The sequence below is a fragment of the Hyla sarda genome, chromosome 6, assembly GCF_029499605.1.
Source record: "Hyla sarda isolate aHylSar1 chromosome 6, aHylSar1.hap1, whole genome shotgun sequence".
Taxonomy (NCBI): Eukaryota; Metazoa; Chordata; class Amphibia; order Anura; family Hylidae; genus Hyla; species Hyla sarda.
In genome coordinates, this window is record NC_079194.1 from 137458641 (window position 1) to 137602819 (window position 144179).

The 144179-nt window shown below is 45.5% G+C and overlaps 1 protein-coding gene across 1 annotated transcript; it reads right to left on the reverse strand.

Moving 5' to 3' along the window:
* Positions 1 to 7117: 7117 nt before the first annotated feature.
* GNAI2 (G protein subunit alpha i2) lies at positions 7118 to 72860 on the reverse strand. The gene is made up of 9 exons (XM_056525189.1): positions 72531 to 72860; positions 38569 to 38611; positions 31051 to 31192; positions 29954 to 30114; positions 23368 to 23496; positions 17725 to 17854; positions 17311 to 17464; positions 9100 to 9297; positions 7118 to 8050 (listed from the first exon to the last, which is right to left on the reverse strand). Exons 1-8 carry the CDS (start codon positions 72646 to 72648, stop codon positions 9107 to 9109), a joined length of 1068 nt encoding a protein of 355 aa, XP_056381164.1. The 5' UTR covers positions 72649 to 72860; the 3' UTR covers positions 7118 to 8050; positions 9100 to 9106.
* Positions 72861 to 144179: the final 71319 nt, after the last annotated feature.

A 144179-nucleotide genomic window follows, 5' to 3' on the forward strand; every position in this document is an offset into this window, starting at 1 on the left:
TTTTTTTTCTTCATTATGTAGAGTTTTAATCTCACAATAATACCACTTTTTGCACCCAATTATAACACATCAATTATACCAATGTCCTTATTCTTCATTTAACATCTGTGACACCCCTGTGCAAATCACCTCAAATGTACATGGTGCACTCTACCTTATGGGCCTTGTTGTGCGCCCGCAGAGCACTTTGCTCCCACATATGTGGTATCTCCGTACTCTGGCTAAATTGTGTCCCAAAAAATTGTTTTTTTTTCCCCATTTACCTCTTGTGAAAATGTAAAGTATGCGGCAACACCTGCATGTCAGTGTAAATAATTTTATTTTTATACACTAACATACTGGTGTAGACTCCAACTGTTCCTTTTCATAATGGGTAAAAGGAGAAAAAGCCCCCCAAAATCTGTTAGGCAATTTCTCCCGAGTACGGCGATACCCCATATGTGACCCTAAAATGTTGCCTTGAAATACGACAGGGCTCCAAAGTGAGAGCGCCATGCGCATTTGAGGCCTAAATTAGGGTTTTGCATAGGGGTGAACATAGGGGTATTCTATGCCAGTGTTTCCCAAACAGGATGCCTCCAGCTGTTACAAAACTCCCAACATGCCTGGACAGTCAATGGCTGTTAGGCAGTACTGGGAGTTGCTGTTTTGCAACAGCTGGAGGCTCCATTTTGGAAACAGTGCCGTAGCAGACGTTGTTCATATTTATTGGGGAGGGGAGGGGGGCTGTGTAGCGGTATGTGTAAATATAGTGTTTTTTACTTATTTTATTTTAGTGTAGTGTTTTTAGGGTACAGTCACACAGGCGGGGGTTGACAGAGAGTTTGCTGCATCTCAATCTTGCAGCACTCCCTGTAAACCTCCGCCCATGTGAGTGTACCCTGTCCATTCACATTGGAGGGAGGGGGGGGGGGGGGGGGGGAGGAACATCCAGCTGTTGCAAAACTACAACTCCGAGCATGCCCTTTGGCTGTCCGTGCATGCTGGGAGTTGTAGTTTTGCAACAGCTGGAGGCACGCTGGTTGCGAAACACGGAAACAGACTCAGTGTTTCGCAACCAGTGTGCCTTCAGCTGTTGCAAAAACTTCAAATCTCAGCATGCAGTGACAGCAGAAGGACATGCTGGAACTTGTAGTTATGCAACAGCTGGAGGCATACTGCTACACCTCCCGGCATACCCTTTGGCAGTCCATGCATGCTGAGGGTTGTAGTTATGCAGCAGCTGAAGGCACACTGGTTGCAAAACACTTGAAAGTTTTTTACTTAACTTAGTGTTTCCAAACCAGTGTGCCTCTAGCTGTTGCACAACTTCAATTCCCAGCATGCATGGTCTGTCAGTGCATGCTGGGCGTTATAGTTTGGAGGCACAGCTGGAGGCACACGGGTTGGGAAAAAGAGTTAGGAAACCAACAATGTTTCCCAACTAGTGTGCCTCCAGCTGTTGCAAAACTATAATTCCCAGCATGGCCAGACATGCTGGAAGTTGTATTTCGGCAATATCTGAAGGGTCAGATGTTGATGAACTACAACTCCCAGCATGCTTGGGCAGTCTAGGCATGCTGGGAGTTGTAGTTTTGCAACAGCTGGAGGTCCACAGTTTGTAGACCACTGTATAATGGTCTCCAATCTGTGGTCTTCCAGATGTTACAGAACTACAACTCCCAGCATGCCTCGACAGAGTGGGCATGCTGAGATTTGTAATTTTGGAACATCTGGAAGAGCACAGATTGGAGACCATTATACAGTGGTCTCCAAACTGTGGCCCTCCAGATGTTGCAAAACTACAACTCCCAGCATGCCCAGATGGTCACATGGTAAGATGGCTGGCTATCAGTGATAGCCACCATCTTACCGGGCGCTGGGGAAAAGTATAACGGAAAGCAGTAAATTTTAAAAATAAAAGGAGAATGATCTACAGTGTTAAGTGGATTACAAAGCTATTTTAATGTGACGGAGCTTGTTCAATGATAACTTATCAAACATTTCCTATGTAAATGTATTAAATTGTTGGATCATAAAACAACAATATACAAGTGATCTAATGAATAACTGAACTGGAAACAAATATTCTATATGCAAATTATTTTAAAAGTGCTTTGGAATAACCAAGGAGTAAAAAGCAATATAAAGCAAACCAAAGGAGGAATTGAGATAGGAAAGTAAAAAACATTCTGGGGGTTCCTTAGTAGAACTTTCCTTCAGAAATAGAAAGGATTTCGCTACGTGCAGTTAAAGTTGGCTTATATTTATGGGGGAAAAGACGCACGTGCGTCAAAATTTTTGGTGCAAAGGAAAAGAACGCAGGTAATAAATCCATGTGTACTATAGATGTCACTCCAAGGTACCCTGATTCAGCCACATCTGGAGAACATGCTCTACCAAAACGTGCGCAAAAAAATGGGGGAAAAAAAGCGCTTGCGCAAAATTTTGCGCAAAAAAATACACACAAAACAGGGGTAAAATCTTTGATACATGTCCCCCTATGTGTGGTGAGCCTATAATGCAACAGTAATTCAAAATACCACTTGCTACCAAGATATACCACATACCATCTCTAAATGCACTACAGGTCGAATCTTAAAACAGATGGGATACAGCAGCAAAAGACCACACCGCATACTACTCCTATCAGCTAAGACCCTTATACTGATACTATAATTAATTTGACTGGAAAATTTAAATGAAAGATTGGAAGAACGTTGCCTAGTCTAATAAGTGAACAGATTTTGATAAATCTCCCCTTTAGGTGGCAGGGTCAGAATTTGCCGTAAACACCTTCAATGCATTAATTCATATTGCCTGTATAAATGGTTCAGGCTGTTGGCAGTGTAATGGCATGGAACATTTTCTTTGCACACTGAGTCGCTTAGTACCATTGAGCATAGTTATAAACACGACAGTCTATTGCTGCTGACCATTATGACCACACTATTCGGATAGCTACTTCCAGCAGGATAATGCACCACAAAGCTTACATCATCTCAAACTCTTTTTGGCACTATACTGTTACTCAATGAACCCTACTATACAGATTTCAATATTCCCACATACAGCGACCTTATAGAAGTAGATATTCGCTCTGCAGACCAAACAAGTGATTACAGCTACACGTAGGGACTCAAGTGACATATTTGCTGATCGGAGTGGTTTACTTTTTTTTTTTTTTGTTTCTTCTTCATCTGGCCCACACCATCATGAATTCTCCAGCCACAACTAGTCTTTACGGAATCTGCCAAAAAACCATTTTAGGCTCCTCATTCCAGCACAATTCTCACCTCTATACAAACTATTCATGTGTATTGCTCCACACGGTAGTAGTGCTTACTTAGTGCCCCAACATAGGAGGCCCCCTCACATTGCCCCCAGCCATTATCCGCCTCATATTGTCATTGCACTATGAGTACCTACGATGCTTCTTGGTCCCTGTACTCAATAGGGATGCTGCTGTTCCTCCCGAACCGCATCCCTTGGGGCTCCAGTCCCTGGTTCTTCTACCCATATTATAGAGGCGCAAGACATGCTAATGTTCTTGCAGCACAGCAGCTCCGAGTCTCATTCCCAGACCTGTGGCAAGAAGTGGTATGCCCTGGCAGTGCAGAGAAGGAGGAACATGAGGCAGTGTTGGCGCTGCACTCCTGTCCAGCTGCCAGGACTCCAGGAGTAATGCACGTGGCATATAATCTCCGTATGCCCTGGCTGGCCATGCTGAGGAGCAACGTGCAGCTACAGCTGCTGTCCTCCTCTATCCGGCTGGCAGGAGCGCTACGCACATGATGTGACTGACCATAAGTTACTTGTGGCTTCTGTGGTGTGCCTGCATCCTCATTAAGTGGACACTCCAGGCAAGTACCTAATCTGCCTATAGGTGGAGCCGGCCCTGCTCAAACTGATTTCTTGAAAGTGACATTGAGTTCAATCTACTGAAAGGCTTCCTAGCCACCAATTGTACAAGTTCTCCTACTTAAAAAGAGAGAGGCGCCTGTAATTTTCATCATAGGTATACCTCAACTATGAGAGACATAAGAAAAAAAAATCCATAAGATCACATCACGTCTGACTTTTAAAGAATTTGCAAATTATGCTGCAAAATATGTATTTGGTCAATAAGAAAAGTTCATCTCAATACTTTGTTACATACCCTTTGTTGGCAATGACACAGGTCAAATGTTTTCTGTAAGTCTTCACAAGGTTTTCACACACTGTTGCTGGTATTTTGGCCCATTCCTCCATGCAGAGCTCCTCTAGAGCAGTGATGTTTTGGGGCGGTCGCTGGGCAACATGGACCTTCAACTCCCTCCAAAGGTTTTCTATGGGATTGAGATCTGGAGATTGGCTAGGCCATTCCAGGACCTTGAAATGCTTCTTACGAAGCCACTGCTTTGTTGCCCGAGCGGTGTGTTTGGGATCATTGTTATGCTGAGAGACCCAGCCACGTTTCATCTTTAATGCCCTTGCTGATGGAAGGAGGTTTTCACTCAAAATCTCACAATACATGGCCCCATTCATTCTTTCCTTTATATGCATCAGTCGTCCTGGTCCCTTTGGTGAAACCCAGCCCCAAAGCATGATGTTTCAACCGCCATGCTTCACAGTAGGTATGTTGTTCTTTTGATGCAACTCAGCATTCTTTCTCCTCCTAACACCAGTTGAGTTTTTACCAAAAAGTTCTATTTTGATTTCATCTGATCATGTGACATTCTCCAAATACTCTTCTGAATCATCCAAATGCTCTCTAGCAAGCTTCAGATGGGCCCAGACATGTACTGGCTTAAGCAGGGGGACATGTCTGATTTGAGTCCCTGGCAGCGTAATGTGCTTCTGATGGTAGCAGATGGGCAGACTAGATGGGCCAAATGGTTCTTACCTGCCAACACATTCTATGTTTCTATGAACCCTTTGTTACTTTGATCCAAGCTCTCTGCAGGTTATTCACTAGGGCCCCCCGTGTGTTTCTGGGATTTTTTTTTTCTTTCACTGTTCTTGTGATAATTTTAACACCACGGGGTGAGATCTTGCATGGAGCCCCAGATCGAGGGAGATCAGTGGTTTTGTATGTCTTTCATTTTCTAATAATTGCTCCCACAGTTGATTTCTTCACACCAAGCTGCTTGCCTATTGCAGATTCAGTCTTTCCTGCCTGGTTCTGGTGTCCTTCGACGGCTCTTTGGTCTTGGCCATCGTGGAGTTTGGAGTGTGACTGTTTTAGGTTGTGGACAAGTGTCTTTTATACTGACAAACAGGTGCCATTAATACAGGTAACAAGTGGAGGACAGAGGAGACTCTTAAAGAAGAAGTTACAGGTCTGTGAGAGACAGAAATCTTGCTTGTTTGTAGGTGACCAAATACTTCTTTTTCCACCATAATTTGCAAATAAATGTAAAAATCAGACAATGTGATTTTATGGATTTTTTTTCTCTTTATGTTTCTCATATGATGAAAATTACAGGCCTCTCATCTGTTTAAGCAGGAGAACTTGCACAATTGGTGGCTGAATATATACTTTTTTTCCCTACTGTATCAATCCAATAGTGCACCTTTGGGATGTGGTAGAATGGGAGATTCACTTCATGGATGTGCAGCCAACAAATCGGCAGCACTTGTGTGATATCATCATATCCATACAGACCAAAATCTTTTAATGTGTTCAGCACCATGTAGAAAGTATGCCATGAAGAATGAAGGTAAAAAGGGGTCCAACCTGTTACTAGCAAGGTTCACCTAATAAAGTAGCCAGTGAGTGTATTTTTTGGGGGGACATTTAGCGAAAATGGTGTGGTTACCGCAGGCAGCCTTATGAAGAATGATGCCTCAGCCAGAAGATCAGACAGGGAATGAATGCAACAGGTGATGCAACTTCACTAATTGTGCAGTAGTCTGCTCTGCAACAGCTCTGTGTGTACATCTGGCATGAATGCTGTGGGATAGGATGAGGCAATGCATTCTGGGAATTGTAGAAATGAGCAAAATGCTCAACCAGGAAGTACGAGACTAAGACCCACCCAAAGCAAATAGATTTTTGGAGGATTATTAGAAAAAGGGCAGATAAGTAAGCAATGCTATATGTTTCTGCAGCATTGCGGCATTTTCTACCTGATGTCAGAGTACCCCTTTCAGTCCACATGGAATGTACAGTAATATGCTGTGGATATGCAGTGTGCAAATCCATGTCTGAATTTCCCCTAACCCAGCAATTGGGATGTGGGATAAACTGGCACAGACCAGTAAACTAGTCATAAGCCTACAAAGTCACTGGAGTGTTAGCATAGGTCACAAGACAGTAGCAAAGATAAATGAACAGTCTGGGCACAAATTTCTACATTTTATTATTTAAAACTTTGTGAACAATTTCAGAGAGAGAAAAAAAAAATATTAAAAGACAGTGGGAAGGGGGAGAGAGAACAGTTCTGGTGGGGATTAACTAATGTACATTGCACCCCCCTAATCTAAGGGACGACCAGCCATACATCAATCAGGGATGCAGCTGGTGTGTGGGCCGAACAATACAGCACAACCAGGTTCTGGAAACCTGAACTAAAGCAAAGGCACTGATCAACCTTGCTATAGTATGATCTAATTTCTACTGAACAGCCAAGCTGTATTATGCTGAATATTGGCCTCACCCATACAGCGGCTGCATCTTATGATGGGGGGGTGGAAAGTAGGTTTGTCATCTCCTGCTGTAGTATACATTTGGTCCATGTCTCTGTTCTATCTCTTTCCGGTCCTCATCCCTCCCTCGTGTGAGATGGAATCCAGCTACAGCACGGGGGACCATGCGACCTCAGGAAAATAAATTAAGCTTAGGGAGGTTGTCACGTTTGATAAACCTCTTCAGTGTCAGAGCATCTGATACATAGCTGAACCTAAACAATGAAAAGCTGTACTAGATGCCATTGGCCCAGATAATGAGGCTTAGGAATGGGGTTCAGTTCTGATAATATGACGTGGGAAAAGCAGAGGATTTAGGAACATCTGTACAGCAAAGAAGGCTTAGAACTTAATAACATGGAGGAAGGACCTCAAGATGGAGGAAGTTACTGGAGGCAGCTCTTATATTCTCCTGTTATGTGCTGAGCTACAGTTACAATATTAAAACATAAAATATTTAAAAAAACTAAACAAAAAAAAAAAAAAAAAAAAAACAAGAACCACACAGAACAGCTGAAGGCACATAAGCTACAGGTAATAATCTCCGGGCCATATATTTGCCAACCCCCACGGTCAGAGGAAAAATGCTGCCAGCCACACATCTAGAGTCTAAGTTCACTTACTTTCCTCTATTACACCCTTTCTTTAACAGGAATGTAGATTTCAGCAGAGAGGTTAAACCACCATTGATGAAGTGCTGTGCACGTGGTATCTAGCGGGGCAGGGGAGACGGGTGATTGGATGTTGCTGTATACATCCCTATCTGGCAATAAAATGATTATGATACAGAAAGAAGCAATCGTTAACCACAAACCAGGAAAAGCTGCAGCCCACAAGGCAGTGCAGATTTAATTTATCCTTGGACAAGAATGTGTTAAATCTGCAGATGCGCCATGGTTCTGGCTTTTACTACTGCTGTGTGCTGCTCCTTGTAATCGAGGAGCTAACAGCCATGTAACCGTTACATGCACGGACAAAGCCCTGCAGCCATGGCGACTGAAAATGCACGCTATGAAAATGTCCAAGGCAATCCAGGAATAGGAGGCTGTGGGAGATTCAAACCCCTGTGCCATTCTGCGCCCAGTGTCCCCCTGCCTCTGCGGAACACAAGTTGTGCTTTAAACATCTGCAGAACCAGAATGAAAATAAAAACCCTAAACATGACCATGTCAGGTTCTTCAGAAGGCAGAGGGAAGCACAGAACTTCCAGGGGTGAAGGCTTTAGGGGTTAATAAACCAACATGGCAAAGCTCAGCCTTGCACAGAGTACTGCTCCCCACAACAGACTCCATCCAGCAGAGGATAGGTTAATTACAAAATGAGACACTCAGGATAAAAAGTGTAAAATCCAGAGGGACAATATGCTCTCTGCTCCCCCGTCTCCTGCTGACGGCCACCGACCCTGCAAGAAGAAAAGAAAACTATTAGCCACAACCACAGGAGGAGCTACAACCTTTATCAGCCTCTATCCCAGAGAAACACAGGGCCCCTAGAGAAGAGACCACCACCCACAGCACAATACCAACAAGCAAACTGATCCTCCTATTTTGCAACTTCAGAGATGAAATTTCCCAGCATCTGTTTAGTGTCTGCACCAAGCTTGCAATGGTGATTTACATCCTGGGAAGGGTCATCTTTACACCACACACTATGCAGAAACAAACTGCCCCATAGCATCTAAGGGTGGGTTCACACTACGTTTTGATGATTCGGTCATCGGATCCGGCTGGGGGGGGAAAACCAGGCCCTCCCGTATCCCAGCCAGACCCGGCCCTGATCTCATTCATTTAAATGAGCTGACCGTTGTCAGGCTAATTGTTGCCTCATATCTGGTTTTGTGACTGGACCTAAAACTGTAGTATACCACGGTTTAAGGTCTGGTCAGAATGAGATCGGGGCCAGGTCTGGCCGGGATACGGTAGCGCCTGGTTTTCACTCCCCCCCCCCAACCGGATCTGATGACCGTATCATCAAAATGTAGTGTGAACCCAGCCTAAGAGTCTGGTGTAATGTGCGCAAAACAAAAACAAAAAAAACCTACCAAAAACGCATTACTTGTGCCACATTTAGGAGTTTTAGACACTTTCGTCAGGAAATGGGGGCATGACGTGTGTGTGTGTAAATTTGTGCACAAAAAATTAGGCCAAAATTGTGGTGTAACATTGTAGAGTTAATTAAGCCAACTATTAGTCAAAACTTAGACTAGACAGATTTATTGTGCAGCTTGAACAATGGTAAAAATCAGTAAACTTCGATTAGAGTCTTGAAATGCACCACTGTTCAATTAATAGACAGTATAAGTAAATCTGGGCACTGTGGACTACGATTTTACACATTAGGGAATATTATACTCAGATCTCATTGTCTACAGCTGAGAAATTTCTGTAGTCTCTCACCTGCACATGCATGTCCCCCTCCCCCATATGACCAGTAAAAGAAGCAGACCCTCACCCTGGGATTAGAAGAGACCACAGTCCTTCAGGTTGTTTTTGATGATCACATCTGTCACTGCATCAAACACAAACTGGACATTTTTTGTGTCAGTTGCACAGGTGAAGTGTGTGTAGATTTCCTTGGTGTCGCGTCTCTTATTCAGGTCCTCAAACTTGCTCTGGATGTAGCTGGCGGCTTCATCATACTGGTTGGCACCTGTGAGGAGGCAGAGATGTGAGGTTAATGACAGGGAGATGTGGTATGCCAAAGTGTGTGACCCCCCCCCCCATGTATATGGGGTTATTATTGGCTGAAGTGGTCATCACGCAGGCAAGATAACTGGCCCATGTAAAGTGTCATTGATCAGATCAAGAAAATGCTCCTTTGTCAACGGATTTTGTGTGTGGACATTAAATTCATTGTTTACAGCTGCACATTGCCCTGTGTAAATGATGTGTGTCCAACAATGGTAAAGTTAAAGGGGAACTCCAGTGAGATTTTTTTTTTTAATCAACTAGTGCCAAAAAGTTCAAAAGATTTATAAATTACTTCTATTTAAAAATCGTAATCCTTACAGTACTTAGCTGCTTATGCTACAAAGTTTTCTTTCTTTCCAGTCTGACCACAGTGCTCTCTGCTGACACCTCTGTTCGTGTCAAACTGTTCAGAGCAGGAGAGGTTTGCTATGGGGCTTTGCTCTTTCTCTGGACAGTTCCTGAAGTTGTCAGACAAAAAAAAAAAAAAAAAGGAACTATACAACTTCATCTGGAACATACAGCAGCTTATAAGTACTGTAATGATTAAGAGTTTCAAATAGTAGTAGTTTATAAATCTTTTTAACAATTTGGCACCAGTTGATTTAAAAATTGTTTCCCATTGTAATACCCCTATAAGGGCTGCACGATTTATCAGGCTGTAAGGAGACTCTGTAGACTGCCTGTCTAGGTGCTTAAGATTGTCCTGGTGATTGGGCAAAAACAATCCTACAGGCCTAAGAGGAGAATTTATAACCCATGGTGTAAAACAGTTGTCTATTCACTGACAGGGAACAAAGATTTTGAAAATATAAAGGAATATTGGGGTGGTTTAGTAATTGCTGGATTCATGGTCTCCCTTCAGAAGAATGTCAAAAAGTGGAAGGCACTTTCAATCGAATCTAACAGCTAGAAAGAATAAGGTGCTAAATTAAAATGGAGATAATGAGGGGAAAAACACAGGGCTTCAGCAGATATAGGATCCATTGGTAAGGCCCAGTCACATACATCAGTTGTCCTGCAACGTTTTCAATGGGACAGTTTACAATCATCCGGCGTCTCAGTTTGGAGGTCGGATGGTTGGACATGCCAGATGGCACCAGACCCCCAAGCTTGCTGCGTACCCCTGTCCAGTGTGCAGAAAAAATGGACACCAGATGCCGGAGCCTGACATATGTGAACCCAGCCTAACACAGAGGTGTATTAACACCTTAAGGACGCAGCTTATTTTCACCTTAAGGACGGAGCCCTTTTTTGCAATTCTGACCACTGTCACTTTATGCATTAATAACGCAGATGTTTTTACCAATTATTCTGATTCCAAGATTGTTTTTTCGTGACATATTCTACTTTAACATAGTGGTAAATGTTCATCGTTACGTGCATCCTTTCTTGGTGAAAAATCCCCAAATTTCATGAAAATTTAGCATTTTTTTAACTTTGAAACTATCTGCTTGTAAGGAAAATGGATATTCCAAATACATTTTATATTGATTCCCAAATACAATATGTCCACTTTATGTTGACATCATAAAGTTGACATGTTTTTACTTTTGGAAGACACTAGAGGGCTTCAAAGTATAGCAGCAATTTTCAAAATTTTCATGAAAATTTCAAAATCTGAATTTTTCAGGGACCAGTTAAGTTTGAAGTTGATTTGAGGAGCCTTTCCCATTATAGAAACTACACCCCTCAAAGTATACAGAATTACATTCAGAAAGTTTGTTAACCCTTTAAGGTGTTTCACAAGAATAGCAGAAAAGTGGAGGAGAAAAATCTAAATCTCTATTTTTTACACTAACATGTTCTTGTGGCCCCATTTTTTTCATTTTTAAAAGTGGTATTAGGTTAAAAAAAAATTGTAGCCCAATTTCTCTCGAGTATGGAAATACCTGATATGTTGACATATGTTGTGAGCCCACAGAGCACTTTGACTCAAGAGGGAAAGAGCAACTGAGATTTTTGAAAATGAAAAATCCCACATAGCATACTATTTTTTGAAACTACAACCCTCAAGGAACGTAACAAGGGGTATAGTGAGCCTTAACACCTCACAGGTGTTTGACGACTTTGCGTTGAAGTTGGACGTGAAGATGGAAAATTAGATTTTTAACACTAATTTGATGGTGTTAACCCAAATTTTTCATTTTCACAAGGGGTAATAGGTGAAAATGGTCCCCAAAGTTTGAAGCCCTATTTCTCCCATTTAAGAAACTGCCCCATATGTGGACGTTAAGTGCTCTGCTGGCGCACTACAATGCTCAGAGGAGAAGGAGCAAAATTTGGCTTTTTGAAAGAGAATTTTGCTGAAAAGGTTTTTGGGGGGTAGGTTGCATTTAGAAAGTCCCCAGGCTGCCAGAACAGCAAAAAAACAAAAAAAAAAAAAAAAAACACATGGCATACTATTTTGGAAACTACACCCCTCAAGGAACGTAATAAGGGGTGCAGTGAACCTTAACACCTCACAGGTGTTTGATGACTTTGCGTTTAAGTTGGACGTGAAAATGGAAAATTTTATTTTTAACACTAAATTGATGGTGTTACCCCAAATTTTTCATTTTCACAAGGGGTAATAGGAGAAAATGGACCCCAAAATTTGAAGCCCAATTTCTCCCGATTAAGAAAATGCCCCATATGTGGATGTTAAGTGCTCTTCTGGTGCACTACAGGTCTCAGAACAGAAGGAGCGCCATTGGTCCTTTGAAGAGAGAATTTTGCTGAAATCGGGTACATTTTCCAACCTCCCATGGAGCCAGAACAGCAGAAACGCACACATGTGACACCATTTTGGAAACTAGACCCCTCCAGGAACATAACAAGGGTTAAGCTGGGTTCACACTACGTTTTCTCCCATACGGGAGCGCATACGGCAGGGGGGGAGCTAAAACCTCGCGCTCCCGTATGCCTTAGTATGCGCTCTCGTATGTCATTCATTTCAATGAGCCGGCCGGAGTGAAACGTTCGGTCGGCTCATTTTTGCGCCGTATGCGCTTTTACAACCGGACCTAAAACTGTGGTCAACCACGGTTTGAGGTCCGGTTGTAAAAGCGCATACGGCGCAAAAATGAGCCGACCGGACCGAACGTTTCACTCCGGCCGGCTCATTGAAATGAATGACATACGGGAGCGCATACGAAGGCATACGGGAGCGCGAGGTTTTAGCTCCCCCCTGCCGTATGCGCTCCCGTATGGGAGAAAACGTAGTGTGAACCCAGCCTTACAGTGAGTACTTACACCTCACAGGTTATTTGAACAGTGGGCCTTTAAAAGTGAAAAATTTGATTTTTAATACTAAATTGCGGGTATTAACAATACATTTTTTAGTTTCACAAGTAGTAAGAGAAAAAAAGCTCCACAAAATTTGTAGCCCAATTTCTCCAGAATAAGGATATACCCCATATATGGCAGTAAAGCACTATGCGGGTGCAAAACAGGGCTTAGGAGTAACACAGCACTGATGAGATTTGAGGCCTAAAGTGGTGCTTTGCACTGCAATTGTTGAGGTTCTGAAGCTAAAAAAAACAAAAAAACGGAAAGTGACCACAATTTTCAAACTACACCCCTCAAGGAATGTAACAAGGGGTACAGTGAGTACTTATACCTCACAGGTTTTTTGAACAGTGGGCTGTAAAATGAATTTTTACACAAATGCTGGGGTTACATAATTTTTAACATTTTCACAAGGGGTAATTGGAGTAATTGGGTTACAAATTTTGGAGGGCTTTTTCCCCTGACTATGGAAATACATCCACATATGGGGTAACGTGCTGGACGGGCACACAACAAGGCTCAGAAGTCATAGAGGTCTGTTTGTATTTGTGGCCTTTGGCATATCAGTAGGTGACGGTTACATACATTCAGAAGACAACACAAAAATGAAACACCCACATGTGACACCATTACAGAAAGTACCCACCCTGAGGAATGGGTATAGGGGTAAAGAGGACATTTTGAACGCACGGGTGTTTCCTAAATTTATTTTCCAGGAATGGATGAAGGGTAGCTTTTGAAAATTGCAATTTTCAACCTATGCTCTGCTTCATCATTCTGGGAACAACTAACATGTGACTCCGAATTGTTGCCTGGAAATACGACAGCGCTCATGAATGAGAACTCTTCGCATTTTAGGCGGATGTTTCTTACGGACCTAACAATTACATACATTCAGAGGAAAATACAAGAAAGGAACACCCACATGTGAACCTATTACAAACAGTACACCCCCTAGGGAAGGTGTATAGGGGTGAAGTGGAGATTTGGAACAGATGGGTGTTCCCTAAATTTATTTTCCAGGAATGGATGAAGTGAACTATTGGGGGGGGATAGAAGATATCAGGGGTATTGGGAAAGTGGTTTGGAGGTTTTTTCTTTTGGGTGGGGGGGCGGGGGGGGGATGTTTGGTTTTTAAAATTTGGAAGACAATGTACTCTGGACTGGTACATTGGAGTCGACTTCTGGGGAATGAATATCAGGTGAAAGGATAAAAAGAAAATGTAGTGCTCCATGGAAGTGTGATACTCCCTGAAGCAGTTTTTAATGTAGAGACCCAGATGATCGGGGCAAGTGTCACACTGAGTGGTGTGTCCTTCCGAATCAACCTCTTGCGACACACTGGGGCCAGGGACGCAGTTCCAGAGGTGCTCTGACCCGCTCTTTGGTGGTCACCATAGATGAGGGCCTTTAGAACTTCCTCTTGAAACTGCAGGAATGTCCCTGTGTTGCCAGCGTACTGGGACAGTACAAAAGAGTTGTACATGGCAACCTGTACCATGCAACTTTTTTGTACCATAGCTTTGTTTTCCACATGGCATTATATGGCTTGAGGAATTGATCAGAAAGATCAACTCCCCCATATACTGATTGTAGTCCAGAATACAATCGGGCTTGAGGACCGGTCCCACGGTACCTCGCACAGGGACAGGGGTGCTGCCATTCCCATGAATAGTGGTGAGCATATGGACATCCCTCTTGTCCTTATACCTGACCAGCAACAGGTTTTCATGGGAAAAGGCACGGGACTCACCCCGGGGGATAGGAGTCTGCATGGGATAGGAAGGAAGGCCTCTTTGATTCTTCCGGACTGTCGCACAAGCGACCATGGATCTGACGGTGAGGGATGTGAAGAAAGGGATACTAGTATAAAAGTTATCTACGTAAAAGGTGGTAACCTTTTTCTATCAATGGGTGCAAAAGGCCCCAAACGATTTTACCACTAACACCCAGAGTGGGGGGACATTCTGGGGGTTCAATACGGAAATCTCGTCCCTCATACACCATAAACTTGCAAGTGTACCCTGAGGTACTCTCGCAAAGTTTAATCATCTTCACGCCATACCGCACTCGCTTGGTAGGGATGTATTCCCGGAAGCTGAGTCTCCCCTTAAAGCTGATGAGAGACTCCTCAATAGCGACCTCCCTTCCAGGAACATAGGCCTCCCAAAATTTGGCCCCGAAGTGATTGATGACCGGCCTGATTTTATACAGGCAGTCATACGTGGGATCAGTTCAGGGGGGACATGCCGCATTATCAGCATAATGCAAACATTTCCGAATGTCCTCGAACCGGGTACGTGCCACGGCCATATTGTTGAGCGGGGTCTGGTAAAGGACGTCCCTACTCAAATATTGCCTGACACTATGTTTCTTGACCAGGCCCATATGCAGCACGAGGCCCCAAAATGTCCTCATTTCGGCTGCATCAACTGGGAACCAGCCATTGGGCCTAGCCAAGAGTGAGCCCAGGTGTGCGGCGATGAACTGTTGGGCGTACAGATTCGTCTGCTCAACCATCAGATTGACAAAGTAGTTACTGAAAAAAAAAAATGAAATAGTCCATTTCAGTGAGCCCGACAATGTCCATCTTAATTTCTGAGTCGCCAACAAACTCAGGAATCAAACTCAGGCTCATGGTCCGCTGGCCAGGCAAGTTCTCCGGTACGGGGCACCAGTGAACTTGGCCAGGGGGCTTGACTAGTATGAGCGCCAGGGGGACTCATACTAGCATGGGGCACAGGGTCAGGAGCAGAGGAGGTTTGCAGACCCGCTTGGCGGCGACTCTGCTGCCTTGGTGGCTCATCATCAGAACTAGATGAGGAGGAGGACGAGGAAATAACGAAGGTGGTGTCTTCTTCGTCCTCTGAGACGCTTTCAGTGTTGGAGGCAAGTAAGGCATATGCCTTCACTGCCTCTGCTGAAAAGGCCCTGCGGGCCATTTCTCTACTCTAATGTGGGGGTGAAGTGTAACTATGTGGGGGGAAAAACTTTATTTGTGTATGTGCTGCGTGTGGTGTGGTGCGATACTACCTCCCTAACCTAACTAACTAACCCCGCCCTAACAGAAAAAAATATAAAATAAAAAGGGAAAACCCCCTTTTTTTTTAAACGGACTTCTAGTGAAAAAAAAAAAAGCCCTGCGCCAAAAAAAATAAAATAAATAAATAAATAAAAAGAGTGTACCTAATCAGTGGTGTGCGCACTGATTAGAGCTTAGTGGCGGCAGGGAGCGCAGAAGTCATTAGGGGTTTGGCCACTCAGCCCAAAACAGTGGCTGTTGGCACGTACACAGACCCCCACACAAAATACCCGAAAAATTATATAATAAAACGCTTAACCCCGAAAAACTGCCTGAACAAAACAAAAAAAAAAAAACGGTGATCCGTGATAAATCACTGACAGCGGTGGGGCAGGCTGCACATATAGGTACAGTCCGTCCACGCAACACAAGCCTGCTACTGGTTGCACGGACCGACTATAGGTGCAAAAAAATTAAAATAAAAAAGCTGCTATAACCCGAAAAAAGTGCCTGCACCTCAAAAAACACTGATCCGTACTACGGGACTGATCAGCGGCGGGTGGGCTTTAGCTAATGGTGGCGGACCGCTCTTTAATAGCTAAGAGGGTCCAGCCACACGTTAAGCAAAAAAACTAAAATAAGGTCTGCGCCAAAAAGAAAACATTGGCGGCAGACCGCAGCGACCCAGTAGGGCCGGGCTCACGCAGCTAAAGGTGCTATGGACATCTACAGATAGGAGTTTAAAAAAAAAAAGATTTTTTTTGCAGCGTACTAATTGCCGCTACCTAATCTAAAGCTTTCCCTGGCTGTTTTCTGTGCCAAGGGGCCACAGAAAGGGGGCACTTTTTTCACTATGAGGGGGGAGATGGAGACACGAGGCTCCGTCCTGCACACCAGCTCTGAGGAAAATGGTGGTCAGAACGGAGCATCGTGCTCCTGATTCCACCTCGCCCTCCCATTACTGCAGTGATTGGTGCGGTCACTGCGGCCACCCAATCACTGCTGTACTGGGGGATGGCAACAGTGCTGCCCCCCCGAGTACTGTATGGATGATGATTGGTGGTGTCTGTTACACCACCGATCATCATCCTTATTGGGTCATGGGGGTCACATGTGACCCACGTGACCAGGAAGCGCCGCAGACCGGCGGTGAGTATTTACCGGCAGACTGCGGCGATCGCCTGTATGAGGGGGATCTCAGGATCCCCTCCGGCGATGAGACGGGATGCTTGCTGAATGATTTCAGCAGGCATTCCGGTCCGGTCCCCGCCCGGTGAGTGGCAGGAACCGGAATCGCAGAAAATCGCTGGTCTGAATTGACCAGCGATTTCCTGCGTTCGCTGACATGGGGGGGGGGGGGGGGGGGGACGGGTGCTGGGTTGGTGTGATGTGCCGAGATGCCTGCTGAATGATTTCAGCAGGCATCCCGGTCCGGTCCCCAACCGGCTAGCGGCGCGGACCGGAATTCCCACGGGTGTATGTATACGCCCTCCGTCCTTACGGACTCGGGATGTAGGGCGTATGCATAGGCCCTTCGTCCTGAAGAGGTTAAACATTCGTTTATGACTCTGCACCAACAATTCTGACCCGCAGAAAGACAAACGTAACTAGTGCTGGCACATTGATTGGGTGAGGGCAGTAAATAGTAGATGGGTTTGATGTACGCCTGTCAAGCGTTCTCACCTGTGTATTCTGGGAAACAGATTGTGAGTGGACTCTGGGTGATCTTCTCTTCAAACAGATCCTTCTTATTGAGGAAGAGAATGATAGAGGTCTCTGTAAACCACTTATTGTTGCAGATGCTGTCAAAAAGCTTCATGCTTTCATGCATGCGGTTCTGTAGAGGGGAAGAGAACAGCCACATATTACAACACAGCTACACAGTAAACCTAGCATCATAACACACAAATATGACCACTAGTTGGATTCCATACTGAATGTAACTGCATCTATGTAACTATCTTCTCTGGACCAGAACACATCTGGAATTGCTGCCAATACTTCACCTATTTCACCAAGTGGCCGACTCTTGGATCAACATGGTATAAGAACAGGTAATATAGGGTCAGTGCCCAGAGGAAGCTTTTAGTTACTCACCATCTCCTCATCTTCTGCTAAAACAAGGTCATAAGCACTGAGAGCCACACAGAAGATGATGGCAGTCACCCCCTCGAAGCAGTGAATCCATTTTTTCCGCTCAGACCGCTGTCCACCAACATCAAACATCCTGCAGTAATAGGAAGTTGAGAAATGTCTGTGATTTTACTGTAGCAGAATTGTGCAATCTCCATGTTAAAGCATATGTGGTGTAATAATGAGGAAACTAAACAGTTATTAAGCTGCTCAATCTCTGGCCTGTCATGACTAAGAAGAGCCCAATGGCTCATATTCTGAGGTCCACAGGCTAATCCAGGTATAAAATCTAAACATAGGCTGTAGTTGCATACAGTGTCCACCAGGTGGCTGCTGTTTGTTGCGTAATGATGGTTACATTTTACTGCTACAGATCAGTTGAAGCAGGGACTGCAGCACTTGCTAGTGTAGAATAATGTACTGCCGTTGAATAAGGGGGCTCTCTCCAAAACACGTCTGGGCAAGCCTATAGACCCACCAGGTCTCATTTGCCACCACATATTTATTGAAGAACATTACTCTACACTAGCAAGCGATGCAGTCCTAGCTAAAGTGGACCACCGCACAGCGAATACGCAAAGATCCCACACCACGAGGATGCTGCAAACACAGCAGTGTTTTACCCTCACTGCTGCGATCCATCATCTCCGCTCATTGCGAGTGTGACAGAGAGACGGACGCTCCATGCTAGTCACTCACTGGATCCACTCGCCTTCTGTCGGGTCTCCATCATTACGCACGCAGACCGAACAGACCATCAGAAGATTGCAGGCAACTCCAGTATCAGGCCGGGCGTGCCTTGAGATCTGATCCCTTCTATTTATATTCCTCAATCTCCTAGACCCGTGGTCTCCAACCTGCGGACCTCCAGATGTTGCATAACTACAACTCCCAGCATGCCCGGACAGCCAACGGCTGTCCGGGCATGCTGGGAGTTGTAGTTTTGCAACATCTGGAGGTCTGCAGATTGAAGACCACTGCCCTAGACTGTGTGTGTCAAAAGAGAGCAATGGATTTGAACCTTCATTCAGCAGTGATATGTCAGAACTCTAAAGGTAGGAACTGGTAGGGGAGTCTGTGACCAGAGTTGGTGGGTTGATAGGTGTGTCGAGGTATACTGTTTCCTTCATCACATCTCAGTATGCAAAGACTTGTCAAAACATTTGCAGACAGAAGCAGCTGTGGTTGAAAGTCAAAGCGTGTGAGGCACAGAAAAGTGGTTGAACTGTAGCCACAAAACTATGGCCCTTATAATACCTGCAATCTTTGCTTCTAGTTACTTCTGTCTGCGGACATTTCACAAGTCTTTACATTAGACTTTGACACAACTATCAACTCAGGTCAGAGGCCCTTACTAATCCCCTGCAGAACTGACATCATGCTCCTAAAACAAAAAGATATTCAGAGTATCATAAGTAATACATTCTATCTAAATATATAAATATCTATCGATACGAGCTGTGTGATTGAGAAAAGAAGGGGGCATTGCTGGAGTTGGCTGATGTGTCAGGAAGACTTCATCCAGACCATATAAAAAGTAGGAGTGATTTAAAGGAGTTCTGCAGTGAAAGACAACTGGATAGGTGATAAGTGTCTGATCGCCGGGGGGGTGGGGTGGGGGGGTGCTGTGGCTCTCCCGTGCAGGAGGCATGTTGGCTGCAGCAGGATACACTCCTTAGGAGATACAAGGTGCATCCCCGCCTCTCCCATAGAGCTGAATTGAGTGGGCGTGTCTGTCAACCTCAGTACAGGAGATTGCGGGGGTCCCAGCGGTCGGACCCTCCGCATTCGGACACTTCTCGCCTAACTTGCAGTTAGAGGATAAGTTGTCTATCGCTGCAGATCTCCTTTAATTATTTTGTTCAACCCCTGTAGGGCTTCAAAGGTCCCCTGGCCCTCTCCAGCCTACTAGTGCTCACCAGAGTTGGTTACCTTTGGGCTGTTTTACATAGATTACGCAGCTCCCATGAACCTCTTAGGCCATCAATGAAAAATAAATACTATCAGAGTAGGCAATCAATATCTGATTAAACTTTTGAGCTGCAGTGCCTTTAATACAAAGTAAACAGAGCTGGAAGCAGGCAGCTCTGTACATTGGGCAGAAGCAGTGCTTGGTTAATGCAGCTCAGCACCAATTGAAGTGCATCCAAAAGATAAGCCATCAATAGAAAACCCCTTTAACCCCTTAATGACCAAGGACGTAAATGTACGTCCTGGTGTGGTGGTACTTTGCACACCAGGACATACATTTACTTCCTGTACATGACCGCAAGCATTGGAGCGATGATCGGGTCAAGTGCGTCAGGTCCCGGCTGCTGGTAGCAGCCAGGGACCCGCCGGTAATAGCAGACATCCGCGATCGCACGGATGTCTGCCATTAACCCCTCAATGCCGTTATAAATACAGATCACGGCAGTGCGGCTACATTTTATGCTGATCTGATCAGCTGCGGGGATCAGATCAGCTAACATGGTGGACGGAGGTCCCCTCACCTGCCTCCGCTACCTTCCCGACTTCTTCTGCTCTGGTCTAAGATCGAGCAGACCAGAGCAGAAGATCGCCGATAACACTGATCAGTGCTATGTCCTATGAATAGCACTGATCAGTTTTAGCATTAAAATAATTGCTATAGATAGTCCCCTTTGGGGACATAAAAAGTGTAAAAAATAGAAGTAAAAAAGAAAAAGTGAAAAATTCCCTCCCCCAATAAAAATGTAAAATGTTAATTTTTCCCATTTTACCCCTAAAAAGGGTAAAAAATTTATTATTTATTTATTAATGACCATATTTGCTATCGCCGCGTGCGTAAATGTCTGAACGAATTAATTATAATGTTAATGATCCCGTTCGGTGAACGGCGTGAATGTAAAAAGAAAAAATTAATAAAAAAGTTTTATATACACTTATGTGCTATCAATAAAAAGTACAGATCATGCTGCACAAAGTGAGCCCTCATACCGCCGCTTATATGGAAAAATGAAAAAGTTATAGATCATCAAAATAGAGGGATTTTAAAAACATACTAATTTGGTTAAAAAGTTTGTGTTTTTTCCTTTAAGCGCAACAATAGAAAAGTATATAATAATGGGTATCATTTTAATCGTATTGACCTACAGAATAAGGAACACTGCATTTTTACCATAAATTGTATGGTGTGTAAATGAAACCTTCCAAAATTTGCAAAATTGCGGTTTTCTTTTTAATTTCCCCACACAAAATAGTATTTTTTTGGTTGCGCCATACATTTTATGGTAAAATGAGTGATGTAATTACAAAGGACAACTGGTCGCGCAAAAAACAAGCCCTCATACTAGTCTGTGGTTGAAAATATAAAAAAGAGTTCGGGTGCATTCACGTCACGATTTTACCATCCTACTTTTCATGATTTTTTACTTTGAAATCTTACAAATCTGCACGCCAAGTCGTATCCATTGACTTCCATTCATTAATGATAGACAACAAATTCATCAGTTTTGATCAGCATCCGATTTTGCACAATTTGAGATCGGAGGTAAAATCGTGGTTGACCATGATTTTTCGTCCAGATTCTAAATCGGATGGAAATAGTGTCCGATTTTTTCATTATTGATGTCTATGTAAATCGCATGAAATTGCGTGACTGTGCAATTCTATCAGATTAATCGCACACGATTTTTTACTACGCATGCGCAGTAGACTTCAAAACACATAAACTTAACTTTATTGCCATTGGCATACATATTAATTTTAAAAACAGGATCAGATTTTTATTGAAAATCGGATGAAATTTTCATCTGTATGATTTTTTGGATATGATTTAAAAATCGGATAGCAAAGAAATTTTCACATACGATTGTATACGATTTTTTTGCAATCCGATTTTACAGTCCGATAATCAAATGGTTAAATCGTGATGTGCCTTACTATTTTTAGAAGGCGATGAGGAAAAAACAAAAACGCTAAATTAAAATTGGCCTTGACCCTAAAGGAGAACTCTGGAATAGGAAAATTGCCTGTCATACTCCTGGCAGTAAAAAAATAAAGAGCTACATAAATTCCTTCACTTCCCCAGTGCCTCCGGTAACCCGCTCCGGTCTCCACCGCTATCCTCTTCCTGGTTGCCCATGGTGGGCAAGTCATACTGCACTCAGCCAATCACCGGCCGCAGCGAAGTCCCGACTCGGCCGGCGATAGGCTGAGCGGCAGTGTGACATTTTCGGCCCCGGCAGCAGATCGGCCTGAAAGTTCACAGGGTATCGGCTTTAAAAAATCAATATCGGTCGATCCCTAATACAAATTACACAACAAGTATTTAAAGAGATATAAAATACCATTAGGAAAGAAAAAAAAAGTTAAACAAAAAATAAAAAAAGCTTCCACCATATAACCCTAGGAAATTGTAGCAGGGAAGACAGGCCATGGTATGCCCTCCACATCCTAAAAACCTTGTACTCCACTAAAGCTTTCAGTTTTAACCAGACTATGGTATGCATTTGGAAATTCAGTAAACACTGGAGGATGTTTATCCAACCAGTGTGCTGCAATAGAATTCCATTGCTTGTATAATAAAATGTGCTGCGTAGCAAGTATTCACACTCCAGGATGTCCTTAGCAAATCCAAGAACACATATTAAAGGGGTACTCCGGTGAAAACCTTTTTTCTTTTAAATCAACTGGTGGCATATTTGTAAATTACTTCTATTAAAAAATATGAATCCTTCCTGTACTTATTAGCTGCTGAATACTACAGAGGAAATTCTTTTCTTTTTGGAATGCTCTCTGATGACATCACGACCACAGTTCTCTCTGATGACGTTATTATAATAATAATAACGCTTTATTTATTGTTGTCCTTAGTGGGATTTGAACCCAAGTCCCCAGCACTGCAAGGCAGCAGTGCTAACCACTGAGCCACCATGCTGCCCTTAGCATACATCTGCTATGCTTGGTTGCTAAAATGGACAGAGATATCAGCAGAGAGAACTGTGCTCGTGATGTCATCAGTGTTCCAAAAAGAAAGGAATTTCCTCTGTAGCATTCAGCAGCTAATAAGTACAGGAAGGATTAAGATTTTTTAATAGAAGTAATTTACAAATATGTTTAACTTTCTGGCACCAGTTGATTTAAAAGAAAAAAGGTTTTCACCGGAGTACCCCTTTAATGGAGTGGTCTCAAACTGTGACCCTCCAGATGTTGGAAAACTTCAACTCCCAGCATGCCCGGACAGCCAACGACTGTCCGGGCATGCTGGTAGTTGAAGTTTTGCAACATCTGGAGGGCCACAGTTTGAGACCACTGGATTAAGGGAAAGCACTATCCCCGAAAAAGGTACCTGTCTGGAACATATAAAAGAGCTCAAAAACAGCACCACATCTGTCCTCCTTATGGTATTGCAGCTCTGCTTTATTGAAGTGACTAAAGCCAAGGACAGGTGTGGTGCTGTTTTTGGAAAATAAATCTAATTTTTTTTTCCTAATTCGCATAACCCCTTTAATTTTACCAGAGAAATATTAGTATAAGAAATAAGAGCTGAGCTTTGGTTGCTATGGGCAACAAAGAATCTTCCTATAAGACAGCGTCAAAATCTTCCCCATGTTACTGTCACACAAGCACCCATAATATACGCACTTAAAGTGGAGATCCTTGAAGGTGAAATGTGTCTCCACAATGCCCGTGGTCTTCACTCTCGTCCTCAGGACGTCCTGCTGTGTCGGCACATAGTCTGACCGGGCAATCCGCTCCAGATCATTCAGGTAACTGCAGAGAAGAAGAGTCAACCACATCAGGGACAAACAAGAGAGACGGTATAAACAACTTCCTGTGGCATTATGCTGGTCACATGATACCTTCTGACTGCAGCCCGCTCCCATGAGCCGCTAATTAGATTGTCTACTGTGCCACACACTAAAGCGCCAGGTTCCAACTTGCTGGTAGTCCCAATGGGGGTGACAGTGCTTCCGAACAATGGCTCCCGGGGGCCCCTCACTTACACCCTGCTAATTAATATTGATTTGGCCTTGTTAACGCTTCTAATGAGCCACTTACACAGCTGCTGCCGAACCAAGAAAATAGGTTCGCTATAATGGATATTTAGCACATTAACCCCGGAGGGACCGAGCTGCAAACAAAGAGCAAAACTTTGCATTTTTTTTCCCGCTGAGTTTTTGTTTTGGAACACTCCGTGGTCAGAGAACACGTCAGGATCCCCTTACATGAAACTGTCAAATCTGGTTGTTCATGCAAACCCTGCTTTGCATTTCTATATTTTGCAATTAACCACTCGTTGGCTGAAGGAAAAATTGCATTACACTAGGAGGGAAAGATGGAAATGTGTAAGAGGAGAGGTCAGAAGCAAAAGATATCAAATTTAAAGGGCTGGTGCCATATTTTTTTTTTTAAATAAAGCTTCATATTTGTAGAATAGACTGTTCTGCCGATGGACTAACCTGCTCCTAGTTTATTAAGAGGCACAAGCCTCTTACTACATTAGTTTAATCTGTGGCTGTCCATGCACCACAGACTGAATTATTCCACTTTTCAGGGGTATATTTTTTAGGCGAGGGAGGCCTAAAATGACAATTTTTTTTTTTTGTGCAAAACAGGAACCTTATCCACAAATGTATGACTATTTGATGGCAGAAAACTGGCATAGCCCTTTTATAAAGGTCTCCCTTGGTGTTACAACTACTCAATATAAAGACCACTGCTTCTTGTCAATAAAAGGAAAATTTGTTGACATCCAGAGGCTTAAAGGGGAACTCCAGTACTGCAGTTCTTATCCCCTATTCACAGAATAGGGGATAGGTGTCAGATTGCCGTGGGTCTGACCGCTGGGACCCCTGCAATCTTCTGTCTAGTCTTTTCTGCTTATGCACGGAGTAACCACCACTCCATGCACTGAGCGGTGACGGAGCAATGGTCGACACGCTTGTGTTTATCCAGCTTTCCCATAGAAATGCATGGAGGGGTGTGTTGACCACCATCACCAGTACGGCGGGCAGGACAATGAGAGGGGTCCCAGTGGTCGGTCCCCCTGCGATCAGACACTTATCCTGCTGATAGGGCATAAGAACTTCAGTACTTTGAAACTCATCCAATCTAGTCCGGCTTGTACAGCTTATGGGCTTGTTACACTGTATTAGCATATTAATCAACAAAAGTTCCCATAGACCCCTAGTCCATAATCTCACATGTAACACCATTATTAGAGAGCCCCTAGTCTCCACATTATACTAAGCAGTTTAGCTCACAAAAAATTGCAGATTAAAGAACAGAGAAAGCATAACCACTGCATTAAATAATTTCATTTTATTTAAATCATCAAGTAAAACCACAAACACAGAAAAATCATGTGTCTGTGTAGTGAAGAAAACTGTTCCCTGTAGAGAAATGTGTCTGAGCAGCTGATGATAAACGCTGAGTGAGCAAAGTCTCTCTCCATCCCGATCCCCGCGGCAAGGATGTAGAAATGTGTGTGTCTTGGGGTGCAGAGGCAGGGGAGACCGCTATCCATCACCGCTCTCCCCTGCCTCGGATTACTGCTTCTACAAAATCAGTGTACCCGCTCCTCACTGCTTCCCCGTGACTGTGTCCCCCGACGCAGATCCCCACCTCGAGGATGTAGAAAATCTGTGGGGAGGCAGTGAGGCACGGGTACACTGATTTAAAGAAGCAGTAATCAGAGGCAGGGGAGAGCGGTGATGGATAGCGGTCTCCCCTGCCTCTGCACCCCAAGACACACATTTCTACATCCACGCCGCAGGGATCGGGATGGAGAGAGCCACCAGGGGACACACACATTTCTACATCCCCCAGGCGGATGAGAGCCATGGGGATCGGGTTCACAGTTTTTCAGCAGCAGCGGGGACACAGTTTTCACCATCCCTGTTCTCCATTTCTCTGTCCCAATCTCTCTGCTCTCATAGGGGGACATTAATCAATGTTTGCTTATGTATTTATTTTTTTAGTAATTTTTTCCTTTTTTTTGCTTACGTGTGACTTATTTATCAAATGGTTTCAGCCTGTTGATAATTTTCTTTCACATAAGCAATCTTTCTTTTTTTACTTTGGTAGTAGCTTTTTCTGCTCCATGTTTGAGCTGGAGTAAATTTAGTCAATTTTTAACCTTGTTGCGACTTTAAGTTGCGCAGTTGCGACTGTCGCAGTTAATACCTGACTACCCGTAGTCCATTTTAAAATTATTACTACGTAGTTAAGTTTTGGAAAACTTGCTTTTCTCGCTTTCCAGTCAAAATGTCGCACGAAAAATTGCGTAGTCACAGGTGCGACATTTGTGCGACATTTTTAGTTAAAAAAATTTAACTTTATCGCTTGATCATTGTCTGTTATAGAGAGGATACAGTTTGCTATATTCCGCTGTGAGAGCGCAGAGATCGGGGTGTAGTGAAATGTGTCCAGGGAGCTGGAGCCAAATAAAGAGCAGACCAACAACCAATAGTATGAGGCGGTTGTGCGTATCTCAGCCAATCACAGCGGCTTTGCTGACTCAGCATTTATCATCAGCTGCTTGGACACATTTCTCTTCAGGGAACAGTTTTCTTCACTACACCAGTATTTAGAAACGCTGACCTATGACATGTCCAATGTAAATCATAGAGTATCTTATCTGGGTAGCCAACATTAAAATACAACAGTGTTTTTCAACCAGGGTGCCTCCAGCTGTTGCAAAACTACAACTCCCAGCATGCCCGGACAGCCGTTGGCTGTCCGTGCATGCAGAGTTGTAGTTTTGCAGCAGCTGGAGGCACACTGGTTGGGAAACACTGAAATAAGCATGAAAAGGCATATTGGCCATCCCTACCACTGATCGTGGCTATGGAATACTTATGTTCAACTCCCCCCTTCACTTGACATGTTGCTCGCCCATTTTGTCACCCTTTTAAAAGGGCAGCAGAGAGAGGGAGACGGTATCCCTTGGTAAAGTTTTTATTCAAAATGTACGTCGGGGCTGGCTGGACCGGTGACAAAATGGGTGAGCAACATGTCCTCAAGTGAGGGGGTATTAATGTGGGGCATTGAACATAAGTATTCCTGCTTCTAGCAAACTCTTTAGTACTTTGTGTGTTCCCCCCCTGACACTGTATTTTAAGGTTGGCTACCCAGATAGTAGGAGATACTGTATGATTTACATTGGACATGTCATAGGTCAGCGTTTTATGTGACTATCTTTCTGAATACCGGCACATGATTATTCGGGGTTTCTTCGTGATTTTGATAATTTAAATAAAATGGAATTATTTAATGCAGTGGTTATTCTTTTTTTTCTGCTCTTGCGTATACAATGTATTTGTATAGTTAGTAGCAATGAAGACAAGTCTATCGTGTGCAGCCGCTGTGCTTCGCTCACAGACCACTGTATGATGTAGAAGCAGACAGGGCAGACACCTCTATAGATGCCGCAGGATAACTGCACCAACTCAGGTAAAATGGCCACAGAAACCACTATTCGAGATTTACCTGACTTTTCCCTGATAAATACAACATTAAGTGCATCAACATCTGTCAAATTTGCAAAAGCTATTCAGCCGTTTTCTTGTTCTGGGAAGCTAGGGGATAACCAATATGGCTGCCATAACAGCGCCCACAGCACAATACTTCCCTAGATGGTAACTCTGGGACGATAAATCTGCTCATTTACAATGTAAGGTGTCTTCTACTCCTTCAGTGCTGTATAGTCTGATCATACACTACTCAGCATGGTTGTCGGCCTACATACAAGACAAAAAAGAATCTACCCTCCATCTACCTAGGAGACGCCAAGTCTTTATCCCTCAAACGTGTACAGGACCCAGCTGCCTCTCAGCAGGAATGGGTTAACAGTGCCAGCACCAATGATGAAAACCTCCTGAGGTGATTTGCATCTTGGAATAGGTTACATGCAAATAAAGTGTCAGATACATCAGGCTCCGCCCCTTCCCCAGAGTGAGCGCATAATCTAAATATAGAGCGCAACCCAAAGCGTAGATCACAAGGAAACATAGAAAGGGCCTGGGGAACATCTTCAACACTATGTAAACAACTCCCCTAACTTTTGCATAATAACATCCACTAGGTCAACAAATCATTGGTATTTTCTTCTACCAGGAGCCTACAGCGTTGCCAATAGCAACCGGAAAAAAAACAGAAGTTATGCAAAATAAACAAACTGCTTTAGATCTGTTTTGAATGAATGATCATTGGCTGAAAGAACACTGATAAAATACTGAATACGAGTGAAGACACCTGCTGCAGTAGACACTGTCACCGGTAATCACATGGGCATTTTGAGGCAAATTCATGCAAAGAAAAAAAACTCTTAAAAAGGGGTACTCCAGTGGAAAACTTTTTATTTATATTTATATTTATATTTATATATATATTTATATATATATATATTTATATATATATATATATATATATATATATATATATATATATATATATATATATATATATATATTTTATTTTTTTTTTATTTTTTTTTTAATCTACTGATCAAATTTGTAAATTACTTCTATTTAAAAATCTTAATCCTTCCAGTGCTAATCAGCTGCTTTATGCTCCACAGGAAGTGCTTTTCTTCTTGAATTTTTTTTCAGTTTGACCACAGTGCTCTCTGCTGACATCTCTGTCTGTATCATCAACTGTCCAGAGTAAGAGAGGTTTGCTATGGGGATTTGCTCCTGCTCCAGACAGTTGCTGATACAGACAGTGGTGTCCAGCAGAGAGCACTGTGGTCAGACTGAAAAAAAATTCAAGAAGAAAAGAACTTCCTGTGGAGCATACAGCAGCTGATTAGCACTGGAAGGATTAAGATTTTGAAATAGAAGTAATTTACAAATTTGTTTAACTTTCTGGCACCAGTTGATAAAAAAAAGAAAAAAAAAGAAAAATTATATATAAATTATATATACACACACACACATATGTGTGTGTGTGTGTTTTTTCCACTGGAGTATCCCTTTAAAAAAAATGTCAGGACCCACAAGATAGTCTTGCTAAGACTGGGTTCAAAAAGACCAGACACGGTGCTTAAAATCCTACAGACCCCATTACAGTCAATGGTGTCAGTCAGGTGTTGAATGTGTCCAACATTTAAAGGAATGCACCAGCACTTTTTTTGTTGTTGTTCTGCCCAAAAGATAGAGCAACACAATGGAAAATACTGCACTGGTGTGAACCTAGCCTACATCACTTCTCTTACAAATACTGCTGCTCTACCCCCACTTTATGAATTATTCCAGAACAATTAGAGGGCATTTCCAGTCTAATAAGATTAATTATTTTTTTCCTACAGACTGGCAAATATTTGTTCACGTAATTACGATTTTGTCTGTTACATTTTTTTTTTCTCCAAGTGTCTAATCTGCTGTGCACCATATTTATTAATACTGTAACTCTATACAGACCCAGACATAGAATGTGACATAGCTTTAAAGGGGTACTCCACCACTAGACATCTTATCCCCTATCCAAAGGATAGGGAATAAGATGTCTGATCACAGGGGTCCCGCTGCTGGGGACCCCCGCAATATTGCATGCGGCACCCACCTGTTTCTTGTCCGGAAGCGCTGGAGGGTCTGGGTCACGACCACGGGAACGGAAGTCAGTGACTTAACGACTCTGCCCCCCTGTGACGTCATGCCCTGTCCCCTCAATGCAAGTCTATGGGAGGGGGCGTGACGGACGTCACGCCCCCTCCAATAGACTTGCATTGAGGGGACGGGGCGTGACGTCCCACACAGGGGCGGAGTCGTGATGGCACGGACTTCCATTCCCGTGGTTGCGACCCAGACCCTCCAGTGGTCTCGACCCAGCGGCGGGACCCCCGCGATTAGACATCTTATCCCCTATCCTTTGGATAGGGGATAAGACGTCTAGGGGTGGAGTACCCCTTTAAGCCAGTGGGAAAGTTCATAGAGATGACACGATAGATCTATCAGACATTTGGTCATAAACATGTCACAACCTATGTTAGTAAAATGAGCCAGGCTTTAATTTTGGTTTGATTTTAGTCACTCTTTCTTGTTGAAAATGGTGAAGAACTAAAACACAAAGATCCATATGCAAGATCTCTGCTGGCTGTCAGTGAATGAAACATTTTGGTTTACATTCAGTGACAATACCATGTTTTCTGCAGAGAGCCATGCTTCCCTCTTATGTCACTTAACACATTTCATGCTACATATGTACAATGTTCCCTGCAAAAACTCACTAGGCAGCCGAGTCGTTGAGCTGGTATTCACGGGATCGGTTGAAGCAGGCTTGCACACCCTGATCTGCCCACAGTCTGCGGATGACTCCGGCCAGGTCGTCTGGTAGTATTCCCTGTTCTTCTGCTGTACATGACAATGCAAAGAGCTGCCGGGCATCATCCTGTGAACAGACAGGGGATAAGCGTCAACAAATAAGGGGTGACACTTGCAGCACAGACTCCATACAGTCATACACAGGGTCTCTTAATGGAGGATCAGGAAATCATGGACAGAAATAGTAACCTTATGTACTTGAGCAAGAGCCTAGAGATAGCAGGAAATCCAGGATCTGTTAGCTCCCTGACATTACTATGAAAGACCTCATATGCCTCAAAGTGCAAGGGGCAACAATAGGCTCCACTGTAGTAATACAATGTTATCACAATTTATTGATTGCAGCTTTGACTGTCATCTTCAGTTGTGAGACGCCATATGCCAGTCATGTGACTCCTACAATTGTGCTCTTGCTTGCATACCCATTTACTTTTCCAAATAGCAATTTCTGCATATTTAGGACATCACACCGGAGAGCTCGTAGAAGTCATCTGACCTGTGATGTATATTATTGTTGGTGTAACAGCATTGTGTGCATGAGGAGATATGACAGAAGGACACAGACATGGACCCTCCAGTAGGTGGTTGGCATATAATGATGATAATTAGCTGGTGGGGGTGCAGGCACCAGGGATGGGGTAATCTAATTAGGTGCGGGTCCTGGGATCTGGTGCCCTGGTTAAGCTGTGTCCTCATTATCCTCCTCTCTGTGGGCGCTCTGTGTTTGTTGCTGTCATGATAACTGTTCTTTCCCATTGTGATCTTTAACACTTTCCTTTCTGGCACTAGGAGCCTCAGCATTAACTGTCAGATTTCTAAAATCCAATCATGGAACTAAATCTCACCAGTTGCCATCAACATGGTTATGTTCTATTCCATCCTTTTATCTTTCGAGACATCCCTGAAAGGTATAGGCCAACCAACTGGTAGTGGCCAAACAGCAGCATGACATTTCATTCCCATTGCGTGTTTTTTTCATAATCAGACACTGGAGGATACTCACCGCTCTGGCTGTGTCTCCAAAGTCTATCTTCAGGTTTCCCATTGCCTTTATTATGGCCATTATAGACTGGATGGTGTTACTGTAAACAACAGCTCGGTACTGCCGGCATTCCTCCTCTGAGTACCCGTCCTCATGGATAATCCTGAAATATTACAGAAAGCTAATACTCAGAATACATAATGTAACATATTAAAACAGAATTACTTGAAGCTAGACACCCCACACCTGGGTACTAACTGTATTAAGCTAGACACCCCGGTACTGACTGTATAAAGCTAGACACCACACACCCGGGTACTGACTGTATAAAGCTAGACAACCCACAGCTGGGTACTGACTGTATAAAGCTAGACAACCCACAGCTGGGTACTGACTGTATAAAGCTAGACAACCCACAGCTGGGTACTGACTGTATAAAGCTAGACAACCCACAGCTGGGTACTGACTGTATAAAGCTAGACACCCCACAGCTGGGTACTGACTGTATAAAGCTAGACACCACACACCCGGGTACTGACTGTATAAAGCTAGACACCCCACACATGGGTACTGACTGTATAAAGCTAGACAACCCACAGCTGGGTACTGACTGTATAAAGCTAGACAACCCACACATGGGTACTGACTGTATAAAGCTAGGCACCCCACACCCGGGTACTGACTGTATAAAGCTAGACAACCCACAGCTGGGTACTGACTGTATAAAGCTAGACACCCCACAGCTGGGTACTGACTGTATAAAGCTAGACAACCCACACATGGGTACTGACTGTATAAAGCTAGACAACCCACAGCTGGGTACTGACTGTATAAAGCTAGACACCCCACAGCTGGGTACTGACTGTATAAAGCAAGACACCCCACACCTGGGTACTGACTGTATAAAGCTAGACACCCCACACCTGGGTACTGACTGTATAAAGCTAGACAACCCACAGCTGGGTACTGACTGTATAAAGCTAGGCACCCCACACCTGGGTACTGACTGTATAAAGCTAGACACCCCGGTACTGACTGTATAAAGCTAGACAACCCACAGCTGGGTACTGACTGTATAAAGCTAGACAACCCACAGCTGGGTACTGACTGTATAAAGCTAGACAACCCACAGCTGGGTACTGACTGTATAAAGCTAGACACCCCACAGCTGGGTACTGACTGTATAAAGCAAGACACCCCACACCTGGGTACTGACTGTATAAAGCTAGACACCCCACACCTGGGTACTGACTGTATAAAGCTAGACACCCCACACCTGGGTACTGACTGTATAAAGCTAGACACCCCGGTACTGACTGTATAAAGCTAGGCACCCCACACCTGGGTACTGAGCATATAAAGCTAGACACCCCACACCCCAGTAGTTATCTGGAAGTAGGTATTGTACATCTCATTACTTATTACCTGTAAAGAAACATCTAACATTCTAGTTCTGCTTTTTGTCCAGCGGTTACATGAACATATGTGATGTAAACCTTCCCGTTATTGAGAATCATTTAGGCTCAGTAAACATAAATGTCAATGCCTGTGTTATATCAGATACCAGTATACCCAGACATACAGTGCCTTGCAAAAGTATTCAACCCCCGTGACTTTTTTTTCCCCGTATTTTGGTACATTACAGCCTTAAGTTCAATGTTTGGTTAATCTGAATTTTAGGTGATGGATCAGAACACAATAGTCAAAGTTGGTGAAATTAAATGAGAAAAATATATAAAACTATTGTTGAGAAATAGAAAACAGAAAATTGGTTTCATGTTTTCACCCACTTTGTTAGGAAGTCCATAAACAGCTCTGGCACAACCAATTACCTTCAGAAGTCACATAATTAGTGAAATGATGTCCACCTGTGTGCAATATAAGTGTCACATGAGCTGTCATTACATATGCACACATCAGAGGCTACAACACCTAAGCAAGCGGCATCAGTAACCAAACACTGCCATGAAGACCAAGGAACTCTCCAAAACAAGAAAGGGGACAATGTTGTTGAGAAGTACAGGTCAGTGTTCGGTTATAAAAAAATATCCAAATCTTTGATGATCCCCAGGAGCACCATCAAATCTATCATAACCAAATGGAAAGAACATGGCACAACAGAAAACCTGCCAAGAGACTACCGCCCACCAAAACTCACAGACCGGGCAAGGAGGGCATTAAAGGGGTACTCCGGTGCTTACACATCTTATCCCCTATTCAAAGTTGGCGACCCCCAGGATCATGCACGCGGCACCCCGTTTGTAATCAGTCCCCGAAGCATGTTCGCTCCGGGTCTGATTAAGGTCGACCCCAGGGCCAGCGGTGTGTGACGTCACGCCCCCATGTGACGTCATGCTCCGCCCATCAATACAAGCCTACGGGAGGTGGTGTGATAGCTATGGGACCGGGATGCCTGCTGAAATCATTCAGCAGGCATCCCGTGCAAACGCCCAGGGGGGTCATCAGACACCCTCATGTCGGTGATCGCGGCAAATCGCAAGTGAATTCACACTTGCGATTACGGGTTATTACGGGTCTATGGTGAGCCGGTGACACGTAATATAAGGGGGATCGCGGTTATCTATCTAAGACACCTACAATCCCCCTGACAGGGGTGCCACCCCTCCTATCCCTACTATTGGTCGCCAGAAGCGACAACCAGTAGCAGATCGGGGGCGGGGGGGGGTTAACTTTCGTTTTCCCCGTCCTGCCCCCCCACAATAGGCGGGGCAGAACGGGGAAACTGAAGAGGACCGACGTCAGAAGATCCACTTACCCATCCAGAGGCAGCGGGCGACGATGTTGTGCGGCTGGATCCTACGGAAGCCGGTGAGCTGCCTAGCAACATCTGGAGGGTACAGCTTGAGACCACTATACAGTGGTCTCTAACTGTAGCCCTCCAGATGTTGCAAAACTACAACTCCCAGCATGCCCACACAGCTGTTTGGGCATGCTGGAATATGTAGTTTTGCAACAGCTGGAGGGCTAGTTTGAGACCAATATACAGTGGTCTCTAAATTGTATCCCTCCAGATTTTGCAAAACTACAACTCCTAGCATGCCCAAACAGCGGTTTGCTGTCTGGGCATGCTGGGATTTGTAGTTTTGCAACGTCTGGAGGGCCACAGTTTGGAGATCACTGTGCAGTGTTCTCTAAAACCGTAGCCCTCCAGATGTTGCAAAACTGCAAATCCCAGCATGCCCAAACAGCTGGGAGTTGTAGTTGCGTACCTCCAGCTGTTGCATAACTACATCTTCCAGCATGCCCTTCGGTGATCAGTACATGCTGGGAGTTGTAGTTTTGCAACAGCTGGAGGCACACTGATTGGAAAATACTGAGTTAGGTAACAGAACCTAACTAAAGGTTTTCCAACCAGTGTGCCTCCAGCTATTGCAAAAGTACTAGTCCCAGCATGCTGGGAGTTGTAGTTTTGAAACAGCTGGAGGTTTGCCCCTCCATGTGAATGTACAGGGTACATTCACACAGGCAGGTTTACAGTAAGTTTCCTGCTTGAAGTTTGGGCTGCGGCAAATTTTTCGCCACAGCGCAAACTCCTAGTGGGAAACTTGCCGTAACATGCCAGGGCGAATGTACCCTAAAAACACTACACTAACACATAATAAACGGTAAAACACTACATATACACCCCCTTACACTATCCCCCCCCCCCCCAATAAAAATGAAAAACCTATTGCATGGCAGTGTTTCCAAAACGGAGCCTCCAGCTGTTGCAAAACAACTCCCAGCATTTCCAGACAGCCACTGACTGTCCGGGCATGCTGGGAGTTTAGCAACAGCTGGAGGCACCCTGTTTGGGAATCACTGGCGTAGAATACTTCTATGTCCACCCCTATTTTAGTCCTCAAATGCGCATGGCGCTCTCTCACTTCGGAGCCCTGTCGTATTTCAAGGAAACAGTTTAGGGCCACATATGGGGTATTTCCGTATTCGGGAGAAATTGCACTTCAAATTTTGGGGGGCTTTTTCTCCTTTTACCCTTATGAAAAGGAAAAGTTGGGGGCTACACCAGCATGTTAGTGTAAATATATATATTTGCCCAATAATTTTTATTTTCACAAGCGTTAAAAGGAAAAAAAGACCCCCAAAATTTGTAACGCAATTTCTCCTGAATACGGAAATACCCCATATGTGGGCGTAAAATGCTCTGCGGGTGCACAACAAGGCTCAGGAGTGAGAGTGCACTATGTACATTTGAGGCCTAAATTGGTGATTTGCACAGGGGTGGCTGATTTTACAGCGGTTCTGCCATAAACACAAAAAAAGAAATACCCACATGTGACCCCATTTTGGAAAAGACACCCCTCACAGAACGTAACAAGGGGTATAGTGAGCCTTAACACGCCACAGGTGTTTAATGAAAATTCTTCAAAGTTGGATGGAAAAATAAAAAAATAAAACTTTTTATTTACTTTTTCACTAAAATGCTGGCGTTACCCTAAATTTTTCATTTTCACAAGGGAAAATAGGAAAAGCCCCCCAAAATTTGTAACCCCATTTCTTCTGAGTAAGAACATACCCCATGTGTGGATGTAAAGTGCTCTGCGGGCAAAGTACAATGCTCAGAAGAGAAGGAGTTCCATTGGGCTTTTGTAGAGAAAATTTGTCCAGAATTGAAGGCCACGTGTGTTTACAAAGCCCCCATAGTGCCAGAACAGTGGACCCCCCCACATGTGACCCTATTTTGGAAACTACACCCCTCACAGAATTTAATAAGGGGTTCAGTGAGCATTTACACCCCACAGTTGTCTGACAGATTTTTGGAACAGTGGTCCGTGAAAATGAAAAATTTAATTTCCAAACTTAAAAATTAAAAATTACAAATTTAAGTTCCAAAGATCTGTCAAACGCCAGTGCGGTGTAAATACTCACTGAACCCCTTATTAAATTCTGTGAGGGGTGTAGTTTCCAAAATAGGGTCACATGTGAGGGGGCCCACTGTTCAGGCAGCACGGGAGACTTTGTAAACGCACATGGCCCCTGACTTCCATTCCAAACAATTTTTTTTCCCAAAAGCTCAATGGCGCTCCTTCTCTTCTGAGCATTTCCATGGGGTTACAAATTTTGGGGGGCATTTTGTCCTATTATCCCTTGTAAAAATTTTAAATTTAAGGGAAAAACTATCATTTTAGTGAAAAAAAAAATTTACACATCCAACTTTAACGAAAAGTTATCAAACACCTGTGGGGTGTTAAGGCTCACTGGACCCCTTGTTATGTGCCTTGAGGGGTGTAGTTTCCAAAATAGTATGCCATGTGTTTTTTTTTTTTTGCTGTTCTGGCACCATAGGGGCTTCCTAAATGTGACATGCCCCCCAAAAACCATTTCAGAAAAACTCCCTCTCCAAATTCCCACTGTTGCTCCTTCCCTTCTGAGCCCTCTACTGCGCCCGCCGAACACTTGACATACACACGAGGTATTTTCTTACTCGAGAGAAATTGGGTTAAACATTTTAGGAAGATTTCTCTCCTTTTACCCCTTGTAAAAATTCAATAACTGGGTCTACAAGAACATGCAAGTGTAAAAAAAAAAAAAAAAAAGATTTTTAATTTTCTCCTTCAATTTGCAGCACCTTTTGAATGTCATTTTGAATACTTTGAGGGTGCAGTTTCTATAATGGGGTCATTTATGGTGTATTTCTTGTATGAAGGCCCTTCAAATCCACTTCAAAACAGAACTAGTCCCTGAAAATTTCGATTTTGAAAATTTTGTGAAAAATTGGAAAATTGCTGCTGAACTTTGAAGCCCTCTGAGGTTTTCCAAAAGTAAAAACATGTCAACTTTATGATGGAAACATAAAGTAGACATATTGTATATGTGAATCAATATATAATTTATTTGGAATATTCATTTTCCTTATAAGCAGAGAGCTTCAAATTAAAAAAAAAATGCAACATTTTAAATTTTTTCCTAAAATTTTGGAATTTCACCAAGAAATGATGCAAGTATCGACAAAATTTTACCACTAAAATAAAGTAGAATATGTCCCGAAAAAACATTCTCGGAATCAGAATGAAAGGTAAAAGCATCCCAGAGTTATTAATGCTTAAAGTGACAGTGGTCGGATGTGCAAAGAATGGCCGGGTCCTACAGTGAAAATTGGCTGGGTCCTTAAGGGGTTAAAGATTGCTGTTTACAAGCGCAAACCATCCAACTTAAAAAAAGGAGCAGGAGCAGTTTTGCAAGGAGAAATGGGCAAAAATCCCAGTGGTAAGATGTGGCAAGCTCATAGAGACTTATCCAAAGAGACTTTGAGCTGTGATTACCGCAAAAGGTGGCTCTACAAAGTATTGACTTTAGGGGGGTGAATAGTTATGCACATTGACTGTTATTTTGCCCTATTTGTTGTTTGCTTCTTAATAATAACAAATCTTCAAAGTTGTAGGTATGCTCTGTACATTAAATGATCAAAATCCTCAAAACAATCCATGTTAATTCCAGGTTGTCAACCCAAGGGGGGTGAATACTTTTGCAAGGCACTGTACTTTCTGATGAGTTAAATTAAGGTTCCAGTACGTTTTACAGTTCTGCAGGCTGCATAATTTTGGTATAAGAATCACAACGTATTAAAAAGGACACCTAAATGTGAGTAGAGCCAAAAATAATGGTGATATAAGCAACTTAAGGTCCTTTCTACACGTGCCAACATCTGCACAATATTAAGCGCTGATTAACAAGAATGGTGCTGGTTTAATGGGCCATTCTATTGAAGGCTGGGTCAGATCCAGAACCAGTGATCGCTTGTGTAGCCCTTTAATTTCATCATTGTCAGATGCAAATCACCTGCTCATACACTGCTATGTGTGGCTGATGAGAATTTAAATGCCCACAAAAAGTTCCAATTGATTTTATGTTCCTCGGTTGATCCCTGGCCCTTTTAAACTGCAGAATAAATCGAGAATGTGTGTACTTATGAATGCTCAGTCTTCCAATAATCAAACCCATGTAAAAGGGCCTTTTACTACACAAAAGTGTATCTTGAAATAAGATTAGCAGTCTGCATGATGATCGTTATTGTGGTATATGAGAAACAGACTGGCTTATGTCCCTTTTATTGGTTCAGACATTAAACAATCAACAGGAACATAAAACATTATCAGGAACTGCAGAAAAATCTTATATCTATAGAAAGCTAAAAATTAAAGGGGTATTCCAGGGGGAAAAAAAAATAATTATATCCAGAAAGTTAAACAGATTTGTTAATTACTTCTATTAAAAAAATCTTAATCCTTCCAATAATTATCAGCTGCTGAAGAGGAGTTTTTCTTTTCTGTCTGACCACAGTGCTCTCTGCTGACATCTCTGCTTGTCTCGGGAGCTGCACAGAGTAGAAGAGGTTTGCTATGGGGATTTGCTTCTACTCTGGACAGTTCCCGAGACACGTAATTAAAGAGCACTTAGACAGAAAAGAACAACTCAACTTCAGCAGCTCATAAGTACTGAAAGATTTTTTAATAGAAGTAATAATAAGTTTTTTTCTTGGTTATCCCCTTTAAGATCAACAAATGAGTGTGTCCTTACTTCATCTGTTTGACGATGGTGCTTTTTCCAGATTCTCCTGCACCTGAAAAAGATTAGAAAAAATATATACATATATTAGAAGGAGCTTGACGTGTAAGGACTTCACTGTACAATACATGCTGCTCCACCTGCAACTGACCAAACAACAATGGGGAGAGCTTGTTGCATCAGTTCAGTGCACAGATAAATTGGATTGTACGTAACAGATATTGCAGAGCAGTTTCATTATGAGTAACTTTCACATGATACCGACCATTGTGCTGTCAGCCATGTTCTCTAATAAGGGTCACTGAATTTTCATTTGCTGAAGCTTTTAACCACAATTCACCCATGTCCATTGCCAGCTCCAGGGGTTGGGCATGTGCGGGTAAGGTGGGCAGCCATGTGTGAAGATATCAAAGCCACAGAGACATATGTGATTAGACAAAGAGTGAAGGTCTCCACTTTATCACAGTGCGTGAGGAGAAAGTAGAAAGGGAGGGGGTTTCTAAGGTGGGCGCAGGATTAATTAAACTCAGCTGACCATCCAGAAGATCCAGTGGAATGTAATGAAGTCTGGCACTAACCAAGGGGTTGGCAAGACACTGACCTCTGTCCTGTACACAGAAAAGGAAGGAGTAGAACTAATCAGACTATGAAGGCAGTTACAGAGTTAAACAGAATGATAGGATAAATGTAAAGCTCCAGTGATCAATGAAGGATAGTCCGAGATAAAGCCCCCGGCAGCGTCTCTGATGATTTCCATATCTCGTCCCACATGCACAGTGACAGCTGGCCCGGCCTGATACCAACATGTGTCCCGAGCGGCTGACAATAAGAGCTTTGTTTCTCCAAATGCCTCCTTGTACTCTGCAGAATTGGAAACGGTGCCAACGGTGTGCTCATGCAGTACCCGTGCAGACCTGGCCATGTGACACTAAGGATGCCATACTCCTAGGTGCCAATCTCCCTCAACAGTAGGTATCATAAGCGCATTAACCCTGTGATTGCTATGATTACCCTCCATTAGCAGATAAGAGGTGTTAATCTAATCATCTCTGAGCTCCTTATCCTTAGAGTATTATCTCACCCGACACCCAATAAGTGCCACAGGCACATTCAGGCAGGCTCATGCCAGCGATTTTTTTTATCTTCTTTTACCACAGATGTTGCCTTTAGAGTGCACATATTGGCAATGGGTGATCCTAGACTCCACTTCTGTAAGCCAGGGAACAAACTATTTTCCTGCAAACCATTGGTCAATGCAGAATGATATTCTCATATTTTCACATAACTGCACTTTTAGTTACTGCTTTTCTGCAGCATATAGTTATGGATGCCAGGCTGAATACTCTGCAGTTACCCATCACTTGTGGTGCTGCCACAGAACATCATCAAATGGATTCCACTGTGATTAACTGTTACTAGTTGAGAAAGCCAACACTCTATTGCACTGTACGGATATAGCCTTATAACATGGCAAGAAGCTCTGGGGTCCGGTACATGCACATGCATGAGCTACCACCAAAATACAGATGAAGTCTGTGCCAACTTTAAAGTTAGTGGGCAACATCTCTCATGAAACATGTTACGCTATTAGTGTAGCACTCTTTGCAAGGAGTAAGGACATCTGCCTTTAACAGATGTCCATACTCCTTTGCGTAGTTTCCATGACGCCCTACACTATTTGTCTTGGGCACAGTGGAAACTAGCAGACACAGTAAGCTAGGGATGATTACGGTCACAGTATTACCCCAGTATGCCCACGTCCCCCTCTACACTGCACTACAGAAAGCCAATGCTGCTGTAAAAAACTGCCATAGGTATTATATCAATGAAGTTTGATTTTAACCTTTTTTTTCTGATTTATTGGTGGCTTAGCAGTGAAAGCTATCTGATAGATGGCATTACTTACTTAGACATAGCTTAGCATTAATCCATGAAACTGCTACTTCTCTGTTATTGTCACAGTACCCACTGGCACCAGATGTACTCTGAAGAGCCAAGACCATCAAAAGTGTGGCTTGGGGCCGTAGCAAGCTGGTATTAGGCAAGGGAGGGGGCACAATAAATGGCTCTTTGCCAACCTTGTAGTACCAGGCTACTGCTGCTTTGTTTTATACCCTGCTGGTTATAGAAAATACGAGGGGGGCATTTTTTTTTTTACTTTATTATTATTATTTATGAGGAAAGAATTTTTTTTCGAAAAGCAGCCATGCCAGCCAATTACTGCACTTATACAGTCATAAGCACATGAGCCAATGACAGTACAAGTGAAGCAAACTGTAGAGTGGTGTAGTATGGCCAGCGCCAACAACTGGGACACTGGGATGTCCTACCGGCACTGGCTACAGCCGTATCACAAGTATGAGCACATCAATAAAAATCAAAAGCACAAATCATTGAGCAGACTGCTACAGGCCACAACCATTAAGGCTGGGTTCACATATGTCCAGCAATGCCAGATGAAAACGCTGGATGCAACAAGCTGTATCTATTGTACCCAGTGCCCCATCTGGTACCTCGTAGGCTGAGACACACTAACATGGGTGCACAGGATTGGAAAATGCAACAAGAATTGATGGCAACTATGCGGAATAGCTGGACATATGTAAACTGGCATGATAAAGATGCCCAAGTTGATGGCACTAAAGAGTAAACAATCCTTCCATCCCAATCCACTTCTCCAGACACCAACACCATGTGACAGGCCATCAGCTGTGTAAGCAAGATGAGGTAAAGGAATTCACTACCAGCAAACAGTGTTTAGAAAGAAGAACAGTTCCTAGACATAGGAACCAAATGTGGGTGATCCAGATGTCTAATGGTGACCCCAAAAACGAACATTCTGGTTGTGCTCCAGCTATTATCACCATTTTCTAATTCTCTTATTCCTGATGTTTATGCAATGATGGTGTCCATGTACAAGACTATTTAGAATAGATTTACCCTGCGACACAAAAGTATAAGTCTAGCTGATGGGTAGAAAACATTGCCAAAACAAGAACACAAGGAGAGAATCTCTCTATACTGCAGTAGAGAGTGGATCCACCATCCTAGACACAAAAACATTATCAAAGTTAGAAATTGTAAATGTATTAGATGTGGAGACTTCTGACTGGTCCAAATTCAGATTGTGTCCATTTAAAAACAATTTTTTTTTCCGGAGAAAGAGAGAAGTCTTCAGATCTGCACTTCCTCCACCCTTCTCTTCTGTGACACTGCAGAGGTGGGGAGGGGGGCAGCTAGTTACTAAACACATGATAAAGGGGTAATACATAAATGCGGCCATCTGCACTGATGCAAGATGAAATGTGGAAGTTGATACAATGCAGAGAGGAGCAGAGGCCGGACATGAACCCCTCAGCTTTATGACATTGCTCAGGACGCTCTCAGCTACTTAGGGTTAATGGAGCCAGGCTGCTCAGTTCCTCTTGCAGATGACAAGAAAGAAGAAGGCGAGGACAGGAAGCGGAGGTTCTTCCTGAGCCGCACCCAGTACAGAGCATCAGCCCATGCAAGTTTATATCATGGAGTATAAGAGAGGCCAAGAGTCACTAAGAAGACCACAACATATTACAGGACATTGTGGAGAAACGTCATGTGGGAGGCTGGACTATCAGACACAAAACATTAAACGCTTATCTGGTTTTATATAAACCTTTGTCATTTTTATATCATTGCATTATTAAAAGTTCTGCAAAGGGCTTTAAAGGACATCTGCAGCAAAAGACCACATATCCCCTATACACAGGATAAGTGATAAGTGTCTGATCGGTCTATGTGAGGTCGACCGTACACATACAGTTCTATGGGAGAGGCGGGGAGGCACGAATGCTGCCTCTCCCATAGAGATACATGGAGGAGGCATGGCTTGTGCAGGGGGGGGGGGGGGGGGGGGAATTGGTCAGACCCCCCGCGATCAGAAACATCCCTCTTATCCTGTGGATAGGGGATAAGTTGTCTTTTGCTGCTGATGTCCTTTAAGTTTCACTTCCTCACCACTTTAAAACCCTTAAATTGCAGTTTGAGTCCAGACTCATTCTGCCATGACAACTGGCTGCAAGTCACATGGCTAGTCAAAAAAGGAGCCTGGAGCACATCGGCAGCAGATAGAATGGAACGTTTAATGAGGAGCAGCCATAGATCAAGAGAAGCTGGAACTGCAGGTCCATCCATCTAGCGCTTCTCCTGTACACTGACTTATTTGTGGCTTAGCAGTGAAAGCTGTCTGATAGATGGCATTACTTAGGCGCAGCTTAGTATTAATCCATAAAACAGCTAATGCTCTGTTATTACCGCAGCACCCACTAGCACCAGATGTACTTTGAAGAGCCAAGACCATCAAAAGTGCAGCTTCGGGCCATAGCAAGCTGGTATCAGACTTAGGTGGGGTGGGGGGGGGGGGTCCTACTGCTTGGTTTTGTACCTGGCTGGTTATAGGAAATAAGAGGAAGCACACAGCAGATCGAATGGGACATTTAAAGTGGAGCAGACATAGATCAAGAAGCTAAAACTGCATGTCCATCCATCTAGCGCTTCTCTTGTACAGTGAATATAAAAAGTTTACATACCCACAAAATGCCAGGTACTTGGGATGTTGAAGAATGAGACCAAAAAAAAAAAAATCACGTCAAAACTTTTTTCACCTTTAATGTGAATAAGTCAATTGCAAAACAAACTGAAATCTTTGAGGGGAAAAGAAAAAAAAATAAACCTGGTTGTATAGGAGTTAACATCCTTAATTCCTATACAACAAGCACTTTTTGCTTTAATTGCAGCTATCAGTCTATTTGGATAGGAGTCTATTCGCATGGCACATCTTTATTTTGATTCTAAAACAGAAACAGGTACAACAACATTTACACTTCAAGTGGTCCCCTGCAAAAGACAGGATTGTGCATATTACATAAGTACAGCTTACATAGGACCAAAGTTATAAACATAGAATACAACATCCAAATATTACCCATTCCGATCATTAGTTCTAACAGTGTATTTATGTAGTAGTGTCGCTGGGTATGTTAAAGAACAACTTACTGTTCAAGCATGGCACATCTTGACGTATTAATATTTGCCTACTCTTCCCTGCAAAAGTCCTCACAATCTGACAGATCTGGAGAGCATCTCCTGTCCTGTTTTTTCAACTGGTGCCAGAAAGTTAAACAGATTAGTAAAGGACTTCTATTAAAAAAAGTCTTAATCCTTCCAGGACTTATTAGCTGCTGGATACTACAGAGGAAGTTATTTTCTCTGCTGACATCATGACCATAGTGCTCTCTGCTGACATCTCTGTCCATTTTAGGAACTGTCCAGAGCAGCATATGTTTGCTATGGAGATTTTATCCTACTCTGGACAGTTTTTAAAATGGACAGAGATGTCAGCAGAGAGCACTGTGGTCATGACGTCAGCAGAGAGCTCTGTGTTCCAAGAAGAAAATAATTTCCTCTTATAAGTACTGAAAGGATTAAGATTTTTTAAATAGAAGTAATTTACAAATCTGATTAACTTTCTGGCACCAGTTGATTTAAAAACAATAAAATAAAAAAATGGTTTCCACCGGAGTAACCCTTTAATCTTCGTCTAGTGAAGCAATGCTTTTGTGGATTTGGATGTCTGCTTTAGGTCGTTATCATCTTGGTACTTGGAACTGTTCAAATTTCTCTCCACAGTGACCCAGATTACAGCTAAAGAAAGATATCCCCAAAGCATGATGTTGCCGGTGTAGTACCAATCACAGTGTCTCAGCACTTTCATCAGCTGTTCAGGACACAGAACGCTTCAAGACACAGTTTTCTGCACTACAGCACCACCATGCTTTATTGTAGGTATGGTGCTCTGGGTGATGTGTAGTCTTGTTTTTAAGCAAAACATACCTTTTGGAATTATGGCCAGAAACTTCAACCTGGGTTTCATTAGACCATAAACACAGTTTCCCACATGCTTTTGGGGGATTTGATGTTTGTTTTTGCAAACTTTAGCTGGAATTAGAGGCTTTTCTTTGTAAGAAAAGACTTCCAAATTGTCACCCTACCCCATTCATATGAGGAATATGGGAGATTTTTGTTACATGTAGCACACAGCCAGTACTTGCCTGAACATCCTGCAGTTCCTTAAATGTTGCAGTATGCATCTTAAAAACATCCCTCACAAGTTTTCTTCTAATCTTTTCATCAATCTTGTGCCATATTTTCTTCACTTGTTGACAACTGTCTTCACTGTGTTCAATGTTATATCTGATGCATTGAAAAATCTTTTGCACCCTTCTTCTGACTGATACCTTTCAACAAGGAGATCCCTCTGATGCTTGAGAAGTTCTCTGCAGACCATGGCTTTTACTTTGAGATGCAACTAATAAAATATCAGGAAAATACTACTAGAACAGCTGAACGTGTGATTATTCAGAGTGACTTAATGGCAAGTGGCAAAGTGACTTATGGCAAGTGTGTAATGACTTCTATTTAACATAAGTTTGAATGTGACTGAAATTCTGAACACAGCCACATCCTCAGTTATATTAGGGTATGCACACTTATGCAACCTGGTTATGGTGGGGGGGGGGGTGTTCTTTCACCTCAAAAATTTCAGTTTGTTTTGTAATGAAATTCTTCACATTAAAAGGTGGTAAAAGTAGGGAGGAATAACACAGCTGTATCAGTAGTAAGATTGAGTATGAAGGCCCATGCCCCTCCTATCAAGTGGCACCCCTTTATCCATAGTAGGATGAGGCTGGAGCGTGCGGCTGGTGACCCGAGGTGGCAGATAATGGATTACAGATTAGAACCTTCTTTAATTTCAGACATAAACCTCTTACTTCAGCATTTTACAGCAATTAATACAATGAATTTGTATCCCACTACGGGGGGAAGGGGGTGATACAAACTCAGATTTCCATGGGGGTCATTCCAGGTTCCAATAAACCCTCAATACTCAAAATGTATAAACTGCTGCAGAGATCTGACCATAAAGTTTGGGCGAAGCCAGTGTAATAGAAGAGTGATGACACTGGTTCAAAGTATGGACACATCTGTGACTCCTGCATATGACTGGAATGTAAAGCACATCCAACATCAAGGCTTCCTCATAGGGCTGGGCAGTATGGCCAAATATGTGTATCGCTGTATTTCTGTAACTTATGGCGGTTCCACAGTATATAACGGTATTCCCAGCGCTGCGCTGTCCCCATCGGGGTCCTCCTGTTTGTTGCGGCCGCCTATTTGTTGCAGCGCTGACACTCTATAGCTGCAAAAGGTAAACAAAAATAAACTTTAAAGCGTGTTCCTACATTGGCCTTATGCTCTTCCTGGGGACATGAACGTCGGACAGCCATCAGCCTATCACCGGCCGCAGCGATGTTCCGCCTCTGCCGGTGATAGGCTGAGCTCACTGTCATGTAAGAAGCCGTGGCGGAACAACGCTGCGGCCGGTGATAGGCTGACTGCTTTACGACGTTCCACTCCCTAGGAAGCTGGCCCGGACCGCCAGAACAGCGCTCGCAGGTCACACATATGATTAGTTCCCCGGTGTGGGGACATCGCAGCGCTGGGCTAATAATTCATAGGGGGGGGGGGGGGGGGGAGCAAAACAGCGCTCGCAGGTCACATATGATTAGTTCCCCGATGTGGGGACAGTGCAGCGCTAGGCTGACAATTCATTCATTCCCGAGGGGAAGGGGCCAAACCGGTATTGCAGTATTGGTTAAAATTCATATCGTGCAGCACAAAAATTTCGGTATTCGGTATGAACCGGTATACCGCCCAGCAGCAGTCGCCAAGCTCTGAGTAAAACTATTTACTGCAGGCACGGAGGCACCAGGCTGCCCTTCCGGTGGTTTACCCAGGGAGGTGCTGTACCCTTGTCTCCTCTGCCCATCAGTTTCCTTTATTATGGAAATGCACAATATTATAAAAGGTCATGCAGATACATAAACAGGGACAGAAACAAGTAAAGAAATTCACTTTAAAAGCAACAGTAGAACGGAAGTCTCATCTCTTATGTACTGTGCAGGTGGGTGCAGTTTATTGCTTTCATTTATCAGCCTTTTTAGGCTGGAGAGAGCTGGTTCCTGATGTGATCTTCCATGGGCACTGAATTCTTTCAAGCCTTCTGATCATTACTGTTTGTTACACATCACCAAGGCCAAGACCCTCCAGTACTCATATCTATAGGTGTGACTGATAGCAGCAGCTCCTTATAATGTCCTGGACTGGAACAGTGGCCCTTTTATTGTATATTTCCAATGACAGCTGACCTATTTCTCACGTTGGTCTGAGCTGTGATTTGTTGCTATCTTTGTCTCAGACAGATTTACAAATCTAAAACAGAAAGAGCGCTGCATAGTGTAATACTGCATATGCAAAATTTAAACGCTCAGTGTGAGCACACGCTTACCACAGTTGGTTGTGCAGGACCAAGCACCACTTTAGATAAGCGTGTAACATAATTCAACGCCTCATAGCCACCTTCCCATCGATACGGAACAGCTAGCAAAACAAGAGAATTCTCCCAGGAGTGAGGAGATCAAACCAGGCACTGGAGAGAATGTGGACAACATTGGCGGTATGATCAAAAATGTGTATCACGGTATTTTTCAAACTTATGGCGATTCCACGGTATTTGACAATTTTTAACCTGCCCCTCACTCACGAAGTGCGCTTGAGAACTAATCATATATGACCCGCAGGTGCTATCCTGTTTTTCCTCCCTCCAACTGAATGAATGAACTATCAGCCGCAGCACTGTCCCCACATCGGGGGAGTTATCATGTTACCCGCAGGCGCTGATCTCCTTTTCCTCCTGTGAGACGCGACGCTGGAAATGAATGAGTTGTGAGCCGCGGGCGCAGGACGCAGAACGGAAGCTGTCACCTCCCCCCTGAAAGCCAGTGGGCCGCGGGTACTGCAGAACTTCTGATCAAGCCCCCTGACGAAGCACAACACGAAACGTACATTGGGGTTGGAGCTGGTAGGTTGGCAGCAGTCTCATGGTTTTTCGGCTACTATCCTTTATGTTTAGCCTCTGCTCATGATCTGTTTGGACTTTGTGAACTATCTGTATCACTCCTTCATGTTTATGTTAATATACCATTACTTGTGATTCTATTGAGGGATTTATACGTTACCCGATTTACTGATCACCATTCCGTGTATCCCATGTATGTGTGCCTTCCGTACCACCTCCCCTTTTCTGTAGTAGTCATTTTAGTGCCTTGGTTTTAGCATTTCTCACTGTAATTTTAAATGTATGTCTTCTATTTTTTGATTTATGTTAAATAAAATTGAATATTTTACATAACTGGTTCTTTTGTTTGTGCATATCTTATCCCCTATCCAAAAGACAGTGGATAAGATGTATGATCACAGGGGTCCCACCGCTGAGGACCCCCATGATCTCTGTGCAGCCCCCGGCTTTCTGTGCTGGGCGCAGCCTCCGAATCCGAGCCGTCACAGCCATGCCCCCTCATGACTTCACGGCCACACTCCCCTCCATTCATGTCTATGGGTGGAGGCATGATGGGGGGTGCACAAAGATCACGGGGTCCCTGCAATCATACATCTTATCCCCTGTCCTTTGGAGGATAAGATGTAGAAAGCTGGAATACCCGACCATGGGTCTGATGAGCCGAACTGAGACTGTCAATTTGTAGCATCAGAAACATGGTCAGGCCAGGACTTGTAATACAAACGCAAAAATACACATGAAACACACTAGTGTGAAACAGACCTTTGTGTCATTGTTGGCCTAATCCCACCAAAACCAGCAGGTTCAGCAGACCTACTGATGTCTAACCAGCTTTGCTTAGGATCAGTACAACAATAAGTTGCATATGAACATGTATTTTAATCAGCAGAATAGTGAGCAGCACTGGAGTATAATAAAGTATGTAAAGGATAATACAGTTGCATCTCTGGCACTAACCTGCTTATACATTAATAGTGCAGTTTATGGGGATACCAATACAGGTTGTTTCTTTTTGAGATCCATTGTGTTGTTCCTAAGTTTTGGACTAATATGTGATTGATCTTATTGGTGCACTTAGGGCATTTTCCAGCCCCTTGGTGTACTGTTCTGCTTGGCTACACTGGCCCTGTGATCCTTTTTCCAGCACATCACCAATACACACTGTATCCTCATCATCACGTATGGGCCCGCACTAAGAGCGTGCATGTGCCACTTGCCTGGGATGATGAGGACAGTGTATTGGCGTGGTGCAGAAACGAAGAATAAGAAAATGTATGAAATGGGGAGGTGTATCACAGGGTCATCACCCCGCACTATCAATTTGCATAAGCAGGTAAGTGCCAGTGATGCCTCTGTCCGTATCCCTTTATTAGTGAATCCGCTTAAAAGGGGTCCTCCACTGGCCAGCGTTCCGGCTGCATACAGCACATTTAGTTCCCAACGCTGTACGTGACCACGCCCCCTTGTGCTGTCAGGCCACACCCCTCAATTCATGTCTATGGGAGGGGCGTGGCAACTGCCACGCCCCTCCCTAGACTTACATTGAGGGGGCGTGGCTCGACATCACTGAGGGGCATGACCGACCTCCACAGTGAGCGTACAGCGTTGGGAACTAAATGTTCCGAACGCTGGCCATTAGAGTACCCCTTTAATGCCCCAATAGATCTCTTTCATCTGCAATTAACTGACATAATAGTCAAGGATCATGTTATGGCAGCCACCTCCAAAGCAGAGCTGTATATAATGATATCCCATGATAGGAGATGACCTAACAAAAAGATAAGAGGCGCCCTAACAAAAAGATAAGAGGCACTCTATAGAGACTCCCGGCAGCAATTCTTCCTCCGCAGATTTTCGTTGTTTTCTCTTAATCCAAAGGTAGATCAATGACTGAGCAGGTGCTGAAAGAATGCTGCAGAGTATCGCACCACAGCAGACAAGCTGCAGGAGATTCTCAATATATTTTTCTTCTGTCATGTCCCAGCAGCCCCTTAGTGCCTGTAATATCTGTAGTATCTGTGCCAGATAAGGGCACCAATGAATAGTGCAGGCACAAGGCTTCTGACACACTGCAACAGATCCTCTCTGCGGACACATCATGCACTGATGAACTACAAAGTGACAGGAAGCTGCTGTTTACACTGCCTGCCATGTGCATGTACACCCAGCACGCAACGATCGGATGGCTACTACGTGTTCTGTAACAGACCCAGCAAACAATGCACGATGCCCCTGACAATCTTCAGTGTTGCTGTAAGACAATAGGTTTGAAACTTGAGGCTCACCAACTACTGGGAAACTACACAAGCATGTCTGTCCTGATGGCCAAAGGAAGCTAATGTACATCATTCCCTTCTGAAGACAGGGAAAGCTGGGTACTAGGAGTGGAAAGCATAATCTTGTTGGCTATCACCCAGCTTTCCCACAGACAGACATGAAACAGGAATGGGCCAAGTCCAGGGCTGATGATCACCAGGCCTAATTCAAACCATCCTTGGCTTCCAGTATCTGGTGGTCAGGTCACCCCTTCTGGAGCCCCAGTGCCTCTTGTCGCTGGGCCCCGCTTCCATTGTCCTGCAGTAAATGCCCAGTGATCCCCTCCCCCCTGCGGCTCCATTTCCTGCCTTTCTACTGTGAATCTCATAAAGGGAAGTGTAACGCTGGTGCAGGAAGAGGAGCGCCGCACTCACTGCCACCTCAGTCTCACAGTCTCCTAACCCCATTATCTGCACCGGACAAGGGGGAGGGATGCAAACAGCGAAATGCCGAAAAGGAGACGCACACAGACCGTCTCACATCCATCTGTCACAGACAGGACCCAGATTGCCTGCAACCTGTCCCCAAATACACTGTGGCAGACTGCAGCCAGACCTGGGGGAATCCAATGACCACTGACCTCATAGGCACGGTTCAGTCATTATCACTTCAAATGGACGCTACGCATACAGACTGATGTGCAAGTGAATGTGCTACTGTCCCCTGTTATCAGCCAAATCAATAAAGATGGTAAATAAGATCTCATCAGGAAAATTACAGCAAAGCGCAGGTAATGTGAAAAACTGCCGCAGAGGATGCAATCACCTGGGACTGTAACCATAGTAACCAGCATTATACGAGGCAGATATCATTATAGAAGGTTCTCAGCACTGGAGATATGTGACATAAAGCAAGGATTATGGGGGAAGGGGCTTTCTACACTTACTGTATTCTTCATCAATTGGATGACAGTCACTGTGTAGCCAGAAATGGCTGATACCAGAGAACAATATACTGTTTACCTGTCCTAGCCAGGCTCTTCCCAGCCAACAATAATAACACCAAAGCAATAGATGATCATTTACTCAGCCTGAAATGGCTGATAGCACAGAGCAAGTCACTGTATCCCCTGCCCTACAGTCCACATCACTCCTCACTAGGGATCCACCGATATTGATTATTAGGGCCGATATTGTGAACATTAAGGCTGATAACTTATACCGATATTCCGATATAAGTTATGGGCTATTTCTCAACCCAACCCCCCACCCCCACAGAAGCCTCTGCAGATCAATGATTTAAAGCAGGCGTGTTAAATTAATGAACTGCAGCGGCTTTTGCGGGGCCAGAGACCACCGCCAACCACCCGCTTCTCTCCCCCTGCCTGTCCTGGGTCCAACCACCACCGCCGCTGCCCCCCCCCCCACTGCCTATCCTCTGGCCAGAGATCGCCGCAGCCTGCTTCTCGGGGCCCGCACTACTTCTGGTGGCGTCCTGAGCTGTCACTGTGCTCACTGACGGTGGCGTTGCGTTGAGGACGTCACTCGTCATTGCCCACAGCAACAGCGCAGGACGCCGCAGGAGCCAGAAGTAGCGCGAACCCCAGGAACGGGTAATTATAAATCCGGGGATGGGGTAGGCAATGGGGCAGCGGCGGTCTCTGGCTGGGGCATTACTGGCAAGGTAATTGCCCATACCGATAATGTCCAAAATCGTGAATATCGGCCAAACCGATAATTGGTCGATCCCTACTCCTAACATGGCTGACAGAGAACACTGGATAAGGCGCCCACAGATTATTCTCCAGCAATACTTCGGGGCGTTGTCCTGATTAGTGGTCGGGCACCTGTGTTCCCGTCACATTTACCTTACACTTTCAGATTAGAAGTTTTTTAGGTTTTTCCTGTTATACCTCCCCCATATAAAAGCCCCATCATCCGCACACAGTAGTGACAGCCCCCAACCACCCAATGAAGCATGGTAGAGTGGAGACGTCAGGGCGCCCTATAATTATGCCCGGCCATATAAGTACAAGGCAACGCACACATGCATAATGGCCGCCAGCTTCTGTTTAACCCTTCCGAGCCTGGCCAGTGCTGTGTGGGTGTGATGTCAGATGCTGAAAGCAGCAAGACTGTTACATCCCAAACCACAGGAGCGTGTGACTTCCTCTTCTAACAGCTCCACAGATAACAGATCATGTGTGAAAGTAGGAAGGACACTCACTGCCCCCAACCTATTCACAACACAGCAGTGCGACCAGCTGCAGACCTCCACCGAAATACTGCACCACCATCCCCATCGTGAAAAGTGCTGCAGATGACCACTGAGAAACTGCCCCATCACAAATGTGCCATTATCTGCAGACCACAACACTACTACTCCCCAACAATGTGTAGGGTGCTGCAGACCACCACCAGGATACTACCCAAAAAACAATGTGAAATGTCCTGCATGCTGCAGACCACCAACAAGATACCAGCCCCTGTAATGAGCTGCAGACCACCCACCAGCAAAGTATTAATCCCCTTGCCATCACAAGTCTACAATGTGCTATAGACCACGGGTGTCCAAGCTGTCCATATACTAGACCAGTGTTTCCCAACCAGGGTGCCTCCAGCTGTTGCAAAACTACAACTCCCAGCATGCTCGGACAGCCAAAGGCCGTCCGAGCATGCTGGGAGTTGTAGTTTAGCAACAGCTGGAGGCACCTGGTTGGGAAACACTGGTCTAGACACCATCTAGTGTAAGGGCAGTTCAACCATTTAATTCCAGATATGTGCGCCATATTGGATTTATGTGGCACTGCTGGGTGCAGTCAGTGTTGCTGGACATGCCCATTGATGCCAGGTGTACAGGCAGCTTCATGATCACAGAGCCAACCAATTTAACTTCTTGATATGATCTTCGGGGACTGTGACACGAGAACTACATATAACGTCTGGTGGTGGCTGGTTTTATACTTCATCTGTTACTTCCACACTGGGGTTTCAGTCACCAGTCATTGCACTTCTGCACCCACTTCTCACCCAGGGGAATGGTCATGTACAGTGACTGCACCTGTGATTTCTAGAAGGAAATCATTACAAGATGTTAGGGCTGGGCGGTAAGACCAAATACGTGTATCACCGTATTTTTGTAACTTATGGCGGTTCCACAGTATATAACAGTACCCCCCCCCCCCCCTCGCAAATTAATTATCAGCCCAGTGCTGCGCTGTCCCCATCGGGGTAAATACTCACATATCACCCGCAAGCCCTGCTCTCCTCGTCCTCCTGTTTGTTGCGGCCGCCGGCGCGGATACTCTATACTGTATCCCTATGCCCGGGCTGCAAAAGGTAAACAAAATAAACTAACTCACCTTCCTACGTCGGCCTTATGCTCTTCCTGGGGACGGGAATGTTGGAGAGCAGTCAGCCTATCACCGGCCGCAGCGATGTTCCACCCCGGCCGGTGATAGACTGAGCCCACTGTCATGTAAGAAGCCGGCATCTTACATGACAGTGCCCTCAACCTATCACCGGCCGAGGCGGAACATCGCTGCGGCCGGTGATAGGCTGACGGCTCTCCGACGTTCACATCCCCAGGAAGCTGTTCCAGACCAACGGGGAAGGTGAGTTAAAGTTTATTTTGTTTACCTTTTGCAGCCCGGGCATAGGGATACAGCCTACAGTATAGAGCAGTGGTCTCCAACCTGCGGACCTCCAGATGTTGCATGACTACGACTCCCAGCATGCCCGGACCACTGGTATAGAGTGTCAGCGCCAGCGGCCTGCAACAAACAGGAGGACGAGGAGGGCAGCGCTTGCGGGTGATATGCGAGCATTTACCCCGATGGGGACAGCGCAGGGCTGATAATTGGGGGGAGGGGGGGGGGGGCAGAACAGCGCTCGCGGGTCCACTGGGCTGATTCATTCATTCCCTAGGGGGAGGGGCCAAACCGGTATTGCAGTATGGGAAAAAAATTCATATCGTGCAGGACAAAAATTTCGGTATTCGGTATGAACCGGTATACTGCCCAGCCCTACAAGATATTTCAGGGCCTGCGCTTACCTCCATATGCCCTAATAGAGCATATAATAAAGATGTCCAAAGACTACAGGCAGGAAAATACCTTCAGACAAGCAGACATGACATTTATGCAGACCTATACCGAGGGGAGCTGTGTCCACCACCACATGTTACATGGCCCATTATCCTCCACTGCAAACCATAAACAGTCCCAACTACAGAACATCTGACTTCAGGTAGTGATCCCTACATCTGCTCAGCTGCCATCAGTAACACGAGCCAAAGAGACCTCATCCCCAGTCATCAGTCTTACACTCACATGATGAACAATGAGCGGTGTCAGGGGTCTAACATGAGCCACGTGCCCTCGCCAGTAAAACGCTCATACCAGATTTCACTTCCTGCAGTCACGGCCTCATAATTCATGGTGCATTAGATCCTCCATGATCCGAACACAAAAGGATCATGCAGTTCTGTTACTGACCGCTTACAGTTTTGGGCCAGTTGAAAGCATCTTTGCAGCACCCATGGAGCCAAAAGTAAGTCTTAGAAAGTCGTGGGGAAATGTGTATCCCCTGTTCTTTGGGGAAATCAGGGAAGATGTTCTCTCTCAAAACAAAAATGTGCACACAAGATGAGAACTGCAGTCAGCAATGATACTGTGAGGCTGATACCCCAAGAACAAGGCCCCCACTAACCAGCAGACACCATGCAGCCTCAGGCTTCACTAGAGAGCCTCCCAAGGGGCTCATTCAGCATTCTACTTTGTTTAAATGGGCACTCTCATTAAGGGTAGGGTCACACGTAACGGATCCGCAGTGTATTTTATGCTGCAGATCTGCGGGTAACCCGACACATTTTGTGTCCCCAGCTATTGCCACCTCCGTTCCCCCGCCTCGCAGCTGCAATCTGACGCTACGAGCAGCCACACAGGGGACGTGCGAGTCGCCAAGTCCACTCAGACATCGCAGAGCAGCCGCCATATCTGAGTGCAGTGTACTCAGACACTATACGATGTCTGAGTGGACTCTGCGACTCGCAGGTCCCCTGTGTGGCTGTTCATAGTGGCGGATTGCCGCTGCGAGCAGGCCAGGGGAACAGAGGTGGCAATAGCTGGAGGCACAAAACGGGTCGGGTTACCGGTGGATCTGCAGTGTAAAATACACTGCGGATCCTTTACGTGTGACCCTACTATGGTTTTATTGGTGTTTAAAAAAGCCTCCACTAGGTGTCTCCCTACTTGTTCAGAGCATATTCCCCCTCCCCCCCCCCCCATCTTTTTCACAGACTTTGCACTCCTGCTGGCCTGACAGACGTCCAAAAGCAGGAAATGCTGAGGGGTGTGGGTGCAGCATTAGCCAATCATAGCTCATCTCACACCGAACTGCTCTGGGCTGTGTGAGGGAGGAAGTTCTTCCCTGTATGGCTACAGATTATGTCATTCCTGCTGGGTAAAGCCCCTTCCCAGTCTGTGAATCTGACTGAGCAGAAAATACAGATCAATATCAAGGTAGAAATCTAAAAAATAATAAAAATAAAGGCAGGTCACGACAGGTAGTCTTTAATGGGGTACTGCACCCCTAGACATCTTATCCAAAGGATAGGGGATAAGATGTCTGATCGCGGGGGTCCCGCCGATGAGGACCCCCGAAATATAGCATGCGGCACCCACCTGTGATAAGATGTCTAGGGGTGGAGTACCCCTTTAAATCCCCAACAAATTGCACAATCTGTGCTTGCTGTCAGTAGATGGGGGCATCCTTATTTACACCTAGAGGTTGAAAACCTACGCTGGTATAGTTCTGTTCACAGCTGCCCTGGGGAGGTGTAGTCTGAGCTATAGCTTGCACAGCGTCCTGAGATGTGGAAGGGGTGACATCACTGCCGCAAAAGCCTCTTATATTTGGGCGATGACTCATAACTGTGCTCATTATAGAATGTATAATTTTCAATGAGGGGAAATCACAGATGGAAGCAGCTCATGAACAATCACAGAGCCTTGATGTAAAGGATAGAGAATGTTAAAGGGACTCTGGCCCTGCAGTACATCCATTTGTTATGCAGCTTAATACATCTTGGGATACATCCTGTTATCAGCTATTTCATGCTGGGGGGGGGGGGTGACTGTAGGACAGGAGAATACAATCTACTGTTCCCTGGTATCAGCCAGGTTAGGCCGGGAAAGAGGTTAATGTAATCTATCACCCCGTTTGATGATGTTCGGAAAAAATCTCTCTCTCGTGATCCCGAATACAGTCAAAAACTCCACACTTTGGGGTTACTGGCCCTTTAACTGGTACTTGCCATATTCTAATACTGCAGCGGCCTTGGTAGCTGTGACTGGTGCCTATTCCACTGCACTAATGGCCTGGCATGACCAATGGTACATTCAGCCATCATGCCCAGCTCGGAGACAGGGGCAGCAGCATCTACTATGAAGGCAGGTTGGTGCCCTGTATCTTGTGTGGAGGAGGCTGGCAGCGCCCGGCTGCGGGGAGGATACTGGCACAGACTCTGAACAGAAGGATCCTCCATGGTACACGTCTGCTGGATTTATTCCTGTATAATTACAGAGGCGGCTGCTGACCTCTCAACCACACACCGCCACGAATATCGCTGTGCTCAGTAACCCTCTCACTGCTGAAGACCCATCACAGAGAGGATTCTACAAAGAACCATCACTGTATAATAAAAATTCATGCAACATTGCAATAGATAGTCTATCAGTTATTCACTTGTTTCAATATCTTTGCTTGCTTACAGTGAACCGGAATATTTAAAAAAAAAGATTTCGTCAAAAAACAGCACCTCTCTTGTCCTCAGGTTGTGTGCGGTATTACAGCTCAGTTTCACTAAAGTGAATGGAGCAAAGTTGTAATATCACACACAAGCTGAGGACAGGTGTGATACTGTGTTTTTTTTTTAATTAACTTTATTTTTCTATTTCCGGATAACTCCTTTAAAGGGGTACTCCTGTGGAAATTTGTTTTTATTTTTTATTTTTAAATGAACTGGTGCCAGAAAGTTAAACAGATTTGTAAATTACTTCTATATAAAAAAAATAAAAAATAAAAAAAATAAAAATTTTATCCTTCCAGTACCTTTTAGTAGCTGTATGTTACAGAAGAAATTCTTTTCTTTTTGAATTTCCTTTTTGTCTTGCCCACAGTGCTCTCTGCTGACACCTCTGTCCGTGTCAGGAACTGTCCGGAGCAGCATAGCTTTGCTATGGGGGATTTTCTTCTGCTCTGGACAGTTCATAAAACGGGCATCAGGTGTCAGCAGAGAGCACTGTGGACAAGACAAAAAAGAAATTCAGGAAGAAGAGAATTTCCTCTGTAGCATACAGCTGCTAATAAGTACTGGAACTGTAAAAACATTTTTATAGAAGTAAATTACAAATCTGTTTAACTTTCTGGCACCAGTTGATCAAAAAAAAAAAAATTTCCACCGGAGTACCCCTTTAACCTGTTAAGGACATAGGACGTTCTCTAACGTCCTCACTACCTGGGCTTTAATGCCCAAGGACGTTAGAGAACGTCCTGTTGTATTTCCGGTCTCTGCCGCTCGCCGGGCAGAGATCGGAACTGGATGCCTGTTGAAATCCTTCAGCAGGCATCCAGGGCAAACGCCGAGGGGGGCCATGTAGGCCCCCCATGTCGGCGATCGCCGCAAATCGCAAGGGAAATCGCCCTTGCGATCTGCGGCGATACCGGGCTGATCGGGTCTCTGGGACCCGACCGCCCGGTAATTTCGCATGATCCCGGCTGTCACAGACAGCCAGGATCATGCTGAAGTATCGGAGCGAGGTGGCAAGCCTGCCACCTCCTCCGATCCCCTGCGATCCGTCGGTTAACTTACCGACCAATCGCAGGAGGGGGGCGGTTACTTCCTCCCGTCCTGCCCGGCCCCTTGAAGTCCGGAGAGGACGGGAGGAAGACCGGAGGACGCGGCGGGGGACGGGGGAGTGCTGGGGACCGGCCCCGGTACTTACCTCGTCCCTGAAGACCCGGATCCCGGCGAGGAAGATGGCGGCGGCGGCGACAGGTGAGTATATCTTCAGCCGCGGTCGGGCCCTTTACAGCAATGCACATCGCCGTAAAGCGACATGCATTGCTGTATTGGGACCCTGTAAACTACAACTCCCAGCATGCCCAGACAGCCCTTGGCGTCTGGGCATGCTGGGAGTTGCAGTTTTGCAACATCTGGAGGTCCACAGTTTGGAGACCACTGTGCCCTTCCAGATGTTGCAAAACTACACATCCTCAGCATGTCCTTACTGTCCAGGCATGCTGGAAGTTGTAGTTCTGTAACATCTGGCCCTTCAGATGTTGCAGAACTACAACTCCCAGCATGCCTGGACAGTTTTGGCATACTGGGAGTTGTAGTTTTGCAACATCTGGAAGGGCACAGATTGGGAACCACTGTATTAGTGGTCTGCAAACTGTAGTCCTCCAGATGTTGCAAAACTACAACTCCCAGCATGCTGGGAGTTGTAGTTCGGCAACATCTGGCTCTAAAGATGTTGCCGAACTACTACTCCCAGCATGTCTGAGAATGCTGGGAGTTGTGGTTTTGCAACAACTGGAGGCACACTGGTTGGGAAACATTGTCTGTTTCCTAACTCAGTGTTTCCCAACCCGTGTGCCTCCAGCTGTTGCAAAACTATAACTACCAGCATGCACTGATAAACTGCATGCTGGGAGTTGTAGTTTTGTAACAGCTGGAGGTCCCCCCCCCCCTGTGAATGTACAGGGTACACTCACATGGGCAGGGGGCTTACAGTGAGTATCAGGCTGCAAGTGTGCGATGCAGCAAATTTTGCGCGGCAGCTCAAACTCGCAGCGGGAACTCGCTGTAATCCCCCGACCGTGTGACTGTACCCTAAAAACACTACACTACACTAACACAAAATAAAATAAAAAGTAAAAAACACTACATATACACATACCCCTACACAGCCCCCCTCTCCTCCCAATAAAAATGAAAAACATCCGGTACGCCACTGTTTCCAAAATGGAGCCTCCAGCTGTTGCAAAACAACAACTCCCAGTATTGCTGGACAGCCGTTGACTGTCCAAGCATGCTGGGAGTTTTGCAACAGCTGGAGGCACCCTGTTTGGGAATCACTGGCGTAGAATACCCCTATGTCCACCCCTATGCAAGTCCCTAATTCAGGCCTCAAATGCGAATGGCGCTCTCACTTTGGAGCCCTGTCGTATTTCAAGGCAACAGTTTAGGGCCACATATGGGGTATCGCCGTACTCGGGAGAAATTGTGTTACAAATTTTGGGGGGATTTTTCTCCTTTAACCCCTTATGAAAAGGTGAAGTTGGGGTCTACAACAGCGTGTTAGTGTAAAAAAATAAATTTTTTACACTAACACGCTGGTGTTGCCCTTTACTTTTCATTTTGACAAGAGGTAAAAGGGAAAAACGCCCCCCAAAATTTGTAATGCAATTTCTCCCGAGTACGGAGATACCCCATAAGTGGGCGCAAACTTCTCTGGGGGCGCACAACAAGGCCCAGAAGGGAGAGTGCACCATGTACATTTGAGGTGATTTGCACAGGGGTGGCTGATTGTTACAGCGGTTTTGACAAACGCAAAAAAAAAAAAAACCCACATGTGACCCCATTTCGGAAACTACACCCCTCACGGCATATAATGAGGGGTGAAGTGAGAATTTACACCCCACAGGTGTCTGACAGATCTTTGGAAGAGTGGGCTGTGCAAATTAAAAATTTTGTACAGCCCACTGTTTCAAAGTTCTGACAGACACCAGTGGGGGGTAAATGCTCACTGTACACCTTGTTACGTTCCTCAAGGGGTCTAGTTTCCAAAATGGTATGCCATGTGGGGGTTATTTTGCTGTCCTGGCACCATAGGGGCTTCCTAAATGCGACATGCCCCCCGAGCAAAATTTGCTCTCCAAAAGCCAAATATGACTCCTTCTCTTCTGAGCATTGTAGTTCGCCCGTAGTGCACTTCAGGTCCACTTATGGGGTACCTTCATACTCAGAAGAGATGGGGTTACAAATTTTGGGGGGTATTTTCTGCTATTAACCCTTGCAAAAATGTGAAATTTGGGGGGAAACACACATTTTTGTGAAAAAATATATATACTTTTTTACATATGCAAAAGTCGTGAAACCCCTGTAGGGTATTAAGGCTCACTTTATTCCTTGTTACGTTCCTCAAGGGGTCTAGTTTCCAAAATGGTATGCCATGTGAGGGTTTTTTGCTGTTGTGGCACCATAGGGGCTTCCTAAATGCGACATGCCCCCCGACCAAAATTTGCTCTCCAAAAGCCAAATATGACTCCTTCTCTTCTGAGCATTGTAGTTCGCCCGTAGTGCACTTCAGGTCCACTTATGGGGTACCTCCATACTCAGAAGAGATGGGGTTACAAATTTTGGGGGGTATTTTCTGCTATTAACCCTTGCAAAAATGTGAAATTTGGGGGGAAACACACATTTTAGTGAAATATTTTTTTTTTTTTTTTACATATGCAAAAGTCGTGAAACACCTGTGGGGTATTAAGGTTCACTTTACCCCTTGTTACGTTTCCCAAGGGGTCTAGTTTCCAAAATGGTATGCCATGTGGGGATTTTTTGCTGTTCTGGTACCATAGGGGCTTCCTAAATGCAACATGCCCCCCAAAAACCATTTCAGAAAAACGTACTCTCCAAAATTCCCTCGTCGCTCCTTCGCTTCTGAGCCCTCTACTGCGCCCGCCGAACACTTTACATAGACTTATGAGGTATGTGCTTACTCGAGAGAAATCGGGCTACAAATATAAGTATAAATTTTCTCTTTTTACCCCTTGTAAAAATTCAAAAATTGGGTCTACAAGAACATGCGAGTGTAAAAAATGAAGATGGTGAATTTTCTCCTTCACTTTGCTGCTATTCCTGTGAAACACCTTAAGGGTTAAAACGCTGACTGAATGTCATTTTGAATACTTTGGGGGGTGCAGTTTTTATAATGGGGTCATTTGTGGGGTATTTCTAATATGAAGACCCTTCAAATCCACTTCAAACCTGAACTGGTCCCTGAAAAATAGTGAGTTTGAAAATTTTGTGAAAAATTGGAAAATTGCTGCTGAACTTTGAAGCCCTCTGGTGTCTTCCAAAAGTAAAAACTCATTAATTTTATGATGCAAACATAAAGTAGACATATTGTATTTGTGAAAAAATTTTTTTTTTATTTGGAATATCCATTTTCCTTACAAGCAGAGAGCTTCAAAGTTCGAAAAATGCAAAATTTTCAATTTTTTCAGCAAATTTTGAAATTTTTCACTATGATACGATGCAAGTATCGACAAAATTTTACCAATAACATAAAGTAGAATATGTCACGAAAAAACAATCTCGGAATCAGAATGATAGGTAAAAGCATCCCAGAGTTATTAATGTTTAAAGTGACAGTGGTCAGATGTTCAAAAAACGCTCCGGTCCTAAGGTGTAAAATGGCCTGGTCCTTAAGGGGTTAATGCTTACATCAGGAGACCAAAAATCTGTTGTAACCCAATACACTTCACAGCTAAAGGACTGTTACAGAGTGTCAGTGTAGACCAGTGTTCCCCAACCAGTGTGCCTCCAGCTGTCACAAAACTACAACTACCAGCATGCCCGGACAGCCTTTGGCTGTCCGGGCATGCTGGGAGTTATAGTTTTGCAACAGGAGGCGGCAACCTGGTTGGGAAACACTGGTGTAGACAATCCCCTGTGAGCTAAACATCCTGTACTCTAGACCACTATATTTTGCCTGCATGATCAGGACTAGAGTTGAGTGAACTTACAGTAAATTGGCTCGCAGTGAACCTTCGCAGCTCGGTTGTTGATTACTTTAGTCTGCATAAATTAGTTCCAAGGATTCCAGTTGCCTGGAAAAGGTGGATACAGACCTAGGAGACCTAAGGCTAGGTTCAGACTACGGAATCTCCAGGCAGAACATTTCCGCCCGGAGCTTCCGAGTGTGGCCGAATCGGCGCTAAGATCAAGCGGATTTTCCGTTCACAAATTCCGAAGTGTGAATGGAAACCCATTCACTACACTATACATTTTAGTAAGCGGAATTTACGCCTGCAATTTCAAAGCGGAATTGCAGGTGGAAATTCTGTAGTCTGAACCTAGCCTAAGACTGTCATCCCGGACTTTTCCAGGCAACCAGAGCCCTTGGAAAGCTGAACTAATTTACAAAGACTAAAGTAATCAACAGCCGAGCTGCGAAGGTTCACTGCGAGCCAATTTACTGTAAGTTCACTCAACTATAGTCCTGATTAGAGATGAGCGAAAATTCAGTAAATTCGATTCGTCACGAACTTCTCGGCTCGGCAGTTGATGACTTTAGCCTGCATAAATGAGTTCAGTTTTCAGGTGCTCCCGTGGGCTGGAAAAGGTGGATACAGTCCTAGGAGACTCTTTCCTAGGAATGTATCCACCTTTTCCAGCCCACCGGAGCACCTGAAAGCTGAACTAATTTATGCAGGAAAAGTCAGCAACCGCCGAGCCGAGAAGTTCGTGACGAATTGAATTTACTGTAAGTTCGCTCATCTCTAGTCCTGATCATGCAGGCAAAATATAATGGTCTAGAGTACAGGATGTTTAGCTCACAGGGGATTCTCTATTCCAGTGTTTCCCAACGAGGGTGCCTCCTGCTGTTGCAAAACTACAACTTCCAGCATGCCCGGACAGCCAACTCTAATCAGGACAACAGATATTGTGCCATGAGTTATATAAAAAAAAAAAATTAAATAAAAAAAGAGGGTCTTATGTGGTAGGACACTGAAGTAGGGCTCAACCGATTATCAGTTTGGCCGATAATCACGATTTTAGGCATTATCGGTATCGGCAATTACCTTGCCAATAATGCCCTGCCCCCCGCACCGCCGCCCCATTGCCTCCCCCCTCCCCGGTTTTATAATTACCTGTTCCCGGGGTCCGCGCTAGTGGTGAAATAGCCGATAACTTATAGCGGAATATCGGTATAAGTTGTCAGCTATCGGCCGGAAAGTCCACAGATTATCGGTATCGGCCCTAAAAATCAATATCGGTCGATCCCTACACTGAAGGGGGATCCATCCCCCCAAAGACAGAAGTAAAGGTGAGGTGGGGCAGCGATATTTCTCTGGTTAGCAGAACATGTACGGCTTTCCCAGGGACAATGAATGACAAGTGGAGACGAAACGATTATGTGGAGACTTTCAAGATGAATCCTATAAAGTGTGTGGGGCAGGGAACGGCCCTGACAAAGAATGAACAACAATAGGGCCAAGGAGGGAGGGTCCCATGCAGACATCCCTGACCCGCACATAACAGGCAGACGCATTTTTATCATTAATCCCTGATGATTACCACAATAATAATCTTCTAATATACGAGCCCCGGGTGCTGCGACGGACACAGAGCCCTTGGCTGCTGGGACTGGACTAGACAGGACTTTGCCCTCGGGCAGGATCTTGTTGCCAAGTGCAGGGTGAAGAAGCCGAACCTGCTGCTAGGAGATCAGTAAACAGAGCACTTCAGGAGCCGTGTTACCAAGGGAGCCAATAAGGAGGACACACAGTACGACCGGGGTGGCAAAAACCTGCATAGAAATAAAAGAAATCCCCCCCCAGGCGTAACATTATCTTACATGACAGGGTTAAAAATCACATGAATAACACCTAAAAAAAAAATCCAACAAAATCTGAGGAAAGAATGTGACCGCTGAACAGCAGTGTGGTGATCCGGTCAGAACCCTGCTTTAAATAGATATTAGACGTATCTACCCCTCCCCCACACCACCACATTCCTGGACAATTAAGCTGTAGTTATATCAGGTGAGACCTTATTACGTGTGTCGCGTGTGCGGATGCGGAGCGCCAGACATCACTACAATTTACCACTGAAGAAGAGGGGGGAAAAAAAAGTGTGGCCCCCAATCCTTATCTGGCAAAGGGCTGGGCCGGCCAGGCAGCGTGGGAAGAAACGCTGAATAAAAATAGAGCGTCCGCCATCCATGAGAGAGAATGTGGAGGAGGATAAACTACTCCCGATCTGTGGGCAGGAACGGATTCCGCGCCGTTCTACAAATGCTTAAACTGGTCACCGTTTTCAAATTTCCTGCTTACTGTCAGTGAATGGAAACATGTCTAACTTGGCCTTGTCTCAGTGCTTACAGTCTCTTTTATGTTCTAATTCCGTCACAATGTATCAGTGAAGATAAACTGTAGCTATGGCGGTTTGTCTAGACCAGTGGTGTCCAAATGGTGGCCCTCCAGATGTTGCAAAACTACAACTCCCACTACAACTCCCTCGTAGTTTTGCAACATCTGGAGGCCGACCGTTTGGACACCACTGATCTAGACTGACTACAGTTGTAGCAAACCCTCAGCTGTGTGAACATGACTAGGCCAGAATAGGTTTACAACCCAAATATTCTTTGGCAGCAAATAAAAAAAAAAAAAAAAAATGCATAACTTCCCTATATAGGCCGCAGTTCAGGTAATAACCTTAACCCCTTAAGGCCCATTTGGACCTTAATGACTCAGACAATTTTATTTTTACATTTTTTCCTCCTCCCCTTCATCCACAGACTAGTAAATGGGCTTGTTTTTTGCGCGACCAGTTGTCCGTTGTAATGCCATCACTCACTTTACCATATAATGTATGGCGTAACCAGAAAAAATACTATTTGTCTGGGGAAATTCAAAAGAAAACCGCAATTTTGCTAATTTTGGAAGGTTTTGTTTTCACGCCGTACAATTTATGGTAAAAATAACATGTGTTCTTTATTCTGTGGGTCAATACGATTAAAATGATACCCATGATTATACACTTTTCTATTACTGTTGCGCTTAAAAAAATAAAATCGCTAACTTTTTAACCAAATTAGTACGTTTACAATCCCCCTATTTTGAAGACCTATAACTTTTTCATTTTTCCGTTTAAGCGGCGGTATGAGGGCTAATTTTTTGCACCATGATCTGTACTTTTTATTAATACCATATTTGCTTATAGAAAACTTTTATTAAATTTTTTATAATTTTTTTTGGAATAAAATGTTATAAAAAAGCAGCTATTTTGGACTTTTTTTTATTTTTTATGTTCACCGTACGGGATCATTTACATTTGATTTTAATAGTTTGGATATTTACGCGCGCGGCGATACCAAATATGTATATAAAATACAATTTTTTTATTTTTTTTTTACACTTTTTGGGGGTAAAATAGCGAAAATGGGACAATTTACGTTTTTATTGGGGGAGGGGTTTTTCACATTTTTTTTTTACTTTTATTTTTACACTTTTTATGTCCCCATAGGGGACTATTTAAAGCAATCACTCGATTGCTAATCCTATTCAGTGCTATGTATAGGACATAGCACTGATCAGGGTTATCGGTCATCTTCTGCTCTGGTCTGCGGGAAGGCAGATCAGAGCAGAAGACTCCCGGAAGGCAGCGGAGGCAGGTGAGGGGACCTCCGTCTGCAGTGCAGGATGATCGGATTGCCGCAGCAGCGCTGCGGGCGATCCGATCATCCTGTTAAGTGACCGCGATGCTGCAGATGCCGTGATCGGTATTGATCACGGCATCTGAGGGGGTTAATGGCGGACATCCGCGGGATTGCGGGTCCCCGCCATTACCGGCGGGTCCCTGGCTGCGATCCACAGCCGGGACCTGCCGCGTATGATGCCGGCATCGCTCCGATGCCCGCGGTTATGCTCAGGACGTAAATGTACGTCCTGGTGCGTAAAGTACCACATCACCAGGACGTACATTTACATCCTGCGTCGTTAAGGGGTAAGGGGTGGAAACTTTTTTATTAAATAAACTGGTGCCAGAAAGTTAAACAGATTTGTAAATTACTACTATTAAAAAATCTTTATCCTTCCAGTACTTAGCAGCTGTATGCTACAGAGGAAATTCTTTGATTTTTGAATTTCTTTTTTGTCTTGTCTACGGTGCTCTCTGCTGACACCTCTGTCCGTGTCAGGAACTGTCCAGAGCAGCATAGGTTTGCTGTTTGCTATGGGGATTTTCTCCTGCTCTGGACAGTTCATGATACGGGCATCAGGTGTCAGCAGAGAGCACTGTGGACAACACAAAAAAGAAATTCAGAAAGCAAAGAATTTCCTCTGTAGCAATCAGCTGCTAAGTACTGGAAGGGTAAAGATTTTTTTTTAATAGAAGTCATTTACAAATCTGTTTAACTTTCTGGCACCAATTGATTTAAAAAAAAAAAAAAAAAAAAAACACATGATGGAATAAATTCACTGTATTCTTTACATTTTTCAAGTGCTGCGCCATCTTTCTTCTATTGGATGGACTGTGACCTGGTCGGGGCGCTGGCACTGATTGTGCTGCACTGATAGTGCTGCATTGATTTTGATGAACATTATATAATTATATATAAATAAATAAAAAGGCCCCACTTCTTTCCATAGAATGATATCCAGTAAAAAACATAACAGGCTACATTTGCCAAACAGAGGAGATTATTTTGTAAACCGAGTGATTTAAAGGGATTTTTTTTAAAACAAACTATAGTTTTTCAAGAGGTGTAAAATAATAAAATACACCATACTTCCCCACATGATGTGCTCTCCCTGCTCTTCTGATGAACACACTGCAGCGTGATCCAATCATCATTCTCGGGAGAGCCGGGCAACGTGTACTCTGGGGAAGTAAACTGGGGCACACCGGAGAGGTTGTGCCGGACCGGAGGCGGCTAGTGTATTTTGTTATTTTCCACCCCTTGCCGGCTGGATTTTGTTTTCTAATTAAATTGTAGACCCCCTTTAACTGATTACAAAAAAATCGGACCGGGTGGAAGACCATTCCTCGGCAGCATATAGTAACGTTGATAAAACAGGACAATAGGTTCTGCTGAAACATCACAAATCTGATGGATACATCAATAAACCGGCCCCAGGAGTTGCTTTTAAGACGCAATAACGCAAGTCGCTAATAATCCTACGATCGATACGTCTGTCTGAAGACTCCACAGTACTGACGCAAGAAGAGCCCCCCCCCCCGCCAGCAAGCAATGGGTTAACCTGGGTGCCATGTTTAGCTTCAGACCGTGTCCCATTGTTGAGTGCGGCAGGAGAGTCTGGCGGCGGCGGTGCTGCGGATAAACAGGCGTTATTGTTAATGTAAATATTATCCTCGGACAGTCACACAATGCAGCATAAACAGGAAGCACCATTCTCTTCCCTTTTAAGGCAGTTACTGTGCAGGCCCCAAAATATTAACTCTCAAAAGTAAACCTCTCTCAGGGGTCTACCCCTCGTCCACAACCTAGGGTATCGGTACATTTCAGGGGTATCATTCACCATTTTGGATCATACGGCCTTTTTAACATTAGACAACTTGAAGCTAATAACTAAAGAACTACAAGGTCCAGCAACCAGGGGATTGTCTGATGAGACTTGTAGTTCCACTACCTGGAGTAGTAGGATGTCTGCTCCACCAGTCTCCGGAATACGGGGGCCAAACAATGCACCCCAATGTCCACTGGGGCTCAGCGCCTTCACCTGACAGTTTATTGATCACTTAAGACAGTGCTTCCCAACCAGGGTGCCTCCAGCTGTTGCAAATCTACAACTCCCAGCATGCCCGGACAGCCGTTGGCTGTCCGGGCATGCTGGGAGTTGTAGTTTTGCAACAGCTGGAGGCACCCTGGTTGGGAAGCACTGTCTTAAGACAAGATCAGCTGGGACTTGGCTGCAAACCTGGGGTAACAGGAGTTTCTCACAGCTTTAAAGGGGTACTCCGGTGGAACACTTTTTTTTTTTATTTTTTTTTTTTTAAATCCACTGATGCCAGAAAGTTAAACAGATTTGTAAATTACTTCTATTAAAAAAAAAAAAAATTCTTAATCCTTCCAGTACTTATTAGCAGCTGTATAGTACAGAGGAAATTATTTTCTTTTTGGATTTCTTTTCAGTCTGACCACAGTGCTCTCTGCTGACACCTCTGTCCATGTCAGGAACTGTCCAGAGCAGGAGCAAATCCCCATAGCAAACATATGCTGCTCTGGACAGTTCCTGACATGGACAGAGATGACAGCAGAGAGCACAGTGGTTGTGACAGAAAAGAAATCCAGAAAGAAAAATAATGTCCTCTGTAGTATACAGCTGCAAATAAGTACTGGAAGGATTAAGATTTTTTTTTTTTTATAGAAGTCATTTACAAATCTGTTTATTTTTCTGGCATCAGTTGATTTAAAAAAATAAAAATAAAGTTTTCCCACACGAGTACCCCTTTAAGTCACCCGGTTCAGGTCAATGACAGTGACTGCCACCCTACACAGGGACCTTAAAAAAAGCAGAAGTACATAAAACAAGTTGACGTTTAGGGGAAGTAAGTGAGGATGAGACTGGGCTACAGTGAGAGAATGCTAAATCCCAGCACCTGTAATAAGCTTCACATCATGGCCGACACATAAAAATCACATGAAAAGCTGCGAGCTCCAGAAGAGCAGGATGTGGCTCCGAGTCCACCCATGTCTTCCTGCCAACTTCTTACATAGCGGGCAGCTTTATAAAATCACAGGAAGCAACGAGCGCAGTGACGAATGTCACCATTACCGCACCGGAGACTGTTACACCGCAGTCACGGCAAGTGCGAGCAGAGGATAGCCACCCTCTACAGTCAAGCCGCTCAGGGGCCTGGAAAAGCTTACCAACATAGAGGGGTATAGAGGCGGGTAGTAAAGTGACACACAGAGAGGTATATAGGCGGGCAGTAAAGTGACATGTAAAGGGGGTATACAGGCGGGCAGTAAAGTGACATGTAAAGGGGGTATACAGGCGGGCAGTAAAGTGACATGTAAAGGGGGTATACAGGCGGGCAGTACAGTGACATGTAAAGGGGGTATACAGGCGGGCAGTACAGTGACATGTAAAGGGGGTATACAGGCGGGCAGTACAGTGACATGTAAAGGGGGTGTACAGGCGGGCAGTACAGTGACATGTAAAGGGGGTGTACAGGCGGGCAGTACAGTGACATGTAAAGGGGATGTACAGGCGGGCAGTACAGTGACATGTAAAGGGGGTATACAGGCGGGCAGTACAGTGACATGTAAAGGGGGTATACAGGCGGGCAGTACAGTGACATGTAAAGGGGGTGTACAGGCGGGCAGTACAGTGACATGTAAAGGGGGTGTACAGGCGGGCAGTACAGTGACATGTAAAGGGGGTGTACAGGCGGGCAGTACAGTGACATGTAAAGGGGGTGTACAGGCGGGCAGTACAGTGACATGTAAAGGGGATGTACAGGCGGGCAGTACAGTGACATGTAAAGGGGATGTACAGGCGGGCAGTACAGTGACATGTAAAGGGGATGTACAGGCGGGCAGTACAGTGACATGTAAAGGGGATGTACAGGCGGGCAGTACAGTGACATGTAAAGGGGATGTACAGGCGGGCAGTACAGTGACATGTAAAGGGGATGTACAGGCGGGCAGTACAGTGACATGTAAAGGGGGGTACAGGCGGGCAGTACAGTGACATGTAAAGGGGGGTACAGGCGGGCAGTACAGTGACATGTAAAGGGGGGTACAGGCGGGCAGTACAGTGACATGTAAAGGGGGGTACAGGCGGGCAGTACAGTGACATGTAAAGGGGGGTACAGGCGGGCAGTACAGTGACATGTAAAGGGGGTATACAGGCGGGCAGTACAGTGACATGTAAAGGGGGTATACAGGCGGGCAGTACAGTGACATGTAAAGGGGGTATACAGGCGGGCAGTACAGTGACATGTAAAGGGGGTATACAGGCGGGCAGTACAGTGACATGTAAAGGGGGTATACAGGCGGGCAGTACAGTGACATGTAAAGGGGGTATACAGGCGGGCAGTACAGTGACATGTAAAGGGGGTATACAGGCGGGCAGTACAGTGACATGTAAAGGGGGTATACAGGCGGGCAGTACAGTGACATGTAAAGGGGGTATACAGGCGGGCAGTACAGTGACATGTAAAGGGGGTATACAGGCGGGCAGTACAGTGACATGTAAAGGGGGTATACAGGCGGGCAGTACAGTGACATGTAAAGGGGGTATACAGGCGGGCAGTACAGTGACATGTAAAGGGGGTATACAGGCGGGCAGTACAGTGACATGTAAAGGGGGTATACAGGCGGGCAGTACAGTGACATGTAAAGGGGTGTACAGGCGGGCAGTACAGTGACATGTAAAGGGGTGTACAGGCGGGCAGTACAGTGACATGTAAAGGGGTGTACAGGCGGGCAGTACAGTGACATGTAAAGGGGTGTACAGGCGGGCAGTACAGTGACATGTAAAGGGGGGTACAGGCGGGCAGTACAGTGACATGTAAAGGGGGGTACAGGCGGGCAGTACAGTGACATGTAAAGGGGGGTACAGGCGGGCAGTACAGTGACATGTAAAGGGGGTATACAGGCGGGCAGTACAGTGACATGTAAAGGGGGTATACAGGCGGGCAGTACAGTGACATGTAAAGGGGGTATACAGGCGGGCAGTACAGTGACATGTAAAGGGGGTATACAGGAGGGCAGTACAGTGACATGTAAAGGGGGTATACAGGCGGGCAGTACAGTGACATGTAAAGGGGGTATACAGGCGGGCAGTACAGTGACATGTAAAGGGGTGTACAGGCGGGCAGTACAGTGACATGTAAAGGGGTGTACAGGCGGGCAGTACAGTGACATGTAAAGGGGTGTACAGGCGGGCAGTACAGTGACATGTAAAGGGGTGTACAGGCGGGCAGTACAGTGACATGTAAAGGGGTGTACAGGCGGGCAGTACAGTGACATGTAAAGGGGTGTACAGGCGGGCAGTACAGTGACATGTAAAAGGGTATACAGGCGGGCAGTACAGTGACATGTAAAGGGGTATACAGGCGGGCAGTACAGTGACATGTAAAGGGGTATACAGGCGGGCAGTACAGTGACATGTAAAGGGGTATACAGGCGGGCAGTACAGTGACATGTAAAGGGGTATACAGGCAGGCAGTACAGTGACATGTAAAGGGATATACAGGCGGGCAGTACAGTGACATGTAAAGGGGTATACAGGCGGGCAGTACAGTGACATGTAAAGGGGGTATACAGGCAGGCAGTACAGTGACATGTAAAGGGGTATACAGGCGGGCAGTACAGTGACATGTAAAGGGGTATACAGGCAGGCAGTACAGTGACATGTAAAGGGGTATACAGGCGGGCAGTACAATAATATGGTAAACATTGGGGACAGGTACTGAAGTATATACACAGTATATTCACATTAGAGGATCTATATATTCTATAAAGGATTCACCCAGAGAACAATGTATCTATGAGGTGAACACATACTGGAGGGGGCGCTATAGTTGGATTTATGAAGGCCCAGGAATGATCCGGTGTTTATACGGAGCATATAGACATGTATGGAGGTTGTGTATTCTATAGGAGATGCAGACACACGAGTATATGTGTATAGGGGATGTGTATATATAGTTGTGTGTGTACAGATGACTGAATAGCTATGTGCGGTGTATATGTGTGCGGTATATATGTGTGTGCGGGGTGTATGCAGTGTATGTGCAGTGTTTATGTGTGCGGGGTGTATGCAGTGTATGTGCGGTGTATATGTGTGCGGTATATATGTGTGCGGGGTGTATGCAGTGTTTATGTGTGCGGGGTGTATGCAGTGTATGTGCGGTATATATGTGTGCGGGGTGTATGCAGTGTATGTGCGGTATATATGTGTGCGGGGTGTATGCAGTGTAATGTGCGGTATATATGTGTGCGGGGTGTATGCAGTGTATGTGCGGTATATATGTGTGCGGTGTATATGTGTGCGGGGTGTATGCAGTGTATGTGCGGTGTATATGTGTGCGGGGTGTATGCAGTGTATGTGCGGTATATATGTGTGCGGGGTGTATGCAGTGTAATGTGCGGTATATATATGTGCGGGGTGTATGCAGTGTATGTGCGGTATATATGTGTGCTGTGTATATATGTGTGCGGGGTGTATGCAGTGTATGTGCGGTATATATGTGTGCGGTGTATATATGTGTGCGGGGTGTATGCAGTGTATGTGCGGTATATATGTGTGCGGTGTATATATGTGTGCGGGGTGTATGCAGTGTATGTGCGGTATATATGTGTGCGGGGTGTATGCAGTGTATGTGCGGTATATATGTGTGCGGTGTATATGTGTGCGGGGTGTATGCAGTGTATGTGCGGTGTATATGTGTGCGGGGTGTATGCAGTGTATGTGCGGTATATATGTGTGCGGGGTGTATGCAGTGTAATGTGCGGTATATATGTGTGCGGGGTGTATGCAGTGTATGTGCGGTGTATATATATGTGTGCGGGGTGTATGCAGTGTATGTGCGGTATATATGTGTGCGGTGTATGTGTGCGGTATATATGTGTGCGGTATATATGTGTGCGGGGTGTATGCAGTGTATGTGCGGTATATATGTGTGCGGTGTATATGTGTGCGGTATATATGTGTGCGGGGTGTATGCAGTGTATGTGCGGTGTATATATATGTGTGCGGGGTGTATGCAGTGTATGTGCGGTATATATGTGTGCGGTGTATGTGTGCGGTATATATGTGTGCGGTATATATGTGTGCGGGGTGTATGCAGTGTATGTGCGGTATATATGTGTGCGGTGTATATGTGTGCGGTATATATGTGTGCGGGGTGTATGCAGTGTATGTGCGGTATATATGTGTGCGGTGTATATATGTGTACGGGGTGTATATATGTGTGAGGGTCCAACAAGAGCAGTTACCCAGCAGCAGCAGCTTCACCTCCCGCGCCGCCTTCTCTCCGTCCTCCCTCAGGTTTTTGTCGATGATCTTGGATCTCTCGGCCGCCGCTTTGTCCTCGGCGCTCACCGTGCAGCCCATGGCGGCGATATGTCGCGACAACGCCAAACGTCCCGATAGAGCGTTAGACCGAGAGCCCCGGGCCCCGCCGCGACTCCCGTGCAACTCCACCCCCGCGATAGCCGCGATATCCTTTGCGATACAGAGTAAGAACAACCAGGCTACCCCGACACCAGAGCCAGACACAAGTGAGAGGACGCCCTGCCCGAGAGAACAGCCCACCCCAGAGTCCCGCCCATGCCCCGCCCAGTGTCCCGCCCATGCCCCGCCCAGTCCACACCCCGGCTCCCGGCTCCGCCCCTCAGGAAAGCCGTTATGCGATGATGCGGGTGGTTGGTATACGGGGACTGGGAGTCACGTGTGGGTCACCGGGAATGCGGGTGCTAGGGACGTTTTATACTCAGTGTTTTGTGACAGTTTTTAACCCCTTAAGGACGAAGCGACTTTTCATTTTTGCACTTTAGTTTTTTTCCTCTTCTCCACCTATTAATAATTTTTTGTGCCACTAATTGTTCTTTGTAATGACATCACTCATTTTACTATTCTGCAAAAAAAAAAAAAAAAAAAAAATCATCTGTGGGGCAACATTTAATAAAACGCCATTCTGTAACTTTTGGGGTTTTCCGATTCTACACAGTGCGCTTTTTGGTTAAAATGACACATTGGCCCTGATATACTAAGAATGGAGTCTTGTTTTCTTTGTGTTTTATTCCCATGATATTTACTAATCTGGTGATTTTCCCAATGTTTTGCTTTTTACAACTGCTGTGAGCTGTCAGGGTTTTCCAGAGCTCAAATCTACCATATTTTATGTGGGAACATTAGTAAGATTGTTGAGATTTTCCAAAACTATTTTTATTTGCAAAATGTGATTCCGACTCTTTTTTAAACTGGTGCCAGAAAGTTAACCCCTTAAAGGGGTAGTCCAGTGGTGAAGAACTTATCCCCTATCCTAAGGATAGGGAATAAGTTTGAGATCGCAGGGGGTCCGACCGCTGGGGCCCCTTGCGATCTCTCTGTACGGGGAACAGGCTCTCCGGCCAAATAGCGGGTGTCGACCCCCGCACGAATCGGCGGCTGACACGTCCCCTCAATACATCGCTATGGCAGAGCCGGAGATTGCCGAAGGCAGCACTCCGGCTCTGCCATAGAGTTGTATTGAGAGGGCATGTCGGCCGCCGCTTTGTGCGGGGGTCGACACGCCCCCTTCGCGCAGGCTGTCGGGGCCCCCGCGATCTGCAACTTATCCCCTATCCTTAGGATAGGGGATAAGTTGTTCACCACTTGTTCACTACTGGACTACTCCTTTAAGGACACAGCTCATTTTCACCTTAAGGACGCAGCCCTTTTTTTTTACAAATCTGACCACTGTCACTTTAAGGATTAATAACTCTGGGATGCTTTTACTTTTTATTCTGATTCCGAGATCTTTTTTCGTGACATATTCTACTTTATGTTAGTTGTAAAATTTCGTTGATACTTGCATCATTTTTGGTAAAAAAAAAAATTCAAAATTTTATGAAAAATGTGAAAATTTAGCATTTTTTTAACTTTGAAACTATCTGCTTATAAGGAAAATGGACATCCCAAATAAATTATATATTGATTCACATATACAATATGTCTACTTTATGTTTGCATCGTAAAGTTGACATGTTTTTGCTTTTGGAAGACATCAGGAGCAATTTTTCAAAAAAAAATTCAAAATCAGAATTTTTCATGGACCAGTTCAGTTTTGAAGTGGATTTGAAGGGCCTTCATATCCGAAATACCCCACAAATTACCCCATTATAAAAACTGAACCCTTTAAAGTATCCAAAATGACACTCAGTAAGTGTGTTAACCTGTTAGGTCACTGGTGTCAAACACAAGGCCCGCCAGACCTCGTTATGTGGTCCGCGTAGCCGCCGCCAGCCTTCACCTTTTATTCTCACTTTTTTTTAAAAGTTTTTTTTTTTTTTACACAAGAAAGCCGCCTCTTCAGCGCATGCGTGGCAGCCTACAAGCCAGAGAACGTCTGCCCTCTAGCGATCCTCCTTCGGTCCTCCTGGTCCTCCGCCTCTATGGTTGTACGCACGGGATGTCAGTGACGTCCCGTGCGTACAACCATAGAGACGCGGGAGGACCAGGAGGACGGCAGGATCATCGCAGGACGCGCGCCGGCTGGGGCCTGGTAAGTGACCGGCGGCGCGTTATCTTCTTCAGCGTTCCGGTCACCGCTCGACCGGTCCTGGCACCTACTGCTATGGTCCATAGGCCATAGCATTAGATTGTGACCCCGGGCCGGAGGAGCGGTGACCGGATGACAGTGGGGGCAGCACACTGACATACAGCCTCCAGCCATACACTGTATATGGCTGGAGGCTGTATGTCTGTGGGGAGGGAGGGAGGGGGGGGTGCTGCCAACCTAATGTGGGGGGAACTATACTGCCAACTAATGTGGGGGAACAGGCTGCCAACTAATGTGGGGGAACATTCTGCCTACCTAATGTGGGGGGAACTATACTGCCAACCTAATGTGGGGGGAACTATACTGCCAACCTAAAGTGGGGGGGAACTATACTGCCAACCTAATGTGGGGGAACATGCTGCCTACCTTATGTGGGGGGAACTATACTGCCTACCTAATGTGGGGGGAACTATACTGCCAACCTAATGTGGGGGGGGGAACTATACTGCCAACCTAATGTGGGGGAACATGCTGCCTACTAATGTGGGGGAACATGCTGCCTACCTAATGTGGGGGGAACTATACTGCCTACCTAATGTGGGGGGAACGATACTGCCAACCTAATGTGGTGGGAACTATACTGCCAACCTAATGTGGGGGGAACAATACTGCCAACCTAATGTGGGGGGAACTATACTGCCAACCTAATGTGGGGGAACATGCCACCAACTAATGTGGGGAAACATGCTGCCTACCTAATGTGGGGGGAACTATACTGCCTACCTAATGTGGGGGGAACTATACTGCCAACCTAATGTGGGGGAACATGCTGCCTACTAATGTGGGGGAACATGCTGCCTACCTAATGTGGGGGGGACTACAAGGTGCTGTACATTGCAGTAGGAGGGGTAGTCTTATATGGCGAGTATATCCCAAACTCTACATTTTAACTGTAAAAGTTGGGGGTCGTCTTATACACCCAGTCGTCTTATACGCCGGCATATACGGTATGTGGTGGTGGGGGGGGGTTCTACAGGTACAACCGGCCCTTTGAGGGTGACCAAACTGCTGATGCGGCCCCCGATGAATTTGAGTTTGACACCCCTGTTTTAGGTGTTTCACAGGAATAGCTGCAAAGGGTAGGAGAAAACTCAAAATCTTCATTTTTTACACTTGCAACTTCTTGTAGACCCAGTTTAGAATTTTTACAAGGGGTAAAAAGAGAAAAATCTTCCTAAAATTTGTAACCCAATTTCTCTTGAGTAAGGAAATACCTCATATGTGTATGTCAAGAGTTCGGCGGGCGCAGTAGAGGGCTCAGAAGGGAAGGAGCGACATTGGGATTTTGGAGAGTGAGTTTTTCTGAAAAGGTTTTTGGGGGGCATGTCACATTTAGGAAGCCCCTTTGGCTGTGTAAATGAATTTTTTTTCACTACAATGCTGTTTTTTCCCCAAATTTTACATTTCTACAAGGGGTAATTGGAGAAAATGCCCCCCAAAATTTGTAACCCCATTTCTTCTGAGTATGGAAATACCCCATGTGTGGACGTCAAGTGATCTGCTGGTGCACTACAATGCTCAGAAGAGAAGGAGCACCATTGAGCTTTTGGAAATAGAATTTGGTTGAAATGGAAGTCAGGGGCCATGTGCATTTACAAAGCCCCCCGTGGTGCCAGAACAGTGGACCCCCCACATGTGACCCCATTTTGGAAACTACCCCCTCACAGAATTTAATAAGGGGTGCAGTGAGCATTTACACCCCACTGGCGTTTGACAGATCTTTGGAACAGTGGGCTGTGCAAATAAAAAATAAAATTTTTCATTTTCACGGACCACTGTTCCAAAAATCTGTCAGATACCTGTGGGGCTTAAATGCTCACTGCACCCCTTATTACATTCCACGAGGGGTGTAGTTTCCAAAATGGGGTCACGTGGGGGGGGGGGGTCCATTGTTCTGGCACTATGGGGGCTTTGTAAACACACGTGGCCTTCAATTCCGGACAAATTTTCTCTTCAAAAGCCCAATGGTGCTCCTTCTCTTCTGAGCATTGTAGTTCGCCTGCAGAGCACTTTACATCCACATATGGGGTATGTTCTTACTCAGGAGACATGGGGTTACAAATTCCCTTGTGAAAATGAAAAATTTAGGGTAACACCAGCATTTTAGTAAAAAAAAATTTTTTTTTTCATTTTCCCATCCAACTTTAACGAGACACCTGTGGGGTGTTAAGGCTCACTATACCTCTTGTTACGTTCCGTGAGAGTGGAGTTTCCAAAATGGGGTCACATGTGGGTATTTATTCTTTTGCGTTTATGTCAGAACCGCTGTAAAATCAGCCACCCCTGTGCAAATCACCAATTTAGGCCTCAAATGTACATAGTGCTCAGGAGAAATTGCGTTACAAATTTTGGGGGTCTTTTTTTTCCTTTTACCTCTTGTGAAAATAAAAAGTATGGAGCAACACCAGCATGTTTGTGTAAAAAAAAAAAATTTTTACACTAACCGGCTGATGTAGACCCCAACTTTTCCTTTTCATAAGGGGTAAAAGGAGAAAAGCCCCCCAAAATTTGTAACTCAATTTCTCCCGAGTATGGAAATACCCCATATGTGGCCCTAAACTGTTTCCTTGAAATACGACAGGGTTCCGAAGTGCGAGAGCACCATGCACATTTGAGGACTAAAATAGGGATTGCATAGGGGTGGACATAGGGGTATTCTACGCCAGTGATTCCCAAACAGGGTGCCTCCAGCTGTTTCTAAACTCCCAGCATGCCTGGACAGTCAGTGGCTGTCCAGAAATGCTGGGAGTTGTTGTTTTGCAACAGCTGGAGGCTCCATTTTGGAAACACTGCCGTACGATATGTTTTTTAATTTTATCGGGGGGGGGGGGGGGGGCAGTGTAAGGGGGTGTATATGTAGTGTGTTAACCTTTGTTTGTGTATTTTTTTTTAGGGTACATTCAAACAGGCGGAGGTTTACGGTGAGTTTCCCGCTAGGAGTTTGCGCCGCGGAAGAAAATTTGCCGCAGCTCAAACTTGAAGCAGGAAACTTACTGTAAACTCACCCGTGTGAATGTACCCTGTACATTCACATGGGTGGGGCAAACCTCCAGCTGTTGCAAAACTACAACTCCCAGCATGTACTGACAGACCGTGCATGCTGGGTGTTGTACTTTTGCAACAGCTGGAGGCACACTGGTTGGAAAACCTTCAGTTAGGTTCTGTTAGCTAACTCAGTATTTTTCAACCAGTGTGCCTCCAGCTGTTGCAAAACTACAACTCCCAGAATGTACTGATTGCCGAAGGGCATGCTGGGAGATGTAGTTATGCAACAGCTGGAGGTACGCAACTACAACTCCCAGCATGCCGAGACAGCTGTTTGGGCATGCTGCGATTTGCAGTTTTGCAACATCTGGAGGGCTACAGTTTAGAGACCACTGCACAGTGATCTCCAAACTGTTGCCCTCCAGATGTTGCAAAACTACAAATCCCAGCATGCCCAGACAGCAAACTGCTGTCTGGGCATGCTGGGAGTTGTAGTTTTGCAACATCTGGAGGGCTACAGTTTAGAGACCACTGTATAGTGGTCTCCAAACTTTAGCCCCCCCCCCCAGATGTTGCTAGGCAACTACTCACCGGCTTCCGTAGTCTTCACCAGGGAGCCGCACGTCATCGCCGCCTGCCGCCACCAATCAGCTAAGGAACCTTCACCGCCGCCGGTCACGCTACAGTTCCCCCGTTCTGCCCGGATTACCATAGGTTAGCAGAACGGGGGAACCGAACTTTACCCCCCAACACCCCCCCCCGCCGCCGATTTGCTGTTGGTCGTCGCCTCTTGATGACCAATAGCAGGGCTAGGAGGGGTGGCTCCTATCCCTTCAGGGGGATCCCACTGATTTTCCGGGTCACCGGACACCGGTATGACCTGGATCCGCCGAAAATCGCCAGTCTGAATTGACCGGCAATTTCCTGTGATCGCTGACATTGGGGGCATGGGGGGCATCAGCAGTCCTCCCGGTCCCCGACCGGCTAGCGGTTGGGACCGGAATTCCCACGGGTGTACCAATACGCCCTACGTCCTTAAGGACTCAGGATGCAGGGCGTATGCATACGCCCTGCGTCCTGAAAAGGTTAAACATATTTGTAAATAACTTCTATTTAAAATATTAATCCTTCCAGTACTTATCAGCTGAATACTGCAGAGGAAGTTGTTTTCTTTTTGAATTTATTTTCTGTCTGACCACAGTGCTCCCTGCTTACACCTCTGTCCATGTCAGGAACTGTCCAGAGGAGGAGCAGTTCCCCATAGCAAACCTATCCTGCTCTGGACAGTTCCTGACATGGACAGAGGTGTCAGCAGAGAGCACTGTGGTCAGACAGAAAATAAATTAAAAAAGAAAACAACTTTCTCTGCAATATGCAGCAGCTGATAAGTACTGGATGGATTAAGATTTTTAGTTCCAAACGCTGGCCAGTGGAGTACCCCTTTAATGTGATCCCCTTACTTTTATTTTGTGCCCAAATTGTGTTAAAGCCCACTATTGATGTCAGACTTTCTGGCAGTGGCGTAGCTATAGAGGTCACAAAGGTCGCCATTGCGTACCAGGCACGGCGCTTGCCTCAACCACCCCCTCCCCTTCTACCACAACCCCTAAGCACACACCATAATGTTGCCGAGAAGTACAGGCACTGCAGACACGCTCCTAATGCCTGCAGCAACGGACTAGCAGTGAGCGCAGAGGAGGGACCGGATCACCAGCAGGTCTCCTTGATGAACATCATGGCGGCCGCAGGTGAGTTAGGAGGGGTTAATGGAGGAGCGGCGGGGGGCTTAATTTGGGGTCCGGAGGAGCGACAGGGGTGGGCAGGTGGTCGGGTTGCTGGGGCTTAATTTTGGGTCCGGAGGGGGGGTGGATGTGTTAATTTCGGGTCTGGAAGGAGGGGGTGTGGGGGTTGTTAATTTCGGGTCCGGAGGGGGAGGTTATATTTGGGGTCCAGAGGCAGAGTGTGTATGTATGATGTTGTCTGTGTATGTACTGTATGTATGGTGTATGTATGATGTGTGTATATGTACTGTATGTATGGTGTATGTATGATGTGTGTATATGTACTGTATGTATGGTGTATGTATGATGTGCATATATGTACTGTATGTATGATGTGCGTATATGTGCTGTATGTATGGTGTATGTATGATGTGTGTATTTACTGTATGTATGGTGTATGTATGATGTGTGCATGTACTGTATGTATGGTGTATGTATGATGTGTGTATATGTACTGTATGTATGATGTGTGTATATGTACTGCATGTATGGTGTATGTATAATGTGTGTATATGTACTGTATGTATGGTGTATGTATGATGTGTGTATATGTACTGTATGTATGGTGTATGTATGATGTGTGTATGTACTGTATGTATGGTGGATGAATGATGTGTGTATATGTACTGTATGTATGGTGTATGTATGATGTGTGTATATGTACTGTATGTATGGTGTATATATGATGTGTGTATATGTACTGTATGTATGGTGTATGTATGATGCGTGTATGTACTGTATGTATGGTGTATGTATGATGAGTGTATGTACTGTATGTATGGTGTATGTATGATATATGTATGTACTGTATGTATGATGTGTGTATAGTGTATGAATGATGTGTGTAAGCAACATGTGTGTATGTATGTATGATGTGTGGAGATGTGTGTAAGCTAGAAGGAGGTATATATGATGTGTGGAGATGTATTATGCGGGGGGATCTGGAGGCGGTGGGTGTGTATATGATGTGTTTATGTATGATGTGTGTGTATGTATGCATTATGCATGTGGGGGGGAGGCGGCGTGTGTATGTATGATGTGTGTATGTACTGTATGTATGATGTATGAATGATGTGTGTATATACTGTATGTATGATGTATGAATGATGTGTGTGTATGTACTGTATGTAAGATGTATGAATCATGTGTGTGTATGAATGGTGTGTGTATGAATGATAGATGTGTGTAAGCAAGATGTATGTATGATGTGTGGAGATGTGTGTAAGGTAGAAGGATGTATGTATGATGTGTGGAGATGTATTATGCGGGGAGATCTGGAGGCGGCAGGTGTATGTATGATATGTGTTTATGTATAATGTATGTGTGTGTATGATGTGCATGTTTATGTATGTATTATGCATGTGTGTGGGGGGGGGGGGTGTAGGAGGCGCCGGGCGTGTGTTTGTATGATGTGTGTATGTTTCATAGATGTGTGCAAGCTATATGTGTGCATGTATGTGTGTGTATTTGTGATGTATGTATGATAGATGTGTGTAAGCTAGATGGATGTATCTATAATGTGTGGATGTATGATGTATGTGAATGTATGATGGATGTGTGAATGATAGATGTATGTATGAATGATAGGTGTGTGTATGTATGATAGATGGGTGTATGCTGTGTATATGTATCATACATCTATCATACACGCAAATATCATAACAATACATCTACCATACATACACTAGTCTCATACACATCTATCATAAATAAATACATATACTGTTCATGAAAGGGGTATTCGAGGCAAAAACTTTTTTTTATATATCAACTGGTTCCGGAAAGTTAAACAGATTTGTAAATTACTTCTATTAAAAAAATCTTAATCCTTCCAATAGTTATTAGCTTCTGAAGTTTTCTGTCTAACTGCTCATTGATGATGTCCCGTCCCGGGAGTTGTGCATGATGGGAACGTGAGTCATCAGAGAGCAGTTAGACAGAAAACAAAAACTCAACTTCAGAAGCTAATAACTATTGGAAGGATTAAGATTTTTTAATCAAAGTAATTTACAAATCTGTTTAACTTTCCAGAGCCAGTTGATATATAAATAAAAGTTTTGGCCTGGAATACCCCTTTTATGTGGGGGGACAGGAGGTGATTGGGTATGGGTCAGACTTTGGGGTCTGGAGAGTTTGGCAGGGGAGCCTAGAGAATAATTCTGGGGTCTGGGAAGGGGGCAGAGATGCCTAGAGAGGACTAAGTGGTCTAGGGAGGGGGTAAGAGGAGCATGTAGGAGGACTTATGCGTCTGGGAGGAAAGGGGGGTTGGAACAGAGCCAAGAGGAGGACAGAGGGGTATGGAAGAGGACAGGTGTGATTTAGCTAAATTGAGAAGAAACAGTATGTAACAGTATTAGTATTATCATTATGGAGGGATTATTATATTTTGAAGGTAGTGTGTGGCAGGGTTATATTCAGAGGGTATAGCGGATAGCATGGTTTATATTCAGGGGCACAGTGTGTGGAAGTATTATATTCAGGGGTACAGTGGGTGGCAGTATTACGTTCATGGGCTCCGTGTGGCAGTATTATATTCAGAGGGCATGGTGTGTGGTAGTATTATATTCAGAGAGCACAGTGTGTGGCAGGATTATATTCAGGGGTAACAGTAGGTGGTAATATTTTATTCAGGGGGAACAGGAGGTGGCAATATTATATTCGGGGGTACAGTGGGTGGCAGTATTATATGCAGGAGGTACAGTATATGGTAGTTTAATATTCAGGGGATACAGTGTGTGGCAGTATTATATTCAGGGGATACAGTGTGTGGCAGTATTATATTCAGGGGGTACAGTGTGTGGCAGTATTTTATTCAGGGGGTACAGTGTGTGGCAGTATTATATTCAGGGGATACAGTGTGGCAGTATTATATTCAGGGGGTACAGTGTGTGGCAGTATTATATTCAGGGGGTACAGTAGGTGGCAGTATTATATTCAGGGGGTATAGTGTGTGGCAGTATTATATACAGGGGGTACAGTAGTTGACTGTATTGTATTCAGGGGGTACAGTGTGGCAGTATTATATTCAGGGGGTACAGTGTGTGGCAGTATTATATTCAGGGGGTACAGTAGGTGGCAGTATTATATTCAGGGGGTATAGTGTGTGGCAGTATTATATTCGGGGAGTACAGTAGTTGACAGTATTGTATTCAGGGGGTACAGTGTGGCAGGATTATATTCAGGGGATGCAGTGTGTGGCAGTATTATATTCATTGGATACAATGTGTGGCAGTATTACATTCAGGGGGTACAGTAGATGGCAGTATTATATTAAGGGGATACAGTGGTTGGCAGTATTATATTTGGGGGGTACAGTGGGTGGTAGTATATGCAGGAGGTACAGTGGATGGTAGTTTTATATTCAAGGGATACAGTGTGTGGCAGTATTATATTTGGGGGATACAGTGGGTGGTAGTATATGCAGGAGGTACAGTGGATGGTAGTTTTATATTCAAGGGATACAGTGTGTGGCAGTATTATATTCAGGGGGTACAGTGTGTGGCAGTATTATATTCAGGGGGTACAGTATGTGGCAGTATTATATTCAGGGCATACAGTATGTGGCAGTATTATATTCAAGGGATACAGTGTGTGGCAGTATTATATTCAGGGGGTACAGTATTTAGCAGAATAATAATGATTATTTTCTTCATACAGAGGATGAGGATCTACTGACAAAGTGAGGAGTGAATGATGTCCGGGTGTCAGACTCTGCAGAGAAGATGGAGCTGGAAGATGTCCTGACATCTGGACCAGATGAAGAAGAAAAGGAAAGATAACAGAGAAGACGTCACTCAGGTCATTCATATCATTGTGTTTTCTCCTGAATGTCCTATCAGCTGTAGTCACTTGTAAGTTCTGCAGTGATGATAGGGGACGATGTACCCTAATCTGTGGCTCTCCATCTGTAGCAAAACTACAACTATAATGCCTAAGGCTCTCCAGACATGATGGGAGTTATAGCTTTATAACAGCTGGAGAGCAACTGGAACCAAGGTGATAGACTGCTTATTCTTAAAAGTCAGTCAGTAATATCGTTGTGTATTCTCCTGACTGTGTCTCATCAGTGTTGTAGTCACTGATATCTTTGAGCGGCCGAGTAAGGGGTTGCCTGGGATTGGGGAAGTGGGTTGTCAGGTGATAGAGGGACCCTTGGCAAATTTTTGCATCGGGGCCCTGTGGTTTCTAGCTATGCCCCTGCTTACTGGCCTATAGTTGCTTGATTCCTCCCTACTACCTTTTTTGTGAATGGGCATGACATTTGCTAATTTCCAATCTTCCGGGATGACTCCTGTTACCATTGATTGGTTAAATAAATCTGTTAACGGTTTTGCTAGCTCACCACTAAGCTCTTTTAATAATTTTGGGTGTATCCCATCAGGCCCCTGTGATTTATTTGTCTTCACTTTAGAAAGCAAACGTAGAACCTCTTCCTCTGTAAAGACACATGCATGACATGATTCATTAGTCTTTCTCCCTAATTGAGGTCCTTTTCTTCTGTAAAAACTGAACAGAAGTATTCATTAAGGCAGTCTGCAGGGCCTTGATCTGCAGTTTTTATCAATCCCATTTTTGTTTTAATGGGACTTTTTGATTGGAACTTTTTATGATGTATGAAGTGACCAAAAATCTGCAATTCTGGACATTGATATTTTTTGTGCGTGTACATCATTGACCATGCAACTTTATTAACCCCTTAAGGACCCCGGCTTTTTCCGTTTTTTCATTTTCAATTTTTCCTCCTTAACTTTAAAAAATCATAACTCTTAAAAATTTTCACCTAAAATTATATATAATGGCTTAATTTTTGCGTCACTAATTCTACTTTGTAATGACATTAGTCATTTTACCCAAAAATCTACGGTGAAACGGGAAAAAAATTAATGTGCGACAAAATTGATGAAAAACACTATTTTGTAAGTTTTGGGGGCTTCTGTTTTTACGCAGTACATTTTTTGTCAAAAATGATACCTTTTCTTTATTCTGTAGGTCCATACGGTTAAAATGATACCCTACTTGTATAGGTTTGAATTTGTATCACTTCCGAAAAAAATCATGAATACATGCAGGAAAATTTATACGTTTAAAATGGTAAGCTTTTGACCCCTATAACTTTTTTTATTTTTCTGTGTTCAGGGCGCTATGAGGACTCATTTTTTGCACCGTCATCTGAAGTTTTTAGCGGTACCATTTTTGTTCTGATCAGACTTTTTGATCACTTTTTATTATGGATTTTTTTTGCGCGTAGGCCATTGAACGAGCGGTTTAAAAAGCGGTATATTTTTATAATTCGGACATTTCCGCACGCGGCGATACCACATATGTTTATTTTTATTATTATTTACATAATGTTTATTTTATTTTTGGAAATGCCGGGTGATTCAAACTTTTATTAGGGGAAGGGATAATTGAAAGGGTTAATGATTTTTTTACACTTTTCTTATGCAATATTATAGCTCCTATAGGGGGCTATAACATTGCATGTACTGATCTTTTACACTGATTGATCCATCTCCATAGGAATGGATCAATCAGTGTTTTCGGCGATTGAATGCTCAAGCCTGGATCTTAGGCTTGAAGCATTCATTCGGCGATCGGACAGCACAGGAGAAGGTAAGAAGACCTCCTCCTGTGCTACAGCTGTTCGGGATGCCGCGATTATACCGCGGCGATCCCGAACAGCTCCCTGAGCTAGCCGGCACATTTTACTTTCGTTTTTAGCCGCGCGGCTCAGCTAAAGGGTTAATAGCGCGCGGCACAGCGATCAGTGCACCGCGCTATTAGAGGCGGGTCCCGGCTTCACTATGACGCCGGGCCCGGCGCGATATGATGCGGGGTCACCGTGTGACCCCGCGTTATATCGCAGGACCGGGACTCATGGCTCACTACCAGGCAGACTTCCCCAGCAGGCGCAACGTCACTGATGCCTGCTTCTGCCCTTAGTTCACCTATACAGGGTGCCTCCAGCTGTTTCACCACTACAACTTCCAGCTTGCCCTGACATCTATTGGCTGTCAGGGCATGCTGGGAGATGTAGTGGGGAAACAGCTGGAGGCACCCTGTGGTGAAAACAATAACTTTGTAATGGCCATGGCGCTACCCCCCCCCCCAAGCAATAAATTTAATGGCCGCGGAGCTACCCCCGCAGCTACCCCCCCCCCCAAGCAATAAACTTAATTGCCGCGGTGCTACCATCGCAGCTACCCCCTCCCAAGAAATAAACTTCATGGCCGTGGCGCTAAAAATCCCCCCACCCTAAACAGACATACCGAGTCCTGAGTCCTGAGCAGCAGCGGGAGGCGGGCCTGGCGTTTGAGGCCAGGGAGCCAATGCGCTCTCAGCGCTCGCTCCCGTCTGTCTGATTGACAGGCAGGGAGCGAGCGCAGTCTAAATGAATTCGGACTGATTGCCCGGCCGGCATCGGTCCGAATTCAGGCGTGACGTCATGCCAGGCTGCAGCCGGCCACTTGGAGGGAGACCCCCTAATGCCCGGTTTTCAAACGTTAATTTCACCCTGATAATAAAAAATAAAAAAATTATGAAAATATATTACAGATGTACATAAGTACTACAACATATCAAAAAATAACATTATAACATTATATTTTAATAGTTCAAGCATTTATACTTGTGATGATACCACAAATGTTTATGTTTATTTTTACTTGCAATATTTGGAAATATTTAAACTTTAAAAATATTTGGGGTGATTTAAACTTTCATCAGGGGAGAGGCTTATTCACATTTATTAACTATTTTTTTTTTACACTTTTTCTTCACTGTCTTTTGGTTCCCATAGGGGACTATTACATTGTTGTGATTGAAGTAATGTTGTGATTGCATACACTAAAAAATATTGTGCCATATCATAGCATTGATCAGTGTTATCGGCACTCCATTACTGTAGCCTGCCATGGCTTCCTGCCCAAATAGACGACCAATGGGACAGAGCAGGTAGGGACCTTCCTCCCTTCTTAACAGCTGATCAGGACCTTGAGCATAGGCGTGCGCAGCCTATTGCATTAGGGTGTGCACCCTAAAGCACAAACTCACTCCGCGCACGCGTGTGTGTTTATGTATATATATATATATATATATATATATATATATATATACACACACACACAAACACACACACTCTTGCTTGCATAGTGTAGGAGGATTGGATCCAGGGCTGGTTTTAGGCTTAGCATGGCCCTGGGCAAAATCAGAAGTGGGGTCCCAAAAGTTGTAATAGTGCACTAATCAGATTAGCACATTTTTGGTCACTTCAAGTACCGATAAAAACTACAAATCACAGTGCTAAAAATGACCCTCATACATCCCCATATACAGAAAAATAACAGTGCTATAGGGATCATAATAGTACAATTTTATATTTTTATATTCACATTAGGTTGGCAGTATAAATCTCCCACATTAGGATGCAAGGCCGGACTGGGCTAGCGGGATACCGGGAAGATTCCCGGTGGGCCGACCGCACAGTGGGCCGGCAGGGGCCGGTTTTCTACGCTACACCGGCCGGCCCGTGTGCGCCCACACAGTGGCTGCACACTTACACAAGGTGCTGACACTAAGTCAGGACCTTGTGTAAAGCGGCCACAGAGGCGGTGCTATGAGCTGTAAGCTCCCAGCCCCGCCACTCACCCCAGCAGTACCTGCGCATCCAGAGCGCAGTGATTTCCAACCCTGATTTTTATTTTTTTTTTAATTTCCCTCCCCGGTGCCGCAGGACCTGCGATGATGTCACCGTTAGCAGCCCCAATCATGGGACTCCGACTCCTCCATGTGACTGATCACATGACGGTCCGTCATGTGATCAGTCACATGGAGGAGTCAGTCACATGGAGGAGTCAGAGTCACATGATCAGGGGCTGCTGTTATAGGCCTCAGCGTACCCCTACGCCCCCCAGCGTCCCTTAGCTTCTCCCTCCCTCCTGCGGCCCAGAGAGGGTGAAGTATGCGGAAGCTGCGTCGGGCCAGTGTAGTGACCCGTGCCCCAGCATTCCCCTGCGGTGCCGTGATGCCCTGCCGGAGCCCTGAGTCGGTGCCCTGGGGAAGAACGGAGAAGAAAAATGGCGTTCTTAAAGGTACTGTACCATATCCATCCCTCCCTCACCCATGTCCCTCACCCCCCCCCCTCCCTCACCCATGTCCCTCACCCCCCCCTCCCTCACCCATGTCCCTCACCCCCCCCTCCCTCACCCATGTCCCTCACCCCCCCCCCTCCCTCACCCATGTCCCTCACCCCCCCCTCCCTCACCCATGTCCCTCACCCCCCCCTCCCTCACCCATGTCCCTCACCCCCCCCTCCCTCACCCATGTCCCTCACCCCCCTCCTCCCTCACCCATGTCCATCTCCTCCCCCCTCTCCCCCCTCCTCCCTCACCCATGTCCATCTCCTCCCCCCCTCCTCCCTCACCCATGTCCATCTCCTCCCCCCCTCTCCCTCACCCATGTCCATCTCCCCCCCTTCCTCACCCATGTCCATCTCCTCCCCCCCCTTCCTCACCCATGTCCATCCCCCCCCCCTCCCTCACCCATGTCCATCCCCCCCCCTCCCTCACCCATGTCCATCCCCCCCCCTCCCTCACCCATGTCCATCCCCCCCTCTCCCTCCCTCACCCATGTCCACCCCCCCTCTCCCTCCCTCACCCATGTCCATCCCCCCCCTCTCCCTCCCTCACCCATGTCCATCCCCCCCCTCTCCCTCCCTCACCCATGTCCATCCCCCCCTCTCCCTCCCTCACCCATGTCCATCCCCCCCTCTCCCTCCCTCACCCATGTCCATCCCCCCCTCTCCCTCCCTCACCCATCCCCCCCTCTCCCTTCCTCACCCATGTCCATCCCCCCCTCTCCCTCCCTCACCCATGTCCATCCCCCCCTCTCCCTCCCTCACTCATCCCCCCCTCTCCCTCCCTCACCCATCCCCCCCCTCTCCCTCCCTCACCCATGTCCATCCCCCCCCTCTCCCTCCCTCACCCATGTCCATCCCCCCCTCTCCCTCCCTCACCCATGTCCATCCCCCCCTCACTCCCTCACCCATGTGAGCAGCACTTTAAACTACATACCGTATATACTCGAGTATAAGCCGACCCGAGTATAAGCCGAGGCCCCTAATTTCACCCCAAAATCCCACGAAAAGTTATTGACTCGAGTATAAGCCTAGGGTGGGAAATACATCATCCCCCCCTGTCATCATCCAGACCCCCGTCATTAACATCCTCATCATTATCACCCTGTCATCATTCAGACCCTCATCATCATCACCTGTCATCATCCCCTTGTCATCATCCCCTTGTCATCATCCCACACCCCCCCTTCATCATCCCCTTGTCATCATCCCACACCCCCCCTTCATCATCCCCTTGTCATCATCCCCACTACCCCTTCATCATCTCCTTGTCATCATCCCACACCCCCCCTTCATCATCCCCTTGTCATCATCCCACACCCCCCCTTCATCATCCCCTTGTCATCATCCCCACCCCCCCTTCATCATCCCCTTGTCATCATCCCACACCCCCCCTTCATCATGCCCTTGTCATCATCCCCTTGTCATCATCCCCACCTCCCTTCATCATCCCCTTGTCATCATCCTCTTGTGAACTATCCGCCCTCAGTGGTCTTCAACCTGCGGACCTCCAGAGGTTTCAAAACTACAACTCCCAGCAAGCCCGGGCAGCCATAGGCTGTTGAAGACCACTGCGGCCTTCGACATCATCCAGCCCCCTCTCACCCCCTTTAGTTCTGTACAGTACTCGCCTCCGCTCGGCGCTGGTCCGGTGCTGCAGGACTGTCCGGTGGGGAGGTCGTCCGGTGGGATAGTGGTTCCGGGCTGCTATCTTCACCGGTAGTGCCTCTTCTCCGCGCTTCGGGCCCAGAATAGAGGCGTTGCCTTGACGATGACGCAGAAGGACGTTGGTAATGAACGTACCTCTGCGTCGTCGTCAAGGCAACGTGACTATTCTGAGGCCCGGCCCGAAGCGCTTAGAAGAGGCCTCCCCGGTGAAGATGGCAGCCCGGAACCACTATGCCACCGGACGACCTCCTCACCAGACAGTCCTGCAGCACCGGACCAGCGCCGAGCGGAGGCGAGTACTGTACAGAACTAAAGGGGGTGAGAGGGGGCTGGATGATGTCGAAGGCCGCAGTGGTCTTCAACCTGCGGACCTCCAGAGGTTTCAAAACTACAACTCCCAGCAAGCCCGGACAGCCGATGGCTGCCCAGGCTTGCTGGGAGTTGTAGTTTTGAAACCTCTGGAGGTCCGCAGGTTGAAGACCACTGCGGGTGGAGAGTTCACTCGAGTATAAGCCGAGGGGGGGGTGTTTTCAGCACGAAAAATCGTGCTGAAAAACTCGGCTTATACTCGAGTATATACGGTACCCACTGATAAATAGATAATGGAATTTGTGTGCATTGCAGCTTTTTTTTTAAACATTATTTTATTTATTTATTTTTTGCTTATCAACAACGGTCAGGGTGCCCCGTGAAAATTATTATTATTATTTTTTTTGAAGGGGTGCCCCGAGCCAAAAAAGGTTGGGAAACACTGGCATACAGGATTTAGTCGGTAACAGTATGATGGTTGTTACGCCTAGCGCTCCGGGTCCCCGCTCCTCCCCGGAGCGCTCACGGCGTCTTTCTCCCTGCAGCTCCCCGGTCAGTCCCGCTGACCGGGAGCGCTGCAATGTCATGGCCGTTGGGGATGCGATTCGCACAGCGGGACGCGCCCGCTCGCGAATCGCATCCCAGGTCACTTACCCGTTCCCGTCCCCTGCTGTCATGTGCTGGCGCGCGCGGCTCCGCTCTCTAGGGCGCGCGCGCGCCAGCTCCCTGAGACTTAAAGGGCCAGTGCACCAATGATTGGTGCCTGGCCCAATTAGCTTAATTGGCTTCCATCTGCTCCCTGCCTTTATCTGACCTCCTCCCATGCACTCCCTTGCCGGATCTTGTTGCCTTGTGCCAGTGAAAGCGTTTTGTGTGTCCAAAAGCCTGTGTACCAGTACTTCTGCTATCCACCCTGACTACGAACCTTGCCGCCTGCCCCCGACCTTCTGCTACGTCCGACCTTGCTTCTGTCTACTCCCTTGTACCGCGCCTATCTTCAGCAGCCAGAGAGGTTGAGCCGTTGCTAGTGGATACGACCTGGTCACTACCGCCGCAGCAAGTCCATCCCGCTTTGCGGCGGGCTCTGGTGAAAACCAGTAGTGACTTAGAACCGGTCCACTAGCACGGTCCACGCCAATCCCTCTCTGGCACAGAGGATCCACCTCCTGCCAGCCGGCATCGTGACAGTAGATCTGGCCATGGATCCCGCTGAAGTTCCTCTGCCTGTTGTCGCCGACCTCCCCACACTGGTCGCCCAGCAAGCCCGACAGATTGCCCAACAAGATCACCAGCTGTCGTACTTGACCACCATGACTCAGCAACTCCAGTCGCAGCTACAGCAGATTCAGTCTCAGCTACAGCAGCAGCAACCATCTCCTCCGCCAGCTCCTGCACCTCTTCCGCAGCGAGTGGCCACTCCTAGCCTCCGCCTGTCCTTGCCGGACAAATTTAATGGGGACTCTAAGTTTTGCCGTGGCTTTCTTTCGCAATGTTCCCTGCATTTGGAGATGATGTCGGATCAGTTTCCTACTGAAAGGTCTAAGGTGGCTTTCGTAGTCAGCCTTCTGTCTGGAAAAGCCCTGTCATGGGCCACACCGCTCTGGGACCGCAATGACCCCGTCACTGCCTCTGTACACTCCTTCTTCTCGGAAATTCGAAGTGTCTTTGAGGAACCTGCCCGAGCCTCTTCTGCTGAGACTGCCCTGCTGAACCTGGTCCAGGGTAATTCTTCCGTTGGCGAGTACGCCATACAATTCCGTACTCTTGCTTCTGAACTATCCTGGAATAATGAGGCCCTCTGCGCGACCTTTAAAAAAGGCCTATCCAGCAACATTAAAGATGTTCTGGCCGCACGAGAAACTCCTGCTAACCTGCATGAACTCATTCATCTAGCCACTCGCATTGACATGCGTTTTTCTGAGAGACATCAAGAGCTCCGCCAGGAAAAAGACTTAGATCTCTGGACACCTCTCCCACAGTCTCCACTGCAATCTGCGCCTAGGCCTCCCGCCGAGGAAGCCATGCAAGTGGATCGGTCTCGCCTGACCCTGGAAGAGAGGAATCGCCGTAAGGAAGAGAATCTTTGTCTGTACTGTGCCAGTACCGAACATTTTTTGGTGGATTGCCCTATCCGTCCTCCACGTCTGGGAAACGCACGCTCGCACCCAGCTCTCGTGGGTGTGGCGTCTCTTGATGCTAAGTCGGCTTCTCCACGTCTCACGGTGCCTGTACGGATTTCTACTTCAGCCAGCTCTTCCCTCTCAGCCGTGGCCTGCCTGGATTCTGGTGCCTCTGGGAATTTTATTCGGGAGTCCTTGGTGAATAAATTCCGCATTCCGGTGACCCGTCTTGTCAAGCCACTCCACATTTCCGCGGTCAACGGAGCCAGGTTGGATTGCACCGTGCGTTACCGCACGGAGCCCCTCCTAATGTGCATCGGACCTCATCACGAGAAAATTGAATTTTTGGTCCTTCCCAATTGCACTTCCGAAATTCTCCTTGGACTACCCTGGCTTCTACACCATTCCCCAACCCTGGACTGGTCCACTGGGGAGATCAAGAGTTGGGGTCCCTCTTGTTCCAAGGACTGCCTTAAACCGGTTCCCAGTACTCCCTGCCGTGACCCTGTGGTTCCTCCTGTATCCGGTCCCCCTAAGGTCGTTAGGGACTCTGCCTGCCACAGAAAATGCCTCTCCCCCCCTCCCAGTCCACTCAGGCAAGCCTCGGTGCCTCCTCATGGCCCTCGTCCTGGTGTCACACTGCCCCGTGCCAGGCCTCGCCCTCTGCCCTCCCTCCCCATTCCCACTCCTGCTGTACTGCCTGCCATTGAGGAAACCATCCATTCCTTCCCGGTGTCCTCATCCCAGGGGAGGCAGTCACCGGACAAAAAAAAGGGGAGACCTAAGGGGGGGGGGGTACTGTTACGCCTAGCGCTCCGGGTCCCCGCTCCTCCCCGGAGTGCTCACGGCGTCTTTCTCCCTGCAGCTCCCCGGTCAGTCCCGCTGACCGGGAGCGCTGCACTGTCATGGCCGTTGGGGATGCGATTCGCACAGCGGGACGCGCCCGCTCGCGAATCGCATCCCAGGTCACTTACCCGTTCCCGTCCCCTGCTGTCATGTGCTGGCGCGCGCGGCTCCGCTCTCTAGGGCGCGCGCGCGCCAGCTCCCTGAGACTTAAAGGGCCAGTGCACCAATGATTGGTGCCTGGCCCAATTAGCTTAATTGGCTTCCATCTGCTCCCTGCCTTTATCTGACCTCCTCCCATGCACTCCCTTGCCGGATCTTGTTGCCTTGTGCCAGTGAAAGCATTTTGTGTGTCCAAAAGCCTGTGTACCAGTACTTCTGCTATCCACCCTGACTACGAACCTTGCCGCCTGCCCCCGACCTTCTGCTACGTCCGACCTTGCTTCTGTCTACTCCCTTGTACCGCGCCTATCTTCAGCAGCCAGAGAGGTTGAGCCGTTGCTAGTGGATACGACCTGGTCACTACCGCCGCAGCAAGTCCATCCCGCTTTGCGGCGGGCTCTGGTGAAAACCAGTAGTGACTTAGAACCGGTCCACTAGCACGGTCCACGCCAATCCCTCTCTGGCACAGAGGATCCACCTCCTGCCAGCCGGCATCGTGACAATGGTAATATAAATGGTGATATTATTCCTCCCTGTATACTGGTATAATTGGTAATATTGGTCAGTATACAGGATTTGGCCAGTAACTGTATGGTGATAATATTCCTCCTTGTATACTGGTATTATTGGTAATATTGGTCTCAGTATACAGGATTTGGCCAGTAACCGTATGATGGTAATATGTATGGTGATAATATTCCTCCTTTTATAGTGCCATTATTGTTAATATCAGTCTAAGTATAGAGGACTTGGTCAGTTACAGTGTGATGGTAATATTTCCTTTCCTCCCATGCTGGCTATTAGCGGCGGCCCCCGGCTACTGAGAACAGCCGGGGGCTGCAGAGTATGAAGCGGGCAGGAATCCCGAGCCCGCTCCATACATACTGCAGAGCGCCGCAAGCATCTCCCCGTGCAGACGTGCGGGGAGTGAAGGCAGAGGACGCAGGTCTGCACGGGGAGAAATAAGCCACGCCCCCCTCATCTCCCCCCGCACGTCTGCAGAGCAGGGGAGAGAAGACAAATACTGTACACAGTTTCTCATCTCCCCTGCTCTGCTTCGGAGTACACAGGTTTTTATACCCAGGGGCTGCAGAGTATGGAGCGGGCAGGAGTCGGGTGCCCGCTCCATACAGATTGCAGAGGTCCGCAGCGCTTGTCAGGTCCGGCCCTGCTTGCCCGAAGCCGGGCTAAGGGCCGGACAAATCCACCTGCCCGGTGCCCAAAACTGCTAGTCCCGGGCGTCGGGCGATAGGAATTCCACATCCCTGATATATATATATATATATTATAGTGTACTGTAAAGGGATAAATCTAGGCGTGGCTGACGTGGGGCTGGTCTGCAATTATTTCCAGGGCTGGTTTTAATCCCCAGTCCGGCCCTGTTAGGATGGAAATATATATCCCCCACATTAGGTTGGCATTGGCAGTATAGTTCCCCCACATTAGGTTGGCAGTATAGTTCCCCCACATTAGGTTAGTAGTACAGTTCCCCCACATTAGGTTGGCAGTATAGTTCCCCCACATTAGGTTAGTAGTACAGTTCCCCCACATTAGGTTGGCAGTATAGTTTGCCCACATTAGGTGCAGTACAGTTTCCCCACATTAGGTGCAATATAGTTCCCCCACATTAGGTGCAGTATAGTTCCCCCACATTAGGTGCAGTACAGTTCCCCCACATTAGGTGCAGTATAGTTCCCCCACATTAGGTGCAGTATAGTTATAATTGTAGGGAGGAGGGCAAGTCTAGAATTTACCATGAGGCTTACGGGACTAATTCTACCCCTGATCTTATATTTGCCAAGTGGTTCAATTGGCAGAGCCAAAGGGTTGTCAAAATTAGGTTTTGCCTAGAGTGTCAAAAATCCATGCACCAGCTCTGACTAGACCTCCCACTTGTGTATATGTTTGCTGGTGTTTATAGGAAGGCATCTGATGTGGATTTGAAAAAAAATTGTAAGTGGAATGGTAAAACTCATGTTTTTCTTTACTTGGCAAACAGAAGAACACTTTTACTATAAGATGGTGGCACAGAGGGGGAAATATTCCAAATTGAATTTTTTTTTTGCACCAGATTGGTTGAAAAAGTGATGCGGCACCCAGCAAGCTTGGAGCAGGTGCACGTTGTAGTTTTGGGTCTGCAGCTGACCCAAAACTAGGACTCCCAGCATGTTGCACCATAATCTAAATTGTACTTCTATATAGTGCAAGATGTGTGGAGTTGTAGTTTTGGTCATCATAGATTGTATCAGGGCATGCTGGGAATTGTAGTTGGTAACTGCACCTCACAGCATTGCATTCCTACAATTCCCAGCATGCCCTGATACAATATATGGTGACCAAAACTACAACTCCCATTATGTTGCACTATACTATAATATAGGTTATATGGTGCTACATGCTGGGGGGAGCTGTAGTTTCGGTTCAGCTGCAGAGATATAGGCTGGAATCTGGATCAAGGAAATTTCTTGATCCAGATTCCAGCCTATATCTCTGCAGCTGAACCGAAACTACAGCTCCCCCCAGCATGTAGCGCCATATAACCTATATCATAGTATAGTGCAACATAATGGGAGTTGTAGTTTTGGGTCAGCTGCAAAACCATAGACTGTATCGGGGATGTCCGGTGGGGCTGGGGTTTAGTATTGAGAAAAAAAAAAAAAAGTCCTGCAGCAGCGGGCCGCGGCCGCGGTGATTAGGGTGTGCCTGTGCACATCCGGCACACCCTGTGCGCACGCCTATGACCTTGAGCTAATCAGGAAGTAAATTACCCACATTTAGACCTGCTTTTGTAGGTGGATTTGGCGTTTGTATTTTTGTAGGTACGGTAGTTGTGGCGCTCATATTTTTGTTTATACACTGCTCAAAAAAATAAAGGGAACGCACATTCAACTTTCGTCTTTACATAGTTGAATGTGCTGACAACAAAATCACACAAAAATGATCAATGGAAATCAAATTTATCAACCCATGGAGGTCTGGATATGGAGTCACACTCAAAATCAAAGTGGAAAACCACATTGCAGGCTGATCTAACTTTGATGTAATGTCCTTAAAACAAGTCAAAATGAGGCTCAGTAGTGTGTGTGGCCTCCACGTGCCCGTATGACCTCCCTACAACGCCTGGGTATGCTCCTGATGAGGTGGCGGATGGTCTTCTGAGGGATGTCCTCCCAGACCTGGACTAAAGCAACTCCTGGAAGTCTGTGGTGCAACGTGGCATTGTTGGATGGAGCGAGACATGATGTCCCAGATGTGCTCAATCGGTTTCAGGTCTGGGGAACGGGTGGGCCAGTCCATAGCATCAATGCCTTCCTCTTGCAGGAACTGCTGACACACTCCAGCCACATGAGGTCTAGCATTTTCTTGCATTAGGAGGAACCCAGGGTCAACTGCACCAGAATATGAGCTCACAAGGGGTCTGAGGATCTCATCTCGGTACCTAATGGCAGTCAGGCTACCTCTGGAAGTACATGGAGGGCTGTGCAGCCCCCCAAAGAAATGCCACCCCACATCATTACTGACCCACCACCAAACCGGTCATGCTGGAGGATGTTGCAGGCAGCAGAACGTTCTCCACGGCATCTCCAGACTCTGTCACATCTGTCACATGTGCTCAGTGTGAACCTGCTTACTGTGAAGAGCACAGGGCGCCAGTGGCGAATTTGCCAAACTTGGTGTTCTCTGGCAAATGCCAAACGTCCTGCATGGTGTTGGGCTATAAGCACATCCCCCACCTGTGGACGTTGGGCCCTCATTCCACCCTCATGGAGTCTGTTTCTGGCCATTTGAGTGGACACATACACATTTGTTGCCTTCCGGAGGTCATTTTGCAGGGCTCTGGCAGTGCTCCTCCTGCTCCAACTTGCACAAAGGCGGAGGTAGCGGTCCTACTTGTTGTCCTCCTATGGCCTCCTCCACGTCTCCTGATGTACTGGCCTGTCTCCTGATAGCGCCTCCATGCTCTGGACACTACAATGACAGGCACAGCAAACCTTCTTGCCCCAGCTCGCATTGATGTGCCATCCTGGATGAGCTGCCCTACCTGAGCCACTTGTGTGGATTGTAGACTCCGTCTTATGCTACCACTAGAGTGAAAGCACCGCCAGCATTCAAAAGTGACCAAAACATCTGCCAGGAAGCATAGGAACTGAGAAGTGGTCTGTGGTCACCACCTGCAGAACCACTCCTTTATTGGAGTGTCTTGCTAATTGCCTATCATTTCCCACTGTTGTCTGTTTCATTTGCACAACAGCATGTGAAATTGATTGTCAATCAGTGTTGCTTCCTGAGTGGACAGTGTGATTTCACAGAAGTGTCATTGACTTGGAATTACATTGTGTTGTTTAAGTGTTCCCTTTATTTTTTTGAGCAGTGTAGTTGTGGCAAGTAGTAGGTAGTGGTGGTGCTCGTGTTTTTATAGGTGGTAGTGGTGCTTGTGTTTTTTGTAGGTGTTGGGGGTGCTTGTGTTTTTGTAGGTAGTGGTGGTGCTCATGTTTTTGTAGGTAGTGGTGGTGCTCATGTTTTTGTAGGTAGTGGTGGTGCTTGTGTTTTTGTAGGTAGTGGTGGTGCTTGTGTCTATGTAGGTAGTTGTGGTGCTTGTGTTTTTGTTGGAAGTGGGGTACTCGTGTTTTTGTAGGTAGTGGTGGTGCTTGTGTTTTTGTAGGTAGTGGTGGTGCTTGTGTTTTTGTTGGAAGTGGTGTTACTCGTGTTTTTGTAGGTAGTGGTGGTGCTCATGTTTTTGTAGGTAGTGGTGGTGCTTGTGTTTTTGTAGGTAGTGGTGGTGCTTGTGTCTATGTAGGTAGTGGTGGTGCTTGTGTTTTTGTTGGAAGTGGTGGTACTCGTGTTTTTGTAGGTAGTGGTGGTGCTTGTGTTTTTGTAGGTAGTAGTGGCGCTCATGTTTTTGTAGGTGGTTGTTGCGTTTGTGTTTTTGTAGGTAGTTGTGGCGCTCATATTTTTGCTCATAGTTGTGGCAAGTAGTAAGTAGTGGTGGCGCTTGTGTTTTTGTTGATAGTTGGGGCAAGTAGTAGGTAGTGGTGGTGCTCGTGTTTTTTTTAGGTGGTGGTGGTTCTCGTGTTTTTTGTGGGTAGTTGTGGTGCTTGTGTTTTTGTAGGTAGTGGTGGTGCTCGTGTTTTTGTTGTTAGTGGTGGTGCTCGTGTTTTTGTAGGTGGTTGTCGTGCTCGTGTTTTTGTTGGTAGTGGTTTCTCTTATGTATTTGTAGGTAGTGGTCCAGAAACAAAAGATAGTGTGCTTAACCTATATAATGATACCCATAAGGGTGCTACCAGTGCTAATATCCTGGACACAAAAGAAGCATAGAAAAGCAAAAGCACATATCATGGCACACACCAATTGCATCACACTAATTCTTTATTAAAGTACACAGCATGTAACAAATAAACAACACAATTAAAAACACTACGTTTTTTTTCCCCGTCTAGGTTCTGTTGCTGTTTGTAAATGGATTACAAACGGTTGTAAAATAATTCCATTGATGTGAATGGGATTTTTTTTACAATCCTTTCACATCCAGCCGTCTGCACTCATTTCTATTTTTTTTTACGGGAGAAAAAACGGTGCATGCAGTATTTTTTCTCCCATCAAAAAAACGGAAGCAAAAATGGATACAGTAAATTTAACATTGAAGTCTATGGAAAATGGATGAGCCTTTAATGTCATCTGTTTGCATCTGTTTTTTCAATACATTTTTTGATCTGTTTTTACTTCTGAGCATGCTCAGAACAAAAAATATTTTTTTTCAGTTTATTAACTGAACAATAACAGATACAAATGGATAACATCCGTTTGCATTCGTTATTGTCTGTTTTTTTTAAGTCTGTTTTTATTTTTGACAGGAGAAGAACGGGACGGGTCTAGACGGCCGTGTGAACGCAGCCTAAGCCATGGAGGGGAACCCCAGAATCCTGGAAGATCCCCCTCAGGGACACCCACCTGCTCCCAATCACACAATATACACAATCCTTCTAGAACAATGAACCCCTATACTAAATAGTACATAAATAAACACAATATTGCACAATATAGAGCAGCTGCATGAATATTCAATCATTCAAATAAAGTGCATGGTCACTCAGGAGAGATGGTTAGAGATACATCACAATGTAATGGATGGAGCGGGTGTCCCCCCAGAACAGGTCCTCACGTGTTCCGTCACTCCCAGTGACTTCTTCAGGGATGTAGGTAGTGGTGGCGCTTATGCTTTTGTAGGTAACTTTTTTGTTGGTGGTGCTTGTGTTTTTTTTGGTAGTTGTGGCGTTTGTGGACGAATCGTGGCTATTTGGTTCTTTTTCTGTAATTATAATTGTATATTACAACCAGGCAATGAGTCAGTAATATTCATGTTTTTTAGCATGTGCTAGGACTAGATATAAACCAATGAGATATAAGAAATTAAGAATAACAATACCAACCAACCAATAGTATCAACACATTTAGCAGCACATTACAATACATAGTATACATGTCTGTAAGAAATCAGACATTACCAAGTGGCAAATAATCTACTGTGATGCACAAAGGGAATTTGTCACATAAAAATGCAAAGTTCGAGGATAACTTTTCATTTATTGATGTAAATCTATTCTGGGCTAAAAAGTCATAAGGGCGTTCCTGCTCAGTGATTGAAAGCTATCTGTGAATGAGTATAGTTCCCCAGACTACCCCTTTTATGGGAATGGTAAGAGATTTACTTGAGAAAAATGACAAATTGTCTTGTAATGTTCCTCACAACCCTTTCTATTGATCTGCTCAGCTCCAAACCAAAGCCACCCCTCAATATCACCTGGGGAAATTATGGGTGTCTTCGTAAATTAAAGAAATGTAAAACTTGGGTGGGCTGAGAATGCCAGAGCAGTTGTTATCTCCAGCAGCCCAGTGTAAGGAGAACTTCTAGGTAAAATGATACAGACTTTTTGTTGTTGAACAAAAGTTTATTTACTTAACAGTACATAACATCATTTTGAGCGGTCCTTAACTGGGGCCAGAGACTATAAGCTCCAAAGGTTCACCAGAGTTAGGTTGTGCCCAAAGTGACTGTTGGCTTTTGCCTATTCTGGTGTGCAAGTGTCAGTTACTCCCTGCCATAGCCTGGCCCACCTTGGCCGCTCAATTTGGGTTTCACCAGCTAAAGCGAACCAAGAGTCCCAAGGGCAAATAATACATACATTTTAATGCATGATAATACTGTATACCTAAATATAATAGACAGTTACCAGAGAACACAATTTTACAAGGAGCAAATGTTACCATACATTACTATTATACTATAAGGCCATCATTACCACTAAAACCCCTATTTGCAAAACCATGACCATCACAACTACAGCACATAGTGTAGTGACTGGATAATACCACCACACTGATACTGAATACTATCCACTATCAACTATCCACTATACCAACCAATATCCCCCCCCCCCCCCCCACCTATACACTGACCCATAAAGAAGTCCATACTAGCACTTTACAGGCTCTGTAGTTCATATGAGTGATCACATACAGTTCTATGTAGCACAATCTTTCAGGCAAACATTTCAGGCTCTTTGCTTCAGCACCCTTATACCACTATACAAACTCCCCAGCTGTATTACACTGCCCACACATAGTAGTAAGGCCCCTCACACTGCCCCATATAGTAGTTAGGCTCCCCTCTGTGCTCCATATAGTAGTTAGGCCCACACACTGCTCCTGTATAAGAGTTAGGTCCCCCTTTGTACCCATGTAGTTGTTAGTCCTCTCTGTGCCACAAAATAGTAGTTTATCAGAATGAAGCTTCTCGTCTGGAGCGAAAAATAGACCAAGATGCAGCGGTGGTGCTCTCCTGTGGGCGCTCTCCTGTAGATGCAGGCGCATTGATGCATATCGTGAGTAGGTAAGTATCACGTGCAAATAACAACTTGATAGGCAAAATAAATATAAAAAACATATAGTTGTTAGACCCCCTTTGTTTCCTCAAATAGTAGGCCCCTTACATTGCCCCCATATAGTAGTTAGGTCCCACACTGCCCTCATATAATATCTAAACCCCTTTTGTGCCTCCATTAAGTAGTTAGGCCCCTTACACTGCCCCTATATAACAGTTAGACCTCACATTTAACAGGCCTTCCGCTTTGCCCTTATATAGTATAGACCCCTCTGTGCCCCTATAGAGTATCTAGCCCCTCTATGCAACCATATCATTTAGACCTCTGTTCCCCATATAGTAGGCCTCTCTTTACCCCAGATAGTAGTTATGTCACACCATTCTGCCGCTGCTCCTTTGTGTTCTCCCTATGCTCTAGCCTTCTCAAGGAGTAGGCATCTGTGCACTGGAACTGCCGGCATTCCCAGTTCAATGGCATAGTCCATGGGTCCTAATGACCACTACATCACCAACTTTCATGACTTGCCTGGCCCAAAAAATGGATAGTACCTAGGCACTATCCAGTGTTCCCTCTAACCTTTGCATTTTGAAAAGAAAAGAGAAAGCAACCGACTATTTAGTATCAATGAGCCCATTAACTAATCTACCTATTGCAACGGTTTGAAATACTTAGCACTACCATTTTCACAATGCATACAGCCTTGTGCTCCAGTGAAATAAGCATGAGGCACATCATGACATAACAAGTCAACAATAAACTAGAAACACATGCAATTCTATGCAAGGATGGTGGTGGAATATGAGGGTTATCCCCTTAAAATAAGCCAACATCTATGTTTCCCTACATGGACTTAATGACAGAAGCTCCTGAAAGGATAACCCCTTTTTTCTGGGGGCAAAAAGACAATGGGGCAGATTTAGTGTTTTTGAATTTTTTTTACACATCCAAGACATCATAAGCAATACTGTGCACCAAAAACCTGTGCCAGAATGCTAATAGAAATAGTTGTTCTGAGCTTAGAATATACAGCCTAAAGAGGCACCAGATTTATAGAGCAGCCTGAGCCACTGTAATAAATGTGGTGCATTTTTAGACTGTCCAGTTTAATTTTACACTGTTCAATGGTCCTATTACATTGAGCGATAATCAACCTTTGTAATAGGCCAAGCGATGAGCCGGCAAAGGAGTTAAGGCTTTTTCATTGGCAGATCCCATAGTTTTGACCTGTTAAAAATCCTCCACACATCATCCTGTGTAATAGGGAAAGTTATAGAATACAGTTACAGTATATAGTTATCGATTTCACGTCTCAGTCACATCCACTTTCTCCATTGTTTGTGCAGCTTTACTCAGACATGGATTATAGACTTGTTAATAAAGCACTGATCTAGTTGATGTGTACTCGCATCAGGCAGCAGTCTGTCCATTCACTAGTACCCTAAGAATTATTTTTATAATATTTCCCATCATCCCTTGAGGTTTCTACTACATATAGTAATGTATAGTGCAGTGACGCCAAAGTATGATCTAACATAGACCTCCTAGCCGCCTCAGTCACTAATTCCTCACATCAATGACTTATAGTCTAGTCGCCCATCTCACAGCCACCGCCCTTACCTTTGAAGTGACATTTTTATTATTTCTGCTGTTCAAAATTTACAAGTTGAACCTCGGCCCCAAATAAATATGTTCTGTCATTTTATAGGAGGACGATAGCACAATGCCGCCCAAAGTGCACTGTTCACCAATGCAGAATGACAAATCCTTGCATTCTAAGAATCGGCTACTGATGTCCTGGAAGACTGATGAAAAAAAATGTAATGTTAGACGGAGCCAGGACTGACCAGAGACAGAAAGATTCTACCCCATAATCATAGTGGTCAAAGTACTTATCAGGGAAGAGGCCCACAAAACAAATGATTCTTTACATGGGTGGTGAATGCTGTGAGATCAGGTAATTCCAACCCTGAATCACATGAGTCCGAGTGATGGTAAAGATTACAGAAACAGAACTGAACTATATCAGTATCATGTATTAAAAGATCATCCATAAGTGTCTCATTCAGTAGTACATAAGTACACTTTTGGGTTCATTAAAGGGGTTTTCCCATCTGAGAAAGTTATCCTGCTTCCACAAGATAAGATAACTAATTGAGCCTAAGGGGTCTAACCACTGGGGCTCCCTGCAATCATCAGAATGGGGGCCCCAGTCTCCCATTTGGATGGAGGAGCTGGTCGTGCATGCACGTCATCGCTCCATTCATTCTTTATGGGAGCCACACTGGTTGGGAAATACTGCCTTAGACAGTCGGCCAAACCCTTTGAAGGTGGCAACTGTAGTCGTATTTACATACTAAACCTACAAATGACACTCCAATTGTAAACAATATCCTTTATTGAGTAAACAACATACATAATAAAGTGGAAAACAGCCCTCCCATTAAAAAGAGCCACCCTTAAAATACACAAACCCCAAAACTGAACAGACAGTGGGGAACACCAGTATAAAAGTACAACCCCTATAACCATGTCACCCAGAAGATCTGTATCATATAACCAAACAAGGCATGTTATTGCACTATATGTAACGATCAATCTCACCAGGCTGGGATATGATGGAGGTGCACCCCACCAACACCTTGACCACCAGATACCTCCATCATGAGATTGATCGTTATATATTGTGCAATAGTATGCCTTGTTTGGTTATATGATACAGATCTTCTGGGTCATTTTTGTAGAACACATTATGTAACCAATATATATATATATATATATACCGTATTTATCGGGGTATACCACGCACCGGCCTATAACACGCACCCTCATTTTACCAAGGATATTTGGGTAAAAAAAGTTTTTTACCCAAATATCCATGGTAAAATGAGGGTGCGCGTGTATACCCCGATACATCCCCAGGAAAGGCAGGGGAGAGAGGCCGTTGCTGCCCGCTTCTCTCCTCCTGCCTTCCCTGGGGTCTAGAGCCGTGCTGCCGGCCCTTCTCTCCCCCTAGCTATCGGCGCCGCTGCCCGTTCTGTCCCCCTGACTATCGGTGCCGGCGCCCTGGCGCCGACAGCCAGGGGGAGAGAAGGGGCAGCGGCACCCATTGCCGGCGCCGCTGCCCCGTTGCCTCCCCCCATCCCCGGTGGTATAATTACCTGAGTCGGGTCCGCGCTGCTCCAGGCCTCCGGCGTGCGTCCCCTGCGTCGTTGCTATGCACGGCGCGGCGCACTGACGTCATGCGCCGCGCCGTTCAGCGCATAGCAATGACGCCGGGGACGCACGCCGGAGGCCTGGAGCAGCGCGGACCCGACTCAGGTAATTATGCCACAGGGGATGGGGGGAGGCAACGGGGCAGCGGCGTCGGCAATGGGTGCCGCTGCCCCTTCTCTCCCCCTGGCTGTCGGCGCCGCTTCTCTCCCCCTGGCTATCGGCGCTGGCAATGGGGCGCCGGCACCGATAGTCAGGGGGACAGAACGGGCAGCGACGCCGATAGCTAGGGGGAGAGAAGGGCCGACAGCAGCGCTCTAGACCCCAGGAAAGGCAGGAGGAGAGAAGCGGGCAGCGACGGCCTTTCCTGCCTTTCCTGGGGGTGTATCGGCGTATAACACGCACACAGACTTTAGGCTAAAAATGCTGTCCCAGGGGCTCCCGATGCTGTCCCGCTGCTCCGGCGTCTTCTTTGGGATCCTCCGGCTTCTTCCGCATCTTCTGCAGGGTCCGGGCCTCGCTTTCTGGTGACGTTATTACGCTGCTGCGCCGGCACGGCGTGCGTAGTGATGTAATAACGACGCCGGAAAGCGAGGCCCGGACCTTGGAGAAGATGCGGACGACACCGGAGGATCCCGAAGTGGACCTGTAGCAGCGGGGATAGGTGAGCGAACCTGTCCGGGATGCTTAAACTGCTATCCGACAGCAGCTTAAGCATTTTGGGGTGTCGGATAGCAGTTAATGCGATGGCCCCGACATATAAAAGCATCGTATGTCGATGCTGACATCGACATGCGATGGCCTCTGAGAGGCCATCATATGTTGATTTCATCATATGTCGGGGCCATCGTAGGTCGGGGGGGTTACTGTAAGTGTTTACAAACACAAGCAAAAAGAATGCTAAAATAAAAAAACTCACCATTCACAATGACCCTGATTTTCCCCATACCCACCCTGTTTACCCAAGACTATACTATGTAAATATTAAAGGGGTAATTCGCTGCACATTTTGTTCCGAACGCTGGGTGCAGGCTGCAGTGGTCATGATGTCACGGCCACGCCCCTCAATGCAAGTCTATGGGAGGGGGTCTTACAGCTGCCACGCCCCTCCCATAGACTTGCATTGAAGGGGCGTGGTGTGACATCATGAGGGGGTGCAGCCATTGCATCACGACCCCTGCAGCCCACATCCAGCCTCGGAACAAAATGAGCAGAACGCTGGGGCAGTTGAGTACCCCTTTAATACTTTTTTTTAGTGCTAACTCAGTTTTCATGAAAAAATAAATGACAGCCTCGGGCTTTGTTGTCTAAGGCTGGGTCCACACTACGTTTTGTCCCATACGGGAGCGCATACGGCAGGGGGGAGCTAAAAGCTCGCGCTCCCGTATGTGACCGTATGCGCTCCCGTATGCCATTCACTTCAATGAGCCGACCGGAGTGAAACGTTCGGTCCGGTCGGCTCATTTTTGCGCCGTATGCGCTTTTACAACCGGACCTAAAACCGTGGTTGACCACGGTTTTAGGTCCGGTTGTAAAAGCGCATACGGCGCAAAAATGAGCCGACCGGACCGAACGTTTCACTCCGGTCGGCTCATTGAAGTGAATGGCATACGGGAGCGCATACGGTCACATACGGGAGCGCAAGGTTTTAGCTCCCTCCTGCCGTATGCGCTCCCGTATGGGACAAAACGTAGTGTGGACCCAGCCTAACAATTATGAGGGAGATTTATCAAAACTTATGCAGGGGAACAGTGGAGCAGTTGCCCATAGCAACCAATCATATTCCAACTTTCCTTCATCCAGCTGCTTATACCGACATACTATAGACCAATGGTCTTCAACCTGCGGACCTCCAGATGTTGCAAAACTGCAAGTCCCAGCATGCCCAGACAGCCAACGGCTGGGAATTGTAGTTTTGCAACCAGGGACGTGCACACATAGGGGTAAAAGGGGGCTGGAGCCCCTGCCCTTTTCTTCACATGCCCCTAAAGTGCCCTCACAAAAGGAGCTACAGAATCAGGGTGACAGGTGCAGTAAAAGGGATCGGTTGCTGGGGAGTTGTATGGGGTTTAATGCAGGGTACTGTGCCCTCCCTGCAGGAAGGGGGCACCACTCACCCTGTCATTATCATCTATTTCTCTGCTCCTCTCCACACCACGAGAGGAGACAGGAGCAGAGGAGGCAGAGAGAAGCCCCGCCCACTGCATGTCCCAGCCACAGCATGTCCCGGCTAGAAACTTTAGTCTATGCAGAGGGGTTGGTTACTGTAAGTAACTGTAAATATATGTGAGTGATTGTATGTCAGTGTGTGTGTATGTATATATGTGTGTGTGTGTGTGTGTATCTCTATGTATGTGCCTGTGCAGAGAGGGATGGCTGGGGCCTTAGTGTAAGTGACTGTGCATATATGTGAGTGATTGTATGTCAGTGTGCCGGTATGATGTGTATATATGTGTGTGTGTGTGTGTGTGTGTATCTCTATGTATGTGCCTGTGCAGAGAGGGATGGCTGGGCCCTTAGTATAAGTGACTGTGTATATATGTGAGTGATTGTATGTCAGTGTGTCTGTATGCGTATATATGTGTGTGTGTGTATCTCTATGTATGTGCCTATATATGTGATTGTATGTCAGTGTGTCTGCATGATGTGTATATATGTGTGTGGGTGTGTGTGTATCTCTATGTATGTGCCTGTGCAGAGAGGGATGGCTGGGCCATTAGTATAAGTGACTGTGTATATATGTGAGTGATTGTATGTCAGTGTGTCTGTATGCGTATATATGTGTGTGTGTATCTCTATGTATGTGCCTATATATGTGAGCAAGTGAATCTATGTATATGTGTGTGTATATAAATGTGAGCAAGTGAACCTATGTATGTGTGTATATGTGTGTATATATGTGAGCAAGTGAATCTATGTGTGTGTGTATATATATATATACATATATATGTATATATATATATATATATATATATATATATGTGAGTGAATGTATGTGTGAGCCTGTATGTATGATGTGCCTGTTGCCATATCTTTTAGTATGTATTCCATGTTGTATGTTTGTGTCAAAGTGTCTCTATGTATGTGTGTACATTTCTTATGTACTGTGTGTGTCTTTATGTTATGTGCTTGTATGTATTGTATGAAGCACATTATTAGGGAATTAATAGAGGAATGTAAGCACATTATATAGGGAATTTATGGAAGCACAGAATATATTTTATTTATATTGGAACATTATATTTTTATGTATTCTGGCACTGTGTATAGATCCTTAATGGTGGCACAGTATAGTTAAATAATAGTGGCACAGTATATAGTTAATTAATGGAAGCACAGTATATAGGGAATAAATAGATGAATTTGAATGGTGGCACAGTATATAGATCATTAATGGGGGTAAGGTATATAATTAAAGGGAAACTGACAGGCTGTTTACTCGCACTAAACCCAATACTCTAGGTTACAGTGCAGGAGAACAGGAGAAAGATAATGTTATACTTACTAAATGTGGACCAGCCGTTTTCTAGGTATTGCCCCACATTGCTAGTATGCGAAGTCAGTCTTGTGCGCAATGGAGGCGGAGCTTCCCTGCCTCCATCCTGTATGCTGTGCTATGCCTGGCCGTCTTTGTATATTTATAATTCTTTTTTCTCCAACTCTTGTATATTGTAGCATGTAAGCATATATTAGTGGGATGTCCATCTCTTCAGTGTAAGAACCAGAGCTGTGTGGAGATTCCTGCATAAGGTGGGTGCTGGGTGATGGGTGCTGGGTGATTGGGGATGGGTGCTGGGTGATTGGTGATGGGTGCTGGGTGATTGGGGATTGGTGCTGGGTGATTGGGGATGGGTGCTGGGTGATTGGGGATGGGTGCTTGGGGATGGGTGATTGGTGCTGGGTGATTGGGGATGGGTGCTGGGTGATTGGTGATGGGTGATTGGGGATGGGGGCTGGGTGATTGGTGATGGGTGCTTGGAGATGGGTGCTGGGTGATTGGGGATGGGTGCTTGGTGAGGCCGGGTACAGTGCACGTTCTGTCATATAGAGGTCAGACCGGGGCATATAGAGGGAGATTTATTAAAACCTTTGCAGAGGAAAAGCCCTCTGCAAAATGAAAGAAACGATCTGATTGGTTGCTATGGGCGACTGCACCGCTCTTTCTCTGCACAGGTTTTGATGAATATCCTCTATAATTCAGTATATTATAGGGCAGCTGTCACATGTTTTCTGTAAATAAGACTGGTAGCACAGCCAAAGTGTATATACACATGGCAGACCTTCATAGAAACTGTTCTTGACTTTATTTTACAAAAACACCAACTTTTATGGGGGCTAGGAATGTTGAGGATGCCCGGCGGGAGTCCACTGTTTTTTACTTGAGCCCCTGCCCTCCAAAATGTCTGTGTACGTCCCTGTTTGCAACATCTGGAGGTCCGCAGGTTGGAGACCACTGCTATAGACCAAAAGACTGCCAGCCACATGCTCTGTGTGCATGCTTACTGGGACAACAGAGGAGACAGGCATTCAGATTAGCAGCTCATACTGCATTGGTTTGCTTTGCTGATAAGCCACTAACATATATCCCTACATGTTGTAGCATTCTCTTGTATGTGTTTTACATTTTGCAATCAATATACCAAAAGAAATCCATAGTGATGCTCACTGAATAAGGGTGCATTCACTCCACTATTCAGCAATACAGTCGCCGGATCCCCGCCGGACCCGTACCGCATCCCATTCATTTGAATGAGCCGGACGGAGTTCGATAGTGACCCTGGTCGTCTTATTTTTGCACCGTATCAGTTTTATTGCCAGACTTAAAACTGAGGCATACCACGGTTTTCAGTCCAGCAACAAAACCGGATACGGTGCAACAATGAGCCGTCTGGAGTCACTAGCTGACTCCAGACGGCTCATTCAAATGAATGGGATGTGGCGCAGGTCCAGCAGGGATACATCATCGGGCAGTTTTAAAATTTCCCCACTGACTGTATTCCTAAATCATAGTGTGAAGGTAGCCTTATCTTAGTAACGAACCGAGCAAGTTTATTTGGAGTTGCAGTTATAAAACCTAGTAATATGACAGTATCTGGGATGCAACCCAGGCAGAAAGATAAAGATGTAAAATACAAGAACAAAATATACAGACCATACAAACCTCGATTAGTAGAAAATAATGAAAAAGATAGTCCCCCTGGTTAAAATACTAATACAAGGACATAGTGTACCTAAGATCAGGACAATATAAGGAAGATAACCAGGGCTCCCAGACCTTCTGAAATCCCTCCACCCAGAATGCTTTTCAAAAAGTACAATAACATTAATGTGTGCAATAAAAACATCCCACAATAAGTCAGGTTGTTTCCATCGGGAGGCAATATGGATCCTTGCAGCTAGTAACATAAAGTTTGACAGACAAAAAAGACGAAAAGCCATATGAGACGGCTTATCACTTATCAGACAAAAGGAAGGTGTGAAGGGGATAGGGAAATCCAGTAATATCACGTATAAGATCCACCACCCTCTTTCAAAACGCATGGACCACAGAGCAACTCCACCAAGTGAATGTAGCCTTATCTTATAAGAAATTGTAAGAAGCATGCTAGATCAATCCACTACACAGATATAAAAAGTTAGGGCCATTAATGGAGTACTCTGCCCATTTTATTATGTATGTTGTTTGCTCAATAAAGGATATTTACAATTGGAGTGTCATTTGTAGGTTTAGTATGTGAATAGCTTTTTGTAGTAGCTGGATTGTAGGTTTATTACATTTAGTCTTAACTAGTCTAAAGTGTATGGGTACCATTAGTCTGCAGGGAAGTCTTGGCAGTCAAACAGGAGCAGGTCAGGTGCCTAAAAAGCTGAATATAACAGCTTCTATCATCTTTTCCCGCTTACACAGCCCTGACGAATGGCTCTGCCATTGACTAATGTTATAGGAAGCTGTTTTACCATATAACTAGGGCTACTATGAATGTGATATGATGGATGGAAAACTGCAAGGTAAAAAAAAAAAAAAAAAAAAATAATAAAAAAAAAAATAATAATAATAATAATAATAATGATATATATATATATATATATATATATATATATATATATATATATATATATGAAATGTGAATGTGCCCCCAGAAACATTTTATTTTTTAGAACACATTATGTAACAAATATGTGGTATGGTGGGAGAGGTGCAGGTCAGATTTTGTTACCCTAGGGACAATTATTCTTGACGCCAGGCATAGTTTATCCTTAACCACATGAAGGTATACCACTGGGTCCTGGTCTAGGCACGTGGGGCAATGAAGACACCGACGCCAAGTTACAGACAACCGTAGCTTTACTGAGGGTAGACAGTTGTTACAGTCTATGCAGTATAGCCAGGGCCCAAGGAGGTGACCAGTGACACAGAGACCTCACAGGCTTGCTGGGACTTGTAGTTGGACGGGAGAATTTAGTGCTGGCCACGCTGGATAGACAGATGACTTGACTGACTTGTGACTGACAGGACGGTGACTTTATCTTACTTCCACTTAACTTGTAGATGCAGGACTTGATTTGAGGCCTCCACTACTCTGGACACACATACTAGGCACTACTTTACTGGACCTCAGCAGGAAGCAAAAGAGATAAGCTAGCTCCCCCCAGGGTTTATATGGGGGAGACTATCAGGGAGCCCATTGGTCACCTTTGGGGTCAGCTGGTCACTGGTACCTCCTGGGTAACAATCACATGGTACATTTTATTAAATGCATAACACATCTTTTAATATACAACATATTTACAAATGGAGAAACAACTACAGGGGGCCCTGGGGCACTGAGGGACACTGCCTGACAGGGCAAGAAAGGTATGGGGCAACACCGTCCTGTACTGGGTCACCACAAACTCCCCCTCTTAAATGCAGTCACCCTCGATGCCCAGTCCTGGAGGTCGGAGGACTCAATGACAGTTCCTGAGGCATTTTTAACGCAATGTCCTTTCCAGGTCTGATGACGAACAGAAATGAGTCCATGTGGCATGGTGAATGTCCATACATGCTCTTATACATATGCGAGGACTTTTGACCTTGTAATGACGTTCTGGACACTCTCTAACAGCGATATGCATAACAATTATTAAGGATTTTTTGGATGGGGCTGCCGGAGGCTATTAACCCAATGCCTTGGCTACTGGGGTCCTTTGGTTGTACACACTTCCTCCAGAACTCTGTACAAATTAATCTAGACATAAGTATTACTTTGCCATTATATTATCTTTGCCACTGTTTTGTATAGCTATCAGGAATACCTTCTGGCCAGTAAAGTATCCTGCACACTTGGACATGAGAAAACATTAGACATTTTTACTATAGACATGGGTGGACTGGGTGTTCAAATAATGTTACAGTCCTAAATGATATATTTACATGTATGTGGACAACTTTTACCATATGACTGGACTATGTGTGGTACATAACTTTTACATGTTTTAGGGTGAATGAATATTTGTACCTTGTCATGGCGGTGAGGTAATGGCTATGCTTTTCCTGACAGGGTCAGGATACTTCCCATACAGATTGCCAGGAATAAAATGCTGCACACTTTAGTCATTCCTGTACAAACATATTATACATGTTTTATTACAGCACACCAACATACTTATCTATTTGTGCTAAAATAATGGGACGTGCCGTTGGTCACGCCCCCTTTCATAGACTTTCATTAAGGGGGCAGGGCGCGATGTAACGAGGGGGCAGAGCCATGATGTCACGAACCGCCGGCCCCTGTATCGTGAGTCATCAGCCACGGAGCAAACTTAGCTCCATAGAGCTGATGACTTGGGGGGCTGCAGGAGAGATCGCGGGGATCATCTTGGATAGGGGATAAGATGTCTAGGGACGGAGTACCCCTTTAAATCACTATGGGGGAGATTTATCAAAATCTGTGTAGGGGAAGAGTGGTGCAGTTGCTCGTAGCAACCAATCAGATTGCTTCTTTCATTTTTTAGAGACCTTTTTTAAAAATGAAAGAAGCAATCTGATCTTCATTTGCGCAATTATTGATCATCTGCAAGAGAACACAACAAGTTCAAAGTGCTTTAATTGTCTATAGACATTGTAGTATCCTAACTGTCATCAGTGGATTTATAATAGCGAAACTATATAAATTGGGTATCATTTTAATCGCTTTGACCTACAGAATAATGTATAATTTTTACCATAAAGTGCACCGGGTAAAAATCAAACCCTCTAAAATTTGCAAAATTACAGTTTTCTTATAAATTTCTCCCCACAAAAATCCAATGGATGGATTTTAAAAGGAGAGAACGAAAAAATGAAATCTCAAAAATTAACCCCTTAACCCCTTAGGGACTCTTTTCACCTTAAGGACTCAGCAAATTTTCGTTTTCGCATTTTCGCTTTTTCCTCCTTCCCTTCTATAAATCCTAACACTTTCAATTTAGCACCTACAGACCCATATAAGGGCTTGTTTTTTGCATCACCAATTGTGCTTTGCAATTACATCACTTATTTTACAATATAACCTGCGGCAAAAGAAAAAATATATATTTATAATACTTAAAAAAATTATAAACTACATGCACCAAAATTTGTTAGTTTAAAATTGGCATCTTATTCCCCCTATAACTTTTCTTTTTTCCGTGTACGGGCCGGTAGGAGGGTTCATTTTTTGCGCCGTCATCTGTAGTTTTTATCGGTACCATTTTCCTTTTAATGGGGCTTTTTGATCACTTTTTATTAATATTTTTATGGTATATGAAGTGACCAAAAATTCACAATTTTGGACTTTGGTATTTTTTTAAGTTGGGGTTTAGCTAACCTAATATTTTAAGTTTGGACATTTACGCATGCGGCGGTACCACATATGATCATTTTTATTCTTTATTACATTATTTTATTTAAAAAATGGAAAAAGGGGGGTGAACTTTTATTAAAAAAAATTCTTACCCCTTTTTTTTTTTTTAAAGACCCAATCTTCTGATTGCATACACTGATCAGTGTTAAGCCATTGTAAAGCACCAATCAGTGTAACCGGCGATCTGCTGCTCTATGCATGGAGCAGTAGATCGCCAATCGGACAACGGAGAGGCAGGTGAGGACCCTTCCGTCGTCCGGTTAGCTGATCGGGACATCGCGATTTTGTCGCGATAGTCCCGATCAGCTCCGCTGAGCTATAACACTGCAAAAAAAGACAAGCAGGGCTTTGTACACTGAGGACAAGCAGGGCTCTGTACACTGAGGCTCTATGACATGCCCCTGGCTCACACAGCAGGCGGATTGACAAGCCAGGAGCCTGCACAGAGCCCTGCTTGTCCTGCCCTCACTTTCTGAATTTGGTCTCCTCACAGAGATACACAGCCAAAAATATAAAAAAATTAACCAATGTATATTACAAATATACATATAATGGTATTATCTACATTAACTAAAATTTTTTTGCTAAGGACAGGTACACGGGTTGATTATTGGGCTCTTTCCCCATAATTGGCCCATGTGAATGGGCCAGTGATCAGCCAACGAACAAGGAAATGCTTGTTTGTCTATTTTGTGAGGCCAATTAACTCATTGTTATCGGCTGCACATCACCCTGTGCAAACAGGTTATGGGACCAATAATGAGAAACTTAAATGAACACACAAAAGATCCAGCGATCGCTTGTGTGGCCCGGCTGCGCCATTGGTTGAACCTTGTGAAGGCTCTGCAGACAAGCGCCAATCGCCAAGATCAGCTCTCATTACTCCCTGACTGACATTCTGTGTAAAAGGGCCCTTACTGTCCACCTGTAACCTTTGGTTGCTGCTGCAACCAAGAAACAAGAACAGAACAGAGGAACCACCATGATTTAGAAGCAGAGACTCCTCCCCCAGCATAATATGGCTGAAAACAGTGATTAATAGCATGTACTCCCCTGTCCTACACTCAGCTTCTCCTCAGTCTGAAATGGCTGATAACAATAGGCATTAGACTGTATAACCTGTTCTCCAGTCAGTCCCTCCCTAGTCTAAAGATGCTGATAACAGGGAACAATGATGTGTTGTGTTTCCTTTTACAGCAGTTTTAAAGTATATCTGTCAATTACTTAAAACATTGTGGGGACATGTCAAAAGTTTGTATCTGTTGGAGTCTGAATGTTCGGAATCTGACCAATGATGAGAGGAGAGCACAACCCCATAGACCTACATTGACTTACATTGTTCTTCCAGGTCATGTGACTCAGGCGGAATAGACGGGATAAGCGTAGACTTCTTCCCGCTCATTCTTATGATTGGTTTGTGGTCTGAACACTGATAACTTTTAGATACCTGTTTAAAGGGGTACTCCAGCATTGAACTTTTTTATTTAAATTATGGCCATGTTGCCGACATTTTTAAAAAAGCATCCCGCACTTACCTCCTGCAGCTCCTACAATACCTCTGGTATCCTGCTCCCAGCCTCCTCCGTGATCCTTTTCCTGGTTATTGACAGTCGTCATATTTCCGCTAAGCTAATCGCTGGCCACAGTGATGTCCTGCCTCAACCAGTGATTGGCTCAGCGGCAGAATGATGTATGGAGCCCCGGTCTTCTTCCTAGTGCTGAGGCCTAATACATTGGCGGAGGCAGGACATTGCCGGGGCCTGCAATTAGCTGAGCTGCAGTCTGACGAGTCAATCCCCAGCAACCAGGAAGAGGATCACAGCAAAGGCCGGTAGCAGGCTACCAAAGGCTCCGGGGTAGTGGTGGAAGGTAAGCCAAGGTTTTATCGTTCAATGCCAGTTCAATGCCAGAGTACCCTTTTAAGCTTAAGCCTTCATATGTAATACAAGTCTCTTGTGTACATCGAATTCCTGCCTATCATAAAACAGTCTTATATAGAGGTGTTTTGACTTCGTAGGTGAAAACAGAAATGGATTCACTTCTGGTTTTGGCTCAAAAACTGTAGTGGCAGTTTTCCAAAAAGCACCAGAAAATAACCTGTGTGAAAACCTAGCCTTATACAATGCCTTCATGTGCCTTCATACAGACCTGATGCAGGGGTGGTCAATATGGAAGTATGAACATTTTTAAACTTTTAACAAGATCTCTGCTTGCTGTCAGCAAATGGGAACATTTACAAACAGTGGTTGAACAGTGGTTTGATACATTGAATCTGTGCAGACAATCTTTTCTCTCCCCTGTACTGGACTTATATATTCTTATGAGGGGGCACTTGATCCTACGTGGGGATCATTCACCTGCTTATGGCCCTTCCTTCCGTATAGTCCTCCTAATGCGTATCTCAGATATGTGACTCATTTCCTGTTATGTTCTCTTATTGTGTAGACTCCTATCTTCTCCAAGGATTGTACCTCCCACCCCCCATGTAACAATTACTGCTCCAAGGGACAGTGACAGCTCCACATGAATTCACAGTAAACTATGCATGGCAAATTCCATTAGAATCCGTATGATTCTCAGATTCTAAAGTATTGCAGGCTTGAAATTGATATCAATAAAGAGTTCTATTGTATTATTTTTATATTGTATTACAGTATTTCAATCCATGCTGTTTCATAACTGCTGTCATTTAATGGAAATAGTTTAAAATACTTCAGAAGACTGAAAACAATCCTGATCTAACTCCTCTCTCTGCTGAGGGTTTGCTACAATACAATGTCTCTGGTATGATTTCCAGCAAGCAGAGATCTTGCAGATAGGTAAGAATTGTCACAACGAATCCATTAAGGTCATCGTGTGATGTACAGGCTCATGTTGCTCAGTTTTTTTGTGATCTGTTGTCCATTTTTAGATTTAAACATTGCATGGATGGCCTCCCGATAGAAGTGATTATCTTTTAGCAGAGTTTATCTGGACATAAGTCCCTGTAGATTCCGCTTCATCCATTTTCAATGTCCATTATATCTGCCATGTTGTCAGTAAAAAATAACACTTTGTGACCCCAGAGTCTAAGGTCATTTAAAGGATTTATAAATGTTTTCTAGGCTAAAAAGAGTCATTGGCCGTGATTTGTCAAAATCAGCGCCATGGTGTTTTTGTGGAAAAAAAATGCCCCTCAAAAGAACGTTGTGGCCAGAAGGTGTTTTTGGTTTTTCATCTCTTTGTGCTGTTTTAACTCTCAGTGGCAGTTTTTCAAAATCGCTACAAACTCTGGGTATGACGTTTTTGTCAAGAAATTATTACCCTTTTTACTTCTATACACTTCTTTAGGTAAAACAAAAAACAAAAAAACTCCATGTCTGCATGTACGTTGGTGGTTTTTCTGTCACTTTTCCCTACAATTCTTTAATAGAAATCATTGAGTCACATAATGAAAGACTCACATGACTTAAAATGAGAACAGAGCACGAAATAAAATGCCAAATAAAAATGATGTATAATACACACTATTTTTGAAAAATAAAAAAGCCATAAAAACTGGATCATGGAGATGAATAAAATGAGGGGGCATTTTTTTTAAGGCATTTTTTGTGGGTTTTTTTCTTGTTTTTTTTCTGACAAAAAAAAGGCAAATAAGAGCATTCTAGAAAATATGAACATGATGGGGGAGACTTATCAAAACCTGAAAAAAATTAAAGAAGCGATCTGATTGGTTGCTATGGGCAACTGGGCAACTTTTCCTCTGGACAGGTTTTGATAAATCTCCCCCAATATTCTTACTCCAGCACCTTAGATTCCCTGCCACACCTATGCCGAGCTCTAGGACAGAGAAATATGGCGGCTAAGGGGAGAAGATGTCCTGAAGATCTGATCCCCATGTAGATTTATTGTCCTCACAAAACTCCATGGTGAATATAAATCCTGTGGACTATAGCCTCTCACATGATATCTGCTTGCTCTCATTGAATGGAAACACTGGCCCTGATTTATCAAGGTGGTTTTAAAGCTAGACAGTGTAAAGTAAAACTTGACCATATAGTTATTAGTGTTGAGCGGCATAGGCCATATTCGAATTCGCGAATATTCGCGAATATATGGACGAATATTCGTCTTATATTCGCGAATATTCGCATATTCGTTATATTCTCGTTTTATTTTCGCATATGCGAATATTCGCGTATGCGAAAATTAACATATGAGAATATTAGCATATGCAAGATTAACATACGTGACAATTCGCATATGCGAAAATTAGCATATGCGCATTTTCGCATATGCGAATTTTAGCACGCCAGTCTCACACAGTAGTATTACAGCCTTCTTTACACCACACAAGCTGGAAGCAGAGAGGGGTGATCACTGTGATGTGTACTGTGAAGAAAAAAATAAAAAAAAAAACGAATATTCGTAATTACGAATATATAGCGCTATATTCGCGAAATTCGCGAATATGCGATATTCGCGAATAATATTCGAATTGCGAATATTCACGAGCAACACTAATAGTTATAGGCGAAGATGCCCCATACTGTGCTAAGATACGCCAAAGTTTGGCACAATTCATGCAAAAATCGAAGAAAATCCAGGTTGATAAATTAGGCCATTGTTATTTACATCCAAAGGCCAAAAAAGTCCATCTCTGCTCAAACAGTTGTTGTTACATTTGTATCTAGACAATCTTCTGTGAGTATTTTTCCAGCCCTGACACATTGTAACCCATTAGTGTTTAGCTCACAGAGGATTGTCTACATTGATCATTTGTAACAAACCTGTCAGTAGGTCAGGACAGCTAGATGCTTGTGGTTTGTTTTTACAGCGGTGGTGGTCTGCCACATCTGTTAGACCCCCTACACAGGCTACACATACGGTTTGCTGTATTTGTCTTACATTTTGTATCCATCTGTCCCGTCCTCCATAAATGCAATCTCTACAGGTCTGCTACACAGTTCTATCCAGACATTGGGGACAATTAAATGGGGTAAGGGGAGACTTTTTCAATGTTTGGGGACATTTCTCTTATTTTTCATGATATTACTTATTGTAGGAGAAACAAGAAAAACATGCGCGGCGCTTCCTTGTGTAGTATTAAAAAACTATAATTTTCAGCTTAAATACCTACCACCAACACCTAAGGTGTCAAACTGACCTTTTGCGACTGTACAGTAGGGCAAGTACAACTGTTGCCGTAAGGTTGGAGGTATGTTAGGGTAATTGAAAACAGTTTTCTGCTTGAACCCCTATTGTCCGTGACCCCAAAAGGTACGGAAATAGAATAATGGAGCAAAATGGACAAAAATGGGGGTTCTTTAGAGCGCTACTGTATGCAGTGAATGGAAAAACTTCAAAGTACACCAACAGGTACACTGGACTCACTTTTATTTGAAAGTAAAGGCAATACAGGACAACGCGTTTTGGCGCACATTAGCGCCTTCCTCAGGTCCACAACAATTAGGGTATGTAGTCCTGGCAGGGGCTTCCTGTGTAGTGGCCCCCCCTAATTGTTGTGGACATGAGGAAGGCACGAGTGTGCGCCAAAATGCGTTGTCCTGTATTGTCTTTACTATCGAATAAAAGCAAGTCCTGTGTACCTGTTGGCATACTTTGAAGTTTTTTCATTCTACAGTAGTGCTCTAAAGAACCCCCCATTTTTGTACATTTTCCTCCATAACTTAGTGTAGGGGCATGGCTATGGGGAGCAAATGAGACTTGTGTCCTGGGTGCTACGTACCAGGAAGGGCACCAAGAGGCAATTTTGCCTTGGCCAGGGTACTTAGATACAGGTCTAGGGCAGTAAATTGAACCACTGCCCCAGGTAAAGGAAAGCCTAGCTATTGCTCTGCTTAGTAACCTGATTCTCTTACTTTGTTGTCCACTTTCCCAGTTTATCCCTGACTCATGGATCACTGTCACCTGTCCTCACAGGAGACGCTCCTAACTCACCTGTCATGCAAACCTATTTCCATCATTAAACCCAGTTAATCTACATGGAGACAGCAAAAAGCAAGCCCTTGAGCAGCCCTGTATGCTCTTCATGGTTAACCACCACTTCTTTCCTGTCATGGACTCGGCGGCACAGGTTTAATATTTACAAAAGATTATTCAAATGCCCTTTACACATGCAAAACAGCATCTTTGTGTAAGTTTGAATACACGTCATCGTCATGGTACTCAGTGCAACAGACTGTGGAGACAGAAAAGAGTGCTGCTGCCTCCTAGAGGCCTCTTCCAGAAAGTGCACTATAAGAGCTGAACTGCTGGTTAATGTGATTGCTAGTGACCCTATCAAGATTGTCATAGATCATTTGGGTGATATGTGGTGACTCAGTACAGAATCACGTGTTCTTCTGTACTCCTGCCCATCCTGTGTGGCAGATGCTGCTTCAATGTCCATCTTGGGCCCACTCTCCTTAGAACTCTCCATAATGCACTAAATAATGTAATGTTACATAAGGGTTAATGTATTGTATTTTCTATGTTGTCAAGGACCTTGTTGTTAAGGGGAGTATGCAGTGGTGAACATGTGACTTATCTGCCCAACGGGAAGGCTCTAAATTGTCCCCTTATATACTGTAGCCAGAGTTCAGTTCTCTCTCTTGAGTTTGTTCTGAGATACAATTTGGTGAGGAGTGACGTCTGTCTGTGAGGTGGATCTGAAAGGAGGCCTGAGGCCTAGTCCAGCAACCACACATCAACTACAAGTTAACCCCACTACCCAGGTGAAAGTCAAAGCCTTGTGGTAACCCTTTACAGTCCTGGGATATATTCAAGTCAGCAAGTTAGTCAAGTACGTACAAGTCCCTAAAGTATAGCGTGGGCTGCATACCAGTTAAATCAATTATATACAGCACATTCAACTATAAGTCCCAGCAAACCAATGAGCTTCTCAAAGTTCAACCTGCAACTCCTTCACGCTAATCTGAGCTTGTACAATCTTTACAACCTCATTAAAGCAAGCCAGTTAACCGTAACCTTGCGTCGGAGTGATTATTTGCCCCGTGCATGGCACAGGTGAAGCTGGCCTACCTCAGGTGGAGTATAGGTCAACAACGCCCTGGCATCACGACAAGGTTAATTACACATTACTCCGTCCAACATGGTTACGTTTGATCATTTGATTGATGCTCATTGGAACCAGGAAGATATATGATATTGCCAGTTGGCTGCATTATCAGTGATGGGATGATAGTGTAGTCCAGTGTTTCCCAACCAGGGTGCATCCAGCTGTTGCAAAACTACAACTCCCAGCATGCCTGGACAGACTTTTGCAACAGCTGGAGGCACCCTGGTTGGGAACCACTGGTGTAGTCAGTGCAAGTGTACGTGTAGCAAAAGCCCAGATATGGATGGTTCTTTCTTTCTATTTTTTTTAAATTTTTTTAGTGGGGGTGGGGGGGGGGGGGGGCGAGTGGGGTTGCTGTTCCTCTTTCAATTCTCTTTATTGATTTTTCAATTGGCATACGCAACATGTATAAAATGAACTACTCTTCTTTCCTCCTGTAAACTCATCCTCTTCTGAGTGCTCATTCCCAGACCACACTTTGATTAATCTACTCCACATAGGCATGTTCAACTTCCTTAAAAATTTTCTGAAAGTATTCCCATAACCTATGTTGTTCTACTGATACTTTAGTATTCCCTAGTTTGTCCAATCTTAACCTCTTCAGGACACAGGGCGTATGGATACGCCCTGCATTCCGAGTCCTTAAGGACGCAGGGCGTATCCATACGCCCGTGGGAATTCCGGTCCCCACCGCTAGCCGGTTGGGGACCGGAGCCGGATGCCTGCTGAAATCGTTCAGCAGGCATCCCGGCATATCGCCCAGGGGGGTCATTATGCCCCCCCATGTCGGCGATGGCCGCAGATCGCTGGACAATTCAGTCCAGCGATCTGCGGTGATTACTGGTCAATCCGGTCTCCAGTGACCCGGAATTACTGGCTGATCGGGCCCCGAACAGCCATAGCCAGCAGGGGTGAGGTGGGACTGGTGCCACCTCACGATCGCCCTGATTCGTCGGCCGGTTTACCAGCCGACCAATCAGGGCACCTGCTGCGGGTGTCACTCGCGCAATCCGCTCCGCCCCTCTTCCGGAGGACGTGAGCGGGTGCGGGACGTGGACCCCAGCAGCTGGGGACCCCGATCCCCGGCGTCCCTGTTGGGATCGGAGCAACGGCGGCGGCGGCGGGACTGACCTGTGCCCGGAGCAGCAGTAGGAGGTGAGTGACAGCCTCCTGCTGTTGCTTAGCAACAGCTCCCAGCATGCAAAAAGGGCATTTTTCATTTCCAATCCATTCCACTTCCAATCTATAAACCGTGAGCCATTTCTACCCTGTGCAAACAGAGCCTGTTACTGCATTAACATCCTGAGAATTACGGCGCTTGTACCATCTCTTACAGCCGCAGGACGTCCATTCATTGGTCCGTCGCAGTACGGGACCATCGGCCAGCAGACCCGGTGAGATACAATAATTAGGTCCACTGTATGTGGTCCAAAGAACTGCACAACAGACTGTCAGATATTTGGACATTTATCTAGCAATTACATCATATGCTGAAGTTTACAAGAATTCATTCGTCTACTTATAGGTGCCGGAGAATCGGCATTGCCGGATTATCAACCAAAAGTATCATCAAATAGCAGTGTTATTATTGTTTCCATTAGGGCCCAATGGTAACTATATAGTCAAGTAGTGCAATATTTTAATTATTATTTATTTTAACATTTATTCTTTTGTCATGTGTTTATTTTATGATTAATTATTTTACGATTGTGTAATACATTTTTATATTTGTTTAAGACAAATTTGTTTCCATTTATCATTGTGCACCACTTGGCATGGTTAAATCCTTGAGGTGTGGTTAATGTTTTCAAATATTTCCCTTTTATAAATTGGTCCGTGAGGATCGACTTTATTAACCACATATACCTCGAATTTATTGGTTGTGAGCTGCACACACAATTTTTCGTTTTGTACATTACCGTAGTCCCCTGGTTCCCCTCCCAATTATAGAGTTCCCATTTGAACAGACCGCTATGGATCAGGCAGGCCTGTTGCCAAAATCCGCTAGGGGACACCAACACATCCTGGTAGTCTTGGACTATGCGACTAGATATCCCGAGGTGCTGCCTCTGCGACATACCTCGGCCAAACTCATAGCTAAGGAGTAGTGTTGCTCGCGAATATTCGCAATTCGAATATTATTCGCGAATATCGCATATTCGCGAATTCGCGAATTTCGCGAATATAGCGCTATATATTCGTAATTACGAATATTCGTTTTTTTTTTTTTTTTTTTTTTTTCACAGTACACATCACAGTGATCATCCCTCTCCGCTTCCAGCTTGTGTGGTGTAAAGAAGGCTGTAATACTACTGTGTGAGACTGGCGTGCGAAAATTCGCATATGCGAAAATTAACATATGCTAATTTTCGCATATGCGAATTTCCACATATGCTAATTTTCGCATGCGCGTATTTTCGCATACGCGAAAATAAAACGAGAATATAACGAATATGCGAATATTCGCGAATATATGACGAATATTCGTCCATATATTCGCGAATATTCGCGAATTCGAATATGGCCTATGCCGCTCAACACTACTAAGGAGCTAATGGAGATGTTTTTCCGAGTGGGCTTACCTAAAGAGTTATTGACTGACCAGGGCACAGGGGCGTAGGAACCGGGGGGGATGGGGGGGATGGATCCCCCCCCAAGAATTAAGGCTGGGGGACCGATAATGGCTTCACCCCCCCCCCCCCGCTCGCCGCCCGCTGCCCGCCGCCTCTACTACTACTGTGTTTGTATCAGTCCGGTAAGAAAATTTTAAAAACTACTACCTCTATTCTTCAGCAGGCCCCGCTGATGCCTGCGGCCTGCACATATTAATTCATTACTTTCCCTTTAAGAAAGTAATGAATACTGGGGGATGAGTGAGGCGACGTGTAGCTCTTGCTGCTCCAGCTTAATCTATGGCCGCCCGCCCGCCTGCAATGATATTTCTCACATGAATCATCATCATTCAGCTTTCTACTAGGAAAGCTGAGTGAATGATGATTCCTATGAGAAATATAATTGCAGCCATATTTTTTTCACACAGCTTTCCTAGACTGTCTTCGGAACAGCAAAGTTTGCTTAAATATGTGGTAATATATATTTAGGCAATGTTTGCTGTATTGAAGTCTAGGAAAGCTGGGTGGAAAAAATATGGCAGCAATTATATTTCTCACAGGAATCCTACTAGGAAAGCTGAGTGATTCCTGTGAGAAATATAATTGCAGCCATATTTTTTTCACCCTGCTTTCCTAGACTGTCTTCGGAACAGCAAAGTTTGCCTAAATATGTGGTAATATATATTTAGGCAATGTTTGCTGTATTGAAGTCTAGGAAAGCTGGGTGGAAAAAATATGGCTGCAATTATATTTCTCACAGGAATCATTCAGCTTTCCTACTAGGATTCCCGTGAGCAATATAATTGCAGTCATATTTTTTTCACCCAGCTTTCCTAGACTTCAATACAGCAAACATTGCCTAAATATATATTACCACATATTTAGGCAAACTTTGCTGTTCTGAAGACAGTCTAGGAAAGCTGGGTGAAAAAATATGGCTGCAATAATATTTCCTATGGCTGCTGTTAGATTTGTGCAATTATATTTTAGGTGTTACCGCATATGTAGGCAAACTTGGCTGTTTTGAAGCCTAGGAAAGCTGAGTGGAAAAAATATGGCTGCAATAGTATTTTTCACTCAGCTTTCCTATGGCTGCTGTTAGATTTGTGCAATTATATTTTAGGTGTTACCGCATATGTAGGCAAACGTAGCTGTTTTGAAGCCTAGGAAAGCTGGGTGGAAAAAATATGGCTGCAATAATATTTTTCACTTTGCTTTCCTATGGCTGCTGTTAGATTTGTGCAATTATATAACAATATACCGGGTATATGAAAATGATGTCAATAGTGCCTACACTAACCCCTCTTCCTGACCTCACACACAGCCTCCCTCCCACAGTCCTGACAGATCCCTATCCCTTGAATTCACTGCTTCCTGAAAGTACCTGTGATGAGGAGCCTGTATTGACCCGCCCCATTTAGTCCCTCCCCTTTTAGTCCCTCCCCTTTTATGGATCCGCCTTTTTTCAACGTCTCAATGCTATCCCCCCCAGATTTTTTGGGCTTCCTACGCCCCAGCCAGGGCACCCCGTTTATGTCAAAAGTAATGAAAGAGCTCAGTAAGTTACTCCAGGTAAAACAGCTACGGACCTCCGTAACCAAACATAAAAAAAATACGATGAAGCGGGTGGTGGCTAAAGATGGGAAAATTTGGGATCTTTTATTGCCCTCTCTCATGTTCGCCATGTGAGAAGTGCCCCAGGCTTCTACTGGGTTCTTGCCCTTTGAACTGCTATATAGCAGACATGCACGTGGTCTGTTAGATATAGCTAAACAGGTGTGGGAACAACAGCCCACACCACATAAAAGTGTAATTGAATATGTCACTCAGTTGCAGGAACGGATGGAAACAGTGATGCCCCTGGTGAGGGAACATATGGAGGCAGCTCGGGTTCAGAATTTTAACCCAGGAGATCTGGTTCTGGTTCTGGTACCAATGGTCGACAGTAAATTTCTGGCCAGGTGGCAGGGTCCCTACGAAGTGATCGAAAAGGTAGGGGAGGTGATGTACAGGTTACACCAGCCCGGGCGAAGAAAGCCAGAGCAAGTGTACCATGTAAACTTGTTGAAAGGATAACAGCCCCTGGCCAGGTTTGTTAGGGGTGGAGCTTCCCGTCACTCAGTCTGGTGTGAGGGAAGCAGTTGCCACAGTGAAAATTGCTGACAGCCTTTCCCCTGCACAGACTAAGGAGGCCAGGGAGTGTTCTCAGACCTTCCTGGGCGTGCTTCTGTCATCCACCATGACATTGTCACTGAACCCCAGGTAAAAATATGGTTGAAACCATACTGGGTACCTGAGTCGCGGCGACAAGCCATCTCGGAAGAAGTACAGCAGATGTTAAAACTGGATGTCATCGAGAAATCAAAGAGTGGGCCAGTCCGATAGTCTTAATACCCAAGCCAGATGTTATGTTGCGGTTCTGAACGACTTCCACAAACTTAATGAGGTGTCCAAGTTTGATGCATATCCCATCCCCCGAGTTGATGAGCTTATTGAAAGGTTAGGACAGGCTCGGTAATTTTATGTTTTGGACCTCACCAAAGGGTACTGGCAGGTGCCCTTGACGGAGACTGCCAAAGAGAAAACAGCCTTTATCACACCAGAATGTTTGTTCCAGTAAAAGGTGTTACCCTTTGGTTTACATGGTGTTCCCGCTACATTTCAAAGGCTAAAGGATATTGTACTTCGGCCACATCGTCAGTATGCCTCAGCTTATCTGGACGATATCATCATCCACAGTACAGACTGGGAGAGTCACCTTCCAAAAGTACAGGCAGTGGTAGACTCCTTTAGGAAGGCCGGGTTAACTGCTAACCCCAAAAAGTGTGCCATCGGGTTGGAAGAGACCAAATACCTGGGGTATGTCATTGGGCATGGAGTTGTCAAACCCCAGGTAAACAAAATAGAGGCTATTTGGAATTGGCCCCGACCTGTCACTATCCGACAGGTGAGATCGTTCTTAGGAATGGTGGGTTACTATATGAAATTTATCCCCCATTTTGCAACGCTGGCCGCGTCCTTAACCAACCTCCTGAAGGGATGCAAGTCCGTCATGGTGCGTTGGAACGAACAGGCAGGGCAGGTGTTTTCAAAAGGGAATTTGTGGTACAGACCGATGCCTCTGAGGTAGGGTCTCGGTGCTGTACTATCCCAGGAAGTCAACGGGGAAGAGCATCCCGTTGTCTTTCTCAGCCAAAAACTGACCCCGGCCAAAACCAGGTATAGTATAGTGGAAAGAGAGTGCTTGGCCATTAAATGGGCACTCAAGTCTCTCCGCTATTATCTGTTAGGCAGGAAATTTCGTCTCATCACAGATCATTCCCCCCTTAAGTGGATGTGTCAAGCCAAGGACAAAAATACTAGGGTCACTAGGTGGTTTCTGTCATTGCAGAACTTCAAGTTTAGGGTTGAACACAGAGCGGGTCATTGGCTAGGCTATGCCGATGCCCTATCACGAGTCCACTGTTGTACAAGTGTTCACCCCCTCAGGCTTGAACAAAGGGGGGGTATGTGAGAAGGTGAAAGGTATCGTGGTGGATGGGCGATATGTGTCACCAAGGCTCCTGGCTTTGGTGAAGTAAGAGTATTCATTCAGTGTCTGTGCTGTGATGCAGACTGACACTATGGCCGCAGTATGGCTGGAAGGCCAATCCGGGACGGCTCTTACTGGGAATGACCAAATGCAGGGTGGGAGTCATTCCCCACAATCCAGGACGCCTTTTGTTGGCCTTAAAGGCAACCTATTACACCAGCTGAGGGGGATTTGCTAATTGCAGCTCACACTGCCATAGAGAGAGCTGAGAGGGGAGTTCTCCCCTGTGTTTGCTCCTAGTTTGGCTGCTGGTGAACAGCCTGCCTGGAGGCCTAGAAAAGACTTGCTTAATGCCGTATGGCATTGACTCAGGTGTGAACAAACACCTAAGAAATACAGGTGGACTTTTGCTACATTTTCCTTTGTTCTGCACTTAAAGACTGTTTTGCTGTGTGCCAAGTGTGAATAAAACACTGAACTTTGATTTGAAAATACTGCTTCCTTGCCTCAATACTGCGACCGCACCTGTCTGCAAGAGCAAGACATCACACCACCTATACTGTGTGTGTAACACCGTTCTCTTCAGTGTGTGTTTGGCTCCCACAGCATTTATTCCCCGCTGTCGGGATCGCACTTGCGGGGGGAGAAGCAGAGCTGCGCCTGTGGGTTACATATCAATCATTCACCAATGTGGGGACATCACGCTATGGATCACAGCGCAATAAATTAGTGCAAATGGATCACAGCACAAGAAATGAGCCCTCATACAGCCCTGTAAAGGAAAAAATAAAAACGTTTTTGGCATTAGATGAAGACAATTTTAAGCATACTAATTTTCGCACAAAAAGTAGTAAAATGAAAGAAAACTTATATAAGTGTGGTATCATTTTAATTGTATGGACCTACAGAATAAAGATAATGGCCCACATTTATCATTGTCTTTAGACTGTTTTTTGTGTCTAAAAAAGGGGCAAAAAAGGAGCAAGCAGGGTTTTTTGCACCTTTTTTTTTGCCCCTTTTTCTTTACACATTTCTGCTGATTTTGAGTTTTAATCCACTGATTTTGGCAATACACGTGATATGGAAGGGATTTATCATTGCACCTTTTTGTAAAAAGGAGCAAAAAAAGGCGCAAAGCCACTGAAAAGTCTCTAAAACTATACCAGCCCAGACATGGTGTAGTTTTTTGGTGTATGTGAAGACAGAAATTTCAGAAAATGTGACCTGCTTAAAATGTATCAAATGCTCTTTGACCATTTAATAAATTTGGTGCTCCTACACATTACCAGCACACAAAAAAAAAGGTGCAAAAAAATACTTCACTTACACCTACAATGATAAATGTGAGCCATTGTGTTACATTTACCGAAAAGTGCACTGCATAGAAACAGAAGCCCCTAAAAGTTGCATCCAGAAGACCAGGTAACAATACTTTCTGACTATAAGGACTTTTTTTCTTCTCTTTTCTGTCTTCTTATGACATCATATTGATGCCTGTTGAGAAAGGTCTTAAAGGAGTAGTCCAGTGGTGACTCAGTGGTGAACAACTTATCCCCTATCCTAAGGATAGGGGATAAGTTGCAGATCGCGGGGGGTCCGACCGCTGGGGCCCCCGCGATCTCCTGTACGGAGCCCCGACAGCCCGCAGGAAGGGGGCGTGTCGACCTCCGCATGAAGTGGCGGCCGACACGCCCCCTCAATACAACTCTGCCTTCGGGAATCTTCGGCTCTGCCTTTGAGATGTATTGAGGGGGCGTGTCGGGGGTCGACACCCGCTATCTGGCCGGAGAGCCTGGCCCCCGAACAGAGAGTTCGTAGGGGGCCCCAGCGGTCGGACCCCCCACGATCTCAAACTTATCCCCTGTCCTTAGGATAGGGGATAAGTTTTTCACCACTGGACTACCCCTTTAATGACTGAACTGTCCTGCAAGGGTATCATCTATGGGAGGGGCATAATCAATGCATGAAAGGATTATTTTGTCTACATGTCTTCTTTTCACAATGTGTAATATGAAAAATATATAAACCATATGGAAGCCGCATGGATCTAATTGAATCCTTTTTGTAAAATAATAAAATATAAAAAGAAATTTAGCATCAATACGCATAGTGGGCAGTTGTTGCTACATTTGTGCATGATAATTCCCCCCCGGATGGATTTCTGGCCATGGCAAATTGCAGGTTGCAAGGTGACCCCCATTCAGTTTTAGCATGATTCAATCACTTTGCCCTGGAGGTAATGTAATTGTAAAACTGATCCCATTTATTTGAATGGGACAGTTAACATTTACTTGGCATGTCAAGTTGAATGCTGGACAGTGAAACACACCACATGGGCTTTGGACAGGGGAATGCATCTTGTTGCGTTCCTCTGTCCAGCATCACAAGAAATTGATGCAGGTTATAATAAGGCATCTATGTCCCCTCACTTCTGCAGCTATCTCCACTCTCTATAGCAACACAACTCACATCCTTGACACACTGCCATCCTGCTGATACTCCCAATACTGTGCCTGTTGCTGTCTCATGTGCCCCCATTACTGTACCTGTAATGCCACCCATTACCCCCAAATACTATACTCCAGGTATGATTAAGCCTGAGGATGGGCATATAGATCATGGGGGGAGCTTTAAACTAGGCCTAAATATTGAAGGGGTTACCCAAAGATTCAAAAGAATCACATGTCGGTTGGATAGCAGACCGCAATCATGAGAATGGAGGTCCCTTGTTCCCCAGAGGAATAGAGCATAAGCGCACATAATCACCCACCACGCGGTTGGTTCATTCTCTATAAGAACCTTTGCACATTGATGACTTCAGCACTCAACAATGTTCATAAGTCCCATAGAGAATACATGGAGCAGTGGACAATCATGTGTGCTGCTGTACTACTTCCCTAGGGGACAAAGGACCTCTGTTCTCATGATTGTGGGGATCCCAGCTGTTGGACCCCACCAATCAAATACTTAATATTATCCCCTATCCCGTGGATACAGTCCCAAAAGATGCCACCCTACACACACTACTCCCTATGACCTCTCTCATATATAATGCTACCTATACACTGCTCCCTATTACCTATCTCATATATACTGCTCCCTATGATCTCTCTCATATACACTGCTCTTTTTGACATCTCTCATACATACAGTTTCCTATATTGTGCTCCCTATTACCTCTCTCATTTACACTTCTCCTAATGGCCTTTTCTAATATATACTGCTCCCTATGACATCTCTCTCATATACTGCACCCTATGGCACCACCCCAGTGCCACAATCACGTTACTGTAGCCTATATAAACAGCGTATTCAAAGAGCAAAAATAGGGACTTAGAAAAGTGATGTATATAGTACAACTTACTATGAAGATGCGATGTTCCGTACTAGTGTTCAGAGTTTCAATCTTGAGAATCTCACCCAATAAGGCTCTGTAACGGTATGCTCCTTTTCATACTGTCCTCCAGATGATATGGATATAGCGATGTCCTTGCAGGTAATGCCTGATAGTCCGATTTTGGGGAGCCTGCCACAATTTACCCAAAATTGCACCGTTTTTGCCATGACTTTGAGTGATTACCATGATTTTGAGCAAATGGCAGCAAAACGCAGTAATGTGTCCATGGTCCTATCAGTATTCAGGGGGCCCCGTTTAGGACTAGGTTGCCCGAACCATTTCTGGCCCTATGGACTAGGATGCAATATCCTGGGCTTATATATGTACAGCATGTATTATTTATACATTATATAATATTATGGAAGATTAGCACTGTAGGGCCAGGCAAATAACAGCAGACAGCAATCAGAGACAGTTACACAGAAGTATTGTTTAAATAGGACTTCCCCTGTCTTTATTTTTCAGAATAAAACTAAATACACTCTTTACCTTCAGGCATTTAATACAAAATAACATTTTTGTCAAAACGCTAACTATACATGCATATAAATGTTTTTACTTCCTTCCAGTCACTAAACTGTAAAAATCAAAAGAGGCTAGCAGACCCCAGTCTTTCACTCTCCAGCAGAGCTGAAGTTTACTCACAGCCTCAGCCTTCAGATGCGAATTATACCCTTTTGTAAGCCCAGTAATAGTGTCGGTGCAGATCTAAGGCTGGGTTCACACTACGTTTTTCAACTACGGTTCCCGCATACGTTTTCTATCAAAAATCGTATGGGAAAAAAACAGATGGAACAGTATGGGAAAAAGTAAACCGTATGCGTTTTTAAACAGTATACTGTTTTTAAAAGTGCATACAGTTCCGTCAGTTTTTATAGAAAAAAAACCCACCACGATTTTGTCACCGGTTTAAAAACCGTACTGCAACCACATACGTTTTTTTTAACATGGATGTCAATGGGAAGTGCACATGTATATGGTTCCATACGGGAAAAATGTATAAGTTTTTACTTTGCACATGTGCATTTGAATCCTAAAGTCCCCACCCAAGACCCCTCCCATTAAAAATGGACAACATTTTCAAAAACTTATGGTTTTTTTTTCTATAAAAACGGACGGAACAGTATGCACTTTTAAAAACAGTATACTGTTTAAAAACGCTCTCTCTCTCTCTCTCTCTCTCTCTCTCTCTCTTTCTCTCGCCTCACGTTTGAGTGAAATAAATATCACTTTTTTTCATGTTATTGGAGTGCCGCTGTCTTTTGGATTTTTCTAGAAAGATAGAAGAACCAGTGAAGCAGCACTACCACAAAAATTAGGTGTCAACGGGTGCCAGCAGTGGAATGTAACGGGTTAGGGGTCACGTAGATATACACACCAAAAAGAATGCAGCACTCCAGATTAGGTAAACGTGAATGAAATTTATTGACCTGACATCAAAAAGCGACGTTTCACAAACTTATTGAAATTTATTGACTCATGTCACAGCAAGCAACATTTCAGTTCCTCTCTGGAACCATTTTCATTATATGGAACAATTTTAATATAAACAGATATGTATACACACAGACACACATAACTTCTTATATACAGTGATATTAATCACATCTATAAGTTGTTCATCTTTTGTTTTTATCAGATATACTATTTTATCTTATTTAATTTATTTGGTGATATGAACCATGCTAGTAAAACTTGGGCATCTTGTGGTATATAGTTACAGTCATGGACGTAAATATTGGCACCCCTGAAATTTTTCTAGACAATGAAGTATTTCTCACAGAAAAGGATTCAAGTAACATATGTTTTGCTATACACATGTTTATTCCCTTTGTGTGTATTGGAACTAAACAAAAAAGGGAGGAAAAAAAGCAAATTGGACATAATGTCACACCAAACTCCAAAAATGGGATGGACAAAATTATTGTCACTTTAACTTAATATTTGGTTGCACACCCTTTGGAAAAAAATAAATGAAATCAGTTGCTTCCTATAACAATCAATCAGCTTTTTACACCTCTCAGCTGGAATGTTGGACCACTCTTCCTTTGCAAACTGCTCCAGGTCTCTCTTATTGGAAGGGTGCCATTTCCCAACAGCAATTTTAAGATCTCTCCCCAGGTGTTCAATTGGATTTAGATCTGGACTCATTGTTGGCCACTTCAGAACTCTCCGGTGCTTTGTTGCCATCCATTTCTGGGTGCCTTTTGATGTATGTTTGGGGTCATTGTCCTGCTGGAAGACCCAAGATCTCGGACGCAAACCCAGCTTTCTGACACTGGGCTGTACAGTGCGACCCAAAATCCATTGTTAATCCTCTTATTTTATGAGAGAGGCTGCAAAACAACCCCAAAACATCATTGAACCTCCACCATATTTCACTGTAGGTACTGTGTTCTTTTCTTTGTAGGGCTCCTTTCCTTTTTCGGTAAACAGTAGAATGATGTGCTTTACCAAAAAGCTCTATCTTGGTCTAATCTGTTCACAAGACGTTTTCCCAGAAGGATTTTGGCTTACTCAAGATAATTTTGGAAAAATGTAGTCTTGTGTTTTTCATGTCTCTGTGTCAGCAGTAGGGTCCTTCTGGGTCTCCTGCCATAGCATTTCATTTCATTTAAATGTCAATGGATAGTTTGCGCTGACACTGATGCTTCCTGAGCCTGCAGGACAGCTTGAGTATCTTTGGAACTTGTTTGGGGCTGCTTATCCACCATCAGGACTATCCTGCGTTGACACCTTTCATCAATTTTTCTCTTCCGTCCACGCCCAGGGAGATTAGCTACAGTGCCATGGGTTGCAAACTTCTTGATAATGTTGTGCACTGTGGAGAAAGGCAAATCTAGATCTCTGGAAATGACTTGTAAGCTTGAGATTGTTGATATTTTTCCACAATTTTGGTTCTCAAGTCCTCAGACAGTTCTCTTCTCCTCTTTCTGTTGTCCATGCTTAGTGTGACACACACAGACACACAATGCAAAGACTAAGTGAACTTTTCTCCTTTTTATCTGCTTTCAGGTGTGATTTTTATATTGCCCACACCTGTTACTTTCCCCGGGTGAGTTTAAGGGAGCATCACATGCTTGTAACAATCTTATTTTTCCACAATTTTGAAAGGATGCCAATTATTTTGTCCAGCTTATTTTTGGAGTTTGGTGTGACATTATGTCCAATTATCTTTTTTTCTTCCCTTTTTTGGTTTAGTTCCAATACACAAAAAGGAATGAACATGTGTATAGCAAAATGTGTGTTACTGCAATCCTTTTCTGTAAGAGATACTTCATTTTCTAGAAAAATTTCAGGGGTGCCAATATTTAGAGATATAGCTATAGCTCTTTACAGCAATACAGTTCAAGTTTTCTTTAAACTGTAGATGGCAGCAACATTATACAGAAATGTACTAGTCATGCTGAGAGTACCTAATACAACTCACAGCCTAACCTGCATAGAATTGTAACAAACACTCAGCTGTGTGAGGATGATTAGGTCAAAGTTGATCGCAGTGTCTAAAAGCGGTAAATCCCCTTCCTGGCTAGCTCAGTGGGCTGATCAGGACTGCCACGGTTTCGATCCCGATTAGCTCAGAGGACAGAGAGAGGTCTCTTACCTTCCTTCCTGCTGTCCAATCGGTGGTCTAAAGCTCCTGTCAGCCTTGGCAGGTGGAGCAATAGAGTACCGATAACACTTATCAATGCTCTCCTATGGAGAAGCATTGATCAGTGAATGCAATCTAGAGACTGCAAGTTAAATTCCCTTATGGGGAAAAAAGTTTAAAAATAAAATGAAAAAAAAAACTAATAATAAAAAAAACTAATAAATATGCATTAACCCCTTCCCTAATAAAAGATTAAATCAGCCCATTTTCCTATTTTTCAAATAAAAAAATGTAAAAAAAAAAATATGTTAAAGCTGTCAGCATGTCAGGAATTGTCCAGAGCAGAAGAGGTTTGCTAAACGGATTTGCTTCTACTCTGGACAGTTCCTGACACGGACAGAGGTGTCAGCAGAGAGCACATCCTGCAGTCCAGAGCAGTTTGGTGTGTAGCTCATTCGGGTGTGTCTCTTTGTGTGCTTCAGAGACTTCGAGCAGGCCAGAGCAGGTGATTCATCAGCCTCCCCAGGAGTGTGGCAGCCTCCTCGGGAGACTCAAGTATATGCAAAAAAAAGAAACAGAAAAGAGAGCGCACTAATGTGCCATGATTCTGTATGTATAGGAGATACACAGGTGAACAAAGACTGGTGCGCTCACCTGGGGGTGTTGTGTTACAGACACAAGATGATTGGATCTGACAAAGAGGGGGTCTCCGCCCCTCGAAACGCGTTATCCCTTTTGTTACTGCATGTGCGAATAAAGACTTTTCTCTTTATGCCATACCCGAGTTCGTAGACTACAATCTTTCGTCTCCCGCTGGAAACGAGCGCTACCAAGCACCGCTTCTTTGTGGAACCAGGATTCCACTGTCCTTTTCCTTAGCCTCCTCGGGAGAGCCTCCCTGCATGGCGTCCCTGGCCTCCACCTCCCGTTCTTCAAGGCTGGCGGGGGGTGGAGAGCAAACAGCAACAGCCATTCCGGCCGGGGGGAGAAGATCTGGCAGAGTCTGCAGCAATGCAGGCTCTGCTGCCCCCGGCAACGGGTTCCAGCCAGAGATCCAGAAGTGGAAGAAAGGCTGGAGGAAAGAGTGTGGAGATGTGGGCTGAAAGAGGGCCCAAGGAGTCCAGCTCCACTTACTGCTCCCGCATGGCCGCAAGGTTTGCGGAATATGACCGCTGTGGTAAGGAGCTCAGGCTGGCGAGAGAGGAGCTGCGTGGGGCCCAGAGTCTGGCAAACTCTGGGTCCAAGAGAAGCAGGCCTGAGCAGAAGAAAAGGATTACATCCCTGAAGGCTGAGATCGCAAAGCTGGAGGAGCGGGGGTCTGAGATCCTGGAGGGGAGCGGTCTCTTCAAGGAGAAACTAAAAAATGAGGTTCGGTTTGCCGCCATGAAATCCCCAGGTAAGATGAAAGTGGAGGTGGATTATGGGGAGAGTAGTGGCGGTGAAGATAGTGAGGATGGCGGTGAAGATGTAAAGGAGGAGGAGAAGGGAATGGAAAGTGTACAGGAAGATGCTGTAGCTACTCCATGTGATACACAAACCACCAAGACCACCCAGGACAGCTACATTGAGCCAGCCCAGGTGGCGCTACCATCAAGTGAGAGTGAGGAGGATGACGTGGAGAGTGAGGCTGGCGGGCTGTTAAGGGCGATTGCAATTCAGGAGTCCCCAACTAACCTCCAGCATTTTACTTTTGGTGTCGACCAGTGCGAGGATGTGGCAGTGAGGCGTAAAGTAAAGAAACAGAAGACCAAGGAAACAGTGCAGTATGTGTTTCTACCTTTCCAGCAGTCAAGGCCAGCTGCAAAGCTGGTTCAGGCTGCTGGGTCCCCCAGACTGCCAGACCCCGTTTCTGTGGTGGAATGGAGCCAGCTTGGGGGATACAGCATGGTGTCAGGAAAGGCTGCGGACGCAATAGATATGAAGCCCACCCATCCTGCCGGTAGGGAGGGGCAGGATGAGCTCATGGTGGGCAGTGGCGGGGTAAGCTATGCTGCTGTGTGCTCGGGGGGGGCGGTTCCCCGAGTGCTGTGGGCATTACCGGCACTGCGGGGCACTCCCCTGTGAGTGGGGGGAGTGTCCGGGTGCCGGAGGAGAGTGGTAGGTCTTTGTGCTCGGGGGGCGGTCCTCCAAGTACTGTGTATTCTGTGGGCGCTGCGGGGCACTCCTCTGTGAGGGGGGGGGGGAGTGTCCGGGCGCTGGCATCACCCACAGAACCCGTGAGGTCGGGCAAAGCAGGTGCTGGCACTGTGGGAGGAGCTGGGGTGCGCCCGGAGATTCAGCCCCAGACTCCGGAAGTTACTTCAGCCATGGAGAAGGAACTATCAGCATCGACTCTGGCAGCTAAGCCAGCAAAGAAAAGTGTAATAAATCATGAAACACTACAAGTCCCAGCCAGTCCAGAATCTGTTAGTCAGGATAAGAGTGCAGGATGTGAGAATGCTGAGTGTGGAAGTGTTGTGGATGAGAGGAGTGTATGTGGGAGTGTCAGTGGAGTGAATGATGGTGGGAGTAGTTGTGGTATGAATGGGCGGTCTGGTATGGATGGGAAGAAAGATGATGAGAGTAGTGGTGTGAATGGTGTTATTAGTGGTTCTGGGTCTGGTTCTGGGACTGGTCCGGCTGCCCACCTGGTAGTGACTGCTCCTAGGAGCTATGCTAATGTCACTGCCGGGGGTTCAGGGGGGTCCCTGTCTCCGTCCGGCCCTGGGGGCCATTTGCAACAGCACCTCCTGGAGGCTCTACGCAGGGGTGACAGGTTGATCCGGGTAGAGGGAAGGGGTGAGGTCGACCTGTCTTTCTGGATAGAGAGGCACGGTTTGGGGGCTTTCCGAGAGCGGAATGGGGAGGTGGTCTGGTCCCTCCCGACACCCGGGCAGGACAATAACCGTAGGAATGTGGTCTGTCTGATTTGAAGGGGCGAGGATGCGTGCCCACCTCGTGCTAAAGTGGTTGAGCTCCTTCTTCAGATGGAATTCAGGGCGAGTGACATCTTTGCCCTGATTCACCCCTACGGTTCGTCTGAGTTTGACGTCAGTTTCGTTTGGCCAGAGGGTCTTGAACTCTTCTGGTAAAAAACTACGAAGTGGCGAAGAACGAGCCTGGCTGGCGGGATTTCGCCATAAAGGCGGTTTCCAGTCAGAACTCTGTCAAGAAAGTGACCGTTTTGACCAGTAACGAGTCGCTTTCTTGTTATGACATCATGACCTGGCTCGGACGGTATGGGAATGTGACAGACATGCCCAAGAAAAACTTTGATGAGCACAGGATCTGGTCTGGGGCCTGGACGTTTTCCGTCAAACTCAAGCGTTCAGGGAGTACGGTCACCCACATTCCATCAGCCGCCTTCCTTGGACGTGATAGGATCCAGGTCTTCTACCAGGGGCAACCTAAGGTCTGTCACAGGTGTGGCAGCCCCACCCACTTTAGCGCAGCCTTTACTGTGCAGGTCTGCGCTTTGTATGGTGATGGTGGGGTGGGTCATCTGACCGCATCCTGTCGGCAGATCCGGTGCCACCTCTGTGGTGTCCTCGGACATCCTTTCAGCTGTTGTCCTAGCGCCTTTTCCCGTGCAGCGGCCGCTCCAGCTGAGGAGAGCTGTGAAGTTGCCTCGGCTGGGGAGGGTACGGGCAGGGATGGGGCGCAACAGGGCTAGTGAGGAGGAAAAAGGGCCCCACCAAACTAAGGCGGGAGGAAAATCAGAGGAGGAGTAGGGAGCTGGAGAGTGCCCAGGTGACGGGGGTAGCTCCGGACCCTGCTCCTGAAGCTGGCCCTGTAACCGCTGAAGCCCTTGAGAAAAATGTGCTGGATGAGGAGATCAGGAGACTTCACAGAGAGGATGGCAATATGGCCGACCCTTTCGATTCCTCCCACTATGAAAGTGTGGATGAGGAGAGTGGGGTGAGGCCCAAAAGGAAAGTTAAGGGCAAAAGGAAAGGGAGAAAGAAGAGGTCAGTGCCCTCTGTTCCTTGTACTGCGGGCCAGGTCCAAAACGGAAGCCTGACTGCCCCCCCCTCTGATTGAGCTGTCAAACCGTTACCGCGTCCTCGATACCATCTCCTCCCCCTCCTTGGAGGGGGAAGGTGAGGGCGGGGTGCCTAGGGAGAAGGAGCCTCTGGGGGAACTGGGCACTGTCCTGTTGAGGCACCTTCCTCAGAGGGCAGGGCTAGACCGAGGCCGGACGGAGACGGGGACCATATGGATCAATCAGAGTCCAAGAAAAGGTCCAAAAGCGGTCCTGCCTTCTCTTCTTCTTCGGGGGATGAGGAGGCTAAGAGGCCGTCTAATTTAATCACCCTGTATGGCGGCACTCACCCCATTGACACTGGCATCTATTAACTGTGCCAGCATAAAGTCTGATACGGCTAGATTCGCAGCCTTTGATTTTCTCGGCCGTGTTGAAGCCAAAATGTTCTTTTTACAGGATACTAGGTTGTCAGATCTAGCCTCCCTGGTAAAAGCCAGGAGAGAGTGGAGGCGCGGTCCCTCCCACTGGTCTCTTGCGGCTCAGCTGTATAGTGGGGTGGCGGTCCTTTTTACCGCTCCTGTTGAATGCCGATGGGTTATTGAATTAGAAATGGGGAGGTGCCTGATCTTAGATGTCTTCATGAAGGGACAAGAGCTCCGTCTCATTAACATCTACGCCCCGCAAACTAAGCAGGGCCGTAAAGATCTCTTTATGAGGATTAAGCCCTTTCTTTTCAGTCTGCAAGTGATCTTTGGATGGGACTACAATAATGTCACGAGGTCCCAAGATAGGAGAGGCTCCAATGGTCCGCTGACTTGCGATAGTGTGGCGCTGATTAGCATAGCTAAAGAAGCTCGCCTAGAGGATGCCCACATCCGGAGCCCCTCGGGCCTCGTGGGTTTCACCTATCATCAAGGTAGTCGCAGGTCTAGGATAGATAGGTTTTATTTAAAGAAGGAAGCCGTCTCTTCCGCAGTGTCCGTGGTTGAGGTGGAATTCTCCGATCACTGTATGATTTCTTTTTCCTTGAATGTTTCAGAGACCCCCCGGATGGGTAAAGGTTACTGGAAGCTGAATTCGTCCCTCCTGGAGGAAGCGGAGGTAAGACAGTCCTTTGAGGATTTTCTTCAGAGTCAGGTACCTTTACTGGACCTATGTAGTAGTAAGTCAGAGTGGTGGGAGATATTCAAGAAGCGGGTTGCGGGGTTCTTCCGCCAGCTCTCGAGCCTCAGGTCCCTGAACAGGTATCGCTTGTATCAGGGTCTGAGGAGGAAACTCGAGCTTCTCGTCTCGACTGGAGGTAGCCGAGAGTATATATCCAGAGAGATATCCTTGCTGATGAGGTGTCAGTACGATAGGCACGCATCTTTGGTTTTTGAGAGGGATTTCGGGAAGTACCGCTCGCCCGACCCTTACAGAAACTCTAAGATGTCAGTGAGTAGTAAAGTCATTTCAGGACAGATTGATAGTACGGGATCTCTGAATCGGTCCAGATCAGGGATCTTGGAGGTCGTCAGATCCTTCTACTCGCACCTCTTGGGGAGGAAGGATCTGGATCGAGACAAGATGTCGGCTTTCCTGGCTGAAACCATTCCTGAGCCAGGGGTAGACCCCTCTCTTGATGTTTTGGCAGAAGAAATCAGGGAAGAGGAAGTGAGACTGGCGATCGAGGAGCTTGCCCCTAAGAAGTTGCCAGGTCCGGATGGCTTAATATCCGAGTGGTACAGGACCTTTAAGGAGTCTTGAGCTCCCCTCTTGACTAAGGTATTCAATGAGTGTCTCTCCTCGGGCACTCTGCCGAAGTCAATGAGGAGGTCAGCCCTGATTCTTCTCTCAAAGGGTAAAGATCCCAGCCTTATTGAGAATTGGAGGCCCATAGCTCTTCTCAATACGGATAGGAAGCTTCTGGATAAGATATTGTTTAATCGGCTGGTGAAGTTTGCACCCCGGCTCCTTTCAGGGGCTCAGCACTGCTCTGTTCCAGGCTGAAGCACCTTAAGTGCTATCCTTAGTGTCAGAGAGGCAGTGGAGCAGAGTAGTGCAGGTTTCTGGAAGCGGTACTTGCTGTCCCTGGATCAGGTCAAAGCGTTTGATCGGGTGAACCACGAGTACCTCTGGTCCGTTATCCTGAGATATGGCTTACCGTGTACTTTTGTTAATTGGCTTAAGATCTTGTATGCAGGGGCAGAGAATTTCCCGCTGGTGAACGGGTGGTCTGGCTGCTCTTTTGAGGTGGGGTCCGGAGTCCGTCAGGGTTGTCCTTTGAGCCCACTTTTATACGTGTTCGCAATCGATCCCTTCGTCCGGAGGGTAGATTGTGGGCCGTTGGCGGGAGTCGGGATGAGTCTGGCGGAGCTGGATGTTGCCCAGAGAGTGGTGGCGTACGCTGACGATGTCACTATTTTCGTCTCCTAGAGAGAGGAGGTCGATGTGGTGATGTCGGAGGTGGACCGCTACTCGGAGGCATCTGGGAGAGAAGGATACAGAGGGGGGCACCACGGAGTGGGAGACAGATATAATTGATGGGTGGAAGGGTATAATATAAGTGTATATATGTATGTGATGAATTTATGTACATGGAATATGCATGCTTATTTGTATATGATGAAAAAAACAATAAAAAGTAAAGAAAAAAAAATAGAGAGGTTGATGTTTAGGGCCTGGGGGCTCTCTCATGGAGTAGATCGATCTGCTCTCAGCCTCCTGGTGTATAGGCTGGACTAAGGTAGCTCTGAAAACTGGGAGGCACCTCCTAAGTTTGACTTGGCAGGCATCATGCTTTCAAAAAAAAATTTTTTTCCATCTGATGATGCCACCCTGTTAAAAGACCAGATGGATAGGGGGGCGTGTCCAGCAGCGCATGGCGGCGGTCGCATAGTTCCTGTGCTCCGCTAACTCCTGGGCCTGATAGCGGCTACAAAGCGTGTCTACCCGACATCTCACCTGTAATTCCTGCTCCGATACCTCAGGGAATGCCCTGTCAGCACAGCCATGACCCGGACCAGAGGTAATAAGAAGAAAAGCCCTATGAAACTTACGGCCTTCTTCCCGGCTGCAGACGCTGTCCAAGATGGCGCAGGCGGGCCTCCGGCACATCAAGCGGCGGCTTCTTCTATTAGCGGCTCGGCATCCCCGGCTACCGGCAGTGCATCGCCAGCCTCTGCCTCATCCAAGGTGGATATTGACAGATACCAGTCTCCGGGGACTACTCCTCTGTCGACTCCCGGCGGATCTGCTGCGGCTTCAGGGATGCACCAGGTACGCTTCTCCCCTGCAGCCCATGGCTCCCAGGGCGCAAGTAGCAGAGAAGGGAGGTAAAATGGAGGGGCCGCTCTGGCCCTTAAACTGAAAATTGCGGATATGGAGGACCGTTCGCGCCGCAATAATTTGAGGATTCGCGGTGTGCCGGAATCTGTTAAGACGGAGGAGCTTAATGGCTATGTAACTGACTTCTTCAGTCTGCTTTTACCACAAGCTTCTACACTGGATTTACTTGTTGACAGAGTACACAGGCTCCCTAAGCCTAAAGCCCTCTCTAGTTTGGTCCCACGAGATGTCATCCTCCGTATGCATTTCTACCACGTTAAGGACCAACTGATGCAAGCGGCCCGGGCGACTCCTCCATTGCCGGAGAGATTCGCGGGCCTCCAGGTGTACACAGATTTGTCTGCTGCTACCCTAGCTAGGAGAAGAGAATTTAGTGCCGGTGCTAAACTGCTGAGAGACCATGGCATACCCTACAAGTGGGGTTTTCCCGTTAAGATGATCGTGACTCACAATGGCAGCAAGACAGTGGTCTCCTCTCCCGAAGACTTGGAACGCCTATGTGGTGACTGGAACTTACCTGCTCCTGCTTCGTCCTCACCGCGTTCTGCTGGAGCTTCACCTGTCCGTGCTCTGGAAGAGGAGTGGAGTGTGGTCACCAACCGTAGGCGAAAGAGCAATAAATGACACTGCGGTACATTTTTTCCTATTTCATCACACCCTGGTCCGCCGGGATGGGCAGGGATGTTTTGCACTATGATGTGGATGCAGACTGCCTTTACCGGTTCTCTTCACGGTTATTGTTTAGTTGGGGTCTACATTGACATTTTCTTTTTCAGGCCCGGCTGCGGACTTTCCTGGCCGAGTTAATCCCCTATTAAGGCTTACCACATGGCCTTTATGGTACTGCTTCTCTGTATTCCTGTATTTCCCCTGTTTTTGTTTGTCTCGTTCGTCCTGTTCCCCTGTTGTCTGTTTGGGTATGTCCGACCTGTCACTTATTCCCTATGCGTTCCTCAGTGCATGTGTGTTTATATGTTCCTGATGTGGGGGGTGCACAGAGGTGGGAGATGTGGTATGCAATGCAACCTGTTTGAGTGGCTCCAGCATCTGTATGTACGTAACCATGGTTATTGAACTCATTTCTATTAATGCCAAAGGGCTTAACTCCCCGTTTAAACGTTCCTTGTTGTGGAAAGAAGCGAGGTGCTTGGGTGCAGATGTACTATGTGTTCAAGAGACGCAGCTGAACCTGGAAGATGTGGGTAGGCTTATACACAAACGTTTCCCCCACATGTTCCATGCTCATGCTTTAAACAAAAAGTGCGGTGTCTCTATTGCCATTCGTGACTCTGTAACTTTTGACTCACAGACAGTGGTCATCGACAGTAGGGGTAGGTACATTATACTGACATGCTTACTTAATCACACTCAATATACGTTGGTGGCCCTGTACGCTCCGAATAGGTGCCAAAGCACATTTCTATCAACCCTTCTACACAAGGTTGAGAAGATGGCGGTTGGTCATGTTCTCCTATTGGGTGATTTTAATATGACTGTATGGCCTCAGGTAGACTCTACTGCTGCACACCCCAGAGCGGGACCGACAGTTTTTTTCCCCTGATTTCTCGGTACGGGCTCTATGATGCGTGGAGAGTTTCACACCCCACCGAAAGGGATTTTACCTTTTACTCCACTTCCCACAGATCGTATTCCTGTATTGATAACATCCTCACTTCTAAGTCACTATTACCGTTGATTTTATGGACCAAAATCCTGCCTATTGAGTGGTCGGACCACTCTCCGATTAGTGTTTCACTTAGAGAAAAGTTTTTGCAGCACCCGGTCTCTGTCTGGAGGCTTAATCCCATGGTTCTCCACCACACGGAATATGCAGAGGCTACTGCCTCTGTTATTCCGGCCTTTTTCCAGGTCAATGACAGTGGCGACGTCTCGAACCCAATGCTCTGGTGTGCATTTAAGGCCACCATTAGGGGTCACTTCATTAGCCAGACTGCCTATGATAAAAAGATGAGACTTGCTCGCACTCTTGTCCTGCAACAAAGGACTCTTATTCCCCGACGGTGGCTGCTGATATCTCCCAACTCCAATCTGAATTGCACTCCTTGTCCCTACACTCCTATGAACTGGCCCTGCGTAGACTAAAGTTGTCCTATTACTGGCAGGGCAACAAAACTAGCTCACTCCTGGCTAAACAAGTTAAAAAGAGGATAGCGAGGTCGAGGATAGCTTACTTGACTGATCCCCGGGGAGCCAAACTAGCGGACCCTCAGGGAATTGCAAACTGCTTTGCTGCTTACTATGAGCAGCTATACAATTTGAGCTCTGATGCGGCCATACCCCAACCGTCGCCTACGGCTATCTCTTCGTTTCTCTCTTCTGTGTCTCTCCCCTCTTTGTCCCCCGAGCAGGCTGAGGGCTTGAATAGACCCTTTACGGAGGAAGAGGTACTCACATGTATCCGTGCTCTTAAGAAAGGCAAATCTCCTGGGCCGGACGGCATCACCAACGACTTTTATAAGCGGTTTGCTGAGTTGGTGGCTCAGTACCTGACCAGGATGTTTAATGATATTGCTGGGACTGGCTCCCTTCCTAGGGAAATGTTAGAGGCCTTGGTGGTTACTATCCCCAAACCGGGTAAGCGGCCTGATGACACGGGTAGCTATCGCCCTATTTCACTGCTAAATGGTGATATTAAGCTGTATGCCATGCTACTCGCTGCTAGGTTGAATGTGTGTTTACCATCCCTTATCTCCAGAGACCAGGTGGGATTAATTAGAGGACGACAGACATTAGATGGCACGAGACGCTTTCTAAATTTGATAGCCAAGGCCCAATCCGATCGAGCGCCTTCTCTTCTCCTTTCCCTGGATGCGGAGAAGGCGTTCGATCGGGTACATTGGGGATACCTTAAGGAGGTGCTGCATAAATTCAACATCCCCCCTTACTTTAGTATGGCTATTATGGCCCTTTATACGAGCCCCTCGGCGAGAGTATTCTCCTCTGGAGCGCTCTCGGAGAGATTCCCTCTGAGCAATGGCACACAACAGGGCTGTCCCCTGTCTCCACTGATTTTCACCCTGGTCATGGAGCCTTTTGCTCAGCATATAAGGACGTCGTCGGAGATTTCCGGGATAACAGTTGGTCGTTCGGACCATCGGATCGGACTCTTCGCCGACGACGTCATTATTTGTCTCACCCACCCTCAGAGGTCCCTACCTGCAGTAATGGACATTATTGATAGATTCTCTGGGGTTAGTTATTATAAACTAAACGCTTCGAAGTCCAGCATTTTGGCTCTTCATGTCCCGGAGGAGATTGATCGTGATCTTAGGTCCAGGTACCCCTTCAATTGGGAAATAGATCCCCTACCTGGGTATAACGTTAACTTCGCAACCCCGCAAATTGATCACTGTTAATTTCACTCTGCTCAAAACTCAGATTAGTAAAGATCTAGACGGTTACTCCCTACTGCCTATCTCGTGGGCTGGTCGTATAGCCACGACAAAAATGATGATCCTGCCCAAGATCCTTTATTACTTCAGAAACCTCCCGGTAGTGGTCCCGGCTTCCTACATAGCTCAACTCCAGAGGATGCTGCTGCAGTTTATTTGGGCGGGTAAGAAGTCTAGAGTGAGGGCGTCTCTTTTATACCAGCCGACCAGTAGAGGCGGGATGGGGGTTCCCAACCTGCGGGCCTACTATCAGGCTGTTTTGCTTGATCAGTTGAAGAAATGGTGGTGGCAGGCTGATTCTCCACACTGGGTGGACATTGAGGCTGCTCTTCTTTCCTGTCCTTCTCTCTCCCTTTTCCGCTTCCTTTGGACCTTGTGCTTCAATCCTACTGCTTCTCCCTCCTCCTCATACTCTACTATTGCAGCGGCGGTTCGGTTGTGGAGCAAATCCAAAATTAGCAAAGTATTG

What these genes read in the sequence shown, in the direction of transcription:
- GNAI2 (XM_056525189.1), bottom strand. Translation starts at nt 72,648, where the DNA reads ATGGGCTGCACGGTGAGCGCCGAGGACAAAGCGGCGGCCGAGAGATCC. An exon ending in ACCATCGTCAAACAGATGAA is followed by an intron (nt 31,193 to 38,568) that starts GTAAGGACACAC and finishes GTAATATTTCAG; the next exon opens with GATTATCCATGAGGACGGGT. An exon ending in TAGCAGAAGATGAGGAGATG is followed by an intron (nt 17,465 to 17,724) that starts GTGAGTAACTAA and finishes TCCCCTCTACAG; the next exon opens with AACCGCATGCATGAAAGCAT.